This window comes from Chelon labrosus, assembly GCF_963514085.1.
Source record: "Chelon labrosus genome assembly, chromosome: 3".
Lineage (NCBI taxonomy): Eukaryota > Metazoa > Chordata > Actinopteri > Mugiliformes > Mugilidae > Chelon > Chelon labrosus.
The window spans coordinates 30,895,818-31,039,996 of record NC_140339.1 but is presented as its reverse complement, the minus strand read 5'-3'; the positions used below and the strand labels follow the sequence as shown (position 1 = coordinate 31,039,996).

Sequence of the window (144,179 nt, the reverse complement as noted above, 5' to 3'; positions counted from 1 at the left end):
GATATCGGCCTGTGTTGTTACTATTCAGTGTCCCATAGCTGTGTCAAAGCTGTATTAAGTTGCTACTAAAAATGTGTGGTTTGAAGGTTTGTTTTATTGTGAATCAGTCACAGGAAGCATGTATTCTGTCCTATATGACTAAGAAACACGGACCTAAACTTGTTAGCATATATATTTATACATTATTATATTATGCATTCAAAGTATCTAAAGTAAAAGGATTCAGTGAATTTGAACTATATACTTGTAAAATAGTTTGTAAAACATAACATACGTAGAACGTACAACTGCTAAGGCAGGGCAAGAACATAAAAAATTACTGTCGGGTCAATAGCAGGCAGTGACTTCTCCGGAACCTAAACAGTGCTAATTTTGTTTATTGGCCTGAATATTGCTAGGCATCGCCACAGTAACAACCAACCTGCAAGAAAATCTCCTACATGATCCCAGCTTGCAACAGAGACCAGAACGTCAGTCCTCGGTGTCACCTGATACCATCGGCCAGAAAAACCAAGCACATAAGCTGGGTGTGAAGAAGTAGATGCAACCCTAAAAACAAACCCTATCCGACCAGCTCTCTGGAACTTCCTGCTCTTCAAAGGTCATTTGCTTTAAATGTAAAGTGCAATACAAATAAAATTGATTATTATTATTATTATTATGTTGCGTACACAATCGTACATACAATCACAGAATGCATGAAAGAAAAATACACTTTTTTGGGAAATGCTACTTCTTTTTCTCATCCCTCATGACTCATGTGATGAGCTGGCACTTGCAGGTTAGCATACTAACTTTAATGGGTATCTCTGCAGCATGAGAGATAAATGTCCCTTAAATAATTGTTATTTCTTAATGTTCTATATATATATATATATATATATATTAAATTAATGTCTGAATTACAAGACAAATTACAGATTCAATCACTACAAATTATGATAGTTAAGCTTGTGATATACACCGGTCAGGCATAACATTATGACCACTTTCCTAATTTTGTATAGATCTCCCTTGTGCCTCCTAACCAGTTAAGTCTTCAGAGAATGGACATGGACCTTCTCAGGGTGTCCTTTGGTGTCTGGCAACAGAATGTTGTTCATGGGGGCCTTTGGGTCCTATGGGTTGATGGGAGGGGCCTCTGTGGATCATCCCACAGATACTTGATCAGTTTGGGATCTAGTGGATTTGGAGGCCAGGTCAACACCTTGTGCTGTTCTTCATGTTTTTTGTGTTGTTCCTGCCCGTGTCAGGCTGCCATCAGAGAGTGTCATTGCTGTTAGGTGGGGGTGCCTGGTCTGGTCTAGGTGGGTGGTACATGTCTAAGTAACATCCACATGAATGAATGCCAGGTCCAAAAGTTTCCTAGCAGAACACCAGTGTTCAGTAAATAACAATGGCCATCTTGTGAAGATGGTCATTGTTATTTGCTTATCCAGTCAGTGGTTTTAATGTTGTGGCTGACAGGTGTATTTTGTACACAACATAAAGTAAAGTAGTTGTTAAGTATAATATATAAGTCAGTATAATATATAAGAATGTAAGTTACATTCCACTGCTGTTCAGTCCCTCAGAGGAGTTTTTATTGGGTGAACAAGACAAAAAGAAAATAGTTTTGCAAGTGGTCATTGATCAGAATGCAGTTTTTAGCAGCTGGATGTAGAGAAAAGGGGAGAGTTTTCTGCAATATGCCCGTAGCCATTATTCACAGAGGATACAAAGACAAGTATATTGTTTTACAATCTGACCAAGTGCGAAGAAGTCCAGCAACAGTCGATCTAGTTTGCAATGACTGTGGGTTTTCCACTTCCGAATATGCATTTGCATAATGGAATTATGGGCTCAGCCATGGTATGTCTTTAGTGGACCATTAGGCAGGCCTTTACTGGATTGTAATTAGTGGCTTCTGCCCTTCACCTTCATTAGCATGCAAATGAAAATTCTGAACACCAAGAAATATTTGGCACATTGGGAGAAAAATGCCAAAGTGATTAAGAGGCAATCCGAAGTGGAATTGTCTATTTCAATCTATCACAGCTCGGGCACTTGAAATGAGACATTGCCAAGTGGTTAAGTACTAACAGGTTGATCTGGGCAAGCATTTGAAGTGAATTGTGATGACATGACTGGTGACTGAGAGTTCATTCTGACCAAAGGGCATTTGTCCATTGTCGGAGAAAAAACAACCAGATGCTCTGCCCAGATACAATTTAGCCTTTAGTCCTCCATTTTTTTTCTATCTTCCTCTGGATTTACACCCAATCAATGCCTTCTGAGATATTTTTATCTCTACATAACAAGACACTGTACTTATAAACCATCTTGTGGCATTTGCAATTCTAATGCTCTCATTTGAATTAAAACTGATTACCATGAATACAATTGAACTTTCAAGACATGTCAGACAAGACCCTGCCAAAAGAAACCCCCGACACACACACATTAATCACATGATGGACACTGGGCTGGCGAGTGAAAACATCTTTCCAGCAGCAGCACAAGCCAGTCAGGGGGTGAATCCTGGTGGTCGCTCTCCTTTTGTTAACCCTGTCTAATTAAGAGTCCAGTGTCAACACAGGAAGACAGGTGGAAGGCACTACCGGTTCTGTTGCTCTTACAAATTAGCTACTGTATATAGCTGTAACTGACTTAAGTACATTTAGGCCATCTGTGGGATGGATACACTTAATGCAATCATCCATAGTTTTACTTATACATTTAGTCATGATCCATTACTTATTCACATTTACAGTCATTGTCAGCACTGCCACTGTACTGAATAATGTCACAGACAATAATTCACAGGATTCATAATTGTTTGCTTGTTTAGTACCAACATCGAGCTCTAAATCCCTAAATCTAAAAGCCAAACTGTCAGAAACTCAAAACAAACAGCAAATAGTTCCACTTTTTTTAAAGAAGGAAAAATGTATTTGACAGCTTTTTGTATTACAAATGGTAGAGTTCAGCAGCAACTGTTGTTCATTGTTCATTTATATTACAATGTGCTTATAGAATAATAACTTTAATGTATTAATGGCACTAAATAACGATATAAATATATATAAACAAAAACAGACAACTGAGAAAAATTATGATGAAATACTAATGCAGATGTAAATATTCATACTGTCTGTGAACCCTACTCTGCAGTAAGCCAGATTTTTAAACATGACATTGTCACTTGATTAGACACTTGTCTCCAATCAGTTGAGCATTCACACTTGGTTCATATTGGATAATTTTGTGGTCACAAGCTCCAGTTCTAATTCCAGTGACAGCGATCAATGCCAGTGCATCAGGCAGCGTGTTTTGCATTTAGTTAAATCAAAAGTAAAGGCTTCAGCATTCGTTCATCTTGCACATTTTGACAGGACAGATTTGCTCATTTTTTAATCAGTGCAGTTGTCTACACAGGCTCTGTAACAGCTCAGACTTTACAACATGACCTAACACATTTTTATTTATTTTTTTGCTTCAAGTCTAATTTCTCCATTTTAATTGCATAAAGTAACACCAGTGTGTTACAGAGTGTTGAGTTCTGAACGTTGTTCCAAGCTGCTGCTGCTCTGTTAATGTACTGCTCATGCTACAGATGTTAAGATTTCTATGTTCCCCATGTTATCATAGACTGTAAAAACAAAAATGGACTACACATCTCCACTCCCATTGCCACGCTGAGGCTAGAATTTTGGGGAAACGGGCAGTGCCGCTAAACTCGCAGGCTTACTTAATACTGCGCTCTATTCTACCTCCGCCAGTAACAAAGAAATGTTGCATTATACCATTAAATCCTAACTACAGATTGTCAACTTGTGTTGTTGTTTTAATAAGCTAGTTAATTAATTAACTTACAGTCTCACAAAATAAAAGTTTAACATCAAAAAAAGATCTTTCAGATCACTGAAATTGGTTAGCACAGTTTACAGCACAACTACTCATACATTAGGTTTCAAACAGACAAACGGTTATTTTGACTTTCCTACTCCATGTGCTACACTCACGTTCCCAAGGGGCCACCTCACTCAGCGGCTGTCATGGCAACTGTCTATTATCATGATGTCACATCCTGTTTCTATAGCGTCCATTTGCTAAAACGAAACTTCTCAGAAAAAAGACATTTGAACATGCATTAGCATTATATTAACTACCTAAAATGACAGAAACCTTCTTAGTAAAATATACTTCAAATACATTTTTTCAGTTTTAGCATGGCCCCAGTCTCACCCACTAACATGGAGGGGCTTTTGACCTATACAGCGGCCAGCCACCTGGGGAGTGCCAGATGCTTTGATGTCACTCTTGAGGAGCTGTCATGACATCCACTTTTTTTTTTACAGTCTATGCTCATTATGCTGTGTACACCCAAAAAGCATACTGACTGCTGATCGTTTGTCAAATATGAAGGCTGACGGTGGTAATAGTATCAGTAGTATCAGAAGCACCGGTGATTTAAACTGATGTTCGATATACTGTATTTCCTTTTCTAGTCAAATAGTAATGCTCACTCAGACAAGGACTGCTGTGCAGGTGTTATCATTAATAAACAAAACTGAACAAATGAAGTCCTTTGAAACTATTTACTTTTCTGACAGAAACTGTATCATTTATTCATCAAAACATTTTCTTCTTTGTAAAGGTTGACTAGATTCATTCACCAAGCACTTTATTAAGAACACCTGGCCAATCTAACACAATCCAACAAAACAGTTCTACTATAAACGTTACTTTTGGGACCTCATGCATTTTCATTTTGTGTTGTTGAAAAGGTGGTAATAAAGAGTTCCTCATAAGGACCTTAGTGAGTATATGTTCTATATATACAGTGTTTACACTAAACAAGAACTCGTTCAGAGTTCAGTTCACACAGCTAAAAGTGAACTAGTTCAAGTTCATAGTTCACATTTTTTTAATCCTGAATTCTTAATTCCAGTGGTGGAGCCTATCCCAGCTGTCATCGAATGACAGGCAGGGTACACCCTGGACAGGTCTCCAAACAGAGAGCCAGACAACCATTCACACTCACATGCACACCTACGGCCGATTTAGAATCACCAATGAACCTAACCAGCATGTCTTTGGACAGTGGGAGGAAGCCAGAGTACCCGGAGAGAACCCAAGTTGTGTGTTAAATGCATTTTCTGGAGACTGGCTTGCACAGTCAGTCACTACAGTGAGCAGGGGAATAGATTGCAGTAAATAAGCTGGATTAAAACAACTTGGATATTGAATATAAAATAAGGCTTTGTGCCTACTCATCACACAGGAAGTAATCCAAATTTGCCAGTAACTGACTTCCATCACTTACAATAGTGTGTCATGAATGGGGATGAATTTCCATAGATTTTCTAAGATGAGTATTCAGCTTTAATTACATGTTTTTTGATTATAGTTGGTAAATACATGGAAATGAATCTATCGAACTGCACTAATCACCACCTATTTTCTTTTTTTCCATTTTTGAGCTTTGGTATATCCCCAAACATCTGTCTCATTTTTATGTAGGTTTATTGTTTGTATGAATGATATTTTCAGAAGAGATTTCTTCTGTCCAAAACTTTATCCCAAAAGCAGAGTTGAATAAAATTTGATTAAGATTGGAATATCGAAGATTATGATGACTTGGCAATCAGGATGGTAGTTACTCCACTAAATTAGACTCTGGAATGCGTGAAAAAAAGACCAAAATGGGCAGAATGATTGCACAGTGAAATGGGTGAGATTCTGCTATCAATCAGTTCTTCATTGACCTCTCATTATGGAATTAAGCTACTTTTTTCAGATCTAAAGAAATCTTCATTCATCCACCCCAGCCCTCATACAGTAAATCAAGTTAAAGAAATGTTTTGGTCCATTGGGTACGTTTTGATGTATTATTTATTTATTTATTCCTCCAAAAAAACAACAAAAAAAAAAAACAATTGCATCATTGCTCATTGTGGACAGCCTGCTCAATAATTCATACAATTAGTTTTTCTCCTTAAGCAAGCTCTCCTGTTTCGGTAACCTGCCTCAACCTCCGCACTGGCCCCTGTCTTATTAATCAGCCCCCATCGATTTAGTGTTGAAACTAATTAAAGAGCTGACATGTGGAGTTGATTCCAGACATCTGTATGTGTCACGAATGCAAAAGCACGCCCTCCCTGCCACTTTACTAACTCACTGCCACTGACAGAGTAACTTGTTCCTCTAAAAACCGAAGAGAAGCGACGCGGTTGGTGTTTTTCAACGGAGTCATTGCCACTTTAAAACTGTGGTTGAATTCTAACAAGCAATTCCCTGAATGTTTGTGTTGATTGTGATAGAAAAACTGTGGTTTTCCTTCAGCTTAGGTTTTCTTTTCATAGCTGTTGGTTACAACAGACATAATCACACTGAACTGAGCAAAGTAATTGGTAATCATGTGTCTCTCATCTCTCTATGGTGTTGCTACATTCCCAGATTTGAACAGTTATTTTGGTGAGAACAATGCTTTCACGCATTTTAGAAAAACTCTTTTTCTTGAGCGAATCAGAGTTCAGAAACATTTGATTCAGATTGTTTTGGTTTTTTTTAGCTCATGTTGCTTGGTCGCCCTCAACCATAATGTAAGAACCACGCTATGACATAGTCTTGATTAAGAAGATTAGCTGTTTCAGTGTGAAACTCTTAATGAATAATAAATAGGAGCGTTCCTCTCTGACCTTTCATTTTGATTGTTGCTTATTTGCAGTCATAAATATGTGACAGGGTTTTATACAAAACATATTTTTTACTATATATTTTTTTATATATAATTCTTTTAAATTACATCAACTCATTCTACTTCTCCAGGGAAACCACATCAAAAATATATGAAAATAGAAATCACTACAAAAGCTCAACTACTGGACACAAAATGTCTCCTAGTTCACATTAAAGTCAATTTTCAGATTATGTGCTCTGGAGGTTACCACATCCCGCCTACGTACGCAGTGTATATAGACTGGCATCATGCTTGTTTGTACATGTTTTAAAGTGAGATTTGAGAATAGCACAGTCAAACGTTCCACCTTCAGTGCATGAATAATGTATCCAGTTCTGAGCATACACCAGTTTACACAATGAAGCTGATAAATGTCTCAGTCTAGGGAAATGACATAATGTGGAACATGTTCTTTGGAAGGCTTTAAGGGTTGTACTATGTAAAATGTCATAAAAGGGGATGCCCATGTGTTGACAACTTGCATTTATTGTACTGCTTAAGTATAAGTGCAGCCAGTCAAATAGTGTCTACACTAAAATAAATATAATACAGTGGCCTAAATTCATGCACTGGTTGTTTAGAAGTATTTTAAAACCAGAAATGTTCAAATTCAGAGCCATTTTCTACAACTAGATGCCCTTAAATATTATGCTTTCCTCACCCAACTGCAAAGGGCTACAGACAGCAATAATCAGTAATGCAATGCACTAATTATCTCACGTGCGGTATGGAGAAAATTATGTCAAGGCTAAACAGTCGAACCTTTGCTCTCGGCTGTTTTACAATGGCGCTGGGTCTTTTAAAATATATCGTTTGTGTAGTAAATGTTCCTTGCCATGATAAACACTCAACACCATTCATTAAGTAGCATAAACACTCATAACTAGACTTCATGCCCCCAAAATGAATATGTGCTACTTAAAGTAGCAGTGGTGGGTAAACAATTAGCGTAGTCAGCCCTTCCATGATGAAGTTTCCCTCTACCCCTATTAAGACATAAGGCATCTTTACACAGTTTATCCCCGCTGTTTTATGAATTCACAATTACACCTCATTAATGTGTAATTTGCATAATTACAAGGAATGGGGACACCATTCACAGTGGGAATACACACTACCTTGAAGGAAAAAAAAGATGCAACACAATGTTGTGAGCTGCTGCAGCAGAGATATTTTTGATACTGTTCATGTTTTTAGGTGACTTGATAATTAATGAATTTACAGTTTAAAAACTGGGGCAAATTTCACTTATGTGTGCTGCAAGGATTTTTGTTGCAGCAGTTTTTAATTGACAGGTGGAATTAACAAACCTGAAGATACCTTTGTTCGTGTTTTATTTCCCTGAGTATTTTCCAGCTGCATTTATTCCCAAAATTTAATTCTGTCTCATCAAGGGCGTGAAATAAGGTGTGAAAAAGCAATATCTGCAATAAACGCTCTCTGAGAAATTCAGCAAAAGAGCTTATTTGGCCTGCACAGGTACTTTAACCCACCCTTTCTGGGTTATTTGTAAGATAAATGAAACCAGAGAAACAGATGACAGGTCTTTAGCTCAACTATAAAATGCAATTAACCAGCAAATGAGGCCAGGCAAGCCACTCTGACCATTCCGCACAAGCAACAGCTAGAGGGGAAGGAGGAGAATGGTAATTCATACTCAATCTGCAAACTGCTCTTCTACCTTTAGTGGGTTGATAAATAGCTTTTGACATTTTAACTGCTGATAATTTGGGTATTCAAAGGTATTTAATTAAGAATTTTTGTCATTGCCTGCCATCAGGAATGAAATCCTGTCTTTGACATCTGCTCACTCATTTGTTTGATGCATTTTATTTTTCTGCAGTGCTCATTTCAGGAAGTCTGCATGTTCTAAAGAAACTAAGAGTAACTACACTTTTGGTTATTCAGTTTTGCCCCCGCTAGAACCACCCAGGGTAGCCTTGGACCATAAAACTTATCAAATGAATCAATCTCATTTTTTGAGGAAGTATCTCTCAATACGTTGACCTCAATCCTCTGCCTTGAATGAATGCAGACTACAACTTAGTAATGAATGACAATTTTTATTTCTACACACACTTCTACAAACTACTGGTTAAATTAAGCTATTTACAGGTGAATAATGAGATTAAACATGAACATATTAACCAGGTATTTTTGATAATGGGTTTGTGGAAAAGTCTCTGTGTTAGCCCTGCGATAGACTGGCAACCTGTCCAGGATGTACCCCGCCTCTCGCCCCATGACAGCTGGGATAGACTCGAAGTTGGATAACCACAGCTCAGAACATTAACGAGTGTGAAGTGCCTTTAGACAAATTACTTAGTCATTCAACAGGACGTACATACCTATTTGACACTATACCTTTCAACCTTGTTGTTATATGATAAGAAATTAAACATCACTAGCTGTAATGAAAGTGTCAGTGTAAGTAACAGGTACTTCTCTAACTACTAAGGACCACTTATAAAGCGGTCACATATCAAATAATTTGGAAAATGTATTCTTCAACTATTCAACAATGTAAGCCCTGCGATAGACTGGCGACCTGTCCAGGGTGTACCCCGTCTCTCAAGACCCTCTGTGACCCTCCAGAGGCCAAGTGGTTACAGAAAATGAATGAATGAATGAATGAATATTCAATAATGTCAATAACATTTAGTAATTTTAGTGTTGGTTCATCTCAGAAATGTAATCTGTATATGACTGAGCCTGCATACTTTTTTCTAAGGATGCATTGTGTCTAAAGAAAGAGCATCTTGAGTTTTCTTGCATTCCATAAAAAGACCCATAGGTCATTATTACTTGTTCCATCTCAGGCTCAGTCTTGCTTAATTGTATTGTCCTGACAAGCCCTCTTCCTGAGTTTGAGAAGGCTGGTTCTGGTCTGGTCACTGCTGTGCTGGCACATTTATGGCGGGAAGTGCAAAGAACTGCCTTGGGATTCCTGGTACTCCCTCCATTCTCAGACTTTCTGCAGAGAACAGGTTCCTTAGACATATTTCAACTCCACCTTCAACATCTTAATGGAATTAAAGAAAGAAAAATCACTGTGAGGTCCTAATTTAAGTGTACAGTTCACTCACATTACCACTACATTAGGCACAGCTGTTATGAACAGGGATGTGCGGTCAGGAGAAGTCATGGAAAGTAATAATAAACATCATTTTTATAGTCATAATAACTGAATTTGCATATTTTCTGTTGAAATACAGGCAAGAGGCACAAGTTGAGGCAGCAGTGGTCCTCGCCTCACCTCGAATTGCCCAACCTCTCACAAACTGGGTTGGGCTCCTGCCATTGGCAATATGATATCACAATATGATGTTTGTACATACCTTTATCCTATGTCCTAATTTCTCTTGTTAATGTATTTCATGTTGTGTGTAACATATTTAGTCTTGTTGCTCTGACATTAAACTGCACTGGAAAGGAAGTGGGCACGAATGAGCCACGGGTTCATGCTCGTTCTGCTGTTGCTCTTCTCCTACGCTGTCGCAGTCCGTTTATTTTTCTTATGAATACTAAAAAATGGAAGATTGTGAAAGCTTAATAAATTCTCAAAAAGGGACTAAAACAGAAAGTGGTAAATAATGGAAACGCTTAACCCTTTATCAAGGGAAGAACCATATTTGTTAACTTCCGCACACATTTTAAATTGTGTTCCTGTGTTTCTCAGTGAGGTTGTCACCCAGCCAATCAGCAAAGATCAAGGCAACCATATCAGGTCAAATCAGGGTCAAATGTGGTCTGCAAGGTCCACCTCTGCATGAACACTGAGCGTAACTTGGTACCATGAAGAAGTGGCCTAATGTTGTCTAATGTGATAATGTGTATGCTGACAAGTGCCTGGATCAGCACTTATGTTCTAATGGTCTAAATACATGTTTACATTTGTTCATCACTTAAGGGTAAGGAACTATATATGGTTAAAAATGTCTCAAAAGTAAAAACCCCTTGCCCTAGGCTTGACATTTAGAATTTCCAAGTATTTCAATGAGTGCCCTTCAAATGGTTAAATTGTTGAAGTCTGTATTAAAATTTATCAAATCATCAGAATATAAAGCTTTAACTACTGAATTTTCCAATAAATGTCAGGATTTGGTTTACAAATGCAAACCTTTAGTTTTATACACACTGGGTAAATTTTTTGAAGACACACAACCAAAACACTTACAGGACAGGGACAAAACAATTGGTACAGAACATCAAACAACATAGAAGGTTGTGTACTGTTTGTGTGTTAGGATGTGCTGTGTTGGTGGATAGTAAGTCTGGAAGGAGGATGGATGTAAAAGAGACATTCAAAGAGAAAAAAATTAAAATAAAATAAATATGCAGGAAGGAGAGACAACAAAAATAAAGAAAACAACAAGAAAGCATTGCTAATTTGATATTTTGTGAGGATATGGGGTAATAGTATAGTAGTGGTATAAAAATATATGACATATGGCATGATATGACAACAGCCAGGTATTAGTGTAATAACCATGATGGTTGGGATGGATGAGTTGTGTGGTCTGCATGCACTCATATACACAAAAACAAACAAGGAAACAAACAGACAAAAAATATATCCTTAAAAATTAAATTGATTATATCAGGGAATAAGGTACCTCAGTGGAATTTAAGCTATGTCAATGGGTTCTGTCAGTGCCTCACCACCCATGAACCTCATTTTACATCACTGGTTGTGTGCTAATAATAGCATATTTACCATATTTACCATCTGAACTTTGTACAGACTCATGCTTAATTGTGCTAATTAGCATTAGCATTACTATTAGGTATTATTCCTTGACCAAAGTACATACAAAATATACACCTGATGTGAGGGTGGACAGAAAGTAGAGGGTTTAACATCAGAGACATCAGGGCTCTTGCCATCCCTGGTGCCAAAAATGATCGTTGTTGATTAGAGAAATCCAGATGATCTGATATTTAGATATCTCCCGTTCCATCATGTATTGTGTCTAGAGGCTAACTGCAATATCACTGCAAAGCATGTCTGCTGCATTTGACCAAGGAAAATATACAGCTCAGTGAGTATCGCCCACCTAACCTATCCACAAGCAACCCACAAGCCCCAGTGGTCGGATACCTTGCCAAGGCCCTTTGTTCTCAGCCATGATACATCTTTATTAGTATAATCCCGTTGCTCCTGTGCTTCACTCACACTCCATTAGTCTTTATCCAAATCATGTAGTTACAAACAGACTGTCATTGAAGGCAGGAGGAATACTCTCCGGACATCAACAGTGGATAATTGCTTTAACTTTTCGACGAACTGTTTAGTGCTTCAAGTTTGTAAAAGCCTTTGGCAAAGAGACAACAAGCAGCTCACATTCAGAGCTAAGCACTGAAATGAAAAGCCTCCTTCTGACAGTTACACTGTTTCCATACAGAGGAAAACTGGCTCTGCTTATTCCTTCTTTCTCTCCCCTAGTCTGGGTACAACACTGTGCACAGGGGTCCTGAGATTTATGGCAGCAGCTCAGTGTAGCTGGTGGGGGAAAGTCTTTGGGGGTTTTCACATCCCTCCATTTGTTTTGCACATTACTGATGTTTCCCTTAATGTGCTCCGAGCATCCCCTTGAGAAGCTTAGATGGGGCTGTTCTCAAGTTCAGGCTTCATTTAGTTTTCCCCCTGTTCTTCTCTGGAGATAAAACCTGACATACAGACCTCTCTGGCTCTCCTGAGGAGCTATTAATACGGGAAAGGGAACAGAGGAGAGGAGGTGGCGAGCCCCAGATCCACCTGGCAGACCAAGCAATGCCATGTTTATTTGGATCGTACATAGGAAATGGATGAATAGGCAAGCAATAGCTTTTAGCAGTGGAGGCAAACTGATGGTTCCAAGGTCCCTGATGAGCAGTGGATCTTTTTGTCAGCCACAGTTCCCCCTCACTAATCATCATACCTCTAAACGTCATTAATACAAGCGTGAATGCTTTAAATCGTATATCATCCCAGAAAGGTTTTCTAAAATTGTTGCTCATTTTTGATGTATGACCAAGAGATTTTAAGAGAAAGCACAATGTAACAATAGCTTGGCTAAGTGCCAGAGCATGAAATGTTTTCACCATTTTTTTTAAGAAAAGAATCTCTCTGCATACACATATTTAGGCATACATTTGCATAATTTGCATGCATTTTGTAGTGAAGGTGACTGACCTTATATTCTAGTTTTTATCCAAGATGAAGGTTGATTCAAAATAGAGGTACTTATGTTATTATCATATTGTGTAAACTGTGGACTCTGACATGAAAATCTTCATGACGAAATGGACATGACGAAAAGCTGCCTGCTGAATCCAGGTTTTCAGTTATGCAGTATATAATGCATTCCAAACAGCAATATCAGTAATCAAACAAATCATACAAATTAATTCGAGCAGTAATAGAATATGTCATGGTCTTTGGCGACAATGGTTCACCCACAGCATAGAAACTGTATCTGGAAATAAAATCCATAAATCTAAAATGAAAAGTTTTGGCGGTAGTTGTCTTCTGTTACATCCAAGGTTACAGAACACAGGATAATAGGTTGTACATTTTTAAACAGCCCCACTGCCACACTCACAGTGTACACCAGCACGTTTGTTCTGCTCTTTATTTGCTTTGTTTACCTGAATAATGTTTAAGAACTCTGTCCAGCTTCTGTTTCTTTAAGTGATTCATTAATATCAGAACATACCAAACATACATAACAATTAAAGGGCCGAGGCATGCAGGGTTGTCTGCTGGGGCAATGTTAGAAAGGTCTAATCTGGGCTAAACTGACTTGACCTTTTCCTTTTTTTGCCCTTATTTTTGAGCATTATTGTTTTATGCCATTTAATACTGCTTTCTTTTTAAAATGACAAGCTCGCTTTTATCTGCAGATATTTGGAACGAAGAACACAGAAACAGGTGTTACCATTACCAAGGCGAAAAAGCATAAACCACAGGGTCAGACTAGACTGTCGTCAACTTTTGTTTTCACCATCTGCATTTGATGGAATTTGCCCCAATTATTTAAAAGCCATCAGTGAAGATTACAAAAACAAGCGTCCCTATGAGTGTAATTGTCCTTGCTGCTCATTTGCAAGACAAACACTAGTAAATTCCACACAATCTACCTCTGACAGATCAGCATGGATAACACACAAAGACACAATCTATTATGCTCAGCAACATCGCCTGCCCTTACTACTCTAGCAGATAACTTTGCCAGCCCTCAGTCTCCCCTGGCTAGCCTTGGAATGGCTCAACATAAGGACAATGAAGAGAAGGTGATAAATCTTTATTGAAGCAATTATAGAGCAAATGTTATTTACACCATATAATTGGCCCGGGTATCTCTCTGCTCATAGAAATTAAGGCTCGAGGGGAGTTAAAATGGACACCAATTAATTTCTGCTGACAGAATCAGCAAAACAGCAAATGGCAACAAAGGGGGTTTCCCCAAGAGGTAGTGACTTTAGAGGGAGGTGAGAATAACTCTACTAATGCAGTCACAACATCACACCATTTCCATATAAATAACTTCCAAAGAAATAAGAAACTCATTTGCACAACTGAAAAGAAATCAATTATGGCAACAAACACGCCAGCCCCATTCCCCTAGACCTTGAACAGTATGAATGACATGGTTATAGTACATGATAAAGCTTTGCTCAGGTTCTAGTAGAATATGCATAATGTGCACTGACGGACAGGGAGGGGTAACGTCAGCTAGTAAATGTCAAGTACACATACAGGACCACACACAGCTTATTAAAAAGCTGTCACTGGGAGAGAAGAAGCTAACAGGATGTACCAGACTTGATGAGGATTTATTACCTACTGCCATCTTTACTAAATGGCATTTTTAGACTCTGAGTCTTAAAATAAATCACCCTACCAATGTGAGAATGTGTGTCTGTGTATGCATGTGTATATGTGTTATTGGGTCAATTTTGAAAACTTGTTTTCTTTTTTTCTTTTTTTTTTTCTCAAAGAGGAGTCTAAGTAATTCTGTGTCATTGTACACGTGAGCTGTTCTTAACCAGCGTGGCATCATTTGAGAGTTGTCAGTATGAATCGAAAAGCCATATTGTTATGTCTTAGATATACAATACATACTGTCAGTCTCAGCGGTCAGGTGTGTTACAGCAGTGGGGAGTACTCTGAATACTTTTAGGAGGCCCCAAGCTGAAGAGGAAGTCAGGTTTAGAAATGTTTTAAGAGTTCCTGACTTGTCATGGAATCCAAAGTTCTAGCACCCTGCAGGCAATTAAAACAAGCTCATTTTTAGACACACTCCAGTTTGGTTTTGTAAAATAAGCTTGTCTCAAAATGTGAATAGCATCTCAAAAAATGTGAGGATGACATGTCTGAATGAATGAATAGTTTCGCGTCTGGAAATAGATAGTTGGATACTGAAGCATGATGAGCAGAGATGGAAAATATTCCCATGCAAAAGTGCTAAAACATTGCTTGAATTTCACAAGTGCACTAACCAAATTGTTTCCCTAATTGTTTACCCTTGTCCAGCCACACAGTTCTCAACAGCCTTTTTTCCGAGAGTTAGTTCAGGTTGATGGCTTGACCCTTGCGGCACCTGTATGGCAAGTCCAAAGGGACAATATGAACAAACACGGCACAATATGGCCCTGACAAGCACTCTACATTTTTGAAAACTGTATTGCATCAGTACAACAACTGCTATGTTACGACCCCTTTGTACCTTTGGACTATTGTAATATTTACAATCGCAAAATGACAACTTTGGTGGAAACATCCACAAACAGCACTTTCACTTTCAATATGATCAACAAACATCCATTCATTATTCAGTCCTACAAGAATTCATTTACCATTTATCATGTACACTGTTGCATTGACCGGATATGCTTTCTGGATATTGGATTTAATGAAACCTCTGTTGTTTTAAGACTATAGTCTAATACTACTTTTGTCTCTTCAAAACTTCATTTTATACAGCTATTTAGCATCATGAATAATGCATTTGTTCAAAAAAATCATTAAAATATATGTATTAACCCCATCTGGCAACCAAGGGAGCATTTATTATAATTAATTTAAGCTTATGTTTAGCAGTGAGGAAAAGACGTGGGTTAAGAGCTGTAAGTCACCTGTGGCTCACAATTGCTTTAATTTTGTGAGCCACAGGCAGTTCAAAGCAGGCAGTCTGAAAGGTGGAAAGAATTTGGCATTCCACTAATCTGAAGAAGCTCACATAGCCTGGAAAGATAGTTTAACAACTTATAAAAAAGAACTCTGTAATATTAGAACAGCATATTATTCATCATTAATAGAAAAAAACAAAAACAACCTCAGATTTCTTTTCAGCACTGTAGTCAGGCTGACAAAGAGCCACAGCTCTGTTGAGCCATCTATTCCTTTAGCCCTCAGTAGTAATTACTTCATGAGCTTCTTTACACACATACAGTAATAGTAGGCATTAGAGAAAAAATCCAAGGCATGTTTCCGACAGCTGTCAAAGATGTACATACAGTGGCATTAAAAACTTCTGTAATCAATATCTGGAATCCTTCCCTCCAATAGATCTTTCTGATCTCACTTCAACGATTACAGCATCTAAACCATCAGCTTGTCTTGACAATGGACTTATCACAACATTTTACTACAGAGACTTGAAAGTGTGATCAAGATTAAAGGAACTGCATTAGACTGGTTTGAATCCTATCTGTCAGACAGATTCCAGTTTGTTCATGTCAACAATGATTCTTCTATTTATACAAAAGTAAGTTATGGAGGTCCTCAGTTTTGTGCTAGGACCAATAATCTTCACATTATATATGCTTCCCTTAAGCAACATGACATAAATTTCTATTGCTACGCAGATGACACCCAGCTATATTTATCCGTTAACAAATCAGCTGGTTAAGCTCCAAGGATGCTTTAAAGACATAAAGGATTGGATGACCCGTAATTTTGTACTCTTAAACTCAGACAAAACAGAAGTCATTGTATTTGGCCCTAAACATCTCAGAGATTCATTATTTAATCACCAGGGGCCTCATGTACAAAGACTTGCGTGGATTTCCTACTAAAACATGGCGCACGCTCAGATCCAGAAGCACATTTCCTTTGAACATCCCAATCAACGTGGAAGTGAGTGCACATGTTGTACCCGACACCTTCCTATCCACGCCCCCTTTTAGATATGCAAATTATATTTAAATTGACCCTGCACTTGAGATCCCCTTCAGGGAATGGGAATTTGTATGGGAATTTGATATACCTGGCTGACATGCAGATAATTCCGTCCCACACGGCTGGCATGGCTCTGCTCAGGGTCGGCTGGCACGTTCATGTTTGCGGTCATTTCACTCTTGATACATCTGAACTTCTTCGTATGGAAACGTTTTTGTGCCCATGTACCCTTTGTACATGAGGCCCCTGGTTTCTTTGGATGGCATTACCTTGGCCTCCAGTACTACTGTGAAAAACCTTGGTGTTATATTTGATGATGATATGTCCTTTAATTCACACATAAAGCAAATACCCAGGACTGCCTTCTCTCACTTGTGTAATATTGTCAAAATTTGGAACATTTTCTCTCAGAGTGATGCAAGCTAGTTCATGCATTTGTATCTTCCAGGCTGGTTTACTGTAATTTGTTACGGTCTGGCTGTCCAAATAGCTCTTTAAAATGCCTCCAATTGATTCAAAATGCTGCGGCAAGAGCATTGACAGGAATTAGCAAGAGAGATCATATTACTCTATTGCTCCTCTCCTGTGGAACCAGCTCCCAATTTGGGTTTGGGAGGCAGACACCCTCTCTACTTTTAAGGTTAGGCTTAAGACTCTCCTTTTTGATCAAGCTTATAGGTATAGTTAGGCCTGGACTGAACCATCCCTTAGTAATGCTGAAATAGGCCTAGGCTGCTGGGGGACACTGAGCACATGTCCTCTTCTCTCTTTTTCTCTCGCACCAAGCTCCTATCCTCTCATTTCTTTTCTCTGACACTGAGCTCTTGTCCTCTATGACTAATCATGCAATTCTGTGCTACTACTGTATAGCATGTTAACTGCTGTGTGTCCCTCTCCCTCCCCTCCTACCCCCTCTACCTCTCCTCCTCCTCCATGTTCTTGTGAGTGCCTCTGGTCTGGAGTTGTGTGTTTCCTGTGGAGCTCCATACTGTTGTCGTGGTCTCATCAACCTGCCCAGTCTTCACGGGCTTCAACTCTCTCTTCTTCATCCTGCCTATGATTCCTCTTACATTCCCAAACTGTCATGTAACATCATCAGCTATATCTTGTATTTGTATCATCATCAGATTCTACATGTACGCTCTAGTCAGATGTATGTATCTATGACAGATGTATGTTTATCTCGTTCCTCCTGCTGTTCTCTTCTCTCTCTTTTCTGTCTGTACCCGGCTGGCCTTAGGCAGATGGGTCCCTCCACATGAGCTGGGTTCTGCTCAAGGTTTCTTCCTGTTAAAAGGGACTTTTTGCCACCGTCGCCTTCAGGCTTGCTCTGGGGGTTTCAGGCTGGGTTTCAGACCAGATTTTGTAAAACATATTGAGACAATTTGTATTGTTATTGATGCTATATAAACAAAACTGAATTGAATTTAATTGAATTTACATGCCTGTACTGTAGTATTTGTTAGTTTTAGGGGTTCTTGTTGAAACAGTTTGAGATATTTCTGTACTATTTCAAAATAGATACATAGTATAGGTCAGTTTTGCAGCTGCAACGCCATGTTTGTACATACAATATGTTGCTATATACAGTACTTAATTTTCTAGCACATAAAACCAAATTATAGCATCTATACAAATACAAACACATTTGTGAAATAATAACTTTTTTGTCTAGTTTTATTAGATGCTGGTAAGGATTTTGCGCATTCAATAACTTTAAAACTGATGTAGCCTGCGTATCAGCTATTTAAAGGATAAAGGGATGGAATTCAATCTGCTGAACAAACTGGGAGCAGTCTTCATTTGGAGTAGAAATGAGTGAGGCACCAGTGGGAAAAAGCAATATTGTCTGCTCTTCCCTCACTGGACAAGGTCAATTAGAGAAGGACATGGATTGGCAATCAAACCTGACACCAAAGATTGACTATGGTGATTATAGCCATGCAGATGGGGGGCTTTAAAGGTTATTAATAATGATTTATGGAATTAATTAAAGAAGTAAGATAGGATTTCGTGCTTTAAATACATTATATAAGTCCAGCTGAGGGAACATTTACCACTTGCGGGAACTCCAGTTATAAATGCAATATGTTCTATGACTGGATGGTTTGTCATTTAGGCTGCGGTGGAGTTATGATTATGATTACAGAGAGTGAAGATTGATTAGCTGAAAAGAACAACATAAATGTAATTTATGAGATTCCATGGCTTGATTCTGGACATATTAGTCCCCAGCATTATGCATTCATTATATGGCACACGGACTGGCTATTAATAAAGACCCTTTTATTGGTCTACATTAGCCATTTTATCTCTAGCTTGACTGTGCTTTACTTTCTGCACTTCACTTCATGGTGGTTGTCTGCCAGTTCAGCTATGCTACCAAGTGTCTTTTGATGATGAGTTTGATTCTTGATTATGATTCATCATAATGAGGTCTTTAATTGTGTTTGTCTGTTCAACCATGGTGGCATTCACTGCTGTGTTTTTGAAAATGGTGATTTGGCATGTTGGGATGCAAAATGTGTGTAAGAGATCTATTGGCAGAAACTGAATAGAATATTCAGAATTATAATTTTATTTGTGTCTAATCACCTGAAAGAAAGAATTGTTGTGTTTTGACACATGTTGCACCACAATGTTTCTACGGTAGGACTGAAAGTACAAACACTAGCTCTAGAGAATACCTGTTGTGATTTTTGCACAGTTCAGTGTAGGTTGGTAGGTACGCCTTTAAGAATGGGCAAAGGATGCCCCAAAATTAGTTGATATTCCATGTCTTTCCACAGTAAAAACTATTCATCACTAAAAACTTAATTTAACATTATTTCAACATTTACTTAAGCTGCATTTACTCTCCATTGTTGGTGGGCTGGTATTTCACTGACTTTCAAAAAAAATTAAATTTTTGGTCTTTTTTTTGTCAGTCTAATTTTTGTGTTTTAAACTTTTATATCTTTTAAAATTTTTTGACGAAAACTGTCTCCCTCTGTATACCGTTACCATGGTTGCAGGTATGTCTATTGCAAGACAGATGGAAAAGGCTGGATGTCCATGTCCCTCTGCCCCATTGTGATAAAACAGACAGACTGTTCAGTAAATCTGATAACATTATCTTGTCAAAACTGTCTGCCTTCACTTGAGCCATAACATTACTGTATGTATCCAAAAGCAGTTCTGAAAGTCTGCGTTTAAATGAAGACATGTAAATTAGGAAACTTCTCCAGTCCTACAAGATGTTTATGATCTAAGAGAATAAGAGTTGTTATCTGATCCTAGCTGAACTTGTGTATACTGACTATGCTGTTTTTATTTTCTATAAGAAATATCTTATATCTTATTTTCCAGTAAGCCCCCTTCCACACGTGCACTGCAGTCCTGAAATTTTCTGAACATCTCCCAGAGGGAGCTGTACGTGAGAACACAAATGTCCCAATCAGTTGGACTGCACATTAAACCGATTTGTGTAATACACAGTTTGTTTAATGTCCCGTTAAGTCTATGTGTGCACAGAGCAAGTAATTGTCCAGAGAATTCACTGTGAGCGAGTTGGCACGTTGATAATGTTGATTAAATTGCAGTGTAGTGTGTAGAGTGTAGCTGCTTTGTATGCTTTTGTGCTCATCTGTATATAGCTTTCCCCTCATTATGGATGAGTTTTCCTCCTCCTGCACATACTGCAATGAGTATTTCAATTATTTATGTGAGAATAACTCCTACATGTATGTAAAGGACAACTTCAGACAATGCCCTGATGTGTCTCTCCAGGGATTCTCCAGAATACATTATGCCAGATGAAGTTTGTACTCACTTTTTTAAAAATAAAAATGAGATATAGTTGAATTTAATGACAAATTGTTGCACCTTTCTCTCCTGCTAGCAAAGTTCATGGGGCGACCTGATAGCTGAGTGGTTAGGACACATAGTATATGGTTACACATGCCATGAGCAACACATCCTCTGTTTGATTCCTTAAGGTGCTGAATGCTATTACTCCACTCATTGCTCCAGTTTTACGTCTCACTTCAATGTTACAACAAAAAAACAACACACAAAATAAGGCTTAAAAACACAGCGTAACAAGAAAGACTTTTATCTATTATGTTATTACCGTAAAATGTAAATACACCTCTAGAAAGTGAAGGCCTTTTTTTGTCCCAACTCTTCTAGCTTGTTAATCATTCCACATACATGGTAAAAACTGACATGATCATTTGATACATTACTGTGTAATGCTCCATTAATTATTCTTTCCTCTAACAAGGCAGGCAAGCGAGTCCGACTGCCCTCCTTCACTTCCATGTCTCAGTCATTTATTTCTTCATTTTCTCTCAACTTAGCAATGATCTCGGTTGTACTGAAGCATGGAGGAAATGTGACCCGGGGAGTGATACACTTTAGCTAATCTAGGATGGCTAAGCAGTGTTACAGTATATTGGGCTGCACTTTTCTAATACATATGATTGTTAAGGTTTATAAATTCAGGGAAGATTGCCTTAACAAGTTAGTCTATTTCTGTGCTGAACTATTCTGTATTCCAGTGAACATCCATGGTGACGAGCTCAAAGTCAAAAAATGTCTGTTGCTCCACTGGCAAAGTTGTGGGTTAAAGGGCCTTGCTAGCTCTTGTTGTATTCTCTGTATTGTAACCTGGGTTTCAAGGTGGGAGGTTTGACAAAGGTCAGACCTCCCACCTGTTTCACTCAAACTGAGCGCTCATTTGAACACATGCTATGTGTTTACAGAAACAGTTTCTAAATTAAATGTCCCACTTGGATACTAAAAATAATAATAACATCCCACATCTGTCCAGGAAACTGCTTTTGAGATAAATGTCCAATCACATTATCACTTGCAAGAAGGAAAAGGTACATCCAGGGAACACACAACACTGTTCTGAAATATTGCCTGAAATTAAGCATAGCTAGTTAAGCACTGTGCAACAAAGGGATTTAAACTTGCTCTGATCATGAAGTTGTGTTTGGTGTGTTGATTCAGTGTAATGAGGTTCAGTGTAATTTTACTGCACTTATGTTCTCTGGAAGTCTACAGAAAATGTAATTGTACGATATTGCAGATATTTCTTTCTTCATTTTGTATCATGTGTACAGTTATAATAAATATTTGTGTTTTGCATCACTCTGCTGTGTTTGTGTTGTTTTCCTGTTGAGAAATTAACTGAACCTTTAAATCTCCTTCATAAATGTTTCTAAAGGCATATATTGTCCTCACTATCTGACCTGATCATGAGTTACACTAAGAATACTTCTTTATAAACCATTTATTAACACTCTTAGTAACTATTAGTACACATGTAAATAATAAGCTGTACATTTAAATACTCTATTAATCATTTACTTACACTTTCTAAATGATCTTATGAACCACTGATAACTCCTAAATAACTGGTTTGCAAATACTTAGAGAGTTTAGAAATATCAATTCAATTTTATTTATATAGCATCAATAATAATGCTTTACAACATCCGGTGTGAAACCCGGCCTGAAACTCCCACAGCAAGCCTGAAGGAAACGGTGGCAAGGAAAAACTCCCTTTTGACAGCAAGAAACCTCGAGCAGAACCCAGCTCATATGGAGGGACCCATCTGCCTAAGGCTGGCCGGGTACAGACAGTAGAGAGAAAAGAAATATGAACTGCTTACTATTTCTGTTAATGCAGGAGCAATGCTTTATAAATGGTAACTGATGTGTTTACTAATGCTTAATAATGGGCTGTAATTATACACCGACCAGGCATAACATTATGACCATATTGTAAGTCTCCCTTGTGCCTCCAAAACAGTTGTGACTCCTCAGAGAATGGACATGGGCCTTCTGAGGGTGTCCTGTGGTGTCTGGCAACAGAATGTCGTTAGTGGGGGCCTTTGGGTCCGATGTGTTGAGGGGAGGGGCCTCTGTGGATCATCCCACAGATACTTGATCAGTCTGGGATCTAGTGAATTTGGAGGCCAGGTCAACACTTTGTGCTGTTTTTAATGTTGAGTTGTGCCTAAACCGTTTTTGTGTGTCTGCCTGTGTCAGGCTGCATCCTGTTGGGGATGGCTGCTGCCATCCAAGAGTGTCATTGCTATGGGGTGGGGGTGCCTGGTCTGGTCTAGGTGGGTGGTACATGTCTAAGTAACATCCACATGAATGACAGGTCCAAAAGTTTCCCTGCAGAATATTAAATTGTCACAAGATGGTCAATTAGTTCTATCGTCAGTGGTTTTAATGTTGTGGCTGATTGGTGTAACATGTTACCGTTGTGTTTAGTTTTAACAATGACTACATCTTTATGTGCATGTGTGTCCTCTTGAGAGACTAAGAAAAGAGAAGGGTCAGTGGGAGAAATGTGTGAGAGAGCGCGGGTAACAGGTATAAATGAAAGTAGAGGAGGTGAGCCATCGAAAAACACATCCTACATGGTTCAGGAGACTAATTATACAAGAAGGCCATGCTAAGTCGACCACTTTAGAGAGTCTGCAGGCTACACAGGGACCAAGCGACATGGATACCCCATTCAGAGGAGGGAAACAGCTTCTCATGCATGCCTTATTACCCCAAAGACCCACGTCTGTGGCAGATAAGTCACCTACTCCTTCTAGCCTTGCTCCTCTGCGGACACAGATCCTGTAATGATACATTTCACTTCTGGCTATTTCCAGTTTGATGGGTGGAAATGTGAAAACAAAAAAAGCAAAAAGTGAGCAATGTGGGACATCATCTCTGACCCCCATCAAAGAGTTCTCTCTTCACATCGTGTAGTAAGGCGACACAGTGCCAACTCCTCATTTTCCTGCAGTCCGTCTCTAATGGGATTTGGGTTTTATAATAAGTCCACCTTCCCCTCCCATCCCTCGCTTGTCCTGACACTGAGGTGTGAGTGATTTGAATTTAAAAAGTGGCTAAATCCACAGAGTAGACTTCAAATAGGATTGTATGAGGCGTTCACTGTTAAACAGGGCCTTACAGGTAAGCCTGTCCTGTAAAACGACAGAAAAGGTGAGAGGAGCGGTTATGTAGGTCATCACTTACACACGTGCTCGTTCACAAGAGAAGCTTCCTTTATATCGTCTTGTACAACCGAGTAAGGCAGATTTTCTTTCTCAGTCAGAAATATTGTTGGTTAGTCTTTATACAAAGGAGCCAGCAGAATGTTACTGTTCCGTGAACATGTTTTTGTACATTACCTTTATTTCCCATGATACTGAAAGGAGATCAGATTCTGTTAAATAAATGATTCAAGGTCAGGTATGGACTAACATCAGTTACATGAAGCCTTAAACTGCCTTCAGCTTCATACTCAAGCATATGAACCACTGCAGATTCTAGCTGTTTGCCACAGCAGTTTCAAAATGTAAAGATATGTTGCAAATATGCTTGTCTAAAGCACATTAATCTGTTTATCTATTTTAAAGTCTTTAAATATATTAAATTTTAAACTAGACAAGAACTCAACTACCACACTAGGGGCTGTGTGAGTCTTGAACATAGACTGTAAATAAAGCCAAAGCAAGAAGAGCTCCCCCTGGTGACTGGCTGCAGTATAATTCATAAGCCCCACCTCCTTTATGTTAGCGGATGGGACTGGGGCCAACTAAAAAACTAAAGTACACATCAAATACTTTTTTTTTCAAGGATAGTTTCTCTCATTTTAGCTAGTTGATATAATGTTGATGCATGCAAGTGTCAATTTTTCTGATGAGTTTCATTTCAGCTATTTGACGCTATAGAAACAGGATGTAACCTCATGATGACTAACAGTTGCCATGCCAACTGCTCCATAAAGCAGTCCCATAGGACAGTGAGAGTAGGGATAAATAAAAGAATAAATAAATACAGTGTATTTCACAGCAAAAAGGTTCTGGGTCTGAATCCAGGCCGACTGGGCCATTCTGTGTGTGCATGTTCTCCCTGTGTCTGCGTGGGTTCTCTCCGGGTACTCCAGCTTCCTCCCACCGTCCAAAGACATGCTACTTAGGTTAACTGGTGATTCTAAATTGGCCGTAGGTGTGAATGTGAGTGTGAATGGTTGTCTGTTAGCCCTGCGATAGATAGACTGGCGAAGTCATCAATAACATGGCTCTGCGCGGCTCCACTCTTGCAGCGTGCGGAGCAGACTCTGCCTCCAAACTAGCGTCAGGTTAGCCAATGCAAGGGAGTGGGGACGCATTGGCTATATTTATATACAGTCTATGATCTGGAAATATGAAAAGAGGCAATATTCACTGTGTTTACTGTCTAAGTTTAGTGCGCTAGCATGGTGATATTTGCTAATTAACACAAAACACAAAAAGCAGCACAGGCTAATGGTGGTGTTTTTAGTTTTGCAGGTATTTGGTCGTACATTTCTGATTGCGACCTCATGCAGGTGCTTGATGAAAAGTTAGGAGAAAATGCAGGTACATCATGAACAATTTACCTGTGTAAATCCAAGATGGTGGTCACAATAGAAAAATCTGTGGACCAGATTCATGGCAATCTAACCATATGTTGTCAAGAGACTGTACACGACCAATTTATGTGTCAGCATGTATAAAAAACTCAACTTTGTTCTCATTTTCTTAAATTAAATAGTAATTGAACTCTAGACCAGTTTGAGCAAGATGAAATGTCTGTCACTAATTTACTGGTGTTTGTCTTTCAGTGTGTGGTCTTTGTCATGCATTCAATCTTAATCTGCCCGACATGTACTGTGTCATAGCTAATTACAGAAGGAATACACTGGTCCATTAGTAATTGCCTTGACAGCACAACTAATTTCTATCGTTACTAGCTGGGATATTTGCAGTGGTCTAATACTGTTCTATGTACAAAGCCATGCCAAAAAATCAGCACCATGCCATGGCAATTCCATCCATCAAAATTATGGAGTGGAAAAATGTACTTATTTGTAATATTGTAATATTTTGTATATTTGATAGGAGTGACGTGAATATTCAGAATGAAACAATGCAAGTGTTGGGGAATCATTTCTCATAGCATGCAGTGATATTCGCGAATTACAAACATATCAGTGTTGCATTGTGTGTGTGTGTGTGTGTTTTTATCATTATTAGTAGTAGTATATATAGTGAAAACTGTGTCACAAAGAAACCCACAAGTATTAAGAAGAAAGGCTAGTATACTTATCCTGTCCATGTGGAGATTCTGCATCTCATGAGAAGCGAGTTTGCCTCCTGTCACAGACCTATGGCCAACCTTTTTACTTACTTGAGCTTTACCTAAACATTACCGTACTGTAAATCCTGTGGGCAGAACATACTCTGGACGTTGTTGAGATTACTTTTTTACTTGACACGTTGCACCAAGTATTTTTCCTTTTTATACTATATTATACAAGTATTGTACATGTGTACTGTCATTTGTAATGTTTGTAGTATTATTAGTTGTAATGTACATTATCTGCAGATATAAATGAGCTTTTTCTTCTAAAGTTTTGTAGAATTCTGTGATATTTACATCCTGTATATTTAATGTTTATTCATTCTCAGTGTCTCTGTTAAATAAATGATATTGAGTAAAGTGAAAAAAAAAAAATAGGTTTAAGGAAATACGCTGTATTATAGCAATGATCAAAGGTATTTATTACTTTATTAGCAGCTTGAAGTTTTTGCCAGCTTCTCCAAATTACATAACAATCTGTTTCTCTACCACAAAAGCAAATACAAAGTCTTTTTCAATCAAAAGTTTGGAGTTTGCAATCATCCCCAGTATGAAAATATCTTATGTTTAGTATGAGATTGACATTTAAGGACCTCCAGAATATGATGAATATGCAGATCAGCTATGTACAGCATCTTAAAGGAAAACACAGCTCGCTGTCAACAACAAAAGTTCAAAAGTCAGAAGAAAAATATTTCAAGAAAAAAAAAAAACATTTGAATGGAATGGACTGGTTTTATAATATTTCATTACATATTAGTAATCACATTTATGTAGCTGTTTGTTTAGTTTACACATAAAATATTCAAATGACATGCAGTACATGAATACAGCTGGAAATGTGAATGTTTAAATGTAAGGATTTTGTTTTTTTGCTTCTTTCTTTTGTTTTTGTTCGTTTTATCTGTTTTATATGTAACGCCAACAACTCAGCAATGAAATTAGAACCGAAGAGCCACTGTAACTGTACAGGTTTGCAGATGATGTTAAGAAATGACTTTACTAAATCAGAAATCTAAATATGTCTGTTACTTTAAATACAAATGTAACATATAGATACATATTTGACAAATGTGTATTTCATAAAACGTGCATCTGCTACAGGCTTCAAACATCGTGTCCTCTACTTTCTTAGTGTACAGAAAAAATTCCTCCTCTCCAAACAGTTTCTGTCATGCAGAATCTCGCCTTTCTTTGACATTGTCCCACAGAAGTTCCCAGGCGCTGGGCAGGTAGACAGTTGGGTCTGTAGCGGCATCCCGTTCACCCACAGCCAGTGTCCTGCAAGGAAACGTAGACCTATCCACACCTCTTCTGTCTCAGCATCAAGGATCACTTGTTTTGCTTCCAAGTTGTCACCTTCCATGTCCATGTGAGGGAGAGAGGGCTGATGAATGAAGTCAGTGTGGCTTGAACTGGGGTCTGCGTTAAGAGCAATACAGTGTTCCAGTGCCTTCTCCCATGTCTTCTTCTCTTTTACTAAGATCAGATTATCATAACAAACAAAATCACGTTTAGAATCACATGGCAACGCAAACCAGTAAACATATCCCATGGCAGCACAATTCTCATTTTGAGGTTCATTCACTCGCCAATTTCTATAGCTGGATTCATCTCCATCAGACCAGCTCCAGATCTCAGTATCATTTTGGTCTCTGTGGAGACCAATCCAGCAGCGTGATTCAAACCTGCACGAAGGCTTAAGTCCACTTATTTCACTCCAGGTTCTAAAAGTGGCGATGTCAACAAGGTGCTCCCTGCAGTAGTTTTGAGCCTCAAACCAAGTCATTTGGAGCGTCATGTGAATAGCTCTTCTGTGTGGCGAAGAGGCCCACACAAAGAAAACAAGGTTGAAGATAACAATTAAGTAACTGCTGCTGTTGCTGTTTGTCAACATGATTCCCTTAATGGTGACTTCTTCTTATTTGGCAGCTGTAACTTTCAGATGGACAATCTATGCATGTAACGTGGGTTGATCCAGCTCCTTTCATTGGTGAACGCTGCCACCAGTTCACCAATGAAACAAGCATGAAATTCACTTGGACAGTCCCATATCTGTCAAACCGACCAGTTAGGACACCTGCAGCGAATTGGGGTTGCACCAGAAAATACAAAATAAAGTTTTTCCAGTGTAATTTATTAACTTTTAAAAGCAAAATTAAATTTTACTCTGAAGTTAAATTCAAAGCTACATGAAATGCTGAAACTGATAAATTAAAATTTACATTTCTTTTGTGGTATTTGCAATGTAAATATAATAAATAATCCCCTCCTCATACAGTAGTCAAATATGTCTTAAGCTATGTAAACCACAAGGATGCATCATCATGTTCAAGGGTAAATTTGAGTGAAAGGAAGTAACTTACTTTCTCTTGGGTCATTGCAGTGTCAATTTTGACAGCAAATTTTGATTTAGTTTTAGTCATAGTCTTTTGACGAAAATATCATTTTAGTTTTAGTCATAATTTAGTCATTTAAATCATTTTAGTTTTAGTCTAGTTTTAGTCGACTAAAAATCATAGGATTTTAGTCAACTAAATATATAGTAATTTTAGTCGGCTAAAATATAAAGTGTTAACGGTAATCCATGTTTTTTAGATTAACTTGCATTTCTGAAGGGCGGCACAGTGGCGAGGTGGTTAGCACTGATGCCTCACAGCAGAAGGTCACCGGTTTGAATCCATGGGCCGGCTGGCCTTTCTGTGTGGAGTTTGCATGTTCTCCCTGTGTCTGCGTGGGTTCTCTCCAGGTACTCCATCTTCCTCCCACCATCCAAAGACATGCTCATTAGGTTCATTGGTGATTCTAAATTGGCCGTAGGTGTGCATGTGAGTGTGAATGGTTGTCTGTCTCTCTGTGTTAGCCCTGCGATGGACTGGAGACCTGTCCAGGGTGTACCCCTGCCTCTCGCCCGATGACAGCTGGGATAGGCTCCAGCAGACCCCCGTGACCCTTAACAGGACTAAACGGGTATAGCAGAATGAATGTATTTCTGAAGATAAAAAAAAAACATCTGTTATGGAATGGTATTAATGTTTAAATGTGCAATGCTTATTGACATAGATTTTACTCATTCTATTTGAACAAACTGCTATGGCTAACATGCTAACATGGTGAGCTACAGCTCGTTAACGTAACCAGAGTTGCTAGTTATTTCACCTGAACAAATTCGATTTGGGCCTCAGTTGTATTTGCAGTTGATAAACCAAAACTAGCGAGGGTAGCAACTCTTAACAAACTTAAAACACTGAACAGCACACAGTAGTAGATACTGTAGACAGCCATGACATGCATTTTGGAGCTAACGAGCTAACTAGCATACCTTCGTAAAGATTTCAGGATAACTCGCTTGCAAGTGTCGCTTCAAGTTCATTGTGTTTTTACCGGCGATAGTAGCTCCACACGGTTTGCAATGCGTCTTGTTTTCAGGAATGGTAAACTGGAAATGAGTCCATATATCTTGCCTCCGTTTTCTCCCCGGCTGTGACATATCGAAGTGTTAATAAAAAACTGCGAGTGCATGCATATGATGACCCTTGTAGCAGTCTACCGACCATCAATGAGCGTCTTACCTCTCTCCAGAGTTTGTTCTGATTGGTTGTCTTTCCAAGTTGCTCTGATTGATTGATTGACTGCGTGGGTTCTCCCCAGGATCTGGTTTTATGCCCATTAGGTCATTGGTGATTCCAAATTGGCTGTAGGTGAGAGTGTGAATGGTTGTCTGTCTCTCTGTGTTAGGGTGTACCCTGCCTCTCACCCAATGACAGCTAGGACAGGCTCCACGAAGGAGTCATGCAAGTTCATAAAGCACTGCTTTACATTAGAAGATAATGGTACTGCCAGTGTGCCCTACTGGACAAGATGCCATTATACCTGAAAGAAGAAAACTAGCCAAATGCTTGCAAGCTATGCCTCACCGCTTGTGTCACCATAATAAATCCAAAAATCTTTTAACAAACCAAAGACAATATCTTTCAGCTTGCTATCTAATTGCATCATTCTAACATTCACAGCTTAAGGGCTCAGTTTGCCAACTAATAATACAGTACTCAAGTACATAAATACAAATACATAGTGAGAGGACTCTCAGGCATAGAATAATAAGAATAAAAATATTCAAGGCCTGTTTTAATTGATAGGCACTTAATGTGATATGCTGGTTCTCAGAATAGATGCCATGCATAAAAGTATAAGACATCAATAACACATTGAGTTAAGAACAAAATAATGAATGAAAAACGACAGAGTCCCCCAAGAGAAGTGCACTAGTTTTACCAGAGGCGTCAGCTCGGATGGAGAGGGGCACATCAAAGTTGAAGCTCAGAAACACAGATTCATTACAGCAGGCCTATCTGAGCTCTACGAATGCTCTCTTCTGCTCTTCTCCCCAGGCTAGCTTGCTTTTACTGGTAGCAGCACAACAAAAGGTCAAAGAATTTAAAGCAAAAGGAACCAGTACCAAACAAAACCAAACATCCGTAACGGTCAGCAGATGTTATGCCCCTTCGCTAGGTCACCTGCATTTTGTCCGGTTATCTGGAATTACTCCCTCTCTGGATCCAAATGCATCTATTCCAATTCTCAGAGAGAAATTCATGGATTTATGACAGTTTGATCAGCAAGGGTTTATGTCTTTAAATGCCTCTACTCTTGGTTTGAGAGCCTGAAGATGACACCATCACTAAAGTAAGCTACTGAAATTGATTGTGTGCTCTCCTTGTCCATGACGGAGCCTGGCCTCTTATGAGAGTGATATTCTTCCGTTTTACTTATTTTAGTAATTTCAGTGTTCTGCTTTTACAATTTTATCCTCCTTTTAGTATTTTTAAATGTGTCCGTCTTTGAGGTGTCATTTTAAGATTGTTACAGTGATTACCGTTTGTCTGTCCATCCTGCTCACCTAGCATTAGCATTGTGTGAAAAGGACTTTGCATTGAAACAGTAATTGGTCCAGTTGTCCGTTCCTCCACGTTGGACATTATTGCTTAGTTTTTATTTGCTGATGAAAACTGTAAAAAATATTCTTATTTTTAAATATTTTTATTGTAGTTTTAGTCCCCATTTTGTTGTGAAAAAACAAATATGACAAATATGTCTCAGCATAGTTTTTGTTGATGAAATGAACACTGTTCAAGTGGTGTGGTTGGAGGGTGACCTGTGTTCACTGTGGAGCATCCCAGGAATGAAGCTTCATCCTGTTGTGTGGCCTTGTCCTACATTCTAACCTTACAAGAATGCCTAGAGTGACAACAAAAATGGACATGAAGGACCTCCACCTGCAGCCTTTTCTGCCTTGTATTAGTTTACCTTGGGTTTGAAATAGAAGTCTTGCAGTGCAGTGTTACGGTGCATCTCACAGAAAAATATCTTGGTTTCTTGTCCTTCTTAAATAAGGTCTCCACTGTGAGTCATTTCCTGATGCAGTTCCCTGACCCGTACTCTGACCTCGGCAGGCAGTGAGCAACAGAACGGTTCAAGAACGAGCTTCTCTTACAGTCTCACTTCACCGTGTCCTGTGGTTCTGCTTGGTCACTTCCACTTGTGGAAGACGTCCCCCTGCTGCCGGCTTCCCCCTGGGGATCTTGTCCAAACTGACGTCAAGTTCTGTGAGCTTCAGCTTGAAAAACTCTACAATGATTTCACACTTTGTAAACAGGGCTGTGCAATCCATAAAATACACTGCTATTTGTTACAACCTCGAAATAACACTAATGTAAAGTCAACCTTAAGTCTTCCATTCGTAGGAAAAACAGGATTATTGCAGTATACTGCTCAACCCTTTAGCTTAAGATCCAGTGTCCATAACAATCTTGCACACCACAACATCCATTATGTTGTAATTAATGCCAGCCCTCAGTGCTAATTTATCAAATGGCGTGTCCTACATGTAGTAAGGTGGAGAGTGACAACCATGTGTGTGAATCATGTATGAGTTTACTGTGGGAAAAAGAAGTTTGCACCTTGTGACAAGGCTGCAGTAGCTCAATCTTTGTAATAACCAAATCAGACAAGAGCAAGGTGAATATAGTTGAGCATTTAAGAACTTAACTTGTACATCAAAATAGAGTTGAAAAGAGAGGGCACATTTCATCAGCGGTCACAGTTTCATATGATGTTGATGTTGCCTTGTGTCTGTTGGATAAGAAGATTGTTAAACACATTAAGCTGTAAAATGTAAAATGACATGAGAGTTGGCTAGGGTTAAGGATGGGGAGTTATTTCTATGAGATTGCACTGTGTAGAATAGTATGAAATAACCACAAAATGAATACTGTTTACACTTTGTTCAGCTTTGTTTTTTCGATATACCATGACCTGTCATGTAGAACTGAAGAAGCTGCTTGGATGAGTGGCAAGACATCTTCAGAAATAACCCACAATTAGTTGCCCTTGTTTCAGCTTGTTTTTTTATATATATATATACCATGACCTGGATGACTGAGAACCTTCACAGACAGAAGGTTATGATATTCAGCATTTGTTTCAAATAACTGAGAGAACTGTTGATTTCATTTTGGTGACTATGGTTTGTAGTGGTATTGAATTGATTGAATTGATTGCATGTACCGACTGGTCAGTGGAATAGGTTACGTACATAACAGAGCCACATACTACATCCTCCAGTTGAATTACCACCTTTCTGACACGGTTTCAACATAAACTGAACATTAGAACAATCATGAAGAGGGATTTAGTGCAAGACTGTTATAAAAGAATTCATATTATCATACGTATCATACGTATTATCAAATTTAAGAGTATCTAGCCTTGGTGGAGACTTTTTTAGAGTAGTTGACACCAGGAAGCTAAAATCATAGCATGCATTACAAATATTGTGTACAAAATAATATACAAACATATCAGTGAGTGTGTTTGAGAGAGAGAGGGATTGTGTTGGGGTGTTAAGTAATGGTGATTATGAGTTCAGAGGTACAGATGAGAAGAGAGTAAATGACAGCCTGCAGAGAAGGAAATGAAGGGGAAAAGAAGATTGCCGGTACCTTAATTTACTTAATAGCATGTGATATGAGACATGTGATGCACAGTGGTTAATTCTAACTACAAAATAGACAGAAATTTGCCTTGCAGAGCCAGACAATGTGTCTCCAGTCTCTGCTTAGCTAAACAAAACCGAGGCAAATGTCTGCTTTGCATGAGGAATCCAATGGTATTTTTCAGCTCCTGCACACTGTTCCCACAAACTCATTCTTTAGAAACAAATTGTTTTACCCATTGACAGGAAATTTATCACTCTGACTTCCACATGATGTCAGCGGGGGAGCGGTGGAGGTCAGGGCAAGAAAACAGCTGCCCTTAACACAGACTGAACGCATTTCCCTGATCATCTATACAGATGTTGTGGAGATGCATGACAGTAACGGCAGAGCTGGGTAGATAAAGCTGTTACTCCCCCTCCATCAGCTGCTCACCATTGGCTGGTTCCTCAAATGAGACTGCAAGGTCCAATTATGATTTTTACTATTTCGGGACTGTCACAGCGCATAAAAGTCACCTTTGACGTGCTTCATGAAGAAATTAATTTGATATAAGGGCCAGGCCATAAGGAGTGGTATATCTGGACAACACTGGGTTTCCTCCAAACCTGGGCTTCACAGACATCAGCAGGTGGGAATTTTATAAGCACAACACCTTCACTTGCAAACCATCCTTACCTTTCTTCCATTTATTTTTTCTCTTAATGGCATCCTCAAGGTCCTGCTATTGTATGATGGTAGGATATAAGCATTTTGAGAAGCTCATAAACAGGTGTCATAATGCTGTGATGCCAGCGTACAGACGGCCCTTGTATGCTGGTGATTCTTTAAAGCAATGTCTCTCTTTTGTGAGACAGTTTGCATTTTTTTCTGCACGTCTCAACTACTGATATTGCCTGCCTCGGGTATCTGTAATACCTCATTTGCTTTCAACCTAAAAAAATCTAATCTTACAATCTTCTATTGTTCGACACGCCTTACAGCAGTGTGTGAAATCTTTTGTCAGTGTACAGCTTCATACTTGAAAAAGGGGGGATTTTGCTCTGTGCAGTAGCAGTCGGAAATTTTGTGAAGCTACCGGGGCTCCCACAGAAAGCACTCTGAGTGGTCTTGCAGCAACGCCTTGTATGTCTGTGAGCACCGGGCAAATTATTAAGCAACAAATGTACAAGAATGAAGCTGAGCCTCAAGTATGTGCATCAGGTCCCACTGGTTTAGCACCATTACCAGTTTAACTAATCAACTGAGCAATATCTGCTCCTGCCAGTTTGGAAAGTCTGAGAGTGGACTCAGTGACATCCAGCTTGAAAGATGCACACTTCAAGTGCCTGATGATATTTTGCGATATTTCTGATAGTTTTAAGAAGAAGAAGGTAGAGGACTTTTTGTAAACAAGCACAGAAGGACTGAGCAGTAATTTATACTCCATGTAACATCAAGATTTACAGCAAATTATGGAGTTACGTGAGATGTTATGTGAGAAATGTGTTGAGGATAAACCAAAGCTGTACCAACACGTCTACAACTACTAAATATTCTCATATCCATTTCTTTTTCTGTTTGTTTTTTTATCCATCCACTAACACAAGAAGGCTATTGTGCTTCTTCTTTAAGGAGAAAATCACCATGTTTTACTAATATACTGTCATCACAGATTTATCAGGCCAGCAAACATGACAACAGCCCACCAGCAGCCTTTTTGTTGGCCGAGCTGAGACATGATCGCTTCTGAAGTGTGAGGACATTTTGGCACCGGCTAATTAATTGTAATAAGGCTGGCTGGCACATACGTGCGGTGGCAATGACAACCCTTGGGTGAGATGCGAGGCGATGCTTCTCCTGCTAAAGCCAGTGTAGACTTTGAAGCGTCAGGCCGATGCGCTCCACAGAGTCTTGGTCTGGCACTCACCTAGATACACATCTGCTCTGATTAATCGGCTGCTTCGCTTAGTGCATACATTTCATTATCGGCTTTAAGTGGGCGAGAACAACAAGGATCGGGGCATTGAGCAGATCTTGGGGGAGAAGGAAGATGAAGGGAAATATGTGCAAAATTTATTGGGTGTGTAAAAGACAAGATCTCCAATGGGCTTCCTCATTTTCCATTTAGTGCCACTGACCTTTATCAACCTCTATTGACTACCAGCTGCAACTGCATGTCACAAGCATTAAACTTGCTTAAACACAAGTCACTCAACCCTTTTTGTGTCTTGAGTTACTTTTGGTCCCAATATCCATAAATAGAACAAAACTTATGACCCGTATGACCCTTTGCAGCATTTGTTTTGCACCAGGCTAAGTGATGGAGGAGTAACCAGCATGATCAAAACCACTGTAAAAAAAAAACACCCACAGATGCATTCTCTGCATCAGCTCAGGGTTAAGAGCCTTGTTTAAGGGCAACTTGACAAAATGTTTTTGTGAGGGTGATAAATGCAACATGGTTACAAGCCTTCAAAATGTTGGAGAACTGCATTCTGCAAGTAACCACAGTTTCGATGAGGGGGCTTTAGCCTCCACCACATACTCGGTATAAGATGATGATCACTCACTCAAGCTGCCACCAAAAGCAATTCACTAAGATTCTCTTGACCATCAGCTCTTTCATTGATTTTATGATTGTTCGTGTCCTTGCTTGTCAAGAGCAAAGCTCCTCTGAGTTTGGTTTTAAAATATGTTAAAAAATAAATAAATAAATAAACAAAAAACTCTTAAGGGTGGGATACAAAGCGTTCTTATTCACGCAGACTTCGGGCTTATTTCCAAGCCTACTCACAGATCCAATATAGAGCAACACTGCCATCCACTGGGCATCTCTGGTAGTTACTCTGACTTGTATCCAGGCAGACTATGCTGCAGAGGGGACCAAACTTGTAAGAAAGAGCAGAGTTGTGTAGGTCTGATATTCAGCCTTTCCTAGCACAGCAATGGAACTTGAAATGAAATGGGTCAAGGAGATTTACATCTGGGCCATTATTGTCAAAGAGAACAATGAGCATGGGCGTGGGAATAATTGGTAGAAAAGGGTAAGCATTTGTCATGTTAGTTCACTCTTAGTTCTGCGCATACTTAATAGGGTTTCACATGATTTACAAAGGCCTATTTGTTTTATTGCAGTCAGTGCCAGTCTCACCATCCCCAAGTGTAATTAATATGTGAAACCATTCAGTTGCTTGATTAAGACGCCCTCTGTCTAGAGCTTAAAACTCCATTTAGACTTAAACAGTAAAGCCTTGGATTACCTTATGTGATTCAGTTTTTACTTTTACACTAAGGGTGATTTCATAATGTTATAATTACATTTCAAAAGAGATTATTATCTATTAAATAAAATAAATTGTGCTTGACTAAAAGTAAAAACTAATTTAAGCAAAGCAATTTTGTTAAAAGCACTGTTTAGAGGTTTAGAACCACAGGTTTAGAGGTTCTCTGTCCCCAAAACACGCCACATGCTGTGTCCTTGAGCAAGACAAAGAACCCACAGTTGCTGAGTTTTTGGCACAGGTGTGTGGGTGTGTGTGTGCTTGTGCATGGTAAGAGCATGGTTAGATGTGTCACTGTGACTGTGAAGCGCTTTGAGCTCCAATAGATAGAAAAAGCTATATATAAAAATAAAGGCCATTTACCACTGACGGGGGGGGGGGGGGGGTGTACTGGTACAGTATTTTGGATGCACGGTAAAGTCTTCATATGGTTTACGGTTGTCTTTACAAAATGAGGCCCCCCTTCCTTTTTTTTTTTTTTTTTTTTTACTGTTTCCTGTTGTGATAGCGTGCCCCTACAATTAATCCTAAAAGGTATGAACAGCAATCATGGAAATCCATTCAATAGTTGTTGGAGTATTTCACTCATGACACTGTCTTTTGCCCAAAGCAGGGCAACACCCAATTATGTAGCTCCATCTCCACTGAGGATGACAATGTGTTCTTTTATAGCACATGCCACAGAGTGCAAACAATTACACTCTAATGTAGGGTCGTAATCTAGCCCACAAAACATAGTAGAACTGTGTAATGTAAAAATGAGAATAGCAAATTCTAAAATGAAAGTAGCACTATCCCTCTACGGCAACCTTGTTTTATTGATTGGACTGCATGTTTAAGCAATGTGTTCTGTGTGGACAAAAGCCACACACTGATCACTGAGTTATTAAATACAATTGATAGTATTTGTTCAGGAGGAGAAAGATTTGACCATATTTCAAGGTAAATTTGCTAATATGACTAGCCACTCTGATGTGGATGGTGCCATTTCTCTCTTGTGATCACTGTGGAGAAGAACAGAGAGAAGCAGCTTCACTGTGATTCAGCGGTTCAGTTGAAGATGACAGAGAAAGCCACAGATGACCAGACACTGTCACTCTGTCTCTGTCTGTCTCTATCTACTGGACTGCTGTCAATCTGCCCTCATCTATCTCTTTCTTTTAGATTGTTAACTCCTCAGTCACTCTCTCTCTCTCTCTCTTTCACACACACACACACACACCATTTTCAGAATTGACAAAACCCTGAATTGATTGGGAGCCACCTGCTGAACTTGCTTATGGATGGCAAATTCATTGGCCTTTCTGGAGGAGTGTTTTTGGAGACAGAAACAATCTTACATTTCAGACTCAGACTAGAACTCCAAGCAGTACATCACTCATTGACTGGAAGCTATTAAACCAGTTTGCCCAGTTCCAGCCATCCCTGCAAGAGGTGATGATATCTTGGGCTTGCTGCTGTTGTTTCACAGATAAAACCACGCGAACAAGCCGATCCAGTGTTTCTCTGTGAGGGCCATATTTCACCATGCTCTGCAGATGGGTCACTGTTAAGTAAGAACCCCACACATCTAATGTCTGTGGAACACTGACATAAAAAGTTATTTGTTGTTTTTTATGCTTAGATTTGAGTTGATAACTACCGGGAAGATATACTGATCTTTTCCACACGAAGTGTAAAAATTGCATGTGGTTTTACAGTGCTTTTTGAGCAGGATCAGTCAGAGATTCCAATCAGGAACAAGGCTGATCAAGATCATCTAGTTCGAAGTTTTCACCCAATAACCACCAGTGCCAGTGGAAGAAGAGGTGTTGCATCCTGATGTGAGCATTATAAGCCAGCACTCGGTGGGTCTCACTTGCTAAGACAGTCCTCAGGCTGTGATGATCCAGTTCTTATCTTTGATTTCTTCTTGTAACCTGAAGCAAAATGTTCCAACTTAGACTTCCCTAGTAAAATGTCAATCCATAGATCATTGAGATGATTATATAATTAATTTGTTAACGTGACGATCAACTTAAATAACTGACCTTCTAAATAACACTTTGTCTTAGTTTGGAAAGTTACATTTTCAATCCTGCATAAATGTTCACTAAACAGAGCAGGAGCCCACCAGAGAGCCGATCTCTGACATGCCTGCTAGCAGCCTGCAGGCTTCTTTCTCCAGGGTAGTCCACACATGGAGCTGGGAGAATGCCAGCATGCAGAGGCAGTTGTCTACCTCCGGCACATGCACCAGGAGTCTGGAGGAGTATACGTAGTCAGTCAAGGTAAGATCTCCATGTCCACCACTGACAGCCTGTAGAAGAGGAGAGGAGCTGTGTCTGCATAGTACGCAACCATGGATTATCAGGATAAGTAGGAGCCTAACCTATTCTAACAGGTAAACTTGCTTAAATTTGGATGAATATAGACTTCAAATGAGAAACTAACCGGCCTTGTAGCATCAAGTGCACAAAAGGAATATTAACTGTCAACAAAGTTGGCGCTGCATATGTTAAAAACGTTCTTAAAAAATGTCATGTTCATAAGAATTGACATAAGAAAATAGACTAAATACATCATAAACACTATGTAGCCTGTTTGCTGTCAGACGCATGTCTAATTCTAATTTATTCTGAGGTTTGTTTTTGAATGCGTTATCCCTCCTTGTCACATGACTGAAGATGAAGGTGATGAACTATGGTATTCAGCTAACTTTTATCAGTAGTTCTACATGCAGGTAAGTGTTTGATAAATCAAGTTATACTAAAATTTAGAATAAGGAAAGATAAAGAGTACTTTTCATTTGATCTTTTCATGAATCCATTCACACACCTCCGCTTGTTCATGTCAACATTTTCCTTGCTGCAGTTTCGACTTTGACTTCTCACCATTCTCGACAGTCGTATCTATTCATTTCAGATTTTTACCCGGGGTTGTTGTTTTTCCCCAGAGTGATATTTATTTTTGTCTCCTTCTAATTAAAAAATGTGATTATCTTTTTCTGATATGACTTGTTTGGCATGTTTCCTTTATTGTGACAGTGTAGAGAGAGCGAGGGCATAGGGGCAGAGAAGGCGGTGTGAAATATTTCTCTGATATCACCTACGTTAATAAAAGCTGAATAAAATATCAAGTAGTTATTTTTATAAAAAAAATAATATGTGGATGTTCATAGATTTATGTAGAAAGGATACGTGTAATTTTAACACACACATAGCATTCCAGTGTCTACTAGATACAGTATATATACTTTCCATGGATTATACTGTACATTGAACCATCCACTCTTCATAAAGTGAATTGTGCAGTGTGGTAAGGTATGAAACATATATAGCATGTTGAACCTCAACCTGCAAGTTATAAGCTCTTATTCCCCAAGTGCCGCTGAAATCCATTAAGGGATAGTTGGGTCATCCTCATAATTTCATAACTGGGAATAATATAGAAGAAAGTAGCTCCCCTGTTAACTATTACCAGCTGGTCACATAGAACTCCAGACCCTGGCTGTATCCTGCCGCTTTCAAAGGCTTTGGATTGTGCTAGAGAACTGTACTCTTGAAGCTTCTCTGGCTTCATTGTGTCTCTAAAAGCTAGAACATCTCAACAGATTTTGCTTATATGAGCAACACAGGACATGAACCACGGTTGTCCACTTAAAAACTAGCTAAAGAATCACTAAACCATCATATTTAAAATATGCCCTTTGTTGCATAATAAATTCCGGCAATGTTGTTGCTATAAGTCACAATATGAAGAACCAGTACAGTCCTGAGTATGCTGTTATTATTTTGCCATGACTACTTGTCTCATTCATGCATTTTACATTGCGCCATTCGCTTTTAGTCAGTCGCGAATTACAAATTTGCGTACAAGAGTGTCTCCCTTCTGTATTTTATATTGCTTTCAATCTTAGAGAAGGCACACACTTGACTGCTCCTTCATTAAGTTGATGCAAATGCACACGGTGGGTCGGTGCTGATTGGCCACAGATGGCATGAATATGAGTGCTCTGATTTTTCTGCTATAACAAGCCATGATGACCCCCTCCATCCCACTCGCATGTTGTACTCATACATACCTAACGTTGGCTGTATATAAAATAGTGCTAGACCTGACATTGAAGCCAATGCAGAAATGCCTTACAGGGCAATCCATCAGGTTGCCAGTTGCTGGCTCCTAAAAGATCTCCGGCTCCAATACACTCCCATTCAAGAATCGTCAGCTTCTCTCGTGAAATGCTTAGTCAGTACATTTTTTTCCACAAGCCATTATGATGTCATTAGTTTATGTCAGTTCTTCTGATTAGTGTGCTGGAAAATAATTACATCATTCAGTACATATTAGGATTCTGAGAGGGATTTGTTTGGGGCATGTCGACTTGACTGGCATGTCTAGTCTGGAGTGACTGACAAGCTGTCCTCAGGTTCTCAGTGAGAGCTACTCCTCACTCCTCCCCAGCTCCTTCCCAGCTCTGCCCCAGCTCCTCCCCCTGGTCTAAAGGTTGTCCAGACCTCAATGGGTAGCCAAGTGGCAATGGCTTCAAAACAATGTCCAAAAAACAATGGGTGACATCACTGTGGCTGTGTCTATCATGTCAGCACTGAACTTGATGCTAAAGTGGCTGTGATGAGGCCTGTGTGGCATTTCCTGAGGGTGACATCTCACCATGGAGATCATAGGGATCCTGCTCATTGGGCCTTCCTGCTGATGCACTTGTAGTCTCTCTGTGGCATTAGAGTCTGACTCAGTGCCAAAGCGACTGAATTAAACAGCTCTAATGCATTGTAGTCCAAATTTGTTTAGATACTTCTTGTGAGGTTGAGTATGAGAGAGAATTTTAAAATTAAATTTAACTGCATGTAAGTCCTAATACCAACAATAGCTTTAATGTATTTCAGCACTCAGTGTTTTGAAAATGATGTAATGTATTGTACCAGAAAGGAAGGATGTACAGAACACAGTTGTTCATTGTGTTTAAATATAGCAGTTGTCTGCTGAAATCAAGGCCCCCTCCTATGAATATTTAACAAGAATGTATGCATAATAAATTCAATTCAATTCAATTTTATTTATATAGCGTCAATAACAATACAAATCGTCTCAAGACGCTTTACAAAAACCCGGCCTGAAACCCCCAGAGCAAGCCTGAATGCAACGGTGGCAAGGAAAAACTCCCTTTTAACAGGAAGAAACCTCGAGCAGAACCCAGCTCATATGGAGGGACCCATCTGCCTAAGGCCACATAAACTGTGGTATGGTGATATATAGAAGCGTGTGGTGTTGAATTTGCTGTAACAGAATAGTAAAGACATTACAAATTGGTGAATATTACTGCATGTGAGCTCAGTGACGTAAACTCACATTACCTGGTTTCCAGAAATCACAATGCTGCCTCTTCTGTTATGATATCTGGTTTTTCAAATGTGGAAAAAACTTTCACCTTGAAGGGAAAATCATCCTGGAGTAAAATGAGAAAACGTTTCCAACACAAAAACACATTTTTCATTAGCATTAATAAGAATGGACAACGGCTGTAACATACCCAATTAAAATGTGGCATTGTGGGATTTTGTGTTGGCTCCACTGAATATGAAAATGATTTGCAAAGATAACAATTTAATTGTTGATGTCAGGAGAATGTTGCCAAATAAGCTAGAAAAACATCTGGCTTCAAACTTAAACATGCACATGAGCATTCCTCATGGAGAATGAACCCGAATTTTGGCAACTCTGATGAAGAGCAACATTCGTTCAAGTGCTTTATTCCCATTGCTATTAATTTTTATTTTTATTTTGTAATTTCCTAATAGACTACTTCATTAAAGCTTTATTTGTGAGATTTTATATTCTGATTATTTTGTATTTCATGCAGTGTTATTGGTAGATGAACCCTCCTCAAAATCAAGTACTCCTTACATTCCACAAGTAGTGATTACTGTTTATAGTAATGAATGATAATGATCACATAATGCATAGGTGGAAAACGTCTTTATATACATAAATTATTGTTCGTTTAATTTGTTGATTTGCAGATCTCAGAATGTGATAAGACGATGCTTTTTCCAGTCATTTGACGCAGGTCAGTGCTGAGTCTTCAGACCAAAGACTCTGAATGATGGCGCTCAGGTGCAGTGAGTTCACAAGTTGTTTCATTCCTAAACACCACATCACGAAAAGAGTCCCTCGACAAAAATGTAATGTCACAGAGCCAAACAGATCATAGCACTGCCCCCACAGGCTTGTAGACACTAGGCATGATGGGTGCACCACTTCATCTACATCTCTTCTTACCCTGATGCGATGGTTCCCCACTATCCTTCCAGTTTTTAATAATGCGTTGGACAGTTCTTAACCCAGTTTTAGTAGTTTCCGGAATCTCCTTAGATGTTTTCTCTGCTTGATGCATGCCAATGATTTGACCTTTCTCAAACAGACTAACATCTTTTCCACAACCACGTGATGTGTCTGCCGACATGGTTGTTTAAGAAATGCTACTCATTGCATCAGTTGGGGTTAAATAACTTGTTGCCAGCTGAAAGATAATCACCCATGCAGTAATTATCCAATAGGAGGCTCCTACCTATTTGCTTTGTGAAATCCAGGTGGTGACTTTTTTTTTGTCCAGGCAGTGTGTATTGTATATATTGTCCAACAACCTGAAGAGAATGTAAGGAGAAGGCCCCTTTATTCCCCATATTGCTCTCGTCTTGTTTTTCTTCCACCCATTTGGAAGAATTGTCTGTGGCTTCTCACTAAAAAATGTAACATGCATTGTGGATGGACTGCATATTAATCCATCAACTTTGTCAAGTGGGCACACTGCATTGAGCCCATTTATTTAATATTTGATTTCCATCTGCACAATTGATGTAATACACTTTAAAATCTAATAAGCTGACCTAAATTAAGTACTACTTAATTACTACAACTATTTGAATAGTACAACTTTAATTTGTAGTTTGATTAACATCATTTCATTTAGTGTCCTCTACTTGACAAAAGTTGCACCCTATTTAAATAAACCATTAACCACAAATTCAGATTTAGTTATACTCACTTATTCAGGTTCACTCCATTACATCTAATCAGTTTTATTTTTATATATAATTCCAATATTATAGCAGTGGTGATGGGCTGGAAGTGTAGTGAATGAATATGTACCATAAGGATCATCTTATGTGAGTAGCTACAGTCAGAACATCAACTATGACAGAGGAGAGAAATCCATCTAGTCTTACAGTGCCAGTAACGGCGCGTGACCCAGAACAGGTGGTTTAATTAAAAGATTTCTCTCTTTCTTTCACAGAGCAACATCATCAACATGGCCTCGACGCCAATGAACGCTACAATAATCAGACTCAGGGTGGGAATCTGTCACCACTGTTGACAGCTACAAACACTTTGGAGATTGGAACATCTTTTCTTGAACATAAACAATCACTTAGTTACCTTTGTAGAACCGCTGTAGAACATTTAACTGATTATTTTCCTGAATCACAGACTGGAGGTTCAGTCTGCTGGAGCCAGCAGTCACTTACTTCATCATTTAACATGTAAACTGAGGTATTAAAAACACGCTTGCTAGTCACTCAGTTCTCTTAGCCACTAAAATTAAGTGTCTATGTTCAAAAATTCAGTATTTTGTTTTGAAAATATTTACGATTGAATCAAACAGAAACAGAATGCTCCTGGATTCCATGTCCTGCTTTAGGAACTACTGAACCTGAACCTGCCAGTCACACACTGACCTCACTGAGGGAGAGTACTCAAAGTTGTCTTTGCTTGTGAACTATTTCACAGCGATTTTCTGCAAAAGATGAAAAAAAAATTAAAAAAATTAAAAAAAATAAATAAAAAAGATTGTCCCTGAGAAGGACAGATGATGTCTGGACAAGATCCTGAAGAACACCAAAGTACAGAGGCTTCTTGTGTGTTCACGGCCTTGACTGAGGTCGACTATGAACACGTAATAAATGTTTCATCAGATGTACTCTTGATTCACAAGTTTGTAATTATACCCATTCAAATAACCATTTTCTGCATCTTAATCTGAATGGTCTTTGTCTTATGTAAGTCCTTTAATTTTCTACTCAAGAGCCTGTGGATGGAGTGGTTCATTCATCTTCTATAACTGCTTGTCCTCTTGAGGGTCGTGGGGGGGCTGGAGCCTAATTTGGTTGCTGGGCAAGAGGTACACTCTGGACAGGTTGCCAGTCTGTTGCAGGGCTAACACAGAGAGACAGACAACCATTCACACTCACACTTACGGTCAATTTAGAATCACCAGTGAACCTAACCAGCATGTCTTTGGACAGTGGGAGGAAGCTGGAGAACCTGGAGAGAACCCACACAGACACAGAGAGAACATGTAAACTCCACACAGAAAGACCCCAGTCCGCTGATGGATCTGAACCCAGATTCGAACTCAGAAGCTTCTTTCTGTGAGGTATCAGTGCTAATAACCACATCGCCGCCTCACATGGAGCAATTTTTTATTTAAAATGCACTAAATACGTAAAAATGAGCCCAGATAATTGCCACTGACTTAATACATTTGTCATTTTCTCCTCAAAGCTTTGATGAAGAAGTAAAAAGGCAGCAAGCAGAAGTGGACTTATATGTGCATGTCCACATGTTGGGGAAAAAAACAAAAAGCTTTTTATCCAAAAACTTAAATGTTTCTAAAGAGATTAAATCTAAAAACAATGAGATGGTCCAATTTTTCTATCTCAAATCTCTGCAAACTTACTTTTAGTAAATGTAGACAACAAGCTGACAAAGACTAAGTTAGGGCCACTAAATGTATTTGACTAAATACAATGTTAGAATTTACATTGTGACATGAATGCAGCAAAATCTGTTTCTGAGTCATCTTTCAGGCCTGAACACAAACTTTCTGAACAAACAAGTCCAAACTCTGAAAATTTGTATTCCAGTTTTACAGCCTCAGTGTTGTTACTTATGCAGCTAAGCATCTTCCTTTAATGCAGAAATCCTCGTCTAAAGCTTCTTCCAACTGAAGAGTAGATTCAGAAAGTAAACAGAGCCTTCTGAGTCTTGGATCATAATACCAGGTTAGATCACAGGCAAGTGCTGCCTCTGTGAGTTGTTGGCCCGCATTCATACTCCAAAGCCCTGTTCAAATCCCTATCCATTTGTGCCAATCTAGTGATGTGTTTTTCCTCTTTCAGTCTTGGGAAAGAATATCTTTGCATCTTTACAATATGTATCCACCTGAACAGAGCTGATAAGTCAGTTTGTCCATTAACCAGTAACAGAAGTTTGTGGGATGACAGCACATTTACATTTACAGTATGGATGCTATTCAAAGTGATTTACTTACTGAGGTACAGTTCAAAGCAGGGATATCTGCTGCCTGAGAAAAATGCCTCTGTTGCCTGTTACACCTATAGTCAATGGTTACACCAGACATGAGTGCTATGATGCTTGCAGGTGTGTGAGTTAACATTAACATCAGTGCCTTGGGATATTGGTTGTTGAGACAAAAGAGATGGATAGAGGAGACACAAATAATAGCCTATATTCTAGGTGAGTTAAAACTTGAAATAAGTAATAGGCCTACAACATTTTGGAGACAAAGGTGGATTTCACCCGTCTGGTAAGCAACTGACAAACAACCAGAAGACTCCCTGACACTTAAAAGCATCCTCTAGTTAGTTTTAGTTCCTGAAACTTTTGTAATGATGTCTTCTCACCTACTGCATCAAACCTACATTTTGTTTGTCAAATCTCTTTTATGGCCAGTAGATCAGAATGGTGGTGTTTGTACCATAAGCTTCAACTCTACTTTGGGTTAAGTCAAATCAGCAAAAATTAAGACAGTGAACACTAAGAACAGTAAATCTGCTAAACACTGAATGTTATTATTTTCCTTGAAAGCCTATTATACTGAGAGTTTAGCTGAAGCTATAGTCTCTTAGCATGGATGGTGAAAGCTCATGTTTTTAAGTCATACTAACTAACCTCCTGAATCATTTTTTAGAGTGTAGAACGAATCTTGTACTTTAGGCATAAGAGTATTTGATTTATATGTCACACTTTTTAGCAGGGATACACTTGTTCCTCCCATTGTATTATCAAGAGTAACAAGTTTGTTTTCAGCTGTTTATGGAAGTTAGCATAATCCAAACCCTCGTTCAGCATCTACTGGACTGTATTAAGTGTTTGTTTGATAACGCCTACCTACAATATAATGCAATCCAATGCCTTTATATTGTTGCACTGTATAAGGATCTCATTGTTTTCTGTTTATACAATGGGCAGAACATAAATAACTGAATTCCAACCTTGTGGTTGTATGCCTACGGTTCACCTCATCATCACATTTATATTACATTAGTAAAAATGGGTTGAATCAATGCTCTCTTGCAGTGTAAACTTGAATTGAAGGGCTTAAGCTATTAATCATCACTTTTCTATCTGAACTGACATTACAGTGTCTTTATAAGATCAAGCAACATTAAACTTTAGAGTTGTCAGCTTTAAACACCACAATATGAACTATTTATTTACCACCTTCAGTACCTATACAAAGTATTCAACTCCCTTGGATGTTTTCCCCTTTTGTTGCTTTTATACATAAAAGCATGGTCAATATAATTGGCATTTTGGAGAAGAATCTTCTTTCGTGTCAAAGCAAAAACAGATTTTTACAAACTAATATCAATGAATTAAAAATATATAGTGTAAATATGCACCCCCCCCCCCCCCCCCCCCCCGACATAATTCAACAGGGGAGCTTAAGCTGTTTTGCAAGGGAGAATGGAGAAAAACTGCAGTGTCCAGATGTGCCAGCCTGATTGAGACGTATCCACACAAACCCAGTGATGTAATGGGGGGAATATTTATGCAATCGTTTACTTCTACTTATATATTCCTATTAATCTACATTATTTTGAAAATATCTGTTTTTTTAATTGGGCTTTTTTGAAGAGAATTTGCGAAAATATATTCTTTTCGCAAATTCTCTTCAAAAAAGCCCAATTATATTGACCATGATTTCATATATAAAAGCAACAAAAAGGGGAAACATTCAAGGGGAGTCATTGCTTTTTATAGTAACTGCAGTCTGCATTTCCTGAAAGCAGAAAAATATTTCAGTGGTGGAAATGCTGGGGTCAACAGAGGTATGCTGACGTGGAGGCATTACATTCAAAATGCTGGCTCGAGCCCCAGATCTGCAACTATATTTATTATCTACATTTGGCTTTGTTCACTAAAGACATTTAAGCACGTTAGAAAAGCACAGCTTTGATTAAAATAGTGGTGGGTGGCTGAATTCTATTGAGCTCCTTCACTTTTGAGGTTCCATTACCCTGCATGCTGCTGTTACACTGTCTGTGAGACTTGAATGTGACACATTATATCTTTAGTAAGATCTGTGTCTGCGGTTAGTAAAACGTCTGGCACATTTCCCACCAGCACCTATAAAAAGGAATACCATGCTTATTCTTATTTTTCTTATTTGTTTAAGTAGTACTATGTAAAGTTACAACTGACAGCATTTATCTGTTGCTGTTTGGAAACTCAACATTCACACTTGGCTCCTCCTCCCCACCTCAATAAGAGCAGTGAGCTAGAAAGTAAATGAAGAGAGGGAGCTGCGTTAATAAATACAATTAAATAAATAACAGATTTGCAGTGAAGAGCATCTTTGAGTGAAGATTACTTTTGTGTGCATTAGTTCCAGGAAAACCCTGCATATACTACTCTTTTTTTCCTTGAAAGAGAGAAAAGCTGATCCCATTGCTAAACTACCTACCTGCTGGCTTTAACTCTTCATTATGCGATTATTTGCTTAAAGATAACAAATAGGTGTGTTTCCCAAAATTACAAAACTATTCTTTTAATCCCTTAATATCAACCTGCTTTTTCAGAATAAAGACTAAAATGTTGGAAGCATTTTATTTGTTGAACTCTTGAGGTGAAAAAAGTGTGCAGCATATATTGATTTATAAAGTGTAGTCAACAGAGAAGGTAAGGAACTTTTGCTCCTGTGATACTGGTAAACTGGATTTACACTGTTTGAATCATGAGGCTTTGTGCTTTAACACTGCGATTGATGCATTTAAAAAACTGTGGCACACATGTGTATATTAGCACCAGTAGCCAATATACTGGACGTATTGTGCATCCTTTCTATAAAAGGCATAAAACTGAAGTTCCACCTGAATTCCATTTCATCAGATCCAGTTCATTTGCAAGCACTCTATGTCAGAGGGTAGCTCCCTGCTTCTTGGATCAGGCAGATAACAACTGACATCTTGAATACCATACTAAATGCAACCTTTACTGAAGCCTAAAGTCACATTGAAATCCAGACAAATGTAAAATAAAAAGATTCCTGCCTTCCATTTGCTGGTTGTTACTGTTAAAATTAAATTCCCTGAAAACAAATGAGCCACTTTCATGAACAAAAAATTAATCCCATAAATGAAAATATCCTCATTTAAAATGTACTTAAAATCATAAAGTACAAATACATAAAAATGTGAAAAAAGTGATGCTTAATATTTGCAATGAGTGCAAAACAGAAGTTATCCCTCTGCTGTCCATAGCTATGGCTGCATACTTGTTTTCAGCTCCTGGAGAATGTCAGTGCCACTGCTCCAGGCAATGACTCTAGCTCTTAGAGAAGTGTTATCTTCTTGACCTTGCAGCTTGGCCAGCAGTTTTTCAAGAGTGTAACCCTTCCTGGGCATCACAACATCACACCCTCTCAGACAAGAAGTAGGGCAGAGATCATTCCCACCATCTCCCACGTAAAAGATCCGCTCATACTCCACACCTCCGTCGGACCGCTCAGACAGGTAGAGCTCCAGGACCTTCTTCTTGCAGAGGTTGACAGGGCATCGACTGCAGTCATGAGAATGATGGCACTGTACCTCCATGTACCCAGACTCATTGAACTTAGCCGGGTTGGTGAAAACCTGGTCGACAGCTGCCTGGAGGCCAGCTGCATGCAGGATCCAGTCTATGAAAATGGTGTTGGAGTCAGAGACGACGATGCAGTCAACGATACCTTTATTTTCTAAGATGAAAGTCAGTAAATCTGTCATTCCAGCTGTGAACGGGATGGTCTCCATCACACTCCGGACACTGTCTGGGCTGACCTCCTGGTCTCCTGTATGAGAGATAAGATAATAATTTATTTATTCCACAGTGGGGGATGAGCATGCTAGAGGAAGCAATCAAATACAATACAAAGAAAATAAAGAACTCTCACCTATATAGTTCATCACCTGGCCCATAAACTTTGTCCAGTGACCTTTTATGTATGAATTCTTCACAGTGTCAGGAAGAGTCTGGCCTGGAAGACATCTATCAACGAGAAAAATCAAACCTGACTTTGCAACGAATCTGATCAGGATTTGACTGGTATTTTGCAGTGTAACTTTATTTACCTACCTGACCACCCAGGTGTCACTGTTGTCATCAACCACAGTGTGGTCAAAATCAAACACCATTAGAATCTTCATGCTTTCACCTGGAAAATGTCATAGAGCGACATTTACATGTGGCCTCTCTTAAGTAAGAAAACAAACAGACCCTGAACGTTACATGTAGTATATCCTCGTTTTATATCTCACTCTTAAGCAGCTTGGAGTAACTTTAGTCGGCTTTTTTTTTTCCTTTCGATAAATAACTCTCCTCTGAATTCCGATTGTAGTACAACATGCCAAATTGTCCTGACATAGTTCTACTTATTGTCATTTCTCTATAAACGCAAAGTTTAAACTCACTATGTTGTAAATGACACTTTTCCAGAGGGAGTCTGGTGTAACGCGTAAACGGCCTAGCGACCCGGCTGATCCTTCCTTTAAAAAATATGTTCCGGCATTTCAGATAGGGCGGAAGAAAAATAACACGGACTACACAGATTTTTGCACAAAATTGCACCCCAGGTTATATAACATAACATACATAATATTCTATCAACTCAATATCAATATCAACTAAAAACTGTCGCCAACCTGCCTGAGTGTGCCGGTCTGTCTTCCTCCTCGTCTTGTTGTGTTACAAGATCTGTAACTATTCTTGATTCGTTACTGCCGCCTGCTGGTCGTTGTCCTCTAATACAAACACATATGTTCAGCCTTCAATGTTTCTATTTTGAAAGATGTGTGAGTATTATTATTAACAATAATTTTGTAATAATATTGCCCAAATTAATGCACTTGTGGTATTACATAATTTGTCAATAAATTCCATCACAGCACTAAGTATGTGGTAAATAACTAAAATCAACCGAAGTTTACTCATTTACCCAGAGTACACCTGAAGGCATCGTTCCACTCTTGTGACCACAGGGTGGCAGTATCACACAAATCCACAAAAGCAAACAGAGACGAAGAAGTCTCGTCGGTTTAGTTCCTGGTTGCATAAAGTCAAGACTCTCCCACTGTTCAGATTGTTATTCCCCTCTCACATTTTATCTGAACAGCTCGGCGAAACCGTTTATTTCGACCAAGATGTTTAAAGGTTTAGGGACGTGGTTGGGTTTGGAGAACCAGACGTACTCGCATGCGTCAGATGACCAGGAAATCCAGGTTGAGGAGCAGGGAGAGAAGGTGGTAGAAGCACAGAACGAGGTAAACAAACAGCAACCAGCTGACCAGGATGGAGAACCAGAGGCGAACCAGGAAAACTCCGAGCAAAGCAAAGGGCTGGGTGGTAAGGGATAACTGCTTTCCAGCTTTGCAGTTGTTTGTAGATATTGTTTTTTTTTTGTTTTTTTTTTACTAAATGGCGCAGTTATTTTGGTAAAAGCATCAAGCTAAGTGAATATATGTAGATATGAACGTTACCTAAATTAGATGGACTTTGTCTGCGTTTACTCATAAAGCCAGAACACCACTCCTTGATCTTCCTAATTCTGTTGTCTGATTTCCTGTCTTCTCTATTCGTGGCAGTTTTTTTTTTTTTTTTTTTTTTTTTGTATCATATCACATAATAATACTGCTGTTAATTTTGCTATCTTCTCCTCTTCTTACATCTGAAGACTACATCTTCAGTTTTGCATCCAGTGCCACCAAGAAGATCTCTGAGTCGGTGGTGGAGACGGCTCAGACCATTAAGAAGACAGTGGAAGAAGGGAAAATCGACGGCATCATAGACAAGGTATGTTGCTCTTCTGGTCTGCTCTGCAGTGCTAACAAGACTGCTCTTAGTCCATGTTTGAAAATATACAAATATTCATTTAGAAATGTTGCCCCTCCACATGTTCACCAACTGATAGGTATGTGCATGTGTTTTGCAGACATTTTTAGGAGACTTCCAAAAGGAGCAAGAGAAATTTGTCCAAGAGAAGAAGGCAAAGAAATCAGGTAAATTCTTGTTAAAATAAGAATGTTCTTAACATCAATCTCCTAAACACTTACAAGAGCAAAATCTCCAGTTAGCTTTACACAGTTACAGTAGTCGTACTTTACAAGGCAAATTAGATTCCAGTTAAGTTGATTTTACACATCATGATTTATCGGGAAACATCTTGAAGAGCAAATACTGAAACTGTACAAAGAGTCAGTAACGTAGTAACAGTGAAGTCACTTTTTCAGAGCAGTAATGTAATACTGTCTCTGCACTCCACTACAGTGATGTTTCGCAGAAACAAATTATATGCCATGCCTATCTTTCTGATACAATAATATAGTTTAAGTAAACTCTTTGAAGGGTTGAATAAATTTAAATTCTTAACAATATTAAGACACTGGAATTAGTGGAATGTGAAAAATACAGTGCCGCTTACCCAGCCCTCAGAATTTTCATTTCATTTCTGCATAAAAATGACTCAAAACATCAGCAGATTTTCATACAAGTCGTAAAAGTAGACAAGACAACCTCATTATACAAATGAAATGGAAATTTTAGGCTTTGGTATTTAATAAACTGAATAGTTTATTCTGGAAAATTACCTGATGTTACATATCTGTGAGGTGCTGGTGAGGTTCATTTCAAGGCCAGAAGTGTTTACAGACTTTCATCTTGTTCAGTAGAGTTCTCAACCAATGTAATAAGACATTCTGCACCTCGTTTAGTTAAAAAAAAATCTTGGATTTGTCTCAGTCTGTTCTTCACAACACGTGTGGAAGGGTATGATGGCACGGACAAGACACATAATAGTCAGCGACGTCACAAAATAACCCAGTGTGACTTCTAGGCAACTAAAGGCCACACATTAGCTGATGTTAATGGTCATGAATCCACCATCAGGAGAACACTTAACAACTATGGTGTGTAAAAGCTACTGATCTTCAAAAACAACATTTTTGCTCTTGTTTGGTCCTGTTTTGCTGCGTCTGGGCCAGGATAGCTTGTCATCATTGATGGACCAATGAATTGTGAATTATACCATGGACATCTAAAAGAAAATATCTGTCTGTGAGGTAAATCTTAAGAGAAACTGGGTCATGCAGCAAGACAACGAGCCCAAGAACAGAAGTCATTCTACAAAAGAATGGTTAAAGTGTTTTGGTTTGGAATGTTTGGAATGGCCAACTCAAAGTCCTGACCTTACTCCAATAGAAGTGTTGTGAAAGGACCTGAAGTAAACAGTTCATGTGAGGAAACCCACCAACACCTCAGAACTAAAGCGGATCTTGACTGAGGGCTAAAATTGGGCTAAAATTCCTCCCAGGAACTGTAGATGACTGTTACTAGAAACGTTTAGCTGCTGTTGCTGCTGCACAAGGGAGTCATACCAGATATTGAAAATAAGAGATTCACTTACTTTTGCGCCTCACAGATACATACAACATACAAATGATTCATGAATGAAACCGCTTTAGAAAGGTGGTAATTCAACTGGATGATGGACAGTGCTGCACTCTACAGGCTCCAAAATGATAATCCAGCTGAATTACAACCTTTCAGATGTTGTATCAACATGAACTGAACATTAGAACAGTCATGCAGGATAATCATGGACTGTTATATTTGAATGTTTTAAATATCACTGATGTAACACATGAACTGACAAATGAGTGTCAAACAAAATAAAGCCACACAACCAATACGATAAAAAGAATCAAATCTACATTAGCATATGATAAATGGCCTTGTTTTTATATAGGGCCTTTCTACCTATTGGTACTCAAAGCACTTTACAGTCACAGACACATCTACCCATTCACTCACACACATTCACACACCAGTGCCATGCACTGGGAGCAACTGGGGGTTCATTGTGCTGCTCAAGGACACTGTGGCATGTGGCACCTTCTGGGGATCGAACTGCTAACCCTCTGGTTTGTGGACAACCCATTTTAGCTGTTTGTTTAAAAACAGTACCAACGGAAAGTGGTACATTTAACTAAGTTAACACATTGTTTTAAAGCCAATTTAACATTTGGATGTACTTTTCCAAACACTGTCTAAAATTGTACAGTCATTGAGAATAACACATTTTAGCCTCGAGCAACCTTCTCTTACCTGGTCAATCATCATGGGTGTGTGGGTGTGATGCTCAGGACATTTTTTTTTGTCACTCTAGAAACACCTGCTGGTTCCAGGTCTCATAATGCTGCTGCTCTCTTAGCTTTCTATTCTCGGTTAAATGTTGATAACATTGTTATTTAACCAAACATAACAGGGCATATTGAGTTTAGCAAAACGGATCAAGGTCCGCATATCATACGAGAAGTCGATAAGATAATTATTGTAACAAGTCTACATTGAAATGAAGCATTCAAAGCGTGCCACAGCAGCACTAGTTGAAGCCTCCCTCTCTCTGTGTGTTACTAGTCTGTTGTTGCTAAAGTACAACAGACTAGTAAGAGGAAGAGGAGACTGTCCACTGGTCAGTTGGGGAAATTCTAAAAAACAAAGCGTTGCCAAATATACTATAATTGGCTGGCCATAAAGCATGTGTTTATGTTTTTGGTGTTGTATGACATTGGTAGTATTGAACACAACTTACTTACTAACACGTCATAGCTTGATATAGTATATAGACAGGAATCATTTACAGAAACTGTCTTTGTTTTATGTACCTGTTTCTTTTTACGTCTTTGTTAAGCATGTTGTAATCTGAAAACAGCTTTAGAAATACAGATTATCATTTTTAATATTAAAAAATATAAATGTAGTTAATTTAATATGAATTGTCACAGTGCTAATGTATCAGCTTTTGAAATTTGTGAAACTCGTGCCTTTCAGTTCAAATTGCAATGTTGTAAGACATTTTTATAGAAACAGCGTAATCTTCAAATTCTTTCACTGAGAGGCTACAGCAATGATGAGGTATGATCTCATATGACTTGCTGTCAACAGACTGATGACTGACTGACATTACTGTGTGTATTATGTGTGTGTTAATGTGCAGAAGCAGCGGTGCCGCCCTGGGTCGGCTACAACGAGGAAGAGACAATCCAGCAACAGATCCTTGCCCTGTCCGCTGTAAGTGAAGACATCCCACACTTTGGATGAATGCATCACCGTATGTGTGACTGTACTGCTGTCTGATAGACACTAAGCTCTCTGGCTGCTGATTCTAGGACAAGAGGAACTTCTTGAGAGACCCTCCTGCTGGTGTTCAGTTCCACTTCGACATGGAACAGATGTATCCTCTGGCTGCAGTGATGCTGGAGGAGGACCAGATCCTCAACCGCATGCGCTTTGACTTGGTACCTAAACTGTGAGTGATCTTCTAAACTTTGCTACATTTACATGAAGAATATTTCTTTGACTCAACTGAAATCATAAAACATCAATCAGATTACATTTTTTGACATGTACAAAATGTTTGGCCACTGTGAAGTGTCCACAGAGATATAAAAATATGGATGGGGATATGTTTTGTTTTTGACAGTGTGAAGGAAGAGGTGTTTTGGAGGAATTATTTCTACCGAGTGTCTCTGATCAAGCAATCAGCTCAGCTCACAGAGCTGGCAGCTCAGCAGCAGCAGAAGGACTCTGTGGACAGCATTTCAACCGAGGACGTCGTCCTAGCAGGTCTGAAATTGCTCTTCGGCCTGCATTTTAAATTGTAAATTAAATGAATAGAAACATTTTTAAAGACAAGTCAAGACATAAATCAAGAAATACAGAGTAAATATAGTTCATTAACATTTTTCTGGATTTAAAGGTGGTCACAGTTGGAATGAGTGTAATATCCTGTTTCAGGACTTGGGAGCAAACCATCTAAAAGCTATTGATCTGATTAATTTGCACTCTGGGAACAGTGAGCAGCCCTCTATCTAATAATCTGAGAGCTAAAGAGGACCCTTTTTCACATCATAAAATATGGTCAGAGATGTACTTTGGTCAGTCAGATGAAGTCCAACTAGCAGTCAACTACTAACTGGTGTGATTAACTGGTGTGAATCAGCTTGTTTAGTCAGTGGTTTTACAAGGCAATCCATGGGTCAACAAACTAAGAGCATTTTGTCATTTCTTTATAGACAATGTCAGACCCAAGACTCCACCAGTCTCCATCAATGACTTAAAAAAGGTAATTAATTTTCAATAATTACTCTACAGTATACATTAAGAAAGAGTAGCCCAGTCAGTTGCCTGTTTCTGTCCTCTCCATGTTACTTGCAGCCACCTCAAGAAGAGGACGAGGAGATGTCCACAAGTCCTGGAGTGAGCGAGTTTGTGAGCGATGCTTTTGACTCGACAGCCATCAACCAGGAAGACCTGAGGAAAGAGATGGAGCAGCTGGTGCTGGATAAGAAGGACAGCACCCCTTCTCCTGATGGTTAGCATTAAAAGAATATTTTCTGCATTTGTTCAGGACATTTGGTGGACAAATGTACAATCCATAAACAATGTTCTGGAACAGTTTTTTTTTTAAATGCAGAGAAAATAATTGCTTTGCTCATAGTCCTCTCTTTCCCTACGACCAGATGAGTCAGCAGACTGGGAGAAAGAGCTGCAGCAAGAACTTCAGGAATACGAGGTGGTGACTGAGTCAGACAACAGAGATGACCAGTGGGATCAAGAGATTGAGAAGATGCTGCAGGCTGATGACAGCTAGAGAACTAGTGTGTTTGTTGCCGTCAGAGGCAGTGATCTGTTGTAGGTTGGATGAATAGTGACCAGTGATGGACAAGAGGAGAATTTCCAGATCCTCTGCCCTACACAACTGTGATTACTATGTTGTAAAGATTCTCCTGTACCTGATCAAGAGGCGTTGATCCAATAATCGCAAGAATGTGTCACCTCTGCTGGAGGCAGCAGCTAGGTTCAGACATATTAGTGAAGTACAACTGATTTGTTTTCCTCAACCTTCTATGTCTTTGAGGAGAAAAGTCACTAGAGGGTGCCCCAATACAAGTACCATGATTTGTTTAGTGGAGAGGGTCTGTCTGTTTTCAGTTTCTTTCCACTGCTGCTTCCTGGTGGTTGTACAGTCAAGTCTTGGTATAGTACAGTAAAGTCAAATGTAAAGTTACATTTCTGTAAATAAAGAGGGTTCTAACATTACATTAGTTGCATTTCTATTTCATTATATCTGCTTCTCTGTTTCACTGCAATTTGACCAAATCCTGCATGTATGTCTGGTTTACTTTGATTCTCTGCCACTGAAATACTGTACATTTTTCAGTTTAATAAATATTTATCTGTTGTTATGGGTCATAATTCATCATGTCTAAGTCCAGGGAAACTAGGTTCAAAGATGTGTATTTTCAACTTTTGAAAAATACTAAATCATAAGCAGTAACATACACTGATCAAGATTACTGCCTTCCTAATATTGTATAGGTCTCCCTTGTGCCACTTGTGACTCATCAGAGAATGGACATGGGCCTTCTGAGGGTGTCCTCTGGTGCCTGGCAACAGAATGTTGTTAGTGGGGGCCTCTGGGTCCTATGGGTTGAGGGGAGGGTCCTCTGTGGATCTAGTGAATTTGGAGGCCAGGTCAACACCTTGTGCTGTTTTTCATGTTTTTAGAGTTGTTCCTAAACTGTTTATGTGTGTCTGTGTCAGGCTGCATCCAGACAGGGATGGCCGCTGCCATCAAGGAGTGTCGTTGCTATGGGGTGGGGGTGCCTGGTCTGGTCTAGGTGGGTGGTACATGTCTAAGTAACATCCACATGAATGCCAGGTTCAAAGGTTTCCCAGCAGGACATTGTCACAAGATGGTCAATGTTATTTACTTCACCTGGTCATAATGTTGTGGCTGATCGGCATATAAATAAAATTATACTGAGTGACATTTTATCTTCCTATGCAACTGAGTAGTTCATCTTTATAGTCTGTACCCGCTTATTCCTATTAAGGGTTGCAGGGTCTGCTGGAGCCTATCCCAGCTGTCATCGGGCGAGAGGCGGGGTACACCCTGGACAGGTCGCCAGTCTATTGCAGGGCTAACACAGAGAGACAGACAACCATTCACACTCACACGCACACCTACGGCCAATTTAGAATCACCAGTTAACCTAATGAGCATGTCTTTGGATGGTGGGAGGAAGCCGGAGTACCTGGAGAGAACCCACGCAGACACAGGGAGAACATGCAAACTCCACACAGAAAGGCCCAGTTGGCCCATGGATTCGAACCCAGGGCCTTCTAGCTGTGAGGCATCAGTGCTAACCACCTCACCACTGTGCTGCCCGCAACTGAGTAGTAAGAAACATAAAAATAACTATTTTTATTGTCTGTTACCTGTAGATTTATGCGCTGAAATGTCATCACTGAGAGAAAGAAGATCAGGGAGGGAAAGGCCAGCTACAGGAGGAAGATGGAGGAGCAGCTGCAACAGCAGAACATCAGAGGGGTGTGGAGAAGCCTGGAAACCATTTCGGGCTATAAAACACCCCATGCACAGGGGTTGAGGGGGATCGACAGTGGGTCAACGATCTAAATCTACATTTCAATAGGTTTGATCGAACATGCACTCCTCCTCCCATGCAGCTGGTCCCTCACTTGCTGTCACCTGGCTTATGTCCTCCTCACTCAGCCGCTCACACCTTTGGCTCACCAGACCATGAACTCACATCTTTTCACCAAGATGGAGTCACTCATCCCCCACCCTTGTCCTTCACAGTAGACCAGGTGAGAAAAGAGCTCAGGAAGATAAAAGTGAGGAAAGAAGCTGGACCGGATGGTATCAGCTCCAGGCTCCTTATGTCCTGTGCAGATGAACTGTGTGGAGTTATGGAGCATGTCTTCAGCCTGAGCCTTGAGCTGAGAGTGGTACCACAGATTTGGAAGACCTCGTGCATGGTACCAGTGCCCAAAACATCGCACCCTAAAGACCTCAGCAGCTACAGACCGGTGGCTCTAACATCCCACCTGATGAAGACACTGGAGAGACTGATACTGGGACATCTCCGCTCTAAGGTGGGCCCCTCCATGGACCCACTACAGTTTGCCTACCGTCCTAATGTTGGAGTGGAGGACGCTGTTATCTTCCTGCTACATCGAGCTCTCTCTCACCTGGAAAAGCCCGGCAACACTGTGAGAATCACCTTTTTTGATTTCTCCAGTGCGTTTAACACCATCCAGCCGGTGATTCTGAGGGACAAACTGGAGAGGATGGGTGTGGACCACCAGCTGTCTACATGGATCTTGGACTACCACAGACCAACCACAGTTTGTAAGAAGCAGGAACTGTGTGTCTGACCTGCTCACCAGCAGCACGGGTGCCCCTGTAAAAAGACTATTGTAGATTTTACAGTAAATTACTGGCAGCAGGATGCCAGTAATTTACTGTAAAGGTACTTACAGTAACATTACTGTATATGCATTTACAGTACTTATTTACTACTGTATATTCATTTACAGTAGTTATCATGTTACTGTAGAACCATTTACAGTATTTATTTACTACTGTTTATTATTTTACAGTAGTTATCATATTACTGTATAATCATTTACAGTAGTAATCTTTTATTGTATATGAATTTACAGTACCTTTCCATAATATTGTATCTTACAATACTTATTATTTTAGCATTCCCAGTACTGCTACATTTACATCTACAATATAAATTCTTTTCAATGATTTACACATTTACCACTATGTGTTTTACAATATTACTTTATTAAAAACTTCATTAAAAACTTGTACATTGTCCTTGCACTTGTACAAAAACATGTAAAACCCTGGGGCTTGTCAAAAGAGTGGATTTGCACTTTGCTGTGTAGGCCATCAAAATCAACAGTTGGAAAACGGAAACCAACAGCATGAACATAAGAAAATGCACTTGAGAGCTGTGTAGGCAGCCCAAATCAAAAGTTGGAAAACTGAAACTAACAGTAACTATAAGCAAGTGTGTGTGTGTGTGTATGTATGTGTGTGCATCTGTGTGTGTGTGTGTGTGTGTGTGTGTGTGTGTATCTGTCTGTCTGTCTGTGTGTGTATGTGTGTGTATGACTGAGTGAGTTAGTGAATGAGTGAGAGAGAGAGAGAGAGAGAGAGAGAGACAGAGAATAATAGAGGGGGGAGAGAGGCAGAGAGGGTGAGAGAAATAGAAATATGAGAGGAAACACAGACACAGACAGAGAGAGAAAGACAGCCAGTGCAGAGACAGAAAGAGAGAAAAGGAGAGAGGGGGAGAGACAGAAAGATAGAAAAATAGAAGGAGAGGGAGAGAGACAAAGGGAGAGAAAGAAATATGAGAAAACATAGAATTAAGTTAAATGTACTGAACTGAAATCCACAAACTAACAGCATGAACATTAACTAATGTGTGTGTACCTGTCTATGACACAGAAAGACAGAGAAAGAGAAAGAGCAAAATATGAGAGAAAACATGGAATTATGTATGATGGAGATAAGATGTACTGAACTGAAATCTAGACTTATAAGTAAACAATATGTGGGGGGTGTAAATTATCTCTAATATCTTTTTCATCCAAAACATAAAAGCACAACCTGGAGTTATCCTAGAACAGGGGTGGCTAACCAGTCCAGCATGAAGAGCCAAAAAAAAAATCCATATAACTCAAAGAGCCGCACAACAAAAAAGATGCCCATACTACAACAACACTACACAAAAAGAAAACAAGTCTGCTTCTCTGACTGACGTCTATAGCCTACCTTGTACTTGTTCAGGAAATCTTCAGGTTTGAAGCTTTATGCATCAGTACCAAACTAACGTAACACGTTTTTTAACGGTGTTATTTTGGTTACGTTGACATATCAACCAGAAGGGTTATGCTACAAAAAGATAAATCCTCCTTTTGAATGTCCCTCCTCCTATTTACGCTTAGTTTCAGGGTTTTCCTGATTGCAACAGTAAAGAAACGGGTCTGCTTCTTTTTTCCTATCCATGACGGTAAAATTATTTTAATTTAAACATTGCAGCCTAACAGCAGGCAGTACTATCAAATTATGAAAAATATTTTCATTTACCAGAAATATAGGCTATTTCAAAAAAATAAAAAACTCTAAGTCCAAGGAGAAGTGAGAACGTCAGTTGAGCAGCCGCGAGCCGCACGAGAGGAGGTAAAGAGCCGCAGGTTCGCCATTAAGTAAGTAATGTATCTGCCTCTCTCTCTCACTCATTCACTTAAGTAATTAAGTTCATAATGGACAAACCTCTGAATGAATTCCAGAGTATTCTCAGCTTCCGTCTGATACTGGATGTTGAATGAGTAGAAGGAGCTGAATAGGGCCGCCAAAGCAGAATGAAAGTCTGGCGGCTCCTGGGATCCAATGATCACTTTGCCATTGACGGTGAGCATCCAGCCATTGGCCTCGAGAACAGAATCCCCAATAGAGAACCGAAGTCCCGCCCCCTCTACTTCCGGGTTATGGGACCTATCGTTCGAAAAAATATGAACGGCAGTCTATGGCGAAAGATAAATTATTTTCTGGTCCCGATCGACTTGTGCCTTGGATTATACATATGTTGTTTTTCAGAATAAAAAATGATTTTATATGTCAAGAATGTCACAGTTTGTCGCAAGATAGTTAAGTAAAACGCTATGGAAAATACGTAATTAAACGAACTACAAGTCCCGCATGCTGGCGCGTACAGAACCGACCAAAACTCCCTTGGTGTAACTACAGCTCTCGACATGACCCGATGTATAATGATTTTCACCTCGTTTGATGCTTCTGCCTTCGTCCTGGAAGAAGACGGTAAAGCTCAACAAGGAGACAGACATAGTTCTCAGACGAGAGATGTAGTTCACTAAGCGATCTCATACAAAACCTAATGTTGTTCAGCTTATTTACGTCAAATAATTTATCTCTTGACGTGAAAAATTATCTTTTAAATTCACACACATCATATGTGAAATTCATGCCACAATTCGATCGGGACCAGAAAATAATTATTATCTCTCCATAGACTGCCGTTCATATTTTTTCGAAAGATAGGTCCCATAACCCGGAAGTAGGGGGGCGGGACTTCGCCTCTCTATTGAGAGTGAAGAGTTGTCGTCATGGTACACAGCCCCTCCCCTCTCCGCCATGTTGGCAGGATTCGAGCGGCAAAACATGATTGTTTACGTGCGTTATTAACTCGGTAGTAGAGGAGGTTCTCGCAATTCCGCACTGTTTTACCATGCCTGGAACTCACTGCTGCGTTAAAAACTGCTCCAGTACCTCACACAATACATATGGAAAACATAGGAACAATGGAATACAGTTTTTTAGGTTACCGAAATGGACACAGCATCAGGGAGAGCAAGTCTCTGACCTGACGCCGGATGCCGTCACAATCTAGTGTGTACGAAGCAGTCGCAGTTAATTACTTTGTCATTTTGGTCAAGAAGTGTCTGCTAAATGCAATGTAATTACGACACACTAAAACGCATGTTAAGAAAACTTACCTTTGCCAGTACAACGCTGTTTTCACCACCTGGAGGCTTGTAGATGGCCAAGTCCTGCACCCAGCCACAGCAGAAAGCCTCGTAACCAGGGCCGGCGCTAGCCATTTGGGTGCCCTAAGCGCAAATGCTTGGTGGTGCCCCCCCCAACCAACCAACTACCCACCACCAAAGGAATAACAACCATTCAGAATTTCTTAGGTTCTCTTTACTTCCAAAATAACTGCTGCAAATAAATAATTTTACATTAACAATGGCACCAAACATGAAAAGAAATATATATATATATATATATATATATATTCTACTGAAATGCATTTTTGATTGAACCATCATACAAAAATATTGCACACATTAGTCTTTTATATAGGCCTATGTGTCACTGGAAAATTTAAAATTCAAAACTCTATTTTACCTTTAAAAGAGGTCTGATGAGGCACAATATAATTCTGTACATAATTTGACAACTCTGTGAATATGAAAATATACAAACACTGAGATTGTGTTTTTTTTTTTTTTCTAATTGCAGTTTCACCAACAGATGTCGCCCTTGGCCTATGAACCTCTTGAAAATGACCGCATAGAACAACAACGAAACTTATCTAAAGCGGTCTAATTTGGCAAAATCACATCACGTTCAGTTGCAGGGTTTTTCTAAAGTTCACCTTACCAAGAGCCGTTTCCCACTCACCATTTCATTACGTTGTGAAAGTGTCACTTGTAGCGTTACCTTTTCACTACACATCGTTTGATCATAATTGATAACAAACGCCAAAAAAGCGTCCTGAAATGCAAAGCAAACTAGGCTAATAGGCTAACGTTACTTACCTGACTATATCTCTGATGGCTAAAAGAAATAGCAAGCCCAGTTTAAGCATAATCAAACATAGCATTGCTAGCTGACTAACTGATAAGTCTACCGTGCAAAAACGCAACACAGGTTCTTTTTTATTTATTTATTTGTGATCGTACAGCAGTAATGTTACAGTAGCCCACACAGCAGCACAGGTTCGCGTGGCCGTCATCAGATCTGGAAGTCGCTGAAAAGGCTCTTTCGAGGTTGTGGCTTCGAGTCAACTTCAGTGAGGCGCGGTGGTTTATGGGATGAGTAGTTCCTTCTCTCGGAAATGAAAATATGTACACAGTCTTGTACCTTTGACTTTTTTTGGACTTTCTCTTCGTTTTTTCACTCGAAATGGTATGCTTATGAGTTCAGCCGTAGCTGGTTATCCTAAGACATGCACTAAAACTCTTTAGATACGGATTTTTCCAAAACGTCAATGGGAGAAATGAATGGGAACCGTACTTCCGGCACCTCCGCTCTCTTTGGCTGTGGGCGGGACTGTGACGCTCTATTGAGGCATAATCGAACAGACCACTGGGAGGTGGGGAAGGGGGGCACCAGAGGGAGACTAGAGAGAGGGCCGCACAGGAGATTCACCTTTTTCTCGACTAATTTGGTCTAGGCCTATATTACTTTTGTATTGCTTTTGTATATTAACATGCTTTAGACATATTTTATTTGTTATTTATACTAGTAGCCTATTGTGATGATTTTTCACGACCCAGATTTTTTGGTGCCCCCCCAGGCACTTGGTGCCCTACGCGCAGTGCGTGATGTGCGTGTGCGGAGTGCCGGCACTGCTCGTAACCAAATACCGCTGTTTTGCGGTAGGTGTAAGTTTGTCCCTGTAAGGTCCATTTTCTTTCGCCTTATCTTTCTCCATTGCTTTACTCCATTGCTTTACTTTCTTACTCTGTCCCGCCGAAATAATAAACGCGCAAATATTAAAGAGCTCTGGAATGTTTAGTAGCGCCTCCGATAAGTTCTGAAGGCGTTGCCCCTGGCAACCGATAGCGTCTCCTACCATCATGGCCGACCGGCTCAGACCCCGCCCAAATCAACCCAAATCGGCACGTGACTCCTCAGGTAACCAACTAGTTTACATTCACTAAAGCCTCACATGGGATGAAATCACAAAATAATACTGAGAAATAAAAATTCAAGAAACTAGTCCAATATTAACGCATCGAGAACAAAAGCCAAGTAACGTTAGTTAAATTGGACATGGACGGTTCCGCCTTCCAATGTTACTAACGTTAACGTAGCTGCTTCTAACATTAGCTGCTAAGCCAACTAAGTTAACGTGAGCAACTAACTTATATGAACTGTTACCAAGGGTTGATACGATCAAATGCAATTACATATTTTGGTAATCTCATGCAAATAACATGTCTAATGTTACAGTGTATTAAATGTGTGATATTTAAAAATGTAATCAGAGCACTCACAAGCTAGCTAGCTACCGTTAGCTAACTAGGGATAACTTAGCCTACTAGATAGAAGCTAGCCGAGTTGGCTAACGTTAAAGTACAAAATTCAGTTAAGATTTAATGTTAGATTTAGCATTTGTTCCCACTGCAAATAAGCGTCCACAAATGGCTCACCTTATGGTTGCGGGTCCAACTTGAATTGAATGAATACTAAATATCTTATCTCCGTGGATGTAATTGTTCGCGCCTTCCTTCTCTCTCCACTCCTTCTTCTTCTCATTCGTTTTGTCTTTTCCCTCATCGACGTCATCTCAACCGTCCGCTCTTAACCCTTTTTAAAAAAAAACATCATTCCTATTGGCCATTTCTCCCCGCGCAAATGTATTACTGTAAACTGATAAACAGTAGATGACTACTGTAAAAAATAGCCTTATTTTTCCCACAATGCTTGGCGGTTAGCAGTAATGTACTGCATTTAATCATTACGGTATAGTATGCCCTTATTGCAGTATAATACTGTTACAATTACGAAAATCCGTTACAGTACACTGACAGCTGTGTACTGCTGAAGTTCTCTGATGACTCTGCGATTGTAGGCCTCATCAGAGACGATGATGACGCAGAGTATAGAGGACTGACAGGGAACTTTGTGGACTGGTGTCAGCGAAACCACCTCCTTATCAACGCGGAGAAAACCAAGGAGATGGTGGTGGATTTTCATAGACGCCGTTCTGCCCTCCCCTCACCAGTGAACATCCAAGGAATGGACATTGAGCAAGTGGACTCTTATAAGTACCTGGGTGTTCACCTCAACACCAAATTGGACTGGTCTCACCACACTGATGCACTCTTTAGGAAGGGACAGAGCAGGCTCTACCTTCTGAGGAGACTGAGGTCTTTTGGAGTGAAAGGGGCACTCCTGAAGACCTTCTATGACTCTGTAGTGGCATCAGCCATCTTGTATGGAGTGGTCTGCTGGAGCAGTGGCATCACAGAGAGGGAGAGGAAGAAGCTGGATAAGATCATCAGGAAGTCCAGCTCTGTCCTGGGCTGCCCCTTGGACTCAGTGAGGGAGGTGGGTGACAGGAGAGTTCTGGCTAAACTGTCCTCCATGCTGGACAATGAGTCCCACCCCCTGCACGGTGACCTGACAGGACTGAGGAGCAGCTTCAGTGACAGACTGCTTCACCCTCGATGTGTGAAGGAAAGATACAGAAGGTCTTTCCTTCCTGCTGCTGTTAGGCGCCACAACGAGCACTCCTAATATGTGCAATATATCTAGTATTTATTATATCTGTGTCATTTCTGCATGCTGTTGCAAACTGCAATTTCCCCATTGTGGGACGAATAAAGGTTTTTCTTATCTTCTTATCTTAGAGCTGACCAGAAATAAATTATATACGCACATCAATTAAATCCATACTCCATATAAACAGAAATCATCTCAAAGCAGTTTGGCCCTGGAACTGCTGGTGTATTTGTGCATTGAGCCTTTTGTGACCTGTAAAGCATCTCCAGGCCCAAAGTAAAAAGTTTATTAGTCAACACATTTAGAGTCACTTGCAGAGCTCTGATCATAAAGGCATTCAAAACATCTCATAGGCCAGGTTAAAGCTAAAGTGATCAAATGATACTTGTAAGATACTGACTCATTTGTAGGTATCATAACCATAAAAGTTAAATTCTTTCCAAACAATTGGAGCCTGTTTCAGCAAGCAGGTATAGCAAATGTTTGGCGTGCTCCGTAAACCTATAGGACAGATCTTTAAAATAAATCTATACATAAAAGGTCCACATATTCACCAAGCCTGGGAAATCACCCAAGCTGTCAGAAGATCACAATGGACAAACAAAAAGTGTCTGTAAGCACAAACTGTCAGAAATAGTGGAGAGTTCAGGCTCAAGGACATGGCTTTAATGAAAAACAAAGCTAGAGCGGAGTTCCAATAGAAACAAAAAGAACAAGAGGAGGTGACTGGCAAAAAAGCTGGAGCGTGGGATGCACCTGGAGTAAAAAAAGAAAAGCAGGTTTTTTAGATTGAGCACAACAGAAATAGGCTAAGCAACTACTGCTGGTTCTAGTGTTACTACCACGGGGGTAAACTGAAGAACTGGCAATGAGTGGGAGAGTGCAAAGTCTTCAAATAGGGTTTGGCTTAACTGGAAAATGAGAAGCAGGTGATATGGCAGCCCTACCCCAGCATAACAGTGGCAGCTTGACTCTGCACACCTGAGGGAAAAAAACAGAAGGAGCCAAAACAAACACAAATGCAAACCAGCAGAGGGCGACAAGTCGCTTCTTACTAACAGTGCATATAAGTGCAGAAGAAGGAAGGAAATAATGAAACAACAAGAAATAACCCGAAAAATAATTGTACAGATGTTACTGGTTTATTTATGACACATTCAAAATTAGCATTACACTACTTGTCGTGTCACAGATCAGTTTCCTGTTTCTGTTTCCAACAGAAATTCTCCATATATGCTGCATGCTCAGAGTTTGCCTTGTGCAGTTGACCGTTTATCTCAAGCTCAGCTCTTGATAGGTCTAAATGTAAAATTTTAGTCACATCTGATCTCACTATGTTTTTTTATGAAGCCTGGATACACATACTGTTTTCTTCTACCTGTCACTTTACATACTATGTTGTATATTTTATTAATTTAGGCTTAATTAAAAGGTAACAGGGAAGAAGGAAAATTATATTTCATTATATTTCATTAAAAAGGTAACTTCTTATGTTTTTCAAATGATTTGAAAAAGATCAAGGTTACTGTGCCTGTTTCCAGAGAAAGTATGCCGCTGTGATCCAAAAAAGTTCGAAAAGGCAACTGGACTTGTAGAGTAGAGTTCCTATTTAAACCTCAAACGTCCCACCAGTCCCCTACTAAAGAAGCTACTCGGCAGTCAATTAACAAGAGAGAAGAGAGAAGGAGGCTGCAGATCAACAATTTATGTTACAACACGATGTGAAGCCCTACTAATGGACTATACATATCTCCAGCGCACAATATTCATTCGTCTTCTGTAACTGCTTGTTGCTGTGAAGGGTTGCAGGGAGGGCTGGAGCCTATTCATTCACACTCACATGCACACTATGGCCAATTTAGAATCACCAATGAACCTAATGAGCATGTCTTTGGACGGTGGGAGGAAGCTGGAGTACCCGGAGAGAACCCACGCAGACACAGGGACGATATGCAAACTCCACACAGAAACCCCCAGTCGGCCCATGGAGCTGAACCCTGAACCTTATCGCTGTGAGGCATCAGTGCTACCCACCTCGCCACTGTCCCACCCGCGCACAGTATTGCTCATGTGTTTATGTTCAGTTTTGTTGTGTTCTATTATTTGACATTGTTGCTGTGGTTGTAGAGCCTGTTTTTTGTTTTGGTTTTGATTTTTATTTTTATTTTATTTTTTTTGCCGCGAGCAGTCAGTACGGTATTTATGGTGTTGACGTGGGCTACAGCCAACAGTATTCAAGCTTCATTTACCTTGCAGACAAGCCTCCATAGCTTCTTTCGTGTGAGACGTTACATATTTAGGTCAAGAATATAGATTTCATTGTTGCAAAACTTTACTTTCTACTGTGTTTTATGTGTGACGTCATTGACTAGTCGACGTCGACTTTAAAAATCTTTCATGACTTTCATTTAATTCTTGGCAAGGCAGCAAATTAGTATACTTCCTAAAATGAATGAAATGAAAGTGTTGCTTTAAAATTATTTAACTGCGTAAGGTCATTCTTCCCTTATTCAGACCCATGTCTCTCTTCTTACTCTTTCAAGTTGGTTAAATCTCATTTGTGGTACATGCTGATGGCTGTGACGTCCAGGATGTTGGATCTCATTTAACACAAGACTGAAAAGTAGCTCTGTGTTTTGCCTTCACAATTCCAAAAAATGCTATATATCCGTACCAACTCAAAACTGAGTTGAAAGTACTCAGGATGTGACATAGCCTATGATTTGCATTCACAGTGTTAGCCAAGCAAAATGAGAACTAAAGGCAGAGGAAAGAGAAGATAAAGTAATTTGAGAGGATGATTCAGTAAGCGTGGAATTACGGAAAAGCGGGCCTGCATGTTTTGGTAGCAGAAAGTCTGTAATCATGTTAAATGAGACAAACACCAACCAGTCAGCCAGACCTGTCTCAGCATGCTGCCTACATTCTATATGAGAGAGGTGGAAACAGATGGTATGCTGTCTGGGGTGTCAGTACTACACAGTCAATAAGGACTGGAATGAAGTGCAGAATAAATACTCATTTGCAACTACCAATCAATACAAGAATCAATATGCCACGCATGTTGAGCTTTCTCTCTTTGTCTTTGGTTTTAGGATTGTGTCCAGGCATATAATGCGAGAAACAGGCAGCTCAATGAATAGGCTAATTCTCCGTGACTCCCTTTGTATTGTCTCTCAGTCTCATGCACGCACATGTCACACCCATCACAGCATCACAGCTAGAATCCCCCAGCTGGTCTTAAGTAGGGCACACAGTTGTCACCATGGTGACAGAATCACAGATGACGAGCTGTGTGTGCTTTATTGCTTGTGTGTGATGTTTATTTAACAGTGTTTTAATAATGCATAGAGGAAGGCCTCTTTCTCTTTGTGTGTGTGTGTGTACACTTGTACAGCTATTTTTCTGAGGACCAGTTTGCGTTTAACACCATTGGAGTGATGACAGTCCCTGTACCAAAGGAGTGTGAGTTTGGTCCGTGTAGCCGGTAGTAAGTCGGACCTGTTCCCAGTGAGGGTTGGACTCCGCCAGGGCTGCCCTTTGTCACCGGTTCTGTTCATAGTTTTTATGGACAGAATTTCTAGGCGTAGCCGGGTGGGGGAGGGTATCGGGTTCGGTGGGCGGAGAATCTCGTCTCTGCTGTTTGCAGATGACGTGGTCCTCTTAGCTTCATCGAACAGCGACCTTCAGCTCTTGCTGGGGCAGTTCGCAGCCGAGTGTGAAGCGGCTGGGATGAAGATCAGCACCTCCAAGTCTGAGGCCATGGTCCTCAGTCGGAAAAGGGTGGACTGCCTACTCCGGGTCGGGGAGGAGGTCCTGCCTCAAGTGGAGGAGTTCAAGTATCTCGGGGTCTTGTTCACGAGTGAGGGTAGGAGGGAGCGGGAGATTGACAGGCGGATCGGGGCGGCATCTGCAGTGATGCGGATGCTTAACCGGTCTGTCGTGGTGAAGAGAGAGCTAAGCCGAAAGGCGAAGCTCTCAATTTACCGGTCGATCTACGTCCCAATCCTCACCTATGGTCATGAACTTTGGGTAATGACCGAAAGAATAAGATCGCGAATACAAGCTGCCGAAATGAGTTTTCTTCGCAGGGTGGCCGGGCTCAGCCTTAGAGATAGGGTAAGGAGCTCGGACATACGGGAGGAGCTCAGAGTAGAGCCGCTGCTCCTCCACGTCGAGAGGAGCCAGTTGAGATGGCTAGGGCATCTGGTAAGGATGCCTCCCGGACGCCTCCCTGGAGAGGTGTTTCGGGCATGTCCCACCGGAAGGAGACCTCGGGGCCGACCTAGGACACGATGGAGGGATTATATCTCTCGTCTGGCCTGGGAACGCCTGGGGGTTCCTCCGGAGGAGCTGGCTGAAGTGGCTGGGGAGAGGGCTGTCTGGGTTTCCCTGCTGAAGCTGCTGCCCCCGCGACCCGGACCCGGATAAGCGGGAGAAGACGAGACGAGACGAGTGAGGACATTTGTGCTAAGTGAGGACATTTTGGCCGGTCCTCACTTCTTTACAAGGCTGTTTGAGGGTTAAGATTTGATTTTAGGGTAAAGATTACAATTTGGTTAGGGTAAACGTTAGGGTTAGGCACTTATAGGCGGTTTGGACTTCTGCGTTAAGTTGACAAAGAAGCTACAGAAACGTGGAGTGCAAGAGCTGTGATGGGTCCACTTGGTAGTAGCATGTTTCACACGTTTCGGTCGCCATTGTTGAAAGCGAAGCAGGAAGTAGAAACTTTAGCTGAGATGGTAAGGGGCTAGGAAATTCATTATTTCATCGAATGTCCTCACTAAGATAGTTGTACAACACATTTGTGTGTGCGTGTTTGTCTAGCCCACATATCCTGCAGAGTCTTGTTGTCTGTACTCCAGACTAAACACAGATGAGAGATAATGATGCTGTAAGATTGTCTGAGATATGTGTGTGTGTGTGTGTGAGTGAGTGTGCGTCACGGGTAAACTTGCTAAGTCTATTTTCACATTTGAGGTTTAGTTAATATCACTTTCTGTAGCATACAGTATGTGGGTGTGGGGCAGGTATAGGGGAGCTCTGAATTTCAGTATCTCTTGGATTTTTCAAAATACACGGTGGAACATTTCAAAGTAGTCACTTAAATAATGCAGTGCAGACCTTTATGAAAAGACAGGTCAGAAACATTACACTTGAGTGTGCTGTATTCACTCGTTGGAACTACAATACAGTGCATCGTTAAAGTTCAAGGCTTGTGAGAGTGAGAAAGATCCCACCAAACCTTGGACAAACAGAGACAAGACAGACTATTAAAAAGGTTTTATACGCATCTGAATGCCTTCATTTCAAATGAAACCACTGCTGAATACATGATCTTACTATGGCTAATACTCGAATTAAATGATATTGTACCTTTTTAAAAAATGTATTTTGTACACATATGCCACAGATTACTCTTTTCTACCGTGTATTGTTCTGTTAGTACACTTGTTTTTGCTTTTCAGCTGTAATATGCAACAAACCTGACACTCATATTTTGTCACCTTTTTATGTTGATGTGCGAAATTGATATCAAACTGTTGTCTATTCTGTATTCTGTACCAAATTACGGAGTGATATTATCATTTGAAGACAAACTTTCAATGAACTAAGTGTTCAATTAAATCTACTGTTAGTACTTTGGCAGTTTAGACTGTAAATTACAGCAGTATGTAACACTCTCACATGTACTAAACTGCTCAACTTGAGTTTTTATAGCTATTCTAGTACTCAGAGACACCCAAGAGGCCTCTGAGAGGAATCGGCTAGTTTCTCTTTTTAAGAACAAATGGGTTCAAAGTACATTCAGATGTCCCCATACAACCAGACCATAGTGTGGACATACTACTGCAAACTTTACACTATCAGTTCAACTGAAAGGTTTGTAACAAAGGCCACATCACAGCCACTGCAAAGTAAATAAACACAAGTTTGTAACAGCTCAAGAAATGATAGCTCAAGACTCATCTGAATGCTGAATGCTTGCAACAAAACTGGGTGACTTCTACCTTGGGTGTCTGAACATGTGACAGGTGTTGAGCTGATTTAAACCCCTGTAAAATTGTCGTTGTTGTAGAGATTGGTTGCTTTTCTCTTTTATGACTGTGCTGTAAAATAATTTAACCTATAGTGAGCGTAGCCCAGAGACCCCAAAAGGCTCGGAGACTATTGCTGCTGAATTTAACAAGAGAGGGCCTCCTGTGAATGGCATCCACAATGAAAGAAAAACAAGCACATGTCGTTTAAACTGTCCACAGTACGACTGACATTTAGATATTTGCTTTAGGATACATTACATTTTGGTTAAGAGGAAAGTATGAGTTAATGTAACCAGACATAAAGGTGGCTGTGCATGTAGCAGTTGTTGTGAAGCAAATTACAAGAGCAGTTTTTTAGCACACATGTGCCATTATTAATACCTCATATCTGACACTGTGGTTCATTTGCTCAGTTAGACTCAAACCGCACATTCACAGTTATTGTGTCAACACTGTGATGTTTGTTCCAAAATAAAATAAGGACTCAACAGATACTTAAAAAATGCTTTTGATTATCAATCCAGCTGTCTGTGGGAAAGCATGCCTGCGCTGTGCTACTGTGCTGTGCTCTTTTCAGGCTGACTTCCTTTCATGGTGTCTGGCCTCTGTGTGACATGGTAGACTGCAGACGTATTTGTCTTCAAGTTCAGACTGTCCCAGATGTTTTATTTCATCTGAATCATATTTGGAGATTTTGGTACGAGATACCCCAATAAGCAGGTTACTGTTTGCTGCTGACAAGCATGAGCAAACACTTCCTGCTCTGCTGCACCTTGCCCTGTAAATAGACAGCCCACAATCATTCTTCTGTTAAAGACGGATTTTAGTCATTCACAGGGTTGGTTATGGTTTTACACCGAGATAGATGATAAGATGTTTAATTGATGGGAACCTTAGATTGTCTGCTGACTCATACTCATGAAGCGTCTTTTTTCCCCTTTTTTTCTTTCTCTTTTTTCTTTGTCACTCTTTCATCAAACTGTTTGTGTTACCACCTTCGTTTGCATTTGCAATGTGTGTGTGTGTGTCTGTATTATAGACTCTATATAAAAGAGGTGTGTGTGTGTGTGTGTGCGTGTGTGTGTGTGTATGATTCCAAACACACCTGCCACACTTGCCAGACAGTGGGCCCCTTTATTACCCGTGCTCAACTGACAAATCCTGCTTCAGATAAACACACACGCATGCACATTCACACATAAGCACGCACACTCTCAACCACTCACGTAGACAGTTGAACAGAAGAGCCAGGTGCGGAACATGGGTCAATTTCCTCATTTCTCTCCCCTCCTCCTCCTCTGCTTTCCTGATGAAAATGTCTTTTAAATTGCTGGGTGAATACCAACAATGGCATCAGGAATTAATGCTGAGGGATTTAAATATTAACCTAACTGCAGCTGAAGGCGCGTCACAAATATTTTTGTACAAGGCAGAATACATATGCACGTTTGTTCATACTGTACTTCCAGGAGAAATATCATTCATGTAAAAAAGTTTCTTTCTTTTTCACTTTCTTTTTGGTTCTCTTCAAGAGGACACTACTAGAAAACATAATAGCCTTTGTTGAATCATTAGTGCAGCCAGAGATGTGTTGTGTTTGCAAAGGGATCTTTCTAGGCTAGCAGTGGAGCAATAAAATCAACTGTCATGTTTACTGGAGGACTGTGTAGTCAGAACAAGCCTTGTTTTTCTAGATCTGAAGACTTACCCGGAAAAAAAGAGGAAAAAAGGTGGTTCCTCTATATGGTTAGGAAAAAAGGGCTTTGCATTTGTTTGATCTTTTTGCATCAAACAACATCACAGGTTCTCTAACAGGAATTTTAGTGGATATAGAGATGCCCTTAATGTTGGTGAGGTAACTATTCCATGAGGGGAAGTGATGTTTTATGAAGCCAATTACACGTTTCACTTCTCTGTTTCAGCTTTCACATGCCACATTGAGGCTCGAGTTTAGTCCTTATGCCTTGTATGTGTAGGTACTGTGGAAGCCGGTTTTGTCATATATAATATATATATATATATATATATATTCAAACCAGATAATAAACATGACCTGCGCAGGGCAAACCTTGTCGTAATGATCAACACAAATCCATGTAGATTTGATAATACATTTAAGGAGGATTAAGATGTGATCGCAAAACCTAATGTAATAAAATGCCATAGGTCAGTCGCAATGACATTAAATATTTATTTTTCCATTAAGCAAACGCTCTGTGTATTGCTTTGGTTTGTCTGCTTTGTGGCCCGAGAGTGATCGCAGGTAGTGAAATGACTGTACTTTCATTTATCGCTTTCAGACCCTCCTCTGTGTTCCCAGATTGAGCCACAATCACCCTGTCTGGATTCCTTTCTCACGCCTTGAAGCTCTGATAAGAAGAGTCAAGACGTGGATGGTAACGTTTAACAGGGAAAGGATATGATTTCAAAATAAAAGAGCATTTCTGTAGACAAAAAAAAAAAAAAAAAAAAAAAAAGACTGAATAGCAAGCACAGGTGCATATACCAGCAATTAACATCTGGTGTATTGGCCCGGCGTGGTACACCCTGGACAGGGCTTACCCAGAGAGACAGAACTACGGAGAACCCACGCAGACACAGGGAGAACATGCAAACTCCACACAGAAAGGCACCAGTCAGCCTGGATTCGAACCCGGAACCTTGTTGCTGTGAGGCATCAATGCCAACCACCACGCCGCTCCCGTTTAAAGCGCTGATTGAGTGAAAGTATTCAGGTTACAAATGTAAAAAAACAAACAAAAAAAAACAATGGCCTACGTAGCCTATTCAGGCAAATAAAATGTTGCGTTAAATATGCAATAGTATGCGGTGGGTGGAGGGGGCTTTTTGGGACTTGATCGTTATATTTTAAAGATCATGACCGGAAACAGCGATCACTTCTTTCACTTGACAGCAGCGCTGCCGCCGCTGTTAAGTCTCTCGTCCCGTACGGCGGCTTTAGTCAACGCTTCAGCCCGGCGTCTCGTTCTCCTGTGAGTTTTGATTTTTAAAAGTATTAAAAAAATACTTTTAACTGTCTCGGGTGTGCCGAAGAAACCAGAAATTACTTAAAACAGCAAGTGACCGCGAACTGGTGTTATTTATTTATTTTTTTTTCTCCCTCTGGTGAACCTGTGTCGCTCTTATCTTATCGTGGAAGTTCGCTTTTTAATTCCGTCTTGGAGGCAGTTTGTGAGGAATAGCAGGTGAACATTTTCTCTCTCTTGGCATCAGAGTCGTGTAGTTTACGGGAGGACAGGACAAACACCGACTAATGACAGTAGAGCTACTCAAGGTGAGTTTATGCACCCTAGGAGAAATACTAATTCTAGACATTTTATGTGAAAACAAGCTAGGCTAACGTTTTATCGTTCTCTACACATGCATTTGGTGTACTTGAGATGCACTATCGCCTCTTTTAATGACACTTTGTTATATGGTTCCACTGTAAAAACATACTCATTTGCAAACTGTTTCTTTTAAAAAAACAAAATGTTATAACAACAAATGTATAGCATAGTTGGTAACTTAAAAATCAGATAACGCTCTAGGTGTTGTTTATATCAGATTGTCAGTTACATGCCTTTTTTCAAGTTGTGAATTCATTATTAATGATTAATCACACATTTTGTATTGTTCGTGTTATAGCCAGGGCCATGAATGCATTCATCCATTGTTTACCAATGTGCCAAGCCTTGGATCTCATTTTCTCTTCCCTTCAAAGCCCACTCGTGCTGGGAGTTGATGTCTGGGTTTGTGCTGGTGTTGAAGGCAGACATCAAAGTCAGGTAGCAAGGGCTGTATGACGCTTACAGCTGTGAAATGTGGTTTCCTGACTGTGATGAGATGCACAATCAAAAGACTTCACTCAGGAAAAAAAGCACTCAAGTTATAGAAATGGCATAACCTCAAATTAAACACTTGTGAACTACACCCTTCAGATGCTAAAAGCATTTGAAACTGAAAGTGAACGAAAATGCCCCAATGCCTGAAATGCAAGTATTGCAGTAGATGTGTGACTCATTGCAGAAAACCCTTCTCCCTTATGCTGCCTTCATTTTTCATAATGAGGAAAAGAAAGCTGCTGATGGCTAACTAAGCCTTGTGGGCCACACCAAAGGCCACTCTGGGCATGATTTTATAATATGCTAGCTTTTGTGTGCGCCTGTGCCCTTGTGTGTTTATTGTCGTATTGATTTATTCATGCCCCCTGAAGGAAATATCTGCAGCATTCCACCTGCTCCTCCAGTTTCCTCCCTCGAGACCTCAGGACCCAGATAAAGAAACACAGAGACACATGCACAGACGTGCACGCTACATCACTATGGTGCTATTACAAAGTATGCAAGGACCTAGGGTAGCCTGGGGGGCATTCCTCTTCAGCCATATCACATCTAGACATTCATTTCACCTTGAAAGTTTTCTGTGCAGAGGACTTCGATGCTCATTCTTGTTTTGATAGGTTCTGCTGGGATTTGATGTTAATGTTTGCTGCATGTCATAAGTCTCACTTTTCAAGACTTTCTCAGTAGCAGCTCAGTATGTGACTGTATCCTGTTTTTTACACTCATAGGCGTAAACTGCTAATACTCTGTGCCATATAGCACCATGACAATAACACCACCTGCCAGTTGAAGATAAAACCTTACCAGTCTTATCTTGTAAAATTGTTGGCAATGTCAGACATAATTTGTAGCACAGTTATTGTAGTGTACTTAATACAATTCACTGATTATGTCATTACTTCAAGAGCTTGAAAATTAATTCTGTAAATCAAAATAGAGATATTTTGAACCTAACACCAAGTTAAATCCACTCATGTTTCCATTTATAATCGCCATTTTAGAAAGTGTGACCATGTGGTGCAGGGAGTCTGCGATGGTGTGGGTGTATCCAAGTAGAAGTACTTTAACCACTGGCTTACGCAGCCTCCGAATCAGCCAGCGATCTTTGACCCCTATTCATGCTCGCTGTCACTTCAGCTCTAAAGCCCGACAACAAAGAGCAGCTTTTGTTCCGTGTGCATTCTTCGGTGCACATTCTTTGCTGCTTCACTCTGCTGCTTGTAGACAAGTGGGGTAAGAGTGAAAATTGTTGCAGGACCAAAATCTAAACTGTGAATTCACTTTACTGTAAAATGTGGGGGCAAAATAGTCATGTCAAGTTTTTTGCTGAACCTCAAATGTGATTCATAAAACTCCTTTCCACAATGCATGGCATCTGCAGCCCTCCATAGAGTATTAGTATTAGTAAGAGGGACATATTTAGCCGAAGAAGACTGAATTACTTAACGCTGCACTTACCTGTAAATAGTGGTAATCCAGTTATATGATCCTTCCCTTTTTTTGTTTAAACTGAAAATTTTATATTTCATTTTTTTTTTTTTTTTTTTTTTTTTTTGTTTATTTTTGGATTTTACAACTTCCATTAACTTCAGCAACTGTTACCAAACTGTTTTCCCTTTTTTTTTCTGACACTGAAGATGATTAATATGTCGAGTCTGTGAGTCAGACCCGCACATGATGTAGGGAAAGTTTACTGGAAAACCCGTCAGACATGGTGCTTGCTTGACTGTCTCGTTCACACGTTGGGGTAGTTGGAGGATATGCATGAACTCACACAAACACTATGTAGAAGTGAAACATTTATTAACAACTTTCTGGGCGAGTGTCAGGTTCTTACTGTAAGCAGAGAAATGTTTGCCCCGCACTCCGTCAAGGACGTGAGTTCAGTGTTCTAGTCAGCGTCTCACGTACGCACACAAAAAAACGCTTATGCCGGTGTTTGGTCAGCGCTTGTCTTTCATACGTACACACACGCACACACATACTGAGCTGGCAAGTGAAAAGCAGAAACTCCCGTGCAGGAACAAAAGAGAAGGTGTGGGAGTAGACTGAGTGTTAGTTTACATGTCATGCTATTTTAGCAAGTTGAAGCATTGTGCAAGAGAGGAGAAATCTAGTGGTTCGAGCTGCATTATCAAGCTTTATATGAAGAAATACTCACTGAATACATTCAGTCATTGTGGCTTGCACTGTTGCAAGGCTTTTTGTACGTACACAGTTTGTGCTTTATTCAGAATAAATGAATGTGATATGAAATCTGAAAGTGTACAGGGCAGACTTTACCGTCAGGCATATTTGCACTTAGACACACATGCATAAAGAGGGGGGTTTTGTGGTAACACTGGAGGTAATTTTTGCCTTTTCTCAAACACGTCACAGAGAACTGAGCCGTCCACTGTGTGCTCACACTTGTGGCAAGCAGTAAGTGAGTGGTATGTTGTTGAAGTGTATTTTTCAGAATTTAGAACGGAAGTACAGGTTTTTATGGGATGGACAGTCTGGTAAAATATATTCACACAGCTCATATTGCAGTTTTAGAGAGGTTTTTGTGAGGTTATGTAGGGCAGAAATGCAACCGCAGCAGGCTTTTGTACATCGTAGCATAGTAGACCACCATCATTCTTGTTAAACCTTTACTACCACATAGTAGACTATGTAAGCACTGAACAAATTGAGGTTTGTCATTCATTCATTCATCTTCTATACCTGCTTAGTCCTGTTAAGGGTTGCGGGGGTCTGCTGGAGCCTATCCCAGCTGACAATTGAGGTTTGTCATTTCCATTATTTGTACAGATTCATCTGAGCATCTGAAACCTTATATTGGGGTGCTTTATCAATGAAGACATACGGTATAATATAGTTTTCCAAACTTTACATTTAAAAACAATGCTTATATACACCAATCAGCCACAACATTATGAACACTGAGAGGAGAAGTAAATAATATTGGCCATCTTGAAACAATACAATGTTCTGCTGGGAAACTTTTGGACCTGGTGTTTGTGTGGATGTTACTTAGACATGTAGCACCCACCTAGACCAGGCCAGGCACCCCCACCCTATAGCAATGACACTCCTTGATGGCAGCAGCCATCCCCAGTGGGATGCAGCCTGACACAGACACACACACAAAAACAGCTTAGGAACAACTAAAAAAACAAAAACATGAAAAACAGAACTAGGTGTTGACCTGGCCTCCAAATTCACTAGATCCCAAGAGAGAAGGGTGTTTCTACACTTCCTGGCCAAAAAAAAGGGTGCCACCTAAGCAAATAGATACAAGCCTCCTATTGATAATTATTTCATGGGTGATTATCTTTCAGCTGGAAACAAGTTATTTAACCCCAACTGATGCAATGAGTAGCTTCTCATTTCTTTAACAACCATGTCGACAGACACATCCCATGGTTGTGGAAAAGATGTTAGTCTGTTTGAGAAGGGTCAAATCATTGGCATGCATCAAGCAGAGAAAACATCTAAGGAGATTTTAGAAACTACTAAAACTGGGTTAAGAACTGTCCAATGCATTAATAAAAACTATTAAAAAAAAGGATAGTGGGGAACCATCGTCTTCGAGGTAGAAATGTGGTCGGAAAACATCCTGATTGATGGTGATCTGTGATCACTTAAACGTTTGGTGAAATCAAATCAAAGAAAAACAACAGTAGAACTCGGGGCTATGACCAGGTTATTCCATCAATGGATTTTTTCTTCCCTGATGTTCACGGGCATATTCCAAGATGACAATGGCAGGATTCATGGGGCTCAGATTGTGAAAGAGTGGTTCAGGGAGCATGAGACATCATTTTCACACATGGATTGGCCACCACAGTCCAGACCTTAACCCCATTGAGATGAGATACAAGATCTTGGTGAAAAATGAATGCAACACTGGATGAAAATAAATCTGGTGACATTGCAGAAGCTTATCGAATCAAAGCTAAAGGCGATCCAATGAAGTATTAGTGTGTGACCTTTTTTTTTTTTTTTGGCCAGGCACCAATTAGTTTCTCAATCATCAACCACATGAAGTCAGTGTAACGCCATTGATCCTAAAAAAAAAAAAAAAAACTTGTTGACACTCGTGAATTATGAAAAAAAGGAAATGCCAAAACCACAGAGTTATGTTCAAAGTGTGTTGAACAGTTGCAGTTTCATTCATCGTTGACCATATAAACTAAAGCAGTGAATAAGTATGTATATGAATTAGTCATTTAAGACTGTCAGAATACATACTTCTGCATTTCTGATTTGTCCATCTTTAATTAAGCTTTGGTGTACTCACATGCACATGGGGATTTAGGATAAGAGAAACAGACAGTATAATATAAAAAAGTCTAATGTGCTCTATGATTTGCAGCACCAGCAAGCATAGGCGTAACTAGAGATCAGAAGTCAATCCACTTCTCATCATTCCAAAAATAAGTAAAAAAATGACACAGACCAGAGGACACAGACTCTGACACACACATGAATTCAGTGCCTGAAACTTTGAGTGATTTTCTTTTTTTAACATCAAGTCACTTTTAGAATACCACTATAATAATACTACTTAGTTGGAACAGGCTAGTTCTGTCCAACTAAATCTCAGCATTTATTCACCTCGAGTTACTTAACACAGTGACACTTCAGTCTGTAAAATAGAATAGAACAGAATGAATGTGTTTATTTGTCATTGTGGTACAACGAAATTAAAGGCGGCCAGAGGTCTTCTTTTAGGTGCCGTAAAAAATAAAATAAAAATATAAATGAGGTAAGGAATGAAAAGAATATGTACAAAACTATAAGACCATAAGACACTGGCATGACATAACAGCTGTTATTACAACATGAAGGCATTGCACTTGTTGATATAACTTATTGCACATTACACATAGGAAGTTACTATAAGTTGCACATAAAAGTCACTACAGAATACAATTCAAAATGGATTTCAAAACACATGGATAAATCCCACAGTAAGTCTTCTGTTGCATGGAGTTCCTAGACAGTATGATAAAAGATTGCTTTCATCGCTAACTACAATGCCATCTCATATCTCCTTGGGAGTTTAATGCTACCTCTGGTCTAAATGTAAACCTCTGAATTTAAATGCACATTATGTGGGCCTGCTACGTGCTTGTTCAAGGTTTTGGATAGATTCGCTTGGTCTGTCCCCCTCTCTTGCCGTCTTTCTGACTAGTCTGTGGTTCAGGCAGTTCCTGTCTGTCTTGTGATGTAAATGAAAATTGCAACTGCTCAGTTTCCCCTCCACAAGTGTCTGCATCTCAGAGTGTTACAAATACTGTACAGTAACCCCACGTAGTCACAGATGCAGTATTTGTAGTTTCTTCAGATAAAAAGGTGTTAGCGTGGGTGAATGTGCGAGTGCTTTGATAAAGCTGGCAAGTGGTTTATAATGTGGGCAACCCTTGAAAGAGTGTGGAGTGAAAATTGTCTGGGATGAGTGGCATCTTTGGCTAGTACTGAACAACAAACGTGTGTGAAGACAGCGCGTGTGGTTAAGTGACACATGTCTGTCTGAAGACTTTCATGTGATTCTCAGGAACTCTGTATTCTGGTATGTTCTTGTTCAAACACTTCAATGTCTGCAGTGCTGTAAGATAGGAATACAGTACGTTAGTTTTTCCTTGACCAAGAAAATTCAACTTGCTATGGGCTGATAGAAAGAGTGAATTGTTGGTGCATGTGTGTGTGTTGCTTCCAGTTGAGGAAGACTGTTTCCATTGATAAGAGCAGAGAAAGGTCCCTGTGTGTATTTTGAGCCTGAACTCATTCGTATTCATTGACACAAGAGTATAGATAATAAACCAGGCGTCTGCATAAGAATAGTATCATTAAAAAAACATTTCACTATGTCAAAGCTGTTCTCCGTTTTACGTCTTTTTGTTTAATTTAGGATGTGTGTCCAATAGAGAGCATGATATGATACACCTGATATGCCTGTGTTTTGCTGAAATTTGCTTTTTTTTTTTAACAAAGTGTTTTTATTTATACTTATGCATGTTCAAATTGTACACAACTGCCTCATAAGGCCATTCAAACAAACATCAAAACAAAGCTGAAATTTGCTTTTTACAGTTAGACTATTCTTTTAAATTTAATCCTGTATTTTTTTCCACAGCTGGTGTCAGCGGTGTCGTTTCCTACTGACTCACAATAAGAGGCAGAATTGGCCTCATTCTGCGAGTCTGAAACGTTAATGTGGTGTAGACAGCAAAATAAGAGAACTGTCCCTCATTTGAAACTGCAACTCACTTTCTGTGTTTCTCTCTGCGGCAGTTGTTCCCGATGGCGCAACGACCAACACATAATCTGAAGATTGGGCTCTTCTTGATCATTCTTCTCTCTACTGGTACAATAACACACTGAAAATAAATACATTCTAATGTCTCGGTCCTGCATTAAATCTTATCTTCATCAAGGTATTCAGCATTTGTTGCAAAAAGCTGTTGATTCAACTGTGTTTTCATTTTGTGTGTGGTTTGCAGTACTATTGAATTGTACTGTGTTGTACCGGCATGTGTTATTTTGACAACTGCATATTAGTCAGTGGACTAGGCTAAATAACAGAAACACTTTAGTGTATAATCCAGTTTAACAGCACCACAAACCACATCCTCCAGAGAGATCAGTTAACTTACCACCTTTCTAACACTGTTTCTACATGAAATGAGAATTAAAACAGTAATACAAGGAGATTTAGTGCAGGACTGTTATGTTATGGAATATACTGTATTATTATATTTTTGTGCTTTGAGTAGATATTGAGTAGAGTAGGCATATATATATATATATATATGTGTGTGTGTAGATCACATTGACTTTGTCATTGTATAAGTAACTTGCAAGCCAGAAAAGTGTAGTTAGGGTTTGTTTAATTTCACAAAATCTTACTGTCCATTAGTTGAGCCGAACAGAATGTGATTTTCACAAAGAAGAATCTATCTTTATTGTATTCACAACCTTTATTGAGACTCTGTGCTCTGTTTTAACAGGTTTTGTTAAAACTGAAGAAAGTGAAAATGACCTGTACTTGGACTTTTGTGGAACCTGGCTCCATGACAAGGCATCCCTGAGCCTGAATGTCAACCTCTCTACAGGCTGTGATAAGCTCTTGATTTCAGCTAATGAGAGCTCTCTGTCTATCCATGGGCAGATCACAGCCTATTGCAAAAGGCTTGATGTAATTCCCCTTGACAATTTTGGACTTGATTTAAATGCCCCCATTGACTTCTGTCTGTACTGGGAGCCTTTGCTGGACCAATTGAAGCTGCAGGTAAACAAGAAAAAGAAGGAGGGGAGCATGTGGAGGGATTGTACTTGTACTGAATGGTATCTCACGTCTCATGTCTAAGAGCTAATCTGCCAAAGTTCCTCAAGCAGTGACCATGACCTGTATTTATTTGAATCAGGCTTCCATTGGAGTCATCCTTTTATTTCTGTTTCACTCTGTTTTAGGAAGTATTACTGAACATATTTAAGTTTGAAGCCTCATTTTTTTGATCTGCTCCCATTTGCCTTGATGAAGTTACTGCGTTATGTGGTAAAAGTCCTGTATTTCTATGGACTGAAGCAGATTATTTCTTTATTGAGATTAAACAATGATGACAACACGATGACTGAACAACAATACTTTAGATCAGTCTGTGTTGAATTTATTAAAGTAGAGCAATAAATGTCCTTAACTGACGTGCCAAGCACTGAGACTTAGTCCACCCTTGTTTTTTCCTGGCCTGTGTTTGGGGGGCAGCCTTCATTTGCGTGTGTTGACCACGCGCCTCATTGTTATTTGCTTTTAACTGACTTCCAATTTCTGTCTGAGAGAATACTGAACACCGGCTTTTATTGGATATTCACCGATCTTTATGATGTATCGTGTTCATAACTATTATGATGAACTCCATTACGTTTGATTTTCCTTTTGGAGCTGTGTCACAGGTGAAAATATGTCAAGGACACTTCAGTCTGTTGGTGTGAAAAGAAAACTAACAGCTCAAGTATCAGTTCTGAAAGAAAATGTATTATACCAAAATATATGTATTTGAAATCTGTAAGAGTCACAGTAATAGCAGAGGAAAACATATGACAAACTGAAAATGTGTGCAGTAGTCAGCATACTGTATATGCTGCACTGGTTTAATATTGGAGAGAAGAGTAAGGATGGCTTTTTTTTTTTTTTTAATCATTGTTTTGCTTTACAGGTTGGAAAAACAAGCCTTACTCTGTGCTGGCCTGCAAGCTTGCAGGACTCCTGCTGCACTGATCTCACTAATGGCCCCAACGCAGAAATAGCAAGTTACGGCATCAAGAATGGAAAGGTCAAAAATGATTTCATCACTGACAACACAATGACAGAATACACCTTCAAGGGATCTTCCACCGAGTGCAGTAAGGAGGCTTTCTACACATCACCTGTAAATCCAACATACTTAGCAAGATGGATTTTTATTATTCTTTTCCCCAGTAACGTCAGTTTTCTACATCAGTTATTAACATTTTCTTTTGTTCTGTCAGGTGTGTTTAACTTATTGTGAGTTTTGTAACAAAGATTTCAGGCATTTTTTTACAGTTTATAGTGCACCATGTCAAACTCAAAAGTGTTGTTTTTCCTGTCTTTTTTGCAGAAAAATTATGTCACCAAGCAAATCAGACGTCCAACCCGGACAGAATGTAAATTCCTCTCTCCTTTTCATCAAATGCACCATAGCACTTACTGTTGCAGCATCTTGACAGGGTGTTTCTCATAACATCCTTTCGAGAACGGCTTTGTCTTAATGGCTTACACTGCTGTTGTGAAGTTTACTGTAATCATGTACACAAATTAGTACAAACAGGAACCTGAGTTTTAAACTATGTGAGGGTGTGGCTCTCAACGCATAACTGTTCTCCTTTTGCATGGACATCTGAAACCATAGTTTTTAACTTCAAAACGTGGTGTTGTGTGTTCATATCTGTGTCCAGGTATGCACAGACTGTAATGAGGATTCAGCATATTGAACATCCCTGCGCTCACAAAACTGAGGTGAAGATGGATGAAAACTTCAGCGGTTACAACGTCATATCACCTGTAAGTCAAACAAAAAAACAGAGCTAGCTTTACACCAGAATTCACTATTAAAGGCAGAATTTGAATTAAACAACAAATACAAATGTCAGTTAAGTTATTTGTTGACAGTTTAATTCAAATTAACATCCCCTCTATTTAGAATTTATATTGGTCTTATATATTTCTACCAATTTGTGTTTTAACAGTTTATGAACAATGCTTAAGTACTTCAGTGCAGAATAATGCATCAGGCTGTGGATACACTGAAAAACAATTTTTAGTATGACCAACTTATTCTTAGCCTGAAAGCCACACATTTTTTGTGGTGGAAAGTTGTCTTGAGTTGCTCTGTTGAGAACTCATTATGCTCAGGAAAAGATCTTCCAGGCTAATCGAATCGTTTGGGCCGGCCTTATGCTGTGATTGACACACTGTGATTGCTGCTGTAGGACTTCTCTGTTTTAGCTGCCAACAATGAAATCTAAATGGTGTGTTACCACAGTCATATTTTGACTAGTCTTTGAATGGGAAAGTATAGAATAATGGCAGTTGTCCTCTTTCATGCGCTGTCTTCACAGGCCATGTGAGGAATATTGTAACCTGGATTTGTTTTAGCTGCGTCTTTCTTGTGCATTAACATATATGGAAGTAAGATCTTGCCATAATTTGAAACACTGAAAACATGTTTTGACAGGTTGAAACTGAATCTCAGTTGGCAGTTTCTTTTATTATTATTATTAGATTTCAAGCTTTCAAAACGTTTTTTGCAGTTTTGGTTTATGATATGCTCTTGATCCCATAAAAATGAAACACAAGCTTATTAGGTTTTTGTTGGTTCTGGTTGCATCTAGAGAAATGTGACTTCACTTATAGCCAATAGTTGTTAATTGATGATAATATAATGCCACTTCAGCAAAGGTCTTAGTAGTAAAGGCAAGTTAAGGTGCTGTCTTCACTTCTAAGACCTGTGTGCATCCATTTTTAATCAAGTGCTTTGTAACCGGTTTTTGAAGAGTATTCATTAAAGATGAGGGCAGTGGTGATTTAGTTCAGAAAAATAAGCGATGGGTCAGCCACCTGAAAGTGAAAGATGGCAGCATTCTACTGACAAGTAGAGGACAGAAACTGAAAGTTCACATTTGCCTTCTGTACTATCTTAAAATAGAGCAATCTGAGTACCCAGCAATCCACAAGCAGGTCAACTCATTACATCTGTGTACGCCATGCACGGGGTTGTGGTGCACACTCATAAACAGAGCTGCAGGGTGGCACAAGGATTGTCATTAGTGTTGCTCAGGCTCTCAAAACAACTTATATCACACATATAAGTATTCATTAGCCTGTTTATGCCTTTGTGTATACTGACTTGAGATCAAACTTAGGTATTTTGTTATTTCTGTAACTCTGCAATGTCACAGTCCCTCTCTGTGTATATGTTCTGTTTTTCAGACCATTACAGGTGTACCTTCAGAGTCCACTACCACTGTTTATCTGCCTTCTGCTTTAAAACAAGCAGCAAAGAAGACCAACAAAGTAGTCTGCACTTTCTTCAAAAACAACTCCCTGTTTCAGGTAAAAGGTTGCTCATTGAATCAATGCACTGTTGTCAGGTTGTCTGAGATACTGTTCCTCTGTGTGTGCATACTGTATGTAAGCTGTACTATACTGTATGAGAGGAAGGTAACAACCTGCGTGTCTGTTCTAGGAGGGCCATGAGGTTCTCAACGATGTGGTGGGAATCACTGTGGAGAACGAAGTTATTGCTAATCTTGAGGAGCCAATTAGGATTGGTTTTCACCACGATGCCATACCTGTGAGTTTGCACATTTCTGTGTCCTTTTATCTGTACTTTCTAATTCTCTTCAGCATTACAAAATGATCAAGTGCAGCAAGTACCTGGTGATACAAAGGGTGAACTAAATAATTTGAATAGGTTAATTCCTGTAATTGGTGGTTCACATCTTTCTAACTGTTGAACAGTGACAGGAGCAACACGTTTATAGGTATAGTCAGAGACATATTTTTTGAGTGACATTGCTGACTAGTTCCCTAAAACTGTAGGACTCACTGTACCAAATATCACACCAGCAAATTACTCAAAGGTACTGACTGAAGTTCTGTGGGTTAGAATAGTGTTGAAAAAAGACAGAAGATGCTCATTTCCATGACGTGTGTTTGTCTACTCTGTCGACACAGAGAACACACAAAAACCACTTAGAGGTTTCTTACTTCACTTGCAAAACAGGTTGTAGGCCTTCTACGCTGCGGGCCATAAAAACACCTTATAAACACATTCTGTGTTTTTACACAGCAATGTAGCGACATAAAGCAAGACAGTTTTTTCACGTAGAGCAGTTTCTGTTGCTGCTAAATCTACACGTATCTACAACTCTATAACGTGAATAAATGTATGCAGCCTGTTAATGGGAAGTCTTTATTTCAGAAAACGTATACAAGGAAATGTGTTTCATGGGACACCAGGAAAGGTCAGGACCCTTTTGATCAAATATCATATTATTTCCATTCTATTATTATTTCCAGTCATCATATATCCTCATATATTCTCATCTAATCCTCAGAAATGGTGATAAAATATGTTTAAATCTGTATTTTTTTTGTGCAGATCCTTTGCAGGTGAATTGGTTGATGGATGGATGTGAGACAGAACTGAGAGGAGAACATCACACTGAATGCGTTTGTGACCATCTGACATACTTCTCTGTGCTGGTGGTGAGACAAGCAACAGACACATAATAATACTTACAAACGGAAATGAACAGTCTTTTTGGTGTGTGACGGCCTTGTTGTTTGCTCATTTTTCTGTGTGGTCTGGCAGCAACTTCAGCCTCGACCAGTGCGCCACCTCCTGGCACTCACCGCCATTACATCTGTGGGCTGTGCTGTCTCTTTCATCAGCTGTGTAGGCCTCATTATTTTCCTCTGCAGGAAAAGGTAATAGTTAAAAAATATATATGTCAAATGTTGTTGTTTTTTTTTACAGTGAAACAAGCTACTCATTTCCATTCCATTCTCCTCCCAGGAGGCGATCTAAAGAGCAGACCATACCCATCCACATGGGCTTAGCTGTGTCCCTGGCCTTCCTCAGCCTGCTGTTTTTTTTCACTGGAATCCTTGCTAACGTGGAAATGAAGAGTGTGTGCACCTGGGTGGGGGCCATGCTTCACTATGCTCTACTCAGTTCTTTTGCTTGGATGGGCATACAAGTGTTCCACACCTTCTGGTTGGTCTTCATGGTTTTCAGCCCTGCCCCAAAGCTGTATGTATGGATCCTGGTTGGATTCGGTGAGTGTGTGAAGTAATATTTCTGAAAATGTACCTTGTAGCACATTTAGGTGATATACAGTACACGTATGACCCATGGATATTCTTTTCCAGTTCTCCCTGTTGTTCCTGTTGGCATCCTGGCTGGAGTAGGTGATATTTATGGAGAGAGAAAGCTGGTACCAAGCAATAATAGCTCCGATCCTTATCGGATGTAAGCCTTCATTTATCTGATCAAAACTTATTTAGATAGATACTTGCTGTGGATCAATGTATGTAGTATTCCCTGGATAGCATTGCACTGTAAATCACATCTTCATTTTTTGAAGGTAGCAAAGAGCAGAAAAGAGATTTTAGGGATGTTTTGGAAAACACTGAATTAAACTGAGCATTATCCTGCCACTTCATTTGTCCTTTTTGGGATTAGTGGGGAACTGTAATATCGAATATCTGTGTGCATTTGGTTTTTCCAGGTGCTGGATGAAAGACAGCAACAAGGCCTTACTGGCTTACGGTTTCACCACCACAACGATCCTGGCCATTCTGGTGTTGTCGGGCTTTGTGATGCTGTTCCTGGTTTACAGGGAGATCCGCACCAGGGATGAATGGAGGCAGAACCGTGTGGCTTTCCTCAGCATTTGGGGCCTCAGCTGCCTGTTTGGGACAACTTGGGGTCTGAGCTTCCTGGACTTTGAACCCCTCTCTGATTTTCTTCCCTTCCTCATCTGCATCCTCCACTCCTTCCAAGGTATGTGCTTGTGGTGTACAGTTAGTTTGGTTCTGCAAACACAAGGAGTTTGCCCCACTTGTGTTAAAATATTTTTTCTATGAAAATGTATGCAAGAAAGCCATTATAACAGGATAAAACAGTTATGCATTTTCTTGTGCTTGTAGACTTTGATATGTCTGGTTGAATGGAAAATGACCTTTTACAGCATTTTTACAGCATTTTAAAAACCTTCACAGTTTACCTATTTATAGTCAGTCTTTGGTGAGAGGTACTTTCATTGTTGGTGCAGACAGGGTACTGTGTATTTAGAGCCAGTGCTCCATTGTATCAGTGTGGGAATGAGACAATGGCCATGGTTAATCATGACCTTCTGTTACTGGTGCCTATCAGAAGTAAAGCTGTTTCCTCCCACATGCAACACACTTGTTTTTGATTCAAAGCCAAACCTTCAGTTTATTAACCCCATATTTGCTGCACAGTGGTAGTTCAGAAAGACTCAGGACTAAAAATAGGGATTAATGGCAGGCAGGCTTTCCCTTTATCAACAGATCAAAACCAAAGTTTAGATGAAATGTATCTCTTTTGATTTTCCAAAATACTATCTCTGATTACTGTTCAGAGTAACTGTGTGTCCCCCCAGGGTTCTTCTTGATGCTGCGGTTCTTCATGCTGGACTGGATACGGAAACAGGCTGGTGGCTCTGCTTTTGGCAGCACCAGCTCCGGATCTACCAGGCAACACATGCTACAGGCCCAGGAGAAGAGTTAAAATAGACCAAATAAACTTGTGGCACAGAATGTAGAGGCCAAATCCAAGCTGCAGCAGTTTGTATATCAGACAAAACAAAATAGAGAAGAAGCCGCCAGTTACCGAGAAAGTGTAGATTAACCTTTAATTTAATCATATACCACTTATTCTTCTGTTATCGTTTTGTTGTAAACACCCCAGGCCAGCTGCACACAGGGCACATCATTGAATTTTCAAACATTTCAGTCAGTTTTGACTCAATAGTTGCTCTATGCACCGTTAGGTGATGGGGACCAATGCTTCAGCATATTTATGGGTTTCCTGTAAAAACTATAAAAAGCTGCTCCATCTTTAAAAGAGCAGTCTGCTCGGATTGGTCAGTTTGAGCGAAGAGACAAAGCTAGCAGTGCTGCTTGTGAAGGAAAGACATAAGGGAAGTTACCAACATGAAAATCTGAAAAGGGTTTTTCATTAGATACAAAATTAGTGCATGCCTCTGAGTGGAGGGTGACTCATCACCATTTAGATTTTTTTCTTGGAAATGTCACCAACCAAATTACTAAATTACAAATACCTTATTATATATGTACCTTAAGTCCTTATTTGGCCAGGTACTGGCGCATAGGTGATGTAAGGTGATTTCATGGGGACTTTAACGCCTTCTATTGGCAGCAGCTTCTCAAATTAAATGGAATGTTAATGTGCCAGTTAATGATATTTACCTCACTCTGAATCACTCATTCCGAGGGTGTGTTGTTTTAATTGTCTCATGAAGTTAAGAGTTAAGCTTAAAATTGTGGCCAGAAGCATATTGCAAATGATAGTGTTTGTTTAAGTAAAGCCACAGATGTCACTCACAGATGTAACAGTTTGGTGAGATTAGATTAATGTAATATATAAATGAACCTTACTGGAAGTATTGTAGTCAACCTGGTTTGTTGAACTCAATCCACGTGCTGTTAAATTAGTTTAAGAATATATTTGATTACTTGATTCGTTTCTCTGGACCAGTGGAGAAGAAATAACACCATCACTCAGGATTCATAATACTCGCCTGGAACCTGTATTTGCAGTATACCTAGACTGGCTCTAGTTATAGAAAGGACAGGAATTTATGTGAAATTGAAATTAGTAAATTGGGGATAAAGTTGAGCTTTATTTCCAGAGCGTGAGGAAGTTAAATAATTGTAGATTACTGTGCTGTAATTTCTATTGCTTAATGCGAAATAGAAGATTATATACACTGCTGCCCATAAAGTTAAAATAATTTTGTTTTTAGAAACATTCCTTTTTTATATTTGTACAGTTTGTATGTTTGGAGGAGATTGATCAATAAAGTTTTGAGAAGATATACTTCTCTAGAGTAAAACACGTTGTCACAATCATTTCATGAGGAGAGGTGAAAAATATTTTATTCCAGATTTATGGGCAACAGTGTATTATTGATGAGCTCCTCAACCTTAGATAAGCTTATCATTTTTTTTAAGTGCATTTTATACTGTGTATGCTTTTTTCTAGCTAATTTTTAAATAGCACTTTAGATTTTCAGTCTGTACGTATAGAACTTCGGTGAGTTGTATTTTGTGCACATAGTAGAATATACATCATGACCAGTATGTGCCCGATGTAAAATAACAGCTGAATGTTAAAGAATAGATGAGATCATATTCAGGGGGATACTGTGAGGATTGCACTTTTTATTTTTAAATTTGAATTTGTTGTTACTCAAATTATTGTGTATATGTGAGTGTGGATGTATATACAGTATTAATAAATACCTTTTGGTTAAAAAGAAGTGTGTATTTATCTTCATGTGTATGTATGTGCTCAGCCTTGCACACTAAGCACTTTCGTGGTTTGCTGTTTTCCTGCTCAGTCGTCCCTCCCTCTTATCTGTCCCGGCGAGCTTCCTCCCCAGAGGTTTTATATTTGTTGTTCTCTTGCTGCTTGTTTGCCATCCAAATTCTGAAAAGAAGACGTAGGATACATATTGTGGCAAACGATTATGATAGTGCTGACTTAAGGGTCACAAGAAAAGTTTAACGGCCTTATTTTTCTGATGTTTATCGACGTGTAAGGTCGGCATGTGATAAAGATGGATTCAAGCCACAAGCAGGAGTGCACTTCTAGACGTAATGGAAATCACAGTGTCTCCACCAAGATGACCAGACAAGCAAATGTATATTCATAGACATAGTGTGTGTGCTTCATCATTTATTTACAGGTATCAGCACTTTATTGGTGCTAGAAGGCGGTCAGCCATTGTGGCTCTCACAGTAGGTGTATGACAAAGTCCTTTCTGTGTCATTAACACAAAAACCCTTTTCTGATAGCAGTGTGTGATTCAGTGTCCTTAACAACAACTGAACTAAAAACAATACTATGGACATTGTTCTATAAAGGAGATAATGTAATATTCTATTTAGCATAATTCAATATGACTTTGTTTTTCTTGTCTTTCACCTAATCAGAACTAAACTATAGAGTAAATAAAGGCTTATACCTGTGAGTCAGCAAACACTGATGTTACGGAACTCTACGTGTCTCACCTAATAGGCAGTCTTTAATGTTCCACTCTACAGTACAGTTATACAGTATTCAAAACCTGTAGGGTTCTTCAGTAACTTCCACTAGTATTTTATGACCAAGGTACACATACTGTATTAAATGGTTGATAGCCACCTGGGGCCCAAAAGCTTCAGCTTTGCTATACTAGAATATGAACTATGGTATTCTCCATCTCGTGACCCTACATTTAACTTTTTTTTTTTTTAATTCGTGAAGAAAATGTCATGTATAATAATACACATTTTAAGCTTATCCTTGCAACAGACTATAAAACTAGCTAAAGGGATGTTTTGGAAAGCAGAAAGTAGCTAATTTTGGGCCTTCTTTTCCTAACCACTGTCAGTTAAAAATATTCACCTACAGTGCAATTCTCCGACCTGTCTATCCAGCAGCTAATTCCCCTGTAATAGAACTACTGCTGTCATCAACAGTCATGCAATTCTGTGCTATTACTGTATAGCATGTTAACTGCTGTGTGTCCCTCCCCTCCCCTCCTCTCCTCCTCCATCTTCTTGTGAGTATCTCTGGCCTGGAGTTGTGTGTTTCCTGTGGATCTCCATACTACATCTGTTGTCGTGGTCTCATCAGCCTGCCCAGTCTTCATGGCCTCCTGCAGTTTTCCACTCCTACCTGAATGAACAATTTTTCAACCTGCCTATGATTCTTCTTACATTTTCAAACTGTCATGTAAAATCATCAGTTTGTATCATAAGATTCCACATGTACACTTTAGTCAGATATGTGTATCTATGACAGATGTATGTTTATCTTGTTTCTCCTGCTGTTCTCTTCTCTCTTTTCTGTCTCTACCCAGCTGACCTTAGGCAGATGGGTCCCTCCATATGAGCTGGGTTCTGCTCAAGGTTTCTTCCTGTTAAAAGGGAGTTTTGCCACCGTCGCCTTCAGGCTTGCTCTGGGGGTTTCAGGCCGGATTTTGTAAAGCGTCTTGAGACGATTTGTATTGTTATTGACGCTATATAAATAAAATTGAATTGAATTGAATTATATACCCATATGCTCTGGTTTACATTCATTATCTCTGCTGCTCTCTTCTCCTCCTCTACTTTCTCTTCTTCTGTCTCTACCTGGCCGGTCTCAAGCGGATGGGTCCCTCCATATGAGCAGTGTTCTACTTCCTGTTAAAATGAAGTTTCTCCTTGCCACTGTTGCCTTCGTGCTTGCACTGCGGGTCTCCGGCCAGGTGCTATAAAGTGTCTTGAGACAATTTGTATTGTTATTGAATACACTGAACTTCCACCAAGCGTGGGCCCTAATCGGTTCATGAACCCATGTCCATACTGCTGTGTTTGTTTGCCCCATCAATTTTGTGTACTGGCGTGTGGGAATCCGTTTCATCACCGCTGACACACTAACACAAAAACGACACATACTGTTCAAGGGCCCATCCCTCTGCCCCATGCTCCTAGCAGGACAGCTCTAATTACATGTCAGTACTTCACACACACTGGCAGCACCAAGCTTAATGCTGTCATGTAAAAAAAGATTGGCAAAAATATGATGACAGAAATATACAGTGTAGTGCGCTTTTAGAGAGCTTGAGCTGCGTATATGACTTTAAGTTTACTATGCAAAATTATTTCAGCTCGATTCTTATCGTCATACAGATCCTTTCTGTATAGTTATTAGCTCGCTTTACACATTTCTTAATTAAGCTGTAATTGTGATTAAATTCCTCACACATTCTGTTAATAACACGGTTTTCCTGACGGCACCTGAATGCCGCATTAAATGTCGCTAACCTAACACATGTGCATGATGCAGACGTTAGCCTACAGTACAGCAGCGTCACGTGACCTCTCCTCCCGAGGAGCCAGTTGTTTACGGGGTGCTGATGCTTTGTTAGAGGACACCGTGCTGGCTGGCTGGCTGTCAAAACCAATAGACGAGGAGGCCAAGCAGCACAGGTAAGACTGGAAGGAACACCCTGTCAGTTTGACCGTTAGTTATAGTGTATGTTAAATATCTGCATGTTGGAAGAAATGGCTAACTAAATTTAAATAACAGGACAGAAGAAAGGGAAGTTTGTAGTCGCGGCAAGCTCACCGCAGTCAGATAGCCCACACAGTGCAGGAGGTAAAAAATAAAGCCACCGCCGCCTTAGCTCGGTGTTAGGATATTTTATTCAAGCGAGGTGGACGGGCTGTTTTTCTCCAGCTGTTCATAAATAATAACCTAACTAAACCAGTCGAAATAGTAGTATTAGCCAGCTATTAAATTCTTACGTTCTTTTAACTTGTGAATTGATAATTTGCTTATTATTATTATTGTTATTATTATTATTATTATTATTATCCAGTCACTATAGTATTCATAGTTCATTAAGCCTGTTAGTAGACTCGCCTTGTTTACGTACGATAAGGTGTCTTTTTTTTAGAAGCAGCTCATTTTTAACTTCCCCAAGTCTGCTCTCACATCCCCTCGTGGCATGAATGTTACAAATGTCGGTTTGGTCAATATAAATAATCTTGAGTATACATAGTCAGTAAACGATTGTAAGAAATGTAAAATTGCGAGAAAAGCTTATTTTCGCGATAGCATATGTTTGTGTCTTTACTTTGAAAGTCTTAAGCGGAAGTCGGGTGTATTCGATTGACACCGGCTGTTTTCGGAAGAAACGGCCGGCAGATGTGTGACGTTCAGGGATGTTCTAATTATTTATTGTCAGGTTTATTATTGTGTGACAGACAGGGGTGTTATATTATGAATAGTTGATTATTGCAGTGAATAGAGTGATCCACGTAGACGTAGACTTTAAACTGTAATGAGCTCGTCCCACAGCGTTGTGGTAGCACCATAGACTGTGTAAGGGGTAGCACTAGTTAGACTGGTTTACTCAGCACTTTACCTGCTCCTTTTTTTTTGCTTAAAGGATCGTTTTCACAAAATTTTAACAGACAGAAAATATTGTCTGTTAAGACTGGAGGCCCACTATATGTCTATTAAGATATAGTTACTTTTTAATGATATTGTTAAACTGTAAATAAGCCAATCTTGAAATTTAGACTTTCTTGGAGATCATTTTACAGTGTATCCAATTCAGAAAGTTTTGTTGGTAAATCTAGTTTTCATAACTTAGTTTTTGTCTTTAAAAGCAGGATACGTAATACTGGAGAAGGACAAGATAAACAGTGACTACAACATAGCAGAAGAAAAAGGGTTTTATAATAGTTTTCATTATCAGATTTGGGATTTATCCCACTCTGTGCCTGTCTCTGGTTGCATCAGTGTTGAAAACAGCTCTGAAATTATTCAAACCCCCTGATGATAATGATCACTCTTTGTCAAATGCATACCTACTCTACATGCTCATAAAGCACACCCACTATCAGATGAAGTGTATTAGGTCTGATCATCTAAAGGAAACCTAAGAGCCTGCGAGCATTCTTGAAAATGATGGTGAAAATGATTTGTTTACACCAACATCATGGTACAGCAGCAACTCTTCACATTTGAGAAACTTGACTGAAACAAACTGATTGTGCCAACCAGCAGCCACACTGCTAAAATACAGCTGGTTTGACTTCTTGAAACACAGTACGTAACGAGGGGACTCGACCTTTGACTCCTGAGTCCAAGTGAACACTTGTGCCACTTTTGAAGAGAAGCTGTCAAGGCATTCCTGAGATGTTACATTCACAAGAACAGGTCAGGCATACCTCAACACATAATGCCTCCGGCTACAGCTGTCTGTAGCAGGGAAGCATAATGATTTACTCCACAGTGTACTCAGCTTCTGATTATTAAGGTTATATTTTGGTATTCTGATTCTTCATTGGGCCCTGCGATGGACTGGCGACCTGTCCAGGGTGTACCCCCGTCTCTCCCCGATGACAGCTGGGATAGGCTCCAGCAGACCCCCGCGACCCTTAACAGGAATAAGCGGTTACAGAAGATGAATGAATGAATGAATGAATGAATGATTCTTCATTGGAAAACTTGATGGACAGAACAAATTGACATAGGGAAATTCTCCTAGGCCAAAAGAACATGACAGTCACATGAAAAGCATCTCAAAAGGATGTCACGTTTGGTTGAATCATCAGAGTAAGATAGAATGTGTTGAGTGCACCTTTTGACATTTCTTGTCCATAAAGCTGGATGAAGCATTGCGAGTGCAGGTCATACCTCGGATACGTCTTCTTTGGGATTGAGTTGATGCACATAAGTTCACACACACACCTACTCCTAGCTTTAATGGAGCATGGACAGTGCTGTGACGGATGAGTGACCGATGCTGAGACTAAAGTTAACAGCAGTGTGGTTGTTTGGGTCACTGATTGGTCCGTTATCGTCTGATAAACAGGTGGTGCAGTGATGAGCTTGTGCATGAGGAACAGATGCCTAATGACTGATGTGAAGCTTCTCATTTGGATTTATGATTTTCTTATGATCATCGTTCTTTGAAATGAAAAAATGTTGTAGCTGTCCTTAATAACATAAGTTATGTGACTAGTGGGCAAACAAAGCGAACAAGTCAGTCAACTCCCCTTCACTAAAGTAACACCCTCACAACAGTCACACAGTCACAAGATGGTGTTTTAAATATAGCTCTGGTTTTCTATAGATGTTTTTATGTGCGATAACGCTTGACACTTGAACGGCAGCACTCTTGTGAGTCATCATTTGGCATTGAGCACCCCTGAACTTCACCACTAATGACCTGCTTCTCCTCAATCTGTTTGACAGGCTTGTTCCGGAGTTTGCCAGAACGGGACAAGTGACTGTAGGGTCCACAGCCGGGGGCCTCAGTTCCTGCAGCCTTGAAGCAACAGCGCCATGGCCGACCACGACGGCTCCGAAAGGATGAACAGCAATGCTGGCCACTCTTCCAGTCTTTTGGAGCCGCCCAAAGAAAGCATGCAGCTTAAGAAGGAGATTTCGCTGCTCAACGGAGTCAGCCTGATCGTGGGAAACATGATAGGCTCTGGCATTTTCGTCTCCCCTAAGGGGGTTCTTATCTACAGTGGCTCTTATGGGCTGTCACTAGTCATCTGGGCCATAGGGGGTCTGTTTTCAGTGGTGGGGGCCCTCTGCTATGCTGAGCTGGGCACCACAATCACCAAATCAGGGGCATCTTATGCGTACATCTTGGAGTCATTCGGTGGCTTCATTGCATTCATTCGTCTGTGGACGTCTTTGTTGATCATCGAGCCCACCAGCCAGGCGGTCATCGCCATTACATTTGCAAACTACCTGGTGCAGCCGCTGTTTCCAACATGTGAACCACCGTACACAGCATCCAGGCTCATCGCTGCAGCGTGTATCTGTAAGTACTTTTACCGGACTCTGTGTCCCACAGCTGTTTGCTCCTGTCAGTTTAGCCATTCCCACAAGAGTAGAGGAACACGTTTGAAGCTTTCTGCTCTCTCTAGGCCTACTGACGTTCATCAACTCTTCTTATGTAAAGTGGGGCACCCGTGTGCAGGACCTTTTCACCTACGCAAAGGTGGCAGCCCTCATCGTCATCATCGTCACTGGCATCGTCAGGCTGTGCCAGGGTGAGTTGTGTCCGTACAATATTCAACATAATAATTGCTTGCATATTGTGTGTGCTTTTCCACACCGTCTTCGCAGCTATAGCTGAAAACCAGTTGCTTAAACCGTCCATACCAGAAAAAAATTGTAAGAAGTCTGAAACCCCAGGGATCCCTTATGGAAGAATGAAATTTGACTGTGTATTTATTGTGTCTCCGTCTTAGGCTACACGTCCAACCTTGAATCATCCTTTCAGGGGTCATCTACAGATCCTGGTGACATTGCGCTGGCGCTGTACTCTGCACTCTTCTCCTACTCAGGCTGGGACACCCTCAACTTTGTAACTGAGGAGATCAAAAACCCTGAAAGGTAAGCTTTTCTTTTTTTGTTCCTTTTTTTCGATATTAAAACAGTGGCAAGTCAGACTAGTGTTTAATACTTGTTAACTAAAACTGATCAAATGTCCCGTTGTTCCAGGAACCTGCCCCTGGCCATTGCCATCTCGATGCCCATCGTCACCATCATCTACATCCTCACCAATGTGGCCTACTACGCTGTTCTGGATGTTAGTGCCATACTGGCCAGCGATGCAGTGGCCGTAGTGAGTAAACAAACTGTGAATAGAGTGCATGTGTGTATAAGCTGAGAATGCAGTTCCTAAATCTGCGGTTTCTGTTTCGCATTTAGACTTTTGCAGATCACGCTCTTGGTGTGATGAGCTGGACTATCCCCATCGCTGTGGCTTTGTCCTGCTATGGAGGACTCAATGCCTCCATTATAGCTGCATCAAGGTAGAACATGCACACACACTCGCATTTAAGGAGCAATGCAAAACTCTACAGTGCTTATAGTGCCTTCCCTTTGCCTGATTCTTGTTTGGTTTATCCAGGTTGTTCTTTGTGGGCTCTCGTGAGGGTCACCTCCCAGATGCTCTGTCCATGATCCATATACAGAGGTTCACTCCGATTCCAGCTCTGCTCTTCAATGTACGTAAACAAATGAATCACACGCAAGTTAGAGTGGTGGAAGAAAATTACACTTAATCGTACATTACTACATCACCTCATAAAAATTACAATAGCATACATTGAAATCAAATCATTTCAATCAATGCTAAACATATATTCTATTTTGAAACTAGTGAATTAAAGCAAAAGCAAATGGAAACAAAACATATGACAGCTTTTCACTTGCTACTAAACATGACACAACATGTACCTCTCATGTAAATAAACGTTTCTCACGTTAACTATTCTTTTCTGTTGTCTTCCCTGGCCCTTTCTTCCTCCTTCTGCTGTCCAGTGCGTCATGTCTCTGATCTACTTGACAGTGGATGATGTCTTCCAGCTCATCAACTACTATAGCTTTAGCTACTGGTTCTTTATGGGACTGTCCATTGCTGGACAGATATACCTCCGCTGGAAGGAGCCTGACAGACCCAGACCACTCAAGGTAAAAACACCAACAACACACCCGTGTGATCACAGTGCATCATCAGTGATGAATTCATTCATGTGTCATGGTGTTTGGGTGTCTACTGACAAACTCCACCCAGCCAGAGCTCAGCTTAGTCTCCATCAATATCATAGTATTGACAACTTGCAAACAAATTTGGAAATCCGTTTTTCTTTTCTGTTGTTGCACTGATTGTTGACTGTTTACTATGCACTGATCCGGCATAACATTATGACAAACTAAACATATATGCCAGTTTTCACTGAGAAACACCTGAAAAAAAACTTTTATACAGATATACTGAGATATACAGCGATCTGGCATAACACTTCCTAATATTGTGTAGGTCTCCCTTGTGCCTCTGAAACAGCTGTGACTCATCAGAGAATGGACATGGGCCTTCTGAGGGTGTCCCCCTACTTGGTCAGTTTGGGATCTAGTGAATTTGGATGTGTCATTAGTCCGCTCGGTTTGTTTCCTGTGTTTATAAGTGAATTTAGTTTCCATGTATCTCATAAATGTTCATTTCTGCACACACTGACAATTCCAGTTTGTCCTTTAAGTCCGTTAACTACCAGTTAGAATAAGTGCTGTAGGGTTCAGTTAAAGGATTATCTCTATGCCTGTTGGGCTGTGGACAAGCTTTAGATTATAAACTGACAAAAAAGCTCCAATTTGTCAAGAAAGAAGGTCAATAGAAATGGATGTCTGGGCAGGAAATGAATCGTCTTGGGTGTAAGCTTTCATTTATCTACTGTTAATCTGAGCCAACTTTGTTTCCTAAACACATGCATAAAAATTCTAAAATAAAGACTACATTAAGGCAAATGCTTTCAAATGAACTGTATTGTTGTGCCTCCCTCCCTCCTGAACTTCTTTCTCTCTGCAGCTGTCATTATTGTACCCGGTGGTGTTCTGCCTGTGTGCTGTTTTCCTGGTGGCAGTTCCTCTCTACAGTGACACTGCCAACTCTCTGATTGGCATTGCCATTGCCCTGTCAGGCGTCCCCGTCTACTTCCTGGGTGTTTATCTGCCAGAGTCCAAGCGACCGCCTATCATCACCAAGCTACTGCGTGAGTAGAAGCGTGAAGCTGCAGTCACATTTGTCACTGCGGCTGCGTCATCATTTACTCAAGACTCAACAAGCTAACACGTTGTTGTCTTTTACTGCAGGGTCTCTGACTAACTTCACCCAGTACACCTGCTACTCTGTACTCACGGACATGGACAAAAGCCAATAGCACCTTTTACACTTTTGCCAGCAGTGACCTCACAGTCACCAGACAATGGATTCTGACGGGACAAATGTCCACCTTGATGAAACTCTCAGACTTCACTGCCTTGTTTACAACACTAAAAATGCTGCACAGATGCATGTGCTGACTTGCAGATTTCTCCTGGATTTCAAGGACTCTCACCCCTCAGTGGAGACAGTACTGTTACATTACAGTATTTAATGACCTCTGTTATAAATCATGCGCCTTGTTGGTGCTACAGGTTGTTATATATATTATATGCCTTTTAAATAGTATGTGCCTGTGAGATATTATAGGCGCTGTGCACGTAGTCACAGGGACCTGATAATGATGCAAGTGAACTTTTCGGGAATTATTAAGTATAAGTATTGTAAACTGTCAGTCATTTCCTAAATGAAAAAAGGGAAGAAAAGATGTTTCATAAGATGTGATAATTATCTGTTCCACAGTAGGGAAATGTATGTAAAGACATATACTTCTCATAATTCTAATGTCATTGTTTTCATGTGCCGTTGGTGCCACCGCTTGGTAGTTAAGTCTTATTTATGTTTTGTTTTGGGGTAATGCCTTTTACCATTTTCTTTATGTTGTAACAGGACATTTATTTAAAGGCTCTACTGAATGTTCAAGCATGTCAGCTGAGGTGTGTTAAGTGTTGGCTGAATCTGCTGACGAGCAATGACCTCAATGTGCTGCTCCAACATTTGCATCCTGTTATACAGGAACACATTCTCCATCTTAGAATCCATATGTCATCTTTAGTCAGCACCACTCGGTTTCAGTGTACTGCTTCATTTTGTTGCCACTGATGAGATCATGCTTTGGCATCTGTCCATTCCTGCTCTAATGCACTGACTGTATCGCCCACACCATATGGCTGTACAGGGAACCTTTTTACTTTTAAAAAACAAACAAAAAAATGGATGTTAAGGGAGCAGAGCCTCTTGTGTGGACTTACAATTTATAACAACCATGATTCAAAATGACTGCCGTTAGTTAAATTCAACATGAAACAACTTGTTCTGTGCAGTTGTGAAGATGCTGTATCAGATCTGTGTTTGACTCATGACTGCTGGGAGCTCCTGAAAACAATGACAACATGTTTAATATGAGAAAGGCTGATTTTGTGATGTTAAAGCCAAAACAACACCACCTTGAGGATTTCAGACCAGTTAGGACAGATTTTCTACAACTGCCTCACAGCCAAGGCTCTCACAGTAGCCGTCGTCACTGACCTAAAAAAACACAGCGTTGCCTCAGGGACAGTAACTAAGCAGAACAGCACATCAAATAGTCACGTCTAGCAACAAAGAGCAGGTGTTCCTGTCCCACTTTTCCTTCCTCTAGTTCGATTAAACACAACCTCTTGAGTTCTACCAATAGCCGGCATACTGTCTTTGGACTTTGAACTATGAGGTATGATCAACCTCTAAATGATTTTTTTGAGACATTTTGTTAACTGTTATTTATTTTGACTAATTATGTGAATCAATAAAGTCTTTAAATCGACTAGTTTGTGTTCATCGTGCAGGAATAATGACAATGAGACGCTGTGTTTATTTTGAAAGCTTTCTTTTTATACACATCTACATATTTACAAACAGTTTAACTCAACAAGCATCCAAGAGAAACACACACCCACAACAAAAATGATGTGCCTCGCTTTCATATTATGCAAAAATCTAACACACACAGTTGTACGTACACACGCTACCATGCACAAAATGCAAACACCCTAACCAACAACCACACATTGCCCAAGACGTCTCACGAACATGAGTGTTAACAGCACAAAGCATACGAGGCATAGCCCACTAATGTGCAACATTTCAAACACGCATCCACTTTGAACATACACCCACACACAAATTCACTCCACCACAGTAAAAAAAAACAAAAACAAAACACACTCTGGATCCTTCCAGAAATAACACCTACTCCTTCACCATCTGTGTAGTAAGAGATGGATTCATTCACATGTGTGCAGTTTCTAAATAACTAGTCAACAAGCTTTGTGACTTTTAAAACTTTGGCACAAAGAACAGTGCATTGTTCCCGGTGTTGCTGGAATGTTTCTCAATTTTACTTGAAATTAGAAACTTGATAAAATCTGATCTACACAGCTGCTACTCTGCAAGGTGGGATTTTCGTTCTCGTCTCAGTTCTTCAACTCTTACCTACACAGGAGTCTCTAGAGTATGGGGTTATTTGTGCAGAGGGCACTGGAAAGATTCACTGAGTGGGGACCATATGCAGCAGATCAGTTGGAATCATATTTGTCTCCGTCATCGTCCTCGTCCTCGTCATCCTCCTTACCACGGCAGCCCAGCTCATGCAGCACTTCCCTCTGGTAGCGCTGCCAGCTCCTCCTGCTGTAGGAGTGCTCCTCCTCCCAGTAACCTGCACATGACACAAAAATCAGTCAATCACAGGCTGGACTGCAGTGAGCAGCTGGTGTCTGGAAGGCTGCTGGTGCTTGGGCTAGGCAGTATCGATACAGTTTCAAACTTAATATAGTGTGACACAATACTATTTATAACAATGTAGTCAGGCGCCGCTTTACATGACCAGCTTCTTTCTTTGCCAGTGTTTCAATCTCTCCAGACTTCTCTCTGAACAGCCATCTAGCTAGGATCTATTTAATTCAATTTTATTTATATAGCGTCAATAACAATACAAATTGTCTCAAGACGCTTTACAACATCCAATCTGAAACCTGGCCTGAAAGAGCAAGCCTGAAGGCGATGGCGATTTGTTGTGGCTGACCCATTTTTACCCATCACTTTAATTTTTTTAAATGATAACAATGACATATTCAATAGCATTTTATTTTCATTCATTATTATGAAGATAGTGCAGGGTTGAATGTAAGATGGCCGACACGGGCGCACACGCATGCAGTCTGGCAGATTCTGCGTGTTGTTTGTGCTGTTTGTCCAAACCGACTAAACCATCTAAGCCTAAATTTACATCGCATCTCCATCAGTGGTTTACAATACTATATGCTGTGACCCTGTGGTTCATGTAACCTGCCGTCAAAGACGACTCAGGAATCATGAATCTAGAGTCTATTTAACTGGCTCAGTTGAGTCCTACCACGTCTGATTGATATAAACGGCACCATTCAAACATCTTACATCTCACTCGGCAGAGACATAAAACGTACTACCTGACTTGACCACTAACAAACTAAGGCACTCAGACACTCACTCACTTACGCACAATACTCAGAGAAACAAAACTTAACCGACTCTTACACCATTAATCAAGAGAGACAAGAGCCAATTAATATGCTCACTCTCAACTCTCGTCTGACTTAAAATAACCAAAATATTGCCAAACTGGTGACGTGACCTTTCCTTTTTTATCTACAATTTCCTCTCGCGCTGTCACACTCGTATTCTCCTTTCACTCCACGCCGTTCTTTTTTTATGTTGTTGTTATTGTTGTTGATGCCCCAACCTGGCTCAGCTTCCTCTGCCTACATCCCCCAGAATGACTTGCAGTTCTGGCTCAGGGTTTTCTTCCAGTTTTTCTCTAACGGAGTTCAAGTGAACTTATCGAACGCATCTTCTATTGACATCGATCACGTGTCTATCGCGATATATATCGTTATCGTTTTATCGCCCAACCCTATTAAATGGCACTTTAACTTTAGGTCTGTTCAGTTCTGGCCAGGGATATTTTCTCTTTTTCTACTGTTTTGAATTGAAATGCAATTAAATACATTTTTCCAGACATTAAAAGAGCTTGAGTTTACAATATTCATGTCTGTGTCTGTTATTTAATTCAGTCGTCCACTAAAATCCATTTAAATTAAAAAAAATGTTGCTTTTTGGAGCAAATATTGTTATGGGATTAAAATGTGATTAATCGAGATTAATTAATTACAAAGCCTCTAATTAATTAGGTTAATTTTTTTTTAATCGAGTCTCACCCCTAGATAAAACACAGCCTGGGCCGTCAGAACTGAACCGAACCGAAAAACCAAGGTTCGAGTTGAACCTTAGGCCAGGGGTTCCCAAACTTTTCCATGCCAAGGCCCCCCAAACAGCATTAGTTTCTGGCCGTGGACCCCCTTTGCAAACCCACAGACAATGCTACAAAATATGTAAAGAAACATCAACTTTCAGAATCTTTTTTTCTTACTTTTATTCACTATATAATAATATAATAATGATTAAAAAGAATTAGATTATTTTTTTTTATTTTTGCAATTTTTATTTTTCTTATCTTCCCTCCAATTGTCTGAGGCCCCCCTAGCGCCCCCTGGCGGCCCCCCAGGTGGCCGCGGCCCCCACTTTGAAAACCACTGCCTTAGGCAACAGTATTATTGCTTCCCTAATTTGAACCTGTTTCGACCACAAGCGCATAAAGCACAATTTGTTTTTGGATTTTTTTGTCAAGCTCCTCACAGGAAAACAACAAACGTAAGCATTTAAAGAGATAACTGAGGGACTAAATAACAAATACATACCACCATAGCGCTCCTCTCTGTCACTGTCTTCATCACTCTCCTCATCAGGGTAGTCATTCCTCCAGTTGCCCTCCTCGTTCTCATCATCCTCATCTTCGTACACCTCCTCTTCATGAACCACAAGGTCAGGAACCTGGAATAAAAAAAAACTATTTATCTGAAATCTATTTTGGACTCAGAATCAAAATAACACACAAGAGATGTAAATCATATTTTCATGTTATTACTTCCTACAGGCCCATAATCGCATCAATAAGCCATGTAAAGCAGTGTTTCATCCTTTGTCACTGCTTTGAATTACGCCGATCAGCCACAACATTAAAACTACCTTCCTAATATTGTGTAGGTCTCGCTTGTGCCTGCAAAACAGTTGTGACCTATGTTGTGTTGGGTCCTATGAATTGGGGGGATCGGGGGTCTCTGTGGATTTTTTTTGGAGACCAGGTTAACACCTTGTGATGTTTCTCGTGTTTTTTTTTTTTTTTTTGTGTGTGTGTGTGTGCCTGTGTCAGGATGCAATCTGCTGGTGATGACTGCTGTTAATTACTTCTCCTTCAGTGGTTTTAATGTTGTGACCAGGCAGCAAGCGTACAAAGACCTGTACTATATTCATGATGAGCTGCGTGTCAACCGACCGTTGCTTCTCTCTCTCTCTCTTTTTTTTTAAATAAATAAATACAGAATTGCTACTACTTCACCCATGTCTTCATTCACTCACTCCGGATTCAGCACTCATTCATCTGTCCGTCCATCCATCCACACACACCAGTTCTCCTTCATCTGCGTAGGCCCTGACAGACAGGATGTCCTGGATCCACCCTGGTGTGACTGTTTCCTGGTAGTAAAGATCGTAGACGTAGTCATCGTCCTGCTCCCGGTGCTCCTCTCCCAGCCGCTCTCCGGTTATACTCAGATGCTCCCGTAGCATCTTGGTGTTGTTGCACAGGATCACTTCTGGATCCGAGGACAGGGTCTTTAAAAAAAACAAAGCAAGAAATCAAATGAATAATTATGAAAGTTATCCGTAACAGCAATGTGGACGGATATCTTGACCAACAGTGTAACACAACTCTTTTGCCTTTCATACTGCTGAACATGCATAAACCACAATAACACGTATACTTGGAGGTAGGCACAGCACAGAACAAGAACGGCAGAGGTTAAGGGCCTGTTCAGACCTTGCATTAAGATCTAATCTGGGGGATCTGATCAAGTGAAAGACATATGTGAACACCACCAGTACGCATTGACATCGCAGCTGAGAGATCTGATCTCTGACCACATTTGGAGGCGGTCTAAGTCGCATGTGTCTGAACTCCTTTGGTAGTATGAACGTCAAGAGTCACATTAAAGACTGCCTGTACTCAACAGGGGTGCTCCTGTGTCAGCAGGGCTCAGAAAAACCACACGGCTGCCATTATAAAAAGGGTCTACATGTCATAAACAATTTCGATTTCGATTTGATCTCAATTCACAGGGTCCAAATTCAGTTTGATATCTGTTCATTTAGAGATAGAGACAGACATAAAAATAAAAACTAATGTTGCCATTGGTTCCAGAGATCTGTGGTATTTCAACAACACTTTACCTCTAGTTGCATATGTCTTATTCCGTGGTCTAACATGGTCTTTAAGAACTGATATCGGATCTTTCAAATCAGAAAATAATTTTTTTGAACCGACTCCTAGTATGGGGTGACCAGATGTCCCCGATTTCCAGGGACAGTCCCCGATTTGGATGGCCTGTCCCCGGCCAAAGCTGTCTCCGAAAATGTCCCCGATTTTAGCAGTTTATGAATGAGAAAAAATAATGTTACGTGTCGACTAGATCAACGGTTATTACATTACAGACAGAGCTCCGGTAGCTGACGACACCCTCCAACGGATTTAGCTTGGGTAGTGATCACTTTATATCAGGTACAGAATCCAGCATTTTCCAAGTGTAATGTCTTGTTTATTTAGCATGTTTGTAACACGATGTCCAACAGATTTCTGTTCATAAAGGCAAGTTAGGCTGATGTTTATAACGTGGATTACAAAGGGGTGTTGTATTTCAGCACTAAAACTACTCACAATGACAAAGAAATTCAGGATTAAACAGTTACTTGGTATAATAGTTGCGTTACTGCCATGAACCTCCTCAGAAAAGATCTTCAGTGTATGCTTTCAGTGACTCTCCGGAGTAGAAGCAAAGTTAATGATACTGCAGGTCAGGAACATTGGCGCCGGCTGTTTCAGTGCTCGAAAAAAGCACACCTGTGGCAAGGAGTTTTGCCTTGTACCGATCAATAGCTATCTGTTTAAAGTGTGCAGTAAACTCTGACTCCCTGGCGCAAATCATTTTTCCTCAGGGTTTTCCTGCCAATATGGCGGTGTCATCAAAAAAATGTCACGTGGCGCCCGGACCTTTAAAGCTGGTATATACAGTCAGTGCTTTAAAGACAAAGAAGAAGAGCAGCGCGCACTTGTCTCCACAGACGTGAAGGTGTATGGCTCGTCTACCTGTCACCTTCCAGACCTTGACTCAAGGCTTGAACATTTTTGTGGACATGTCCTGCGTTATGGTATGTGTGAACTGGTCCTTGCCATGATCAAGGCTTGGTTCGTGGTAGGTAGTGTCGCTAATGTTGAGTCACTAAATTCTAATGTAACTAACTTGTTTTCTTACTCTGTGGCCACTCGTAAGCCTACAGGTTTAATGCTAAACGCACCGTGTACCACCCCTAATGTGTTGTGTTGTATTGTAGCTAGCTAAAGATGTGATTATGTCTCTGTTTTATAATAGGGGAAAACTAGTTTTGTGTACAGTGTGTGCTATGCAAACAGAGTGGCTGTATACTTGGTTTGATGTTAGTTGAGTAGCCTTATGGCCTGAGGATAGAAGCTCTTCCTGAGTTTCTCTGTGCTGCACATGAGACTCGCTGCAAAAAAATAAAATAAGTGGAAGAGCAAATAAAAAGAAAAGAATGGGTATATAACTATATATTACTAAACTGTGTTTTATTTCTTGTGTTTGACCTTTTCTGCTCTCATTCTATCCAGGTCTCCACGGCTACCATGCCTGATTACCATGGCTGATGGCCTCATAGAACCAGAGATAAGCTCCTGTTACCGGACTCCTTGACCAGAGTTCACTCACCTCACATAAACACACAATGTACTTATACACACCTATGTAAGTATACATGTACACATTCCACACAACGTATGCACACACACTGCTTACATTAGTATACACACACACATCAAACCTACTCATCAGTCCCAGGTGTTCCAGCTTGATTATTATTGTTGTTTAAATATAAATAAATGTTTAAAAAGTGAAACCGTAATTGTGCCAGTTTTTACATTTCATCTTGATAACATATAATTCTTTTTTTATCTCCGAGCTGGAAATGTCCCCAGATTTCATTTCAGAAATCTGGTCACCTTATCCTAGTAAAGAGCTCTGCAACCTCACATCTAGTATCGGAAGAGTTGTCGATTATGTGTTTTACATCTAAACCCCTTAGCTTTCAATATGCCCCTTTAGGTTTCAAATTTTGCGACCCCAACATACTCATGTTACTCCAAAATAGTCTGTAGTCTTAATAACTGCTTTGCAGGAAATAGCGGATACATCTCTAGATACAACTCACCTTGTCAGAAGGCTTGTCCTGGTCCACCACATCCTCGTGGACGAGATCCACCACCTGGATTTCACCGAGACCACAACGTTTGTCTGTCTCTTTCCCGCTTTCTTCCACAGCCTCAGAAGCATCTGTCTCAGGGGTTTGCTGCTCAGCTGGACTGGACAGTCCTGCACGGTGGCTTGAGAGTATTCTATAGCGTTCCTCCCTACGGGTGCTCCACTTTGTGCTCCGTAGGTCCCCAATTATCCGTTGTGAACTGGCGGCAGAGGGCCGCACTGCATGGGCCATGCGAGGCCGAGCCAGAGCCTGTCGGACCTGCGTCTGAACGGGAGCATCCTGGTGACAGATGACAAAGACGACAATTAAGTGGACTACTAGAAGATATGTCATCCGAAACCACGAGCCACTGAATGTAGGCGGACATTTTAAGAATTTACCAAATAATTCTTCAATATTTGACCACCCAATTAAAAGCTTTGTCAAAGGAGGACACGTTCCTGACCAAAACATTACAGATGTAATGTCCATATAAAGTAAAAGATAGCAATACATCAGTAACATTACACTTAAAAGTATGTTTTCCAGCTACTCTGATTAGCTTGCGTAATAGACTTGACTACAGCGTTTGGCGTTAACGTATTTAAACTCATTCTAATGCTAAAACAACAACGTCATTGCTTTAAAAAAAAAAAATCTTAATTGTTTTATAATACCACACTAAACACACCAACAAGCCAACGACAGTATAGGCTACTGCAATTATAGACTGATGTGGCTAATGTTGGCTAGCAGCGTTGGTTAGCATGACTGCTATGCTAACAACAACTAGCATAAAGGCGCGCTGTTTTCGCGTAACGGTCACTTCTTCGAGTCAAATTCGTATTTCTATCAGTCAGCTTTGCTACGGTAACATTTGTACCCCCACGATAACTAACGTTCGATTTCCCCAAAGCTATCCCTAACATGTCCCCCAGCTAGCTGCGTTGACGTTAGCCAGGGGTGACCACGGTGGCCATAGCAGCGGGCCAGGCCTCTTACCTGTGTCGCTACGGTCGCCACGAGTTTGAAGACAGAGTTCTCAACCTCGGCTTCACTGGGCTCTGGTACCGTTTCGCTCGAGCTCTGGGAGGTTTCCGGTCGGATACGTTTGCAAGCCAGCAACAAAGCATCGGCGGGGTCAGTGCCCCTTTTTCTCTTAACTCGCAGGATTGTCGTGTTCGGATCCATGTTGTGTCTCTAACTGTCTGCGTCGGTCTGGTTAGTTGTCTAGCAGTCAGAGAAGAGAAAATAACAGGAGCTCTCACTCCGCCTTTATTTCCGGGTACCATAAATGTAGAAATCATTCACTGGAGTCGTCAGCTCGTGATGATTTAATAATAAACTTTGCAGTCGGTAATTATAACCGGTAAATTTAACTGTAACCTGAAATGTAATGCTTGTTAAATTACATTATACATTTAAATTACCACACCCAACCGCTCATAATTGATTAAATGTGATGTGAACGTTATGTAAACATAAATATTAAACCTGTTTTTTTAGCTTTCCAAACTCATTTAAAAACTGCAGCTATAACTGATAGTTGATATGATATTTTACTTAGGCCTACTTTATATGATCATGAGCACTGATGCCTCACAGCAAGAAGGTCACCGGTTCGAATCCATGGGCCGGCTGGGCCTTTCTGTGTGGAGTTTGCATGTTCTCCCTGTGTCTGCGTGGGTTCTCTCTGGGTACTCCAGCTTCCTCCCACCATGCAAAGACATGCTCATTAGGTTAACTGGTGATTCTCTGTGTTAGCCCTGCGATGGACTGGAGACCTGTCCAGGCGTACCCCGCCTCTCGCCCGATGACAGCTGGGACAGGCTCCAGCAGACCCCGCGACCCTTACAGGACTAAACGGGTATAGAAAATGAATGAATGAATGAATGAATATGATCATGTGACTTTGCACATTAATGACATTTTTTCTTACTATACACAATAAAATGTTTTTAAAAAGTATAAATCATGAGATCATCATTGATTAACTGATTTGGTTTCTTGATTTTCACTGAGCTTATGTGAATCTACTCTAGTGAGAGTAAAACTATTCAAATTCCTGGGAGTTTGGTTTGATGAGAAACTGTTTGAGCTGTTCATGTCACTAAAATAGTTGAGAAATGTAAGGTTTTAAATGTCATGCAGAGTTTGGCTGGACGGGATTGGGGTGCAGAGAAAACAAAACAATGCATTTGATAAACCAAGCAAGGGAAAAGTCTGTATTAGATTATGGGTGTTATGTTTATGGGTCTGCTGCAAAGACTGTGTTCAGTAAATTAGACATTCTTCAAGCTAGGCTTTGAGACTCTGTTGTGGAGCTTTTAGATTTTCCCCTTTTCTGGCACTACTAATTGAAAAGGTTGCTAAGGTTGCTTCTTCCATAGCCTCACCGAACTCCTCCCACGCCCGAGTTTTTGCCTCAGCGACTGCCCTCGCCACAGACCACCTGGCCATCCGGTACCGGTCAGCTGCTTCAGGAGACCCACAGACCAGCCATGCCCTGTAGGCCTCCTTCTTCAGCCTGACGGCTACCGCCACGACCAGCACCAGCGACCTTGCGGCCGCAACTTGCAACAGCTGCCTCCACAATGGCGGAGCGGAACTCAGTGTCCCCCACCACCCCCGGGACGCGGTTGAAGCTCTGCCGGAGGTGGGAGTTGAAGACCATCTTGACAGGTTCTTCCACCAGGCGTTCCCAGCAGACCCTCGCTACTTGTTTAGGCCTACCAGGGCTGTGTGGCGTCTTCCCCTCCCATCTGATCCAACTCACCACCAGGTGGTGATCAGTTGACAGCTCTGCTCCTCTCTTTACCCGAGTGTCCACAACATACGGTCGCAGGTCAGATGATATGACTATAAAGTCAATCATCAACCTACGACCTAGGCCGTCATGGTGCCAAGAGCACCGATGAACAACCTTATGTTCGAACATGGTGTTAGTTATGGACAAACTGTGACTCGCACAGAAGTCCAATAACTGAACACCGCTCGGGTTCAGATCAGGCAGGCCATTCTTCCCAATCACGCCCCTCCAGGTCACGCTGTCATTGCCCACATGAGCGTTGAAGTCTCCCAGCACGACAATGGAGTCCCCAGTCGGGGCGCCATCCAGCGTCCGTCCTAGGGCCTTCAAAAAGGGCGGGTACTCTGAACTGCTGTTTGGCGTATATGCGCAGACAACAGTCAGGACCCGTTCCCCGACCCGAAGGCACAGGGAAGCAACCCTTTCGTCCACCCGGGAGAACCCCAACGTACAGGCAGATAGTCCAGGGGAAAGCAAAAAGCCCACCCCGGCCTTCCGCCTCTCACCCGGAGCAACTCCAGCAAAGAAGAGAGTCCAACCCCTCTCGAGGACTTGGGTTCCAGAGCCGACGCTATGTGTCGAGGTGAGGCCGACTATATCTAGTTGATAGCGCTCAACCTCTTCCATAAGCTCCAGTTCCTTCCCCGCCAGAGAGGTGACGTTCCATGTTCCAAAAGCCAGCTTCCATAACCGAGGATCGGACCGCCAAGGCCCCCGCCTTGGTCTGCTGCCTGATCCACAATGCATCGGACCCTTCATAATCCTCCTGCGGGTGGTGGGCCTACAGGGAGGCGAGCACATTCCTCCATAGATGTAATGCACTGTAGGAGCGAGTGGCCCTGTTCCAAGATGGCCGCCCTGTAGGCATGCCGCTCCAGTAGACGGCAGCGCTCAATGAGGTGTCTATGTATATATGTCTATGGAGGTGCAGACACACCTGTCACTTCCTTTCTTCCACTTCCTTTCGGTGACTGTGGCCTGTTCGGTGTGGCCAGCGTGGGTGTCGGCGCGGCCGTTGCGGGTGCACAATCCTCGCCTTCAGGTAACGCAATTTGCCAGTCTGCCATTGTTCATGTGTGCATAAAACGGGAGTTTTGGTGACGCAATCTCCGCTTTTCATAGCGCGACCGGCTGCTGGGGCCGTGGGGGACACATCGCTCCGCCAGAAGCCCTTCCTGGGTGCGCTTGCTTGTTCCTTTTGGTACATCCTCTCTGTCACTCGCTTCCTAGCTGATTCTTTTCTGGTGTCTTGGTGTAGCTGGGCGATTGACGCGCAGCATCGCTCGTTATTCCTCCGTCTCTCTGGGGCGTTAATGTAGCTTGCAGAGTGTGTAGTGGAAATTTTCTAAGTACTGACTACCATAACAAAATATTGACGAAATGAACGTGTTTTTTAGCAGATAGTGTGTTATTTAGAAGCTGTGTTTCGATGCCCCACTCACTCCCGTAGTGGAAAAATCCTTAAGCACTGAGTGTCTTGTTTTTGCTCACACAAGCCAAAACATATCTGCACCTGCTCAGCCGTTTCTGTGAGAACCTTCTCAAGGTCCCACGGTTGTTGAGAAAACTAATAGATACAAAACCTCGTACGAGAGGAACAAGAACCAATGAGCAGAAAGTAATTGTACAACGCCTTGTTTCAAAGATAAAAACCGTCTGCAAAACTAAAACTGTGAAGAGAATCTGCGGAGTTTTTCACAGATGATTCTTCCCCCTTCATGAACGGTATACCTTTGTTTTTTGTAATAAAACTCACAAAGACAAAAACCTTTGTTTTGAGATCTTTTTATTCGAAGTTGTGAAAAAATCCACATCAACTTGGTGTCAGAAGTGGGATTCCAGGCTGATCGCCGGATCCACGGCAGACGGTGACTGGCCATCCAGGACTCAGACAAACTGACGCTCCTGCCTCAACCCTGACAGCTTAAAGGTCGAGAGGGCCGACTGCATGGACTGCGGCTGTCACCTCGGAATCCAACGAACCAACAAACCGCCAAAATAAATGGTAAAGACATTCTGATCTCTTAAAATTCATTCAAAGGCTGTTGTGTGTTTTGTTGCAAATTCAAAGACACATATTTTGTTTTTTTACAAAGGGTAAAAGAAATACAAAACAATTAAATTTGATTTGTGACTTCGGTTTGTTTTGTTCTTACGTTCCAAACTTACTTAAAGGGAGTCCCCTTTGAGGACTCGCCAGGTCCGGTAAAGAGTTTGTCCTCTTTAAAACCGGGGTATCAACCTGGAGACACCCAGAGATAGAGAAATAAGTAAGTAAGAAAAAAGGAGTCAGGGACTCGCCAGGTCCGGTAAAGAGCTTGGGTAACTCTTACAATCCGGGGTATCCACCTGGAAAAACCAGTGTAACGGTAGAAGTTTACACAGATTGATCGGGGACGCCTGATAATCTTAAGGAATAGACACCATGGGTCTAATGGAAGTAAGAACCAGCCAACCGAACTCCGGGGTCCAATTTTTGATGTTATGAGAAAGAAATATGGGGAAACAAGTTTAAATTGTGTTCAATATTGGATAAAGAAATGAATGCCTTGATCTGGGAAAGGATGTTGATTTTTATGTAATATTTGAGTTTCTGCTGAACATGCAGCCTCATTCTATAAATGACTGATATTATAAGACTTTAAATTAAATCATGTTGTTGATTTTTTTTCATTATAATTCTCAAAGGCAGTTTTAGCATAAAACAACTGCAACAGTTGCAAACCTGTCTAAAAAAGAAAGAGGGGGATATTAAGTCACAAAGAAAGATCAGGAGGGAGTCGTTAGAACGTATAGAGGAACATGTGAGATGTCTTAAACAGTGGATAATGGAAGCGGAATGTAGAGACAGAAGAAAGACAGGAAAAATGTTACCAAAGGTAGATACGAAAAGGGAGGAGAAGACAGAGATAACCGAAAAAAATGCTTGTACTGATACACCACACTGTCCCACTTCTCTTTTTCCCTCTCTGTCCGGTGGGGTCCGAGGCAAAAAAGACGATGATTACGTACCAATGTATCCCGCCCTGCCTGATCGCCTACCTGATGGACAACAAGGACAGCGACCTCCGCCATACTTCGGACAGCAACACTTGCAAGACCCCTTCCTGATTCAGCCCGGAGCGCCTCCTCTCCCTCCGCCTCCACCCAAAGAGGAAGACAGAGAGGATGAAAAATCAGCTGTGGCTTCGGCACAACCGCATGCAGACGAACATTCATCTGACTTAGATGGAAAAGAAGAACCTACAATAGAAATGCTCCCCCCTTTACCCGCAAGGGGAAGGGGGAGGGGGGCTTTCTTTACCCCCTTTTCCCGCAGAGGTAGCAGGGAAAGAAAACCTCCAACACGTTTTGATGACGGCTCCTTCTTGGCCCCCATGGTCGAGTACCCAGCAGGAGCTGGCGGCAACGCAGTCCTCATCTTCCGCCCAAGCGATGATGACATGAAAGGAGGCTGCGAAAGACCTGCCGCCCATAGAAAAAGGAGGAACGGAATTAGCAGCTCTCCGTCTGTTTTGTGGCATGTGGCGACCAACAGGACCAGAACTGCGGAGACTACTGCTGAGACATTTAGGACCCACGGAATATGCAAAGATTCAAACCACCGTGGAGACACCAGATTATGACAACCTGAAAGCCGAAAGGGCCGCATGGGACCCTGCTAAGGAATGGGAACGATGGGTGACAGCCATATGTCAAAAAATGCGTGAATCGTTCCCCGTAAAGGTGGATAACAGTAAACTTCGTGACTGTATTCAAAAGGAAGGCGAAACGGTCGCGGACTATTTCCACCGCCTGCTTGATGTTTGTGTTCGCCATTCGGGCCAGAATAAACCCGCAGACTGGGACGGAGCGGAAACGGCCTTCGAAAACATCATGAAAATGGCCTTTGGAGAAGGTCTCCGAAAACCCATCCTCACACAAGTGTGCACCACCCTGATCGGCGGGTGGGCTGATAACAGGCTCTCGGAGCTCCTCAGACACGCCAAACACGCAGAGCAAAAAGAAAAAGAAAAGAAAGATAAAGCCTCCAAGCAAATGCATGCAGCCACTCTGAATGCTCAGCTGGCCTTGGCTCATCTGGATGAGCGCCCATTCAACAGGCCAAACAGAGGACGCGAACGCGAACGAGGACGAGGACGACAATATGGTCACGGTTACAGCCCGTATGAACCCAACAAATGCTTCGCATGCGGCAAAAACGGCCATTGGGCCAGAGACTGTCCGGAGGTGCCATGGGGGAATGACAGAGGAAATCGCAGAGGCGGGCAGGACCCTCAGTTCGGACGGACCTCCTTTGCCTCGGACTGACTACCACAGAGAGGAGTTGGTAATGTAACCACACACACAACAACACCCACACCCGCTTCTTGCAAAGAAGAGCTGCTTTGCACTGATACAATGCTTGGCTTAGTACAGGATAAGATAAGGGATTTAGAGAAGCCCCCACAGCAGGGAACATATGCATGTCTGTCTTCCTCAGGTTATAAAGAAATGCCCATAATAACATGCAGTATTCAAGGCCAGGACTTAGAATTCTTAGTTGATTCTGGGGCAACACATTCGGTGTTAAGAACCTCTGAAATATCCCTGCCCCCTAGCGGTCGCTATACTTTCTCTATGAGTGCTTGTGGTTCCCGTACGAAAGAAAATTATAGCAAGCCAGTTACTTGCTCCTGGGTTTTTGAAGGGAGCACCTGTAAAACCAAACACTCCTTTTTGATGTCTGACATGTGTCCGGTGAATCTTCTGGGTCGAGACCTGATGTGTGCATTCGGTATTGTGTTGATTTGCACCCCCTCTGGAATGCAAGTGACTCGGCCCAAATTAGAAACAGATGAATCTCTGCCTTTCACTTGTGTGAAGGTCAGCCCAAACACACCACTGTATGCTTATCAGTGGTGGATGAATCATGATTCCTCAAAATATTTGACCGCCACAGCTGCCCCCCTGATCACCGCCTCTGCAGAGCGCATGAAACCAGAAAATTTACATTGTACCTCTTTTGTAAGCAAAGGAGGCCCAGACCCTGAGTATGAAAAGAAATTCTTTAAAGATTCGAATGATCAACTGACAATCACTGATATTTACACTAATGGCATACGCAGTGCTGCAGCAGTGGCACTCACACCTGCTCAGAAGAAACTCTATGATGTTCATGACTCTCATCCACACATTTCACTGTCTAAAGCTCCATCTGAACAGTGGCGTGATTTAGGTTCATTTGTAAGACTGTGTAAGGAAGCAAACGACTGGGTTCCCTCCCCCATACATAGGGGAGCTTTTTTCTCTTTCTCTCTTCAAGCTCACAGACATCCTCTCATAATGAGAGTTCACTGTCAGCGAGCGACTCATTTAGTTGATGATCTGCGCAGACGAGTGTCCACTTCCGCATTTTTATCTGCTGCACACACACATGCAGCGAAACCTACAGAGATCTCTCCGCTGCTCGCACAAGTCCCAAGTACATTATGGGCAGCGCACAAATATGATGTTGGCCTTATACGAAATTGGGAACCGGTTCAAATTACCCCCAAATCTGTGTACAGGCCTCAACAGCGCCAGTACCCTTTGCGTAAAGAAGCAATAGATGGCATTACTCCCGTTTTTGAATCCCTTCTCAAAGCAGGTATTATAATACCATGTGAAGACTCCCCTGTACAAACTCCCATTTTTCCAGTGAAAAAGATCCGCTTAGAAGACCAGCCCACTGAGTGGCGTTTAGTTCAAGACCTACAAGCTGTAAATTCTGCTATTATCGCACCTACTCCGAATGTTCCCAACCCTTACACTATCTTGAGCCAAGTGCCTTCCACGTCTCAGTGGTTTTCTGTGGTTGATCTCTCAAATGCTTTCTTTTCAATTCCAGTGCATGAAGACTCCCAGTTTTGGTTCGCGTTCCAATTCAGAGGAAAGAGATATACCTGGACCAGACTTTGCCAGGGGCTCACTTGCAGCCCCACCCTTTTCTGTCAAGCTTTGTCTCGAAGTCTCTCTTCTCTCACACTCTCCCCAGGATCAGTTTTGCTGCAATATGTTGATGACCTTCTCATCGCAGCCCCCACGAAGGAACAGTGTGAGACGGACACCATCCTGCTCTTGCGCCATCTGGCGACAGAAGGTCACGAAGCCTCTCTGTCTAAACTGCAGTTCGTGCAACAGCAGGTCACATTTTTGGGTCACATTCTTACCCCTGGCGGCAAATCCCTCTCTCCCTCACGCGTTGAGGCGGTGGTTAACACTCCGAAACCGAAAAGTAAAAAACAGGTTCTCTCATTTCTAGGCATGTGTTCCCAATTTTTCGGAGAGAGAGCGTCCGCTGAGGGATATTGCCTATCAGAGGGACCTAACGGCCCACAGCCTTGTCACGTGGACCCCAGAGGCAGACGCAGCGTTTGAAGACCTCAAACTGGCCCTGCAGTCCATCCCTACGTTGGGTATCCCTGACCCTGAAAAACCATTCACTCAGTTTGTGGATGAAAAACATGGTTGTATGACCTCTGTTCTCTTACAGGAACACGGCGGTCAGCTCAAACCAGTGGGTTACTTCTCCCGTCTCCTAGATCCAGTGGCCAGAGGCCTCCCATCGTGCTTGCGTGCCGTAGCAGCCTGTGAATCCGCAGTATTGGCCTCACGTGACTTTGTGGGTTATAACCACCTTAACCTCTTTGTACCTCACTCTGTGGCACACATTTTGCAAGAACAGAAAACCTTACACCTCACGCCAGCACGGTGGCTCAGATATCACACCACACTCTTAGGACTTCCAAATGTTCAGGTTAAGAAATGTTCTGTAATTAATCCTGCTACTCTCATGCCTCTGCCAGATGATGGTGAACCTCACTCTTGTCTTTGGTATGTATAATTTTATTTTAAAAATGTTGATTGTAATTGTATTAATTTGCGCATTAAACTGTGTGCCCTTTTTGTAGAGGCCCTGGTAAATCGTTGGCCCATATCCAGCCACCGTGCCCTGGATCTGCGCTGCTGTTTTGGCTTTAATTTGTGGATGCTTCTGGCTTCAGTTCATTGCCACCTCAGTGCATTGCCACATTCATAATAAGGCTGATTTGGTTAAAGGGCATTCCACTGTTTTAATTAATTTAATGTGTTTGATGTAATTGATTATTTTGTATTATTTAGTGGTTTTTTTTTTTTTTGTACTTTTGTGTTAATTCATTTGCTTTTCTCCACACCAGTCCTGTGCAGCACTTCTCGGCATGTTAATTTTTTTCTTGTTTTTGGTTAGGTGCGGTGGCTGAGAGGCGGCAGTCCAGTCCTTGGTGGTGGTTCCCTTCACGATTTCCTTTTGTTTAGATGTGTGAGTGCAGTGTCATGGGTGTTTTAAGTAAAGGACCATTCTACTTTTGATTTATCCCTGCCGCCTGGTAAGCCCCAGCCCTCTCCCTTGACTTTTACTCCTGCCTGGTGCTAATTTTATGTGGTTATTAGTATTATTGTGGGTAACTGGTGTGTGGGAACTTTGGTTAATTACTTATTTTGTTTAATAATGTATTTTCTTAATTTGAAACCGTCTCTTGCCCCTGTGGTATTGTTGAACTTGTGTGTCCTAATGAAGTAAAAGATTAAAAGTTAGAAGTTTGGGATTTTCTGCGGGCGGAACTACCGCAGGTGGCGTTGTCGCAACACTCATCTCCTTGCTCATGCCACACAAAGTTTATGCATTAATGAGCGTGGTGGTTCTGGAGCAGCCACTCCTCTGGGAGGGGTGTTGTGGGACAGATGTTGTTCCAGGATGGGGGTGAACGAGGCTGGAAGGGGAAAATCAGAGTATACCCACTGGAATAAACTAGACTACACCACGCGGATATGAATTCCTAAAATCTGGGTGACTGAGCCCTCAGCTGTAAAAAGCCATCAGGTGGCATTCATTACATCCAGCTGAAAGAAAGCACCAACACACACCAATTAGCCACAACATTAAAACCACTGACAGGATAAATAAATGACAGTGACCATCTTGTGACAATGTAATGTTCTGCTGGGAATGTTTGGACCTGGCCTTCCTGTGGATGTTAGACATGTAGCACCCACCTAGACCAGACCAGGCACCCCCACCCCATAGAAATAATACTCCTTGATGACAGCAGCCAGGATACAGCCTGACACAGGCACACACACAAAATACCACCACTAACAACATTCTGTTGCCAGACTGCAAAGGACACCCTCAGAAGGTGTCAAGTAGGGAAGCGGCGTTTGGGAGTTTTGGACCCGAACGCAGGACTTTGAAGGCAGAAGTAGACGAAAAAGGGTTTTTAATTAACAAAAAAGACCAAACTGACAAAAACCAAGGACGGTACAGACATGGCAGGATTTCCAAAAACAAAAATCATAAACCCTATCAAAACTAAAACGTGGCATGAAAAATCTGTGGCATGGAACATGAACAAATTGTGACATGAAACGTGGCTAACGCGACAGGGACAAAGGGGAAGGCAGGGCTATGTATACACACACGAGGAATAGAGGGGTGACAAGACACAGGTGAGGCAAATCAAGAAACCAAGGTGAAACCAATGAGCTAATCAAAAGAAGACATGGAGTAACAAAAACAGGAAGTTCAGAACTTAACAAAATAAAACAGGAAACAGAAAAAAACTAAACACTAACCATGACAATAAAAACACAAGAACTTAACAAAATAAAATAAACGGAAAACCCAAGAAACTAAAGCATGACAGAAAACATGACAAGACTGACTTTGAAATACCAGGAACTTAACAAAGTACAATAAACAGAAACCATGACAGAAACTAAACCATGACTGTGGAAAGACATGACGAAAGACATGACAGAAATAAACCATGACTGTGAAAAGACATGATGAAAGACATGACGAAAGACATGACAGAAATAAACATGGTTTGGTTTCTGTCATGGTTTCTGACTGTGAAAAGACATGACGAAAGACATGACAGAAGGTTCATGTCCATTCTCTGATGAGTCACAACTGTTTTGGAGGGAGACCTATACAATATTAGCAAGGTGGTCATAATGTTATGCCTGATCGGTGTACGTATATCTAGGAGGGTTCATCTTTTATTTTAATTTTGCATAGTATATATTTTCCATATAACAACATTAAAATCTGTCAACGATTCTGGATTTAGATTTTGTTAACAATCTCATTCGTGAGGCATCTCTCTTAATCTGATAAAGGTTAGTAAGAGTGCTAGTTAAACATGTTTAAATGTTACCCAAGTGACACAAGGTAGGATAATATGCAATAATTACAATACAATAAATTATACAGTATAATACAACAGTATTTATGACAAAAATATATCAATTAAAAGTCAGTTCAGTTCAGCAGAATGACAGAAATGGAGAAAGATGCCGGAGAACTGACTTTGATGATCTTTGACATTAGAATTTAGCCAGTTAGTGTTGGCTTTCAGAAAGTGTGTCCAGTGGCTGGAAATGTTGAGACAGTCTTGAGTTTAGCTTTAATCTTGCACCATGTTTCTTTATGCAACAGTAGTCGGAGAAGTGGGAGACAGAACTGTACCAAAATATTATCTTGTTGACAAGAAAGCTAGTAAGTCTATCTGTTGGATATTACTCTCAGTGTGACAGTGTGGTATGGCAGCTGCACAGAACAGGAGGGACTTAGCTCGGGTGGTGAGGACAGCACAGGGGATTGTGGGCTGTCGTCTACCAGATCTGCCCGAAAACCACAACCAACAGACTGAGAGACAGCTTCTTCCCCAGAACTGCGAAGTCACCCCCCTTCCCCTCTTGCACACACACACACACACACACACACACACACACACACACACTCAACCCTCCCCCCTGACTCCGCCCATCCCCCTGCCATGGACACTTTACAAATCATTGCAATATTTGCACAATATTACAACAATATTGCTGCTAACTAGTCATTCCTATGTATATATTTGTACAGCTGTATTTTTACTTTTCATCTTATTTTATTCTTATGGTTAAAATTGTTTTGCCTGTTCTATTGTCTTTTTTATATTGCACTATTTAAGTCAGGAGCTACCGCACAAAATTTCGTTATGTTCTCACATAATGACAATAAAGGATTCTTGATTCTCTTCATTCTTGATTACTATAACCACATATATAACCAAATATTTCTTTTCCGTATAGTCATATAGAAAAAAGCAAAAACAACATCAGCAAAATAAGTTATAAGTTATGTTTGAATGCATATGACTGGAGTCAAAACATCTGTCAAAACCTAATATAGTTATTGGATAATGCATTTGTCTTAGCTGTGACTATTAGTTATTGAAACTGGTAGTCATCATTTTCTGGGAGGAGTGGTCTCTGACTGATGAGTTATCGTCAGATCCAGGCTTGCAGATCAAAGCCACAGACCACAGGAACACAAATACACCTGAAAGTAGAAAAGACGGGACTGTTATTTCTTCCCAGCTAATCATAAGTGTGAATACTTTACATGAAAATCATTCACATACTCACCCTGCAGCGAGTTGAATATAGTGAATACGTAGATCCCAGGGATCGAAATGTATGTGGTGCTGGCTAAACCCCAAGGTAAGCCCAGAACACAGCTGAGACCCACTACTGTGGCACAGTCCTTCCACAACCTGCTCCATTTACCCCTGTTTGCATTCTTCCAGCTACTGCCGCTCTCAAAGCCTCTACTACCTCTTCTTAGCCCACAGAGCTTAAAAACTACCACCCCCAAAATGCAGAAGTTATACAGTATCACCAGGCATGGAAAGGCCACAGTAGTGATGTAGCTGACTAAAAGCATGTGTGGGAATTCGCTTTTCATCCAGCATCTAGACATTATGAAAAAAAGAAAATTCGAAAATACATTCAAGAATTTTCACTTCAAACAAGATCATGTTTGAATTCCAAATAATCGCTTTAAAGCAGAACGCAGATAACATCCAAAGTTGTATTTACAATGTTGTTGCTTACATGGATGCTACGGACGTTTGGTTGCTGTCATCCCTCAGACTGTATTTGCCAAAAACACCTGTACTTGCACACACCACAGCAACCAGTGTAGGAAGACCTAAAAAGAAAAGACTGAATCAACAAATTGGTCTGAGAAGCAATTGCAAGCAGGCTGAGACTGTCCTCTCTGATTGAGCTCGCCTCAGTCGACTTGTTCCAGAACAGAGCGAGATTGCAAATGAACCAACCTCGAGAGAAACACTGCAGGTGTAAAACTAGGTTTGAAAACAGTTTTTAATGTCAAGAAAATGTTTTAATTTAGTTAATTTTTTTATTTTTATTATAATAATGGTGGACTTCGGGCTATGCGCTCTGACCCTTCCTGACCCTTTGTGTTCATTCTGCAACATGACCAGTGTTGTGCAAGTTCACACTAAACAAGAACTAGTTCAAAGTTCAGTTCGCACCGATAAAAGTGAACTAGTTCAAGTTCATAGTTCACATTTTTTAATTTTAAACTAAGTTCATAGACTCCAGTTCGCGTTCATTTCTTCCGTTTTTTTCTTTCTTCTTCTTTTTAATGAGCCACTTTGAGCTATTCCTGGTAAATATAATCTCTGACTGACCTGCCCATCAATCCCCAGCCTGTGATATTTTTCCACCAGGATCTGTTCTGCTTTTTTGAATAACCATTATTACTAGGAAATAACTCAGATCCTTGTGTGGATCAGTTGCTTCTGCAGTGCCGGAAGCAGCTTCTCTTTCAGCTGCTCCAGCCATGCTGTATGCCGTAAATCGCAAGTCGGCAGACAACGGTCGTAAAACTTTTTTTTCTGTTTTATCCTGAACATGAGTGAACGTCGTTATTTCCCTCCAGACTGAGCAAAACTCATGTCTACACTCACAGTTTAAGAAATAATGCTTTCAGTTCATAGCAAACATAATTTTGCACAACACTGAACATGCACAACGCTAAACATGATATACCAATATAGAACGCTCTAAGCAAGGTATGTCCTTCTGCAAAACTTGCGGTTAAAGTCAAAAGTACCTCTTAAAGAGCAAAGACAACCACAGTGTGAAAACATAAATGTGCAACTTTGTATACTGAGCAAACAACTTAGTTCAAGCATTTCCATGTCTGACAGCTAATCGCTATAAACAGACATGGCGATGGTTGCAATTTGGGTGGTGTATATATAATGTTTGACCTTTATTATAATGTTTGAGCAGCCTTTGGTTTCATGCAGGTAAACAGTTCGCGTGCAGAGCAAAAGTGAAAGATTTCCTGGAAACACCCTGTTGGGAAGCATTTTTCATATTTGCAAGTCATTTGCAAATTATATTTGTTTGCCAAATAAATACCTAGATATTAATATCTTATCATACTGTGTTGATTTCAAACTGTCAACTGAGTATTAATAGTCCGGTAGTTGGTAGAGTCTCTCAACTTTAACTTTAAGACTGGACCTATCATGATATCAGTGATCTGTTACGTTAATAACACTGGAAACCCCTAAACACTAGCCATTGCCCATACAGGTATAATTGTAATATGATAGCTGATAGGCTCTCAAATCTGTTCCTTCAGAGTTTAACATATTTCTGTTTAAAAATGACTCAAAACATCAGTGATTTTTTTTCCTGAGAGTCCTGAGAGTAGACAGAAAGTGGAGAACCCAATCAAACAAATGATAAAGATAAAGAGCTAAAGAGCCTTTATTTGTCATTATATTATACAAGTATCATATAATGAGATTGCATGGTCAGACATGGACAAACTATTATACTTCTACTATACTGTGTTTGTTTATTTGGGAAAATCAGCTAATATTACATATCTGTGAGTTGCAAAGGGTAAGTGCACCTCTAGGATTCCAAGTTCATTAAAATTATTATTAATTATATATAATCTGACTTATACCAAAGAATGCTAAACAAATTGTCAGGACATCTCTCCATGAGCCGAATTTTAAGAAAACAATGTGTCATGCTGCAAGACAACCATGAGCACGCAAGTCGTCTAAAAAAGAAGAGCAAAATTAATGTTTTGGAAGGGCCAGGTCAAAGTACTGACCTTAATCTAATAAATGTTGTGGAAGGACCTGAAGCAAGCAGTTCATGTGAGGAAACCCTGTGGTTATGTTCTGAGGAATTGGTCACCAATGAATTCCTCCAAGCTGCAGAAATACTTAGTAATTTCTGCACAATAATACTTATACTTAGATATATGCATAGATATCTTCAATAAAAATTTTTTAAAATGCATGTGTTTCTTTTGTTTATGTGAGCTCTCTTTGTCTACTTTCATGACTTGTGTGAAAATCCATTGATGTTTTGAGTCATTTTTATGCAGAACTGTAGAAAATTAAGAACAGTACAAAAACTTTTAAGGGCACAGGCTGCATTCTACAGTAAACAGTGTCCCAGCCAAACTCCACTTACCCCATCCAACCAAGCTGAGCTTGAGTAGGTATCTTCTGACGTAGATGTTAAAGACTCGTACAAGAAGAAGGTAGAGATGGAATCCCTCCAGAGCAGACCAAGTGAAGGTGGCCAGCAGGGACCAGTGTAAAAAGAAACCCAGAACTTTGCAAAGCCAGCCGTCCTCATTCTGCAGAGCTACTAAGAAACTGCTAAGCAGGAAGCTGAGGTGGAGGCAGAGCAATGCGCCTGTTAACTGCATATGGAGACCAATGGCACTGTCAGGACGCCGGCGGCTAAAAGAGAAATAGTAGCATTACATGATCATTTTCATATTTCTGATTTAGGAGATGCACTCGTACATCTGACCCTGGCCACTTTGTCTCGAATGATGCAAGTACTTCCACCTCAACTCTGTCCTGATGCAACACCAAGAGGGAAAAGGATTATTTTGTAGCTAAAGTGATTGTAGGCAATGAAATAACACTTTCTTGTGCACGCTAGCTGACTACTGTACTGACTTGATTCTACTTTCTGCATATAGTAAAACATGATATAAAGCTACTGTCATAGCCTACATGTGAGGATAAACTCGAAAGGAACAAGTATCGGACTCAACAAAAAAAAAAAAACGGTGTTGGGAGAGTGTTCAACACTAAGGTACGCACAGGAATGTAATGCATCAAGAAAGTGTTCTCAAGTAAAGGTTAGACTGAGGGTTTCAGGACGTTACTGTCAGATGCATTTTCCCTAATGCTGACTTCAGAAAAGAGTGAATGTAATGAGTTTCAGGTGCAGTTTGAGCATTTCGGCTGGACAAGTCTTATGTCATGATCTTTTATTGACTATTACAACCAATATTTTGCATCTAAAGATTTGTGCACCACAGCATAGCATTAGGAAACACTTCTGCAACCGCAATAATCAAAACCAACATCGTCTCTGTGTATATCTTAGCTTTCTGAAAGAATCAGTTATCTAGTTCAAACTTAATTCTTTTCATTGAACAACCTACTACTTCAGAGAAGGGTGTCATAGGCTGCAAAGAGCGTCTGTGCAGGTTATCAGTCACAATATATATAATATATAAAATACTTGTGTGCAAACTACTGTTTACTGTAGTACTTATATTTTTTTACTCCTGGCTGCAGGTACAACAATACATTTCACTGTGCATTGTACTATGTACAAACCTATCTATCTATCTATCTATCTATCTATACAAACTGAAACAAAAGCAACTGGTGTTGTAGAGTTTTGAGACTCATCAACCAGATACTTAACTGTAATTGGAGTTTCCTTGTAGTCAATGCATTTCTGATGAGAAACCATAGATTTTTGCTATTAGAACTCCAGTTGCCCTTGTTTCAGTTCGGAGAGAACGCCATTAATACTATGAGATGTCCTTGCTTTGTTGTATAGTAATGAAAATACATATAAACAATCAATGACTGTTTCTATGCGTCAGTACTAATTTATTGGTAAATGTACTTGTAGCCATGATAGCTGCAACAAAGCTTTTTTTGCCTGCAAACATCATCTGTAGGCCTACGCATGATTCTTAAGTCAGCTGAGGTTTCTGCCAGATCTTTGCTCTCCGTTATTGTCTTCATAACGAAAATTTGTGCAGTTTTTGGGCGCATTTGTGGGTTCTGAGCAGCAAAAAACTTACCGTAGACAAATATAGATGATCAAGCTGATGAATGTGAAGACAACTGAGAGAGCTGATCCAGTGTAGGTGATATAGCTAAGGTTCTCAGCATTTTTTTTATCCACTTTTAATACTGGGTTCTGAAACAGAAAACGACATAATTCACCTCAAATGATCTTTAGAATGAGCCTCTTCAGGAAGCAGTAGCTTATTAACTGATGCAGTTTTGTACTGACAAAAAAGCTAGTCAACATCAAAGATCACCTTCAATTAGTTCTAGCCATATACACTGATCAGCCATAACATTATGAGGATACATTATGACAGGAGAAGTAAATAACATTGACCATCTTGTGACAATTCAATGTTCTGCTGGGAAACTTTTAGACCTGGCATTCATGTGGATCTTACTTAGACATGTACCACCCACCTAGACCAGAGCAGGCACCCCCACCCCATAGCAATGACACTCCTTGATGGCAGCAGCCATCCCCAACAGGATGCAGTCTGACACACACACAAGAACGCGAAGAACAGCACAAGGTGTTGACCTGGCCTCCAAATTCACTAGAAACTGATCAAGTATCTGTGGGATGATCCTCAGAGGCCCCTCCCCTCAACCCATAGGACCCAAAGGCCCCCCACTAACAACATTCTGTTGCCAGACACCACAGGACACCCTCAGAAGGCTCATGTCCATTCTCTGATGATTCACAACTGTTTTGGAGGCACAAGGGAGACCTACTACATTAGGAAGGCGTTCATAATGTTATGTCTGAACGGTGTACCTAAGTGCTTAAATTTCTGTTTCTCAAGACTGCATGTTTTCACGTTAGAAATTTTAAATAAACAAAAAAGACAGAGGAAAGTTTGTTATGATGACCAAGTGATATAAAACAGTGGAGGAACTGTGCTATAGAAAACATAATTACTTAACCACAAGTACAGCAAAGAAGCTCAGGTGGTCACAGCTGCAAATAAATTCAGATCCATGATCAGAGGTGTTACAGCCCTCCGTGCTCCAGCGACCTAAAAGACCACACACAATACATTAATCTGAGTTTTATTTAAGAAAAAAACACTGTGGCTGGCATATTTAACTCACCTCTTCCATGTTCATCATCCCAAAAAACACAAGATGCGTTTTCCACCTGAAGCATAAGAGGGTGCATCAGAATAAGAGGAATTGCTTTTTTCCAAATATAGTTTTAGCTTTGATGATTTCATCATTTTACCTGTTGGTTGGATTTGAAGGATAACTCGATGGGTTGTGAAAGGTTTCTGACTGGATGGGTTCCTACTTTCACTACCAGAACTAACCCCCCCAAAACTACGCCTGTTGGCCTGCGGACAGGCGGTTTGATTAGACCTCTTCCTTCCAGGGTGGGTGTCGTCTGAAATGACATTTAGAGGTGGCAGAAGGTACACATGGGGCAGACTGAGTTTAATTGGAAGCAAATCAGCTTTCAAAACTGGAAACTGGAAAACACAGACAGTATAATTTTCCTTCCTTGTGGGCAGACGCGGTTTATGGAAACAAACTCAAAACAATGTGAGAGAGTATGCCTTATGTAACCAAAATTTAACGGAGAAAGCTAAATAAAGGCTACATAAATAATTTTTTGTTTAATTTTACTAACCTCAAAAAGAGAGCTGTTGATCACTGTGGATACCAGCAGGACCTCCTCTTCCTTGCCCACATTTCCTCTGCTCATCTGGAGAGCCGAGGATGGAATGTGAATGTTGTGTTGAGAGGTAATTTTTTTCTTAGCCTAAAACCGTTTGGATGCACAAAGACATACAAAAAAAAAAATGTTTACACACACTGGATATACAATACAAAGTGCGAAATGTATTAAAAAAATAAATTACTAATACAATTTATGGTAATCTGTCTGTTGTGTCCCTTATCTATCACTAAATAAGCCAAACAATTGGGCTAAGCGTATATTACAATATTTATTTATTTCAGTTATTATGAGATGAGAGTCTGCGGCGATGTTCCCAGAAATTAATCTTCTATCTAGTTACTGCTTATGTAATTTCATTTCAACAGGAGATGCAAAAGAAGGCTGACGGGTTTTGAGGTTTCTGCAAATGCAAATTGAACAGGAAACGCACTGTTTGTGAGATTAGCAATCATAGCCAAAACATGTGGGAGGGCCAGTTTGAAATATTGCATGGAGTGATGGAACAAGAAGGAATGGCCACAGTGAGATGTTAGATGAAGAGCTGCAGGCGATTCATGGCAAGGTGAGTGTGATGCCCCTGTGGGCATGTGTGGGTGTGGTTACATTCTCTGAGGCAGACTGCAATAATACCTGTTTCCAGTTGGAAACAGGTATTATTCCCAAGTTGGCCACTTGAGCCAGGTCATAACAAATGGGGGCTCATCTAAAACTAGTGAAAGTTTCTTGGGAACATCAGAGCGCAGGGTTCTGCTGATTAGCTGATTTGGTCCAGCTGGGTGCTGGTTTTGGGTCCTTTGTCTTGGGAGATACATCACGTGTATTGGTTTCCATGGAGCCGTATAGTGCCTGGACGGTTACTGGGTTTATTGGGTGTGCCGATCAGAAGGGATTTCCCCGTTAGGCCGTAGTGGCATTTACCCCTTTGGGTTACGTCAGGTTTGTTATTTTCATAGTGTTGTGGCGACGTGGCCAGTGTCAGTTGTTTTCGGACAGGCTGTCTCGGGGGCACATCCGTGCGATGTTGTGGGATTGCCTGCATGCAGGTTGCTCCACATATCTGCTGGTTTTTCATCCGTAAATACCTGCCACCAACTGCATGAAGACTAGGGGTGAGTGTTAGTTAGTTTTGGCTAGGCAGCTAGGGGGGAGTGTTCCTGTTGGGTGGGTGGTTTGCCCATGCGCGGTTAACACTGTACTGTCTAATTCATAACAGTGTTGTTCAGAGTCATGCCATGTGGTGCATAAAATCAGGTCATGGTTGTTCACAGAACGATCGCCTGACTTCTTTATTGAAACGCTTTGCTGTCCTCAGAATCATGTGTGCTGAAGAATTAATTAGCATTTTCTGTAACCACTCAGGTATCGTAATAAACAGGACAACAATTCTGGAGATTGCCTTTTAACTTTGCTGAGGAGGAGTGTATTTGCATAGGTGTAGAAAAAGATAAAATCACCATTCACTAATGATTCACCAATCACCAATCATGTGGATGATGAAGACAACAAAGCTGTTTTGCTTGTAAGTATCAGATAAGTTTGATTATTTTTTCCTCAAAGTACCAGCTGGTCCCAAATGTAGCCTCACCTCATGCGATATGTTCACTTTACACCAGATGAAGCCTCCCCCACAGCTTCCCCAACGGCCTCTTGGTGTGCAGCTTGCAATTTCATCTGTATAACACCTACAAACACACACACATGAAAAAATACTGTAATACTGTAATAAGTACTGACTGTAGTTAAAAAAAAAAATACCACTGCTTAGACATCAAACAACAAGTTATTGTTTCATTAGGTCTCACACAATAGCACAACTTTGACATGAATTTAATGATTATTGTTGGCAGTCATTTATAATTTAAGAAGGTTGTACAACACTTGCTTGAAGTCAGTTTCATCGTAGTCAATGCAATGCATTTATGATGGGAACCCATAGATGTTCCTAATGGTTGCTAATGAAACCGTTTCAAAATCCTCTGGTATGAAATGGAGAAATGAAAATGTGCCTTTGAAAAGAAATGCTTTCGTCAACAATAATAAGTTAAAGTAAATACTCAGGTAGTGGATCACATAAAAAGGTTGTTATGCTTTTAGGTTCTCACAGTCAGGTCAGTGGCAATCCCTTATCTATCAGCTGCAAGGAACAACTTACTTGGTCCAAGAATCCGGCTGTTTTATACAGTCGTCCAAGACTCGGTCACAAAACATTGCTAAAATGACACACACAAAGAATCCAAATTAGCACAATATGGACACAGGGCTGAGCACTGAATCAGACTTAGAAGTGACATATACAGGGGCGGACAGGGACAATAATTCAGGCTGAGAATTTGATACCATCCCAGGCCACCACAACCCGATTAACGCAAAACATTAAGAGTGAGTTAGGTGGGGCGCCTACTGATGTGAAAGCGTAAAATAATAAAACAAAGGCTCCATATGCTCCCACACACAGCTTTTTCTTTTTCTTTCCCCTACAAAACGAATACTTCTGTTGTGCTGAAATAACTCAAATCACATAAACTGAAAAAAATTACTACAGTGTTAAATGTGTAGTCTGCACATTTAACAGTGTAGTAGTAGATTAAATAAAATAGGTTACACCATCATCCACCTAAACTTGAGACCAATAATATTTCGACGGCCAGGCCACTGGGAAATGTCCCGGTGCCCCCGATGACCAAGATGTTCTGTTAAAACTGTGGTCATCACTTATTCGTGGAAACTGGTTTTAGGTTTAGCTACACAAATGACAAAGTCCCTATCACTGGGCAATAGAGAGCTTTATTTATTTCTTGTTTGATGAACAACTTTCATAGAGGTAATGTAGTTAAAATAGTATTCACCACCTTTAAAGACAACAAACACCTGTAAACAATACTCACCACCAGCTTGGGACGCATAAAACCAGAAAAGTGTGATGAGAAAAAAAGTAGTCCCCATCGTTTTGCGCTCTTCCTCAAACAGACAGCATTGTTCTACTAGTCAGGTTGCTTAATGCGAACAGTTTCACATCTACATATAGTATCAGGTGCTGGCTGGCTGGGCAGGGGTTGACACTTTCAACAGGAAGTGATTCATGCTTCGTGTAATTCCATAAACGGTTGATAGGGGTTTATAGATTAGCTTTACATCAATACAGGTCCCCTGTGTGATGCCACTTTAGAACATTTAATTAGGTTAAAGAATTATCAAGTGAAAATGTGTTTTTGCTTTGCCTACGTCTGTTACATCAAACAAAGGAAACAGGAAGTTTCTAAATGTTTCTGTGTTCTCTTACGCAAGGGCAAAAAAAATTCAGGTCATAATGCTCAAGAAGTACTGACAGCTACAGTTTGCTGGGGAAGTGAAATCAGACATGCACCACAGAATATTTTCCAAAGCTTGGCACACGGATAGGAAATTCAGTTCACATTTGGATTACTTATAAAAGCTTTAATATTTAATACGAACATTTGTTATAACCGAAAAGCAGTATTAGTAAAGGGAACCTTTACTCACATTATAGAGAAAGAGGATCGATATTTGTTAAAGCGAGGACAAAATGAAACTTAGAGATTTACGTCACCTTAGGGTATTTTCAACCTCGACATGTCACAAGGGTAACATGTGGGTTTCTCAGTTACTGGTAGTGTGGTTAGATGAGAGAGAATTACCAGGGCAACAAGTATTTAACCCCTTAACACCTGAATTCATTTTTCAATTATATAAAGAAGTTTTTGCTTACCACTCCGACCGGTCCTATGAGAAACCAGTGCTTGCAAAACGTTCCTAGGAACGTTTTTGAGTATTACATGCGTTATTTCGGCTGCAGTCTGAGCGGAAACAGTGCGTCACGAATTCCCGAAACTAGGCGTGAAGGGGTTAACATTGGTCCTACCACTTGGAGAGATGGCTCTATCAGATTTGATTAGTCAAGTCTTCAATGCTGCTAATGTAATTCTGTCCTCCACATCTCTCGTCCTCTGCTTTTTGGTTTACACACAGGAAAATAACAAAACCCTGCTAAAGATACATCCAATAACTGGTGGTTATAATCTGGTCAGAGAAGGGCGCAGGAGCAACAGGGAGTGTGGAAAAGAGGTGAACAGGTGTTTGCTGGCAGGATGAAAGGTGTGATAAAAGAATAGCAGCAAGAATGAAAGGAAAAGTCTACAGGACAATGGTGAGACCAGCTATGTTGTATGGTTTAGAGACAGTGGCTTTGAGGAAGACCTGGAGGTAGCAGAGCTGAAGAAGTTGAGGTTTGGTCTCTGGGTGGGCCCGGGATTGATAGGATCAGGAATGAGTACGTTAGCGAGGCGGCTCATGTGAGATGTTCCGGAGATAAAGTTAGAGAGGTCAGGTTGAGATGGTTTGGACATGCTCAGAGGAGGGACAGTGAATATACTGATGGAAGGATGCTGAGGTGAGAGCTGGCAGGCAGGAGGTCTAGTGGAAAAGAGGAGGTTTATGGATGTAGTGAAGGAGGACATGAAGGTAGCTGGTGTGAGAGAAGAAGATACAGAAGATAGGGCAAGATGGAAGCAGATGCCTGGCTGTGGTGACCCCTCAAGGGAACAGCGTAAAGCTTCCATACAGATTCCTATGGCTCCAACTTGTGGTCAGATGTTTTCCATTTCCTTTGATAATCAGTCTAAAACCTGACAGATAAATAAATGACACCAATCAAGCAGAAGATGGTGCTACAACCAACAATGTTGGAAAGACTGGATTGAAAACCAAGCAGGTCAGTATTAAAACAACCAAAAAGGGAAATGCCTGACAGATTCAGATTTTAACAACGTCTTCCTTACTCTGTTCTTTAAAATTTGGCATGTTAGGCTCACAAAACCTTACCACAATACAGGGGTAGGATGAGTAGGAACTGAACAATGACAAAATCTGATATATGATACTAAGAATACCACGAATTTCTTAGTTCCTGTGTGCATGTTCTACGTCAGAGATCTGAGTGAACCACAAAGGCAGGATCACATGAATTAGGACCAACCTTTCTCAAACTCTGTCTCCATTTCAGTGCTGTTCGACATGGTCTAATCGGTATTAAATTTCACTGTCATGCATTATGTATCAATTGGGACACTTTTCAATAATGTTATGAAAATCTATTTTAATATTTTATGACAAACAGATTTTCTTCGTTGGGTAGTTCAAGTTAATTTTATATATACTATAATATATGAGGGCCCTTTTAATAACTAATAATTAAATCGAATTGCTGGAATGTTCACACCGTTGGCTCTGAACACCAAACACCAGGGGGCGCCAGAACTCATTTAGAATAGATCCACCTGAACTTTGAGATCATCTTAGCACTCACTGTATGTGTTAGACGCAGCTGTGGAGGACTTCTTCAAAATAGTCACAAAGAAGAAGAATGGAAAATGAAAGCCAAAGATGGTTGTCTGGGAATTTTGTTAATCTTTTCTAACAGTATGATGGCACGCTAGTTACAGGACTGCTCAGCTAAAAAAAAAGAGGTTTAATTTGTTGACAGACAATGTGAGAGTGTGAAGAACTGGTTCTGTTGTAACCACTGTTACACTGTAACTATCTAATCAATCCTTACACTGGGAAACTCATTTGTCAAAATGTTTACTTTTGTTTAGTGATCCGATTCCTTGATAATATTTTTGGGTAAAAAAGGCATTTATGTCTCAGGTTACGAACTCTTTTCCAGCTCAAGTTATAGAAAATCTCACGAGTGTATGATGAGAAACAAAGAATCCACATACGATCTTCCTCAAACACACATATGATGTCACAGCGCCATCCACTGCTTCTTTGAGTGTCGCATCTCTATATAATATCGGCACTGGTGGATTCTTGTGGACGTCAAATGTGCTCCATAGATGTTTTATTGCACATGTTACTAGGGTACAGTAGCAAATATATTCTTTTTGATATTCTCGACCTGCTCATCAGAAACAAAACATCATGCGGAGAAATTATTTTGAATAACTTTATTACAACAAAAGCTTTAGATAACCTGTATAGTGGTTTACATTTTATTAATATGTCTTTTTCTTAATGGTGTAAGTTTAAAAAACAACAACATTTTTATTGATTATTAGCCTTTATTATCCCGTCTTCATTTATGCCTTACTTACTTTTTTATTTTTGATATGATATGATATATGATATGATAACCTGTAATGATAGTACTCCATTGTGAACAGATTGAAAATTAATAGAACGGTTCATTCTACAGTGAATAATCTGAATAAATCAAAGTTGTAAAGGTGGTATTTCATGTCATGATCAAAACACATTCTAGTAACATCGGTCTCATAATGATTTGTTAAAACACACCGTAATATTCTACATTTATATACTATATATAAATAAAGAAGATTTAGAAATAAAGGTGCAACTGAAGTTTGCAGTTAAAGGAGTTTTAAACTCAACAATTAAGGAGAGAGCTACATGCGGGATTGACTATTACTCTCTTATTATACTATGGTGTCGATAATAGGCTAACTGTAGAATGGAGGTCTAATCAGATTTGAGTTCCGAAGTCTTCACGGGAGTTGAAGTAAATTTCTCCTCCATAGCCCTCTTTCTCTGCTTCCTTGCAGACAGACAGATCCAAACAAAGATAAAGAAACCTTGACAAAGAGACACATATGTTAGATGAAGATATAACAATAGCTGCATTGCTCAGCCTAAATCAATCATGTACTCATGCATTCAGTCAAATGATCAAAAACACAGCTGATTGCAGACCTTGCAGTGAGTTAAGGATGCAGAAAAGGTAGAGGATGGGGTAGTTGACATATCCAGAGCCCAGGAAGGCCAAGCCCCAGGTGGTCCCCATCAGGCAGGTAAGACCCAACAAAGTGAGGCCACTCTTGCAGGATGCACTGAGTCTTTCTGAGTCTTCCCAAGACTTCCCCTCTGTCTTTGCTCCAAGATTTGAATTAGTCTTCAACACTTGTTTCATCTTACACATGCTAGAGGCCACTGCCACCAATATGCCAGAGTTGAAGATGAATATAAGGGTGAAATATACCAGGTTCATGGAGTAGAAGAATTTGTCATCTGTGATCCAGCAGCTGTGAAACCGACAGAGGAATGTAAAAAATAAAGTTTAATAACAATGCTAAGAGTCTTGATCTCTAGGAATGCAATGTGCATACAGTGTAGTTTACAAAAAAAAGAGAAATATCATCTATTTGAGGTATAAAAAAATCTTAAATATGTTTTGATACTGACTTTTTCAGCACACTTATCAGCCACAACATTAAAACTACCTTCCTAATATTGTGTAGGTCTCCCTTGCGCCTCCAAAACAGTTGTGACTCATCAGAGAATGGACATGGGCCTTCTGAGGGTGTCCTGTGGTGCCTGGCAACAGAATGTTGTTTGGGGGGAGCTTTGGGTCCTATGGGTTGAGGGGAGGGGCCTCTGTGGATAATTCCACAGATAGTTGGGGATCTAGAGAATTTGGAGGCCAGGGGCCTCATGTACGAAGGTTGCGTGTGCACAAAAACATTACGTACATACTCGCTCACGGAAAAGTTCAGATGTATCAAGAGCGAAATGTCCGGGAACTTTGTACGTGCCTACGCCAACTGGCTGGTGTACGATGGATTCTACAGATGTTGATCCTTTGGCGACACTTAGAGGGAAACTGTCATAAATGTGATAACAATTATATATCAAATTCCCAAACAATGCATCTGAACAGGTCAACATTAAAGCGCAATTTGCAGCGAGAGACGTTTTTCCGAATGTAATCGGAACTATCGACTGCACACACATTGCTATAAAAGCGCCATCACATTATGAAGCATTTTACTTCGATCAGTGTACAGATCATATGTGATGCGCAATTGCAATTAACCAACACTGCGGCGCGTGGAGGACAACTGCCAAAGAGGACGTTTTTGCGCATCTCCACTCCAGTGAGTAGCGTCTCCAATTCGCTTTCTGTGAAGTTCTTCTTTTTACCCTTCTTACTCATTCTTATGTTTTCATTTTCTGATTGTCCAGAGAGGGGAATCTCAGGTGCAGGGTCAATTTAACGGACAGGGAGGGGTCGGGTACAACGTGTGCGCTCGATTGGGATGTACAAAGGAAATGTGCTTCTGGATCTGAGCGTGCGTCACGTTTTAGAAGGAAGTCTTTTTACATGAGGCCCCTGGTCAACACATTGTGCTCTTCTCCATGTTTATTGAGTTGTTGCTAAACTGTTTTTGTGTGTGTGTGTCAGGCTGCATCGTGCTGGGGATGACTGCTTCCATCAAGGGCTGTCTACAGCTGGGGTGGGGGTGCCTGGTCTGGTCTAGGTGGGTGCCATCCACATGAATACCAGGTCCAAACGTTTCCCAGCAGAACACTGAATTGTCGGAAGATGTTTAATGTTATTTACTTCTCCTGTCAGTGGTTTTAATGTTGTGGTTGATCTGAACAGTTTTTATTTTATGTGGAGTCTGCCATTCCTGTGCAGGATGTGAAATTGTCTTCACATGCCCACAGAACCTTCCAAGAATTAATGTCCAGGAAGTTACCTGGGGTAAACCAAAGCCCAGTTCATCAACTGCAAAATGGTAATAATAATTATTTTTTCTGTACTGATCACACATGGGAGACCTGTAATAGAATGATGACTTGCCTCTTGCCCAATGGCAGCTGGGCTAGGTTCCAGCCCCCTAGCTGGAGGACACAGTAGTTACAGAAAATTAATAAATGACAGTATCCCACATGGGGAAATTCTCTACTGGATTTGACCAACTCATTTGATGCAGTAGTGTGCAGTGCCCAAAGAGCAGTATGTAGGTGAGGTGCTTCCTCAAGGCACCTCAGCCATGGATGCTGGGGGAAACAAACTCTCGTGATCCTTTGGTCCCAAAGCTGCTTCTCTAACCACCACTTCACAGCTCCCCAAGCTTCTTCAACCTAACAAGTGTTGAGCACAAACTACAAGCATAACAATGCACTTGCTGTTTTTTTTTTTAAGTGCTGGTTTTATCCATGCTGCAGTGACATAAGCCTAGCAGCCCAGTCACCACGGTATTCATTCAACCATCAGAAATGATAAAACTTTCCAGAACTTAATTTAGATCCTGTATTCTTAAATAGACACACTCATAGGACAACCAAATTCCTAAAGAGCATCCTGAGTTGGGATTGCACATTTATTCACAAATATAAAACCTATATGCAAAACCAACAAGAAAAAAACAGTTTGATCACCTGCAAAGAGGAAAAACCGCACATTTGTTTTGTGATCACGTTTTGTGATGGTTTGCACTTAATTAAAAGTTAAAAGTAGTTAAGTTAGGATGTACTTACATAGAGTTAGTTTGGTTAGTATCAGCCATGGTCACATGTGTAACTCCGTAAAACTGTTTGTAGTCCTTCACTCCCAAAAACACTGCCACGATTACACCAGGAATCCCTGAGGATCACACAATGACACACATAACCTGCAACTGATTTTATGCATCAACCATATACACTGTTATCTCATAAAGGGACCTGCACATCCAGAACATCAGTGATCCAGTAGTTATACAGTAGGACTAAATGAGCATCCCAGAAAATACTATTAAATATAGCATATTCAATTTGTTCAGACCAACAAAAACAAACACAAATACTTGTGGGTATTTCTTGCCCTGTGATACACAGAGGCGTGACATTAACACACAGTAATGCAGCAAATGTGCTCTTGCAACACTCACCCCATCCAGCAAGAGACAGTTTGAGCAGGTAGTGCTTGTAGTAGGTGTTATAGACCTTTAGGAGCAGTAGATAGAGGTGAAGTGCCTCTATGGCCATCCAGGTGAAACAGCAAAGCAAGGAGTAATGCATGAACGCTGCAATAAACATGCAAATCCAGTCTGGCTTCACTGTGGCCCCCCACTCAGTCAGAAGGAAGGTTGTATTGAGCAGAAGTAAGGCTCCACTCAGAGATACATGGATAGATGTGGAATAGTCTTTTCTGTGATTTCTTAGGGAGAATATAAATGAGGACATAGTTCAAATCCTCAGGGAAGATAACACTCTGGTTTTGTCATTTTCAAATATACTGCAGCATTATGGTACATAATACAGATTCCACAAAAATCCTGACATTAGTAATGCCACAAGACAAACAGCATCATCTCTGCAAATGCAGGGGAAACGCTATGCACGTGCTAGAAAGTGAATATTAAACAATAGATGGTTAAATATATTTTAAAATCAGTAAATTTATTCACCACATCTGTTCTGTTGAATAACACCAATTTTCAGGTTTTGTTTAAAACTTTTAACACACCACACTTCTGCTCAAAAACACATTTTAGTGATTCTTATCAAACAACCTACAAACTGTCATAAGATTTGGATTCAAATCTAGCCCCACCCAGATGAGTTGATAGCTCTTCAAACTATACATGAGGTTGATGTTGTTCATTTGTATACCTACCGGCTTAATACATAGATGACAATGGACAAAGCACTGAAGAAAGCTGACAGGCAACAGCCGATGTAACTGATGTATGACAGTATTTCCCAGTGGATTTGTCCAATTGGTTCTCTAATCTGCAAAATATATGGAGCAGTAGTAGTATGAAAAAGGCTTCAGCAACAAGATATGTTCCATAATAATAATAAATAATAATAATAATATATTTTATTTGTAGGCGCCTTTCACGACACTCAAGGTCACTGTACAAAATTGTTTAAAATAAAACACAATTAAAGTACACACAAGCATAATATAGAACATATAGTTACATACAAATGACAGATAGAATAGGAGATAGAAGTGAGACTATGGAATGGAGTAGGCCTGTCTGAATAAATACGTTTTGAGCTGAGATTTGAGAGGTGGCGACTGAGTCTGAATTTTTTAAGTGTTTTCTGGGAGGGCTTTCCAGAGCCAGGGGGCTGAATGGGAGAAGGCTCTGGACCCCATGGTGGTCAAGCGAGCAGGTGGGATGGTGAGTTGTTGTGATGAGGATGACCTAAGAGTGCGGGCAGGAATGTTTATTTGGAGCAGGTTAGTGAGGCACTGAGGGGCGAGGTTGTTTAATGCCTTGAAGGTGAGAAGTAGGATTTTGTAGTTGATACGGAATTTGACAGGAAGCCAGTGGAGTTGCTGGAGGACTGGTGTTATGTGACTTACGGTGGGGGTTCAGTTGTAGCTTATGGATGGATTTGTCAGGTAAACCTAATAAAAGGGAGTTGTAATAGTCCAGATGGGACGTGACCAGGCTATGGACAAGAGTGGCAGTATTTTCAGGTGAGAGGAATGGACGGAGACGGGAGAATTTGAATAGAGAAGTTATTTATATTAGATAGGGTGGTTTTGGTGCCAATGAGAAGAATTTAAGTTTTACTGCTGTTGAGTTTGAGGAAGTTGGTGGAGAACCAGGTTCTGATTTCCTGAATACAGTCCGAGAGGTAAGTGGGTGGAAAGGTGGAGCTGGGTTTGGTGGACAAGTATAGAGCTGGGTGTCATCCGCGTAACAGTGGAAATTAATATTATGCCTATGAAATACCTGGCCAAGGGGGATGAGGTGGATGATGAATAAAAGAGGCCCAAGAACAGAGCCTTGGGGAACACCAGAGAAAAGGGGGGATGGGCGGGATGTAAATGTTTTTAACTGAATGAACTGAGTGCGGCCAGAGAGATATAAGATGAACCAGTTGAGAGGTGTGTCAGAGATACCGATGGAGGCTAGTCTATGGATGAGAATGGAGTGGGAGATTGTGTCAAATGCTGCGGTTAGATCAAGAGGAATGAGAATTGAAAGGAGTCCTGAATCAGCAGCCATAAGGAGGTCATTGTTTTCAAGAACTTTAGAAAGAAAGGGCAGATTGGAGATAGGATGGAGGTTACTGAAATTGTTGGGGTCTGCACCAGGTTTCTTGAGTATAGGGGTGACTGAGGCTGATTTGAGAGACGAAGGGACAAGACCAGAGGTGAGAGAGGAATGAACAAAGGCAGTTTATAAGAGGGGTGAGAGAGTTTATGGAGGCTTTAACAAGACCAGTTGGCAGGGGGTCGAGCTGGCAGGTGGCTGGCTGAGCTTTCCTGATGAGGTCAGATATGTCGGAAAACGAGGGTAGTTTGAAGTTAGAAAATGTAGAGGAGATAGAAGTTTGGGCAGGTGGGGGGGGGGGGGTGAGGTGTGTGCACTGTGAGCTAACTGTTGGTGGACAGTGTCAATCTTTATATTAAAAAATTCCATAATGGCATTGCCGTAATCAGTTGAGTAGAGTAGGCAATTATAAGTACTGAATAATGAGAAATAGGAGAAATATCTTATTCATTCCATATATTACATTTTTGTATCATTATTTGGGCACATGTGTACCTTCCAGACTACAGACTATATATATTTGCATTACTCCAAATTGGCGGCCTATGGAGAGATTTCTGGAAAAAATATCTGTATAGGTATGAGTCCTCCTAAATCATCAACTGATAGATGATGGGTTCAGACATTTCACCCAATGGAAACTGAATATTTCCCAATGCTGCAGCTTCACATTAAAAGCATTTAACCTTTATAATTTGTCGCAATATGTATCTCAGCGAGCTTAGCAATTATCATTCATCACAATTCCTCAATAAGAAATAATATTTTTAAGAGCATTAATGTGAAGTATTGCAGGGAGACCACAAACTTCTCAGTGCAGTATCATTGTACCCTTCTTTTCACAGACTCATGCTTTGTGCCCCATGGAATCAGTTCACAGTTGTTTGGAGAATAAAACCAGTAACTACAGGTTTCACCAAATAAACACCGCTGAAATGTTTGAGAGTGACACTAAAAATACAGTCACTGAGAACAAGTTTGCCAAATCACAAGTATTTCGTTACCAGTAAGACTGCAAAAGGCGTTGAATGGTTGCAGTTGCAAATAATGGCATTTTGGTCATTCTGGGTTCTGTTGTCGTTCTCACATCCATCTGTACTCCAGAGCCAATCTGGAACCATCAACAACACACAGTAGCTTCGTAAATTATGTGTAATTCTGCTGGCTATCTCATTAGTCTCGAACAATGCATGGTATTCACAGGCATACAGTTACATGCATCTTTTCATGTCCAGAGTCTCTGCTGCCTTTGAAGCAAATGAAATAGTTCTCCAGTGCATGCTGCACATGCTGTATATCTTAGCAGCACTTGTTACACACCTACACCAAACATGTGCAATTCGAAGTTTCTTGGGTTTAAATGAATGTCAGACAAGGGCTGAATGTATTCCATGCCCAAGGTTTAAGACTCTACAACTCTACCCAACAAAGGTTCAAAAAAGGCAACTGGACTTGTAGAGTTTTTTTGAGAAGACGTTTCACCACTCATCTGAGTAGCTTCTTCAGTTCTAGGGGACTGGTGGGAAGTCTGAGGTCTAAATAGGAACTCCTCTGAACGTCTTCTCAAAAAAACTCTACAAGTCCAGTTGCCTTTTTTTTTTAACCTTTGTTGGATATACCATGACCTGGATGACTGAGAACCTACACAGACATCTACAATTCTACTGAAATGATTCTGCCTGCTCAGATTCTCCAAATTGTAATTAAGTTAATAATTTAGTTACATCTGAAAAGTAACTTGAAGGTAAGTCAACGTTTTGCAGTTTATCTTGTAAGCAAAAACTGGCATATACCTACCATCCTCATCAAAATAGTGGCACAGTAGCTTTGAGTGTTTCTGTAAAAATGGAAATGTACAGAGCTACGTTATAGTTAACAGTTGTATGCACAGCCAAGTCAGTCAAGCTTCCTCAGTGGATTAAAGGTGGCACAATAGTTCAAAGTCAAATACGTTTCTCTCTTTATAAGCCAAAGTATTCATGCCACCAGACTTTGTGATGAGTTTGAACAATTTTATGACATAAAAAAGGTAAAGTATGTCCTCATACAATGAGTAGCTGAACAACCACAAATGAGGATTTTAAATTCAGTTGACAAGTTCTCATTCTGAATGGGTTGCAATAAAGACTATTTAGTCTCACAGTTGATAAAAATAAAAAACACAACGAAAAACAAAGCGATGATAAAATGTTATGTCCTTAAACTGGCAGACTTACATTCACAATTGCTTGTGTAGTTAGTGGGAAATTCATCTTGATTGGCGTAATCAGGTTATGGAGATGATGTCCCCCCAGTAGCTCTATCCTGATAACCATTGACGCAATATCCTCCTGGTTAAACTAATAAAAGGACAGTTACAGTAGTACTTTGATGGAGGGACATGCAAGTCATTATTACATAGAACACACAGTTTACTGTAAACATCTGTAAATAAGATGCTGTAAAATGATTCATTAAAATGTTTGTGGTCTTAATGACCAATACTCATTGCCATCCAACTGACTGACCATGTCAGATGGAGATGGAGGGTACATAAGTGAATAAGACATACTTGGAACTGACTGCGGTGCATGTAGCTGACCAAGCCGATGATCCTCTCCTCCTGTGGGATGGTGTACGTGGCATTCACAGGCAGCCAAATCTCAGGTACAAACGACATGTTCTGAGGCAGTAGCTATAAAGAACCGGTTGATAAGTCAGGATGTTGTGGCTTGCACTCAAAATGCCCTCAATGACAATTTAAACCTTACTTTTAAGCTTAGTTTTAGCATTTTATGGGGCAAGGAAGCATATATGGTAACTTCAGCACAAATTTTAAACTGTGTCCCTGTGCCTCTCAGTGAGGTTTAGAAGCATGTGGTTTTCACCCAGCCAATCAGAGAAGATCAGGGCAACATTCTCAGGTTAAATCAGGGTCTCATGTGGTCTGCGAGGTCTACCTCTGCAGGAACACTGAGGATAACTGCTTTATTTGGTACCACGAAGAAGTGGCCTAATGTTGTCTATTGTGATAATGTGTATGTTGCTGTGTAAGTGCCTGAATCAGCGCTAATGTTCTAATGGTCTATTTACATTTGTTTATCACTTAAGGGCAAGGAACTATATATGGTAAATTCATTCATTTTGATTTTCTCCATGAAAAATGGGTTGGAAACTAGAATTTTCAAATAAAGGGTTAACTGAGCCTGACGCTAGCCAGATATAACAAAGACACTAAAGCATTTGCTGTTTCCCCATCAACATTTTCACAGCTTGTGTACCTGTGGAGCTTCTAGCCGCATACTTAAGGCCGGTTCTACGGAGTCAAGGGCAGAATCGCTGATGTTTATCACTTGTAGGGACAAGACATCCAGGCTGTAGGTTAAGGGGCTTCCAGACTTTGGTTGAGATGTTTCCATAATTGAATGAATCATCTCCCTTTCCATTCTAGGGACATAAAATGGGCATGATGCAATGTGAAAGAACCTTTTGTGCAAATGTATTTAGAGAATTTGAGCACATAAAACAAATGCTAACGCTGTAATCTGTGAAGGTTCTCACTCGTCGAGCTCATGCTATATCCAAAAAACAAAGCTGGGACAAGTACAACTGGAATTGTAGGGTTTCTTGAAGACATTTTGACAAAATTGATGACATCGAAAATGCTGCCATCAATTTATGACACAGTTTTGACATCTGTTTACCAAAGTTTCACCCTCATTCACACCGTGAGACTGGGCAATAATGGGTGAAAAGAGCCAGGATCAAAACAGATTACTACAATCAAAAGTATCTGGTCATTAACAGACCCTGTGTGATTTTCAGATGTTATTATTTACACCTCCCCACCAGTCTTTTAGAGCTGAAGAAGCTACTTGGATGAGTGGTGAAATGTCTTCAAGAAAGTCCAGTTACACTTGCTACCAGTGTAGATACAACATATTAGAACAACACAGAACCAAGTCCTTATTTTAAACGTGCATTAGTAGGCATTAATGACCCCAACTAGCATGGCAATATACTGCCAGTCTCAGAGCTGCTAAACAATTTGTTGTTGTTTTAAACAATACCAATAAACCTTTGTTATATTCTATTTCATTTTACTCTAATAACTGTTACAATATTTTGCTTTTAAGTTACTTAAAATATGTAGACCTAGCCATCAGTGTTTAGTGTTTTTGTCATCTCAGTTCAGTGTATTTGAATGCAAATATTTGCTCATAAACACAAAGCAGAGCAGAGACGTATGGCTGATAACCAAAGTACTGGAGCACATACAGTGTGCTGACATCATGGTGACGCAAGAGAGGGAAAGACAATACATAATTCATTCTCTGGGAAAGTACCTGAATCATGCTACTCACTAAAAGCAAACATTACTAGAGAAATATACAGTATATGTATGAATTAGCACCACACACCTGGATTGACACTTACTCTAGATAAACTTTCTTGACATCATGATCAGTACGGAAGAGCATTGCACATGAAGCCCTTATAAAGAAGAGTTTCATCATTCCCCTCTGGTCAGAGCTGTCGGAAACCAAAGACTTAATCACTGGCAAGACGGAAGTGTTTGTACAGGCAAACATGGAGCAGCTGTCGTCTGAGAAATGAGACAGGAATAAGATATAGACATATATTAGCCCTACTTAAAAAAGGTTGGGACTTTACATGCGATACATGCTAAAGACATGG

At 40.4% G+C, this 144,179-nt stretch overlaps 6 protein-coding genes across 9 annotated transcripts; 3 read left to right on the top strand and 3 right to left on the bottom strand.

Moving 5' to 3' along the window:
• Positions 1–48,086: 48,086 nt before the first annotated feature.
• On the bottom strand, positions 48,087–50,526 carry phospho2 (phosphatase, orphan 2). Of its 2 annotated transcripts, none has more exons than XM_084541436.1 (4): positions 50,292–50,526; positions 49,726–49,804; positions 49,544–49,638; positions 48,087–49,441 (listed from the first exon to the last, which is right to left on the bottom strand). In XM_084541436.1, exons 2-4 carry the CDS (start codon positions 49,794–49,796, stop codon positions 48,876–48,878), a joined length of 732 nt encoding a protein of 243 aa, XP_084397562.1. In that variant the 5' UTR covers positions 49,797–49,804; positions 50,292–50,526; the 3' UTR covers positions 48,087–48,875. The 2 variants fall into 2 exon arrangements, with proteins under 2 accessions (XP_084397562.1, XP_084397561.1); XM_084541435.1 differs by having other exon boundaries at positions 50,296–50,526.
• An 8-nt stretch (positions 50,527–50,534) lies between these two features.
• Positions 50,535–56,887, top strand: LOC311485804 (synapse-associated protein 1-like). Its single transcript, XM_084541434.1, has 9 exons — positions 50,535–50,991; positions 51,320–51,438; positions 51,578–51,644; positions 54,641–54,714; positions 54,813–54,952; positions 55,127–55,269; positions 55,719–55,768; positions 55,861–56,017; positions 56,166–56,887. The coding sequence occupies exons 1-9, from the start codon at positions 50,790–50,792 to the stop codon at positions 56,294–56,296; spliced, it is 1,083 nt and encodes a 360-aa protein (XP_084397560.1). The 5' UTR covers positions 50,535–50,789; the 3' UTR covers positions 56,297–56,887.
• Positions 56,888–74,126: 17,239 nt separating this feature from the next.
• On the top strand, positions 74,127–91,046 carry adgrg1 (adhesion G protein-coupled receptor G1). Its single transcript, XM_084541337.1, has 15 exons — positions 74,127–74,905; positions 81,738–81,810; positions 82,454–82,734; positions 83,660–83,846; positions 84,083–84,128; positions 84,420–84,525; positions 85,954–86,076; positions 86,210–86,317; positions 86,948–86,990; positions 87,128–87,234; positions 87,341–87,456; positions 87,545–87,807; positions 87,901–88,000; positions 88,260–88,534; positions 89,157–91,046. The coding sequence occupies exons 1-15, from the start codon at positions 74,885–74,887 to the stop codon at positions 89,282–89,284; spliced, it is 1,977 nt and encodes a 658-aa protein (XP_084397463.1). The 5' UTR covers positions 74,127–74,884; the 3' UTR covers positions 89,285–91,046.
• A 2,593-nt stretch (positions 91,047–93,639) lies between these two features.
• slc7a6 (solute carrier family 7 member 6) lies at positions 93,640–101,428 on the top strand. Of its 3 annotated transcripts, XM_084541339.1 has the most exons (11): positions 93,705–93,756; positions 95,388–95,497; positions 96,539–97,118; positions 97,225–97,350; positions 97,552–97,696; positions 97,805–97,928; positions 98,015–98,118; positions 98,217–98,313; positions 98,630–98,779; positions 99,672–99,855; positions 99,956–101,428. In XM_084541339.1, the coding sequence occupies exons 3-11, from the start codon at positions 96,629–96,631 to the stop codon at positions 100,021–100,023; spliced, it is 1,488 nt and encodes a 495-aa protein (XP_084397465.1). In that variant the 5' UTR covers positions 93,705–93,756; positions 95,388–95,497; positions 96,539–96,628; the 3' UTR covers positions 100,024–101,428. The 3 variants fall into 3 exon arrangements, with proteins under 3 accessions (XP_084397464.1, XP_084397466.1, XP_084397465.1); XM_084541338.1 differs by lacking the exon at positions 95,388–95,497 and having other exon boundaries at positions 93,640–93,756; XM_084541340.1 differs by lacking the exons at positions 95,388–95,497; positions 99,956–101,428 and adding an exon at positions 99,129–99,205 and having other exon boundaries at positions 93,640–93,756; positions 99,672–99,799.
• Positions 101,429–101,613: 185 nt separating this feature from the next.
• Positions 101,614–109,438, bottom strand: slc7a6os (solute carrier family 7 member 6 opposite strand). Its single transcript, XM_084541343.1, has 5 exons — positions 109,185–109,438; positions 108,153–108,482; positions 105,282–105,488; positions 104,516–104,648; positions 101,614–102,438 (listed from the first exon to the last, which is right to left on the bottom strand). Exons 1-5 carry the CDS (start codon positions 109,371–109,373, stop codon positions 102,299–102,301), a joined length of 999 nt encoding a protein of 332 aa, XP_084397469.1. The 5' UTR covers positions 109,374–109,438; the 3' UTR covers positions 101,614–102,298.
• An 11,474-nt stretch (positions 109,439–120,912) lies between these two features.
• On the bottom strand, positions 120,913–130,774 carry adgrg3 (adhesion G protein-coupled receptor G3). Its single transcript, XM_084541345.1, has 12 exons — positions 130,566–130,774; positions 129,833–129,890; positions 129,266–129,362; positions 127,630–127,761; positions 127,225–127,383; positions 127,095–127,140; positions 126,927–127,018; positions 126,011–126,129; positions 124,360–124,634; positions 121,936–122,032; positions 121,468–121,793; positions 120,913–121,381 (listed from the first exon to the last, which is right to left on the bottom strand). Exons 1-12 carry the CDS (start codon positions 130,621–130,623, stop codon positions 121,266–121,268), a joined length of 1,575 nt encoding a protein of 524 aa, XP_084397471.1. The 5' UTR covers positions 130,624–130,774; the 3' UTR covers positions 120,913–121,265.
• Between the last annotated feature and the right edge of the window lie 13,405 nt (positions 130,775–144,179).

Excerpts from the sequence above, each read along its gene's own strand:
- slc7a6 (XM_084541338.1), top strand. The coding sequence starts at position 96,629 with ATGGCCGACCACGACGGCTCCGAAAGGATGAACAGCAATGCTGGCCAC. Across the intron at positions 97,351-97,551 it reads CATCGTCAGGCTGTGCCAGG|GCTACACGTCCAACCTTGAA; the intron begins GTGAGTTGTGTC and ends TCTCCGTCTTAG. Across the intron at positions 98,119-98,216 it reads TCCATTATAGCTGCATCAAG|GTTGTTCTTTGTGGGCTCTC; the intron begins GTAGAACATGCA and ends TGGTTTATCCAG.
- adgrg3 (XM_084541345.1), bottom strand. The coding sequence starts at position 130,623 with ATGGGGACTACTTTTTTTCTCATCACACTTTTCTGGTTTTATGCGTCC. Across the intron at positions 129,891-130,565 it reads TTATGCGTCCCAAGCTGGTG|CAATGTTTTGTGACCGAGTC; the intron begins GTGAGTATTGTT and ends GTGTCATTTTAG. Across the intron at positions 121,794-121,935 it reads CAAACGTCCGTAGCATCCAT|ATGCTGGATGAAAAGCGAAT; the intron begins GTAAGCAACAAC and ends CATAATGTCTAG.
- phospho2 (XM_084541436.1), bottom strand. The coding sequence starts at position 49,796 with ATGAAGATTCTAATGGTGTTTGATTTTGACCACACTGTGGTTGATGAC. Across the intron at positions 49,639-49,725 it reads AGTGACACCTGGGTGGTCAG|ATGTCTTCCAGGCCAGACTC; the intron begins GTAGGTAAATAA and ends TCTCGTTGATAG. Across the intron at positions 49,442-49,543 it reads CCAGGTGATGAACTATATAG|GAGACCAGGAGGTCAGCCCA; the intron begins GTGAGAGTTCTT and ends TCTCTCATACAG.
- slc7a6os (XM_084541343.1), bottom strand. The coding sequence starts at position 109,373 with ATGGATCCGAACACGACAATCCTGCGAGTTAAGAGAAAAAGGGGCACT. Across the intron at positions 104,649-105,281 it reads ACGCAGATGAAGGAGAACTG|GTTCCTGACCTTGTGGTTCA; the intron begins GTGTGTGTGGAT and ends TTTTTATTCCAG. Across the intron at positions 102,439-104,515 it reads CAGAGAGGAGCGCTATGGTG|GTTACTGGGAGGAGGAGCAC; the intron begins GTATGTATTTGT and ends TGTCATGTGCAG.
- adgrg1 (XM_084541337.1), top strand. The coding sequence starts at position 74,885 with ATGACAGTAGAGCTACTCAAG. Across the intron at positions 87,235-87,340 it reads CATACTTCTCTGTGCTGGTG|CAACTTCAGCCTCGACCAGT; the intron begins GTGAGACAAGCA and ends GTGGTCTGGCAG. Across the intron at positions 88,535-89,156 it reads CATCCTCCACTCCTTCCAAG|GGTTCTTCTTGATGCTGCGG; the intron begins GTATGTGCTTGT and ends GTGTCCCCCCAG.
- LOC311485804 (XM_084541434.1), top strand. The coding sequence starts at position 50,790 with ATGTTTAAAGGTTTAGGGACGTGGTTGGGTTTGGAGAACCAGACGTAC. Across the intron at positions 54,953-55,126 it reads TTTGACTTGGTACCTAAACT|TGTGAAGGAAGAGGTGTTTT; the intron begins GTGAGTGATCTT and ends TGTTTTTGACAG. Across the intron at positions 56,018-56,165 it reads CAGCACCCCTTCTCCTGATG|ATGAGTCAGCAGACTGGGAG; the intron begins GTTAGCATTAAA and ends CCCTACGACCAG.